At 45.2% G+C, this 144,179-nt stretch overlaps 1 protein-coding gene across 2 annotated transcripts; it reads right to left on the bottom strand.

Moving 5' to 3' along the window:
- Positions 1 to 65,172: 65,172 nt before the first annotated feature.
- On the bottom strand, positions 65,173 to 128,512 carry NRIP1 (nuclear receptor interacting protein 1). 2 transcript variants are annotated; one of them, XM_083171898.1, is made up of 2 exons: positions 128,213 to 128,512; positions 65,173 to 72,556 (listed from the first exon to the last, which is right to left on the bottom strand). In XM_083171898.1, exon 2 carries the CDS (start codon positions 72,271 to 72,273, stop codon positions 68,881 to 68,883), a length of 3,393 nt encoding a protein of 1,130 aa, XP_083028024.1. In that variant the 5' UTR covers positions 72,274 to 72,556; positions 128,213 to 128,512; the 3' UTR covers positions 65,173 to 68,880. The 2 variants fall into 2 exon arrangements, with proteins under 2 accessions (XP_083028024.1, XP_083028025.1); XM_083171899.1 differs by lacking the exon at positions 128,213 to 128,512 and adding an exon at positions 127,200 to 127,510.
- Between the last annotated feature and the right edge of the window lie 15,667 nt (positions 128,513 to 144,179).

Raw genomic sequence — 144,179 nt, 5'->3', positions numbered from 1 at the left:
CCGAAATCCCCTCGCTAGAAAGGGCAGGTGGCTGACATCATATGAGGTCAGCCGCCCACCCCCGGCCTACCTCCTCCCATCCGCTATCCCATAGGAACGCCCAGCGTTTCATGGCGACGCCCACTATCCACGTCTGTGTTCCCAAGGGCGACACCCTAGCCCGCCGCCCCCCACCCCACACTTTCCCGCGCGAAAGAATCAGCAACTATGCAAGTCGCCGAGTTCGTTTGCCCAGGGACTCTGCACATGTGCATACATCAGTCAAACATCGGGGTCATTTCCGCGCATGTGATATGCCGGGTGCATGCGGCCATGGTGAACAAACTGTTTGCCGGGTGCACGCACCCAAGGCTGCGGCCAGGGGGCGTGGGTGAATAGTAACACCCATGGGAATGCCCAGTGTTCCCATGTTAATCGGCCTGTGACGTCGGTGCTGGGGGGCGGGCAGCTGACCTCATTGGATGTCAGCTTCCCGCCTACATCCTCCCGAGGGTGCACACAAATCTAAGTGACCTGAGAGTCACTTATGTATGTGTGCACGTTCCACATCGTTCGATGGTCGGCGAATGGATGTTTATGTGTACACATGCTGCGAGGGTGGGGGAGGCGGGCGGCCCGACATCCGCCAGGCAGAGTTTGATGAACTCGCAAGCCTTGCGAAGCAACCAGAGTAACCCCATTGTAAGCCAGGCCTTCTCGTCCAACATCAGCGCCTGACCTCATAAATGCTCTACAGCACAAATTCCCACAGAAACCCTCCAAAATCGTGCGCAAAGGCTTCTAAGAAGAGTGGAAGGTACTTGTTTCCTAGCACGGCGCCTACGATATTCAGTCGTTTGGCATTGTATACATTGTAAAGCATCACATGCCATATGCCCGCATGTAATGCAATGCGATGCGATATTAAATTGTATAAGCACCCTAATGGGTTTTTTCAATGTTAAATGGTCCCCCTATATGATTTTTAATTGTATAAGCACCCTAATGGGTGCTTACAATGTTAAATTCACCCCCACGCCACCCCCACTATCAACGCCAACCCGAAGCGTGGCGAGGGGCGGCGGTACGCATCCTCCGACCTTTTCATACCCCCACTATCCACGTCTGCGTGGAGTTGACTTTATATAGTGTGGCGAGTGTGGAGAGTGCACCAAGCCACCGAGCCCGAAGCGCGGCGAGCCCCGCATATCACTTTACATGTATTCCGCTGCGCTCGCCACGCTTCGGGCTCGCTGCGCTTGCCACACTATATAAAATCAACTCCACGCCGACGTGGATGGTGAGGGTATGAAAGGTCGGAGGACGCCTATCCCCGCCGCTCGCCACGCTTCAGGTTGTCGTGGGGGTGCTTTTAACATTGTAAGCACCCATTACGGTGCTTATACAATTAATAATCTTATAGGGGGGCCATTTAACATTGAAAGCACCCATTAGGGTGCTTATACAATTTTAAAATCGCATCGCATTGTATGCCAAATACAATGGTATACTATTTCGGGTGCCATTGCGTCGCATCGCATACCATTGTAAGGCTTATGGTATACGATGCGATGAGCGCCGTGCTAGGAAACAAGTACCGAGTGGAATATGTTATAGCTGCAAAAGGGGGACCAAGTATGGATTCCAATGTCATTTAATTGGTGTAAAGGCCCATATACACTGGAGGACTTTGAGCTGAAAGCAGCTCAGTTTTGCTGTTTGAGCTGCTTTGGGCTCAAAAACCGCCCAGTGTAAAGGGCAGCGATGAGCGGAGAGCAGTGATGCGTCCTCGCGCATCATCGCCGGCCACCGCTGCTCATTTACTGGTATTACCAGCAGATGAGCGACGGGTGGATGGCTTTCCATAACATCCTGATATTATCATAGCAATATCCATGCTGAAAATGTTGGTGGCAGTGGGCCAACCTGGACAATACAGAGTTACACATGAAGAACTGTATATACAAACTGTATAATATAAAATGCAGTTCTATAAAACATCAAAATATCTACGCATGAAAGTGAAAAAAAGGTATAACAAAACTAAACTTATTCAAAAGGTCTAAAAAAAAAAATTACCAGAAATAACGCACAGAGCGCTTTCCTCTGACAGAAAACTTTCCCGAGCATTAGTTTTGCCTTAAACTTAACGTAACCTTCATATTATTTGAAAAATCTCTATATATTCTTGTCTCTCTGCAGCATCTGCTTCCTCCAAGGTTACATTACCTAAATGGATGCCCCTAGCTGCTTCAGATTCATATCTATACATCCAAAATGATATATCTGTTCGGCTGCGTCTCCTTCAGCTCTTATTTTACAGAATAATTACACCGCTGGCCTTTAAAGAGGTAAATCTGCTAAGACCAAAAAAATTAAAGTGAGCTGTTGGCACGGTATCTGCCATGTCACACGTTGTGATCTGCTGATACAAGCTTTCTGTTTATCTCACTATTACACAGCCAAGATACGGAACAGCAGCTTCAGCTGTGACGGCATCTCTCAGTAGGTGTCTGCAACTTTCAGTATCACGACAAGATATGTGAGGTGCGAGCGACAGCCTGGGTGATTGGGTTAAACACTGGAAATGAGTTCAATCAAATGTGTCAGCAGGTAAGGCTGATGGAAGACTCCTCCAACATATGGGAATATATATTAATGTATGTATATATGTATATATATATATGAACACACACACAGGTGGGGTCTCCCTTATCCGTGTATTCCAAAAACCGAAATATTCCAAAAACCGTGGTTTTTTACCCACCCCTTTTTTTCATACTTTCCTCATCCCCCGATGTCCACGGCAGCCTCCGGGATCCTCTTCAGCAGCATCTCCGGTCATAAGGGTGCATTGCGTGGTCGCGCAATGCACCCCTGGGTCCAGAAGTGCCGCTGAAGAGGATCCTGAAAGCTGTCATGGACGCCAGGGGACACTGTAGACGTCGGAGGACCATTGGGGCACCACCAGGGGACCAGGTAAGTATGAGGGGAAATAAATATTCCAAAAAACTGAAAAAATACCTTATCCAAAATGCTCTTGGTCCCGAGCATTTTGGATAATCGATACTCAACCTGCATATATTATATACACACACACATCTTGTAGAGGAGAACATCTATTTGCCTGATAAACTTTGGAACCACAGAACCGATCGCATATGTTTTTCACCAGTGTGTAGGTAATTTCCCCATAATTTGGCCCGATTTCACCCGATTATGACCCATAGGGCTGAGAAATTGTGTTCAATTGGCCCAAATCGCATGAGTAGGACATCCGATCCGATGCACGGTCCCGGGGCTCATCAGACTGGAGTTGGATGTTGGACTGCCTGTGCATAAGATAAGTCATACGTGCAGCCATCAGCGGCACATCTGATGCGGTCCATAGGTGTGTGCCAGCGGTGCCGCATCACTGGTGCACACCTATCTGCAGAGCGGGGAAGTGCCGAGCAGGCAATGGGCAGGTGAATTAGAAAAAAACTCATAGAAAAGAATGGACGCCCACTGTTGGCTTAGAGCATTCTCGGCAGCCGCCCATTCATTTGAATAGTTTTTTTTTTTTTATTCTCCTGCCCCCTGCCTGCAGCTCTCCGTGAGTAGTATTGCTTGGGATTTAATGAATGTAAAAATGGCACATCAAGTGCCAAGTTGTAATTGAGCTCTCCCGGGGAGCTGTTGGGGGAGCTCAAGGGGAATTTGGTCCGACTTGTCCTTAGGACAACAAATACAAAAGAAGGTGTTTCACACACAGCGCTCAATGTAAACCATAGGAATAGGATTGAATATCACCATAAAATTCCACAGATTTCCTTGATGGAAAGCTCAATCAGGATAGACTTGATATCTGAAATAACATCCACCTAGCCTCACAATTTATTGTGGGCAGGTAGAAAAATAGAGAGCAAACATAGTGCAGATTAACCTTTTAATAAAAGTATTTTTATTTATAGTCCGCACTTACTCAGTGAAGATTTTTTAAGCAGCGTAGGATATCAAAAACCCAGGCAAAGCAGCTCACAGTTAGATGAATACAGCTTCCCAATGCTAACAGCCAGATGGTTGATTCGATCAGGTAATTGTAAATACCTATAAAGATATCCACCAAATCTCACAATCCATGTGAGTCGGTGGAATAAAATACAATATAGTGCAAATTATCTTTTGATTAAAAAAGACATTTAATATAAGTCCACACTTACACAATGTAGACTAATAAAAAGGCATAAGGAGTATAAACCAAGGCAAAGCAGCTACAGATCAGATGGTAAATGACGAAACACACGCAGGTCCAGATACCCGTCCGGAGCTTTGGGGGATGGCACCACAGTCCGTTCGTCAGATCGTAGGTAGAAGCTTCTTCCTGGCGGGGTCCTTATCCAAACACTCAACGCGTTCCGGGATACCTTCTGACGAAGGTATCCCGAAACGCGTTGAGTGTTTGGATAAGGACCCCGCCAGGAAGAAGCTTCTACCTACGATCTGACGAACGGACTGTGGTGCCATCCCCCAAAGCTCCGGACGGGTATCTGGACCTGCGTGTGTTTCGTCATTTACCATCTGATCTGTAGCTGCTTTGCCTTGGTTTATACTCCTTATGCCTTTTTATTAGTCTACATTGTGTAAGTGTGGACTTATATTAAATGTCTTTTTTAATCAAAAGATAATTTGCACTATATTGTATTTTATTCCACCGACTCACATGGATTGTGAGATTTGGTGGATATCTTTATAGGTATTTACAATTACCTGATCGAATCAACCATCTGGCTGTTAGCATTGGGAAGCTGTATTCATCTAACTGTGAGCTGCTTTGCCTGGGTTTTTGATATCCTACGCTGCTTAAAAAATCTTCACTGAGTAAGTGCGGACTATAAATAAAAATACTTTTATTAAAAGGTTAATCTGCACTATGTTTGCTCTCTATTTTTCTACCTGCCCACAATAAATTGTGAGGCTAGGTGGATGTTATTTTAGATATCAAGTCTATCCTGATTGAGCTTTCCATCAAGGAAATCTGTGGAATTTTATGGTGATATTCAATCCTATTCCTATGGTTTACATTGAGCGCTGTGTGTGAAACACCTTCTTTTGTATTTGTTGTATCTCCTGTGGGTGTATTTTGGATGTTATACCCTTTGGTGAATTCACATTAGCTGCACACTGTTTTAATTGCGCACCACTGTTGGCACTATCTACTTTTTGCTTGTCATTAGGACAAGTCAGACTAGTGAATGGGGGACTTTAGGCAAAGGAAGGGGTCCGGTTCACTGTTCCCAGCAAGTCGACAGCAACAGGTGTACACGCCTCAATAGCAACCAATTGATGATCAAGGAGTGGTTCTGTGGGGAGGAGTCCACTGCACTGCTCTCGGCAAATCTTCAGCCTTTTTAATAGCATCATACCGACAACTCGATTCATTATGAATGTTTATCAAGAAGACATCCAAGGCAATCATCTCAGCAAATTGTTTAGTAGATCAATCGATCTGCAGATAGATCTACAGACAGATCGGTCAGTGCACCCATCCACTGAGCTGTCCCTCACTGGCAGGGGCGAATTTAGGGGTCAGGCCGCCCCTAGGCACAACATTTTGTCCCCCCCCCTCCTATTTTAATGTAATCATATATGTATATACAATGTTATTTATATTTCATTAAAATTTAACTGTAGCCCACCTCAATATTTTTTTAAGCACTGTGGACTGCTCACTGTACGGAGGACCCGGAGGGAGGGAGGCACTTATTAGTACAGTGATTAGCACATTGTCTCTGTCAGTCTCTCTCCGGCTCACACACTGTGACTGACTGAGCGCAGGGAGGATCTGCGCGCCGCTCAGCTCCTGGATACACAGCAGCCAATAGACTGTGTGTGTAGAGTAGCCAATGGGCGGGCGCCGGCAGCAGTGAGTCTGAGGCATTTCCGGACGCGCAGGGGGACCTTCGGACCCAGCCACTAAGCGGTGATGTAATGTGCATGGCACAGCGGGTGGGCAGTGGCGGGTGACGAGCGGCGCTGCCGCCTACACATGATAAATCATGTCTGCGGCGGCGGCGCTTGTCACTCGCTGTTGCCCACCCGCTGTGCCATGCTGCTATTTAACAGAATGTTAGCCTGCCTGCCGCCCTTAATTGGTGCCGCCCTGAGGCCGGTGCCTCACGTGCCTAGGCACAAATTCGGCCCTGCTCACCGGCGACTCCTGGCGCTGCTGTACGGGCAGTTGGCGGATCGCCCATACACACAGCATGATGCGCTGATATATCTATAGTTATATCGGGCATTGGCTGTGCTGCACAGCCAACGTGATATATTCTTTCACAGAAATAGCTCTTGTACACACTGGCCGCTGGTGCATCGTTATTTTGGCCGTTCAGTCGAACGGCTGAAATATCGGCCAGTGTTTATGCACCTTAGCATTTTCAAAGAGCCAATCACACGCAGTTTGCTTTTGCCGATGACAGCCATTATCAACTGGTATATTGCCTGAACACCAGCAAATAATATGGTGTTGCCAAGGGAATATGGATCCCTTCTATGGCCTGCATATGTTTGCACGTGTGCAAACACACAATTACGTTACTTGGCTCTTCCTGCTGGGTGCCAGCGTCACCTTTCTGCCCGAACTGTACTCCCAGGTCTCGCAAGACTTTGGTGGTACTTCCTGAACCAAGACTCTCTGTTGCCGCACCACCACACATAATTATGATCTCACAGAACTGGATTAGGCATCAATGTAAATGCAGTTGGATTTGTGAGCACTATCTCTATGTGCAGGTATTTGCTGACCACTGCCGCTGGCACACGTGTGACCTGGTCACTCCAATTTCTGCAACTTCAAATCTTTTTGGAGACATTGCAAATAGTTGTTCAGTGGGCCTGATTCATACCTGATTGGGCCAGTGCTCATTTTCAGATCCATGAGATTGGGTAGCTGCCGCCCCGTCAGGCTGAATTCACACCCCTTGCAAGCCTATGAAAGGCCTGCGAAAATATTGTGACCCTGTGATTAGCTGAAAATCCAGTCACAATCACTCACCATCAAATGACTGTTCCACTGTGTGCGTAGCCCAGGACTTACTCAGCGGGTGCAATAGAAATAGGCTGTTCGGGGTCAGAGCTGACGCCACAGACCCTCCTCCAAGACGCCTGGGCACGCCTGTGTTTTCCCTGACACTCCCAGAAAACGGCAGGTTACCACCCCTAAACGCTGGCTTCCTGTCAATCACCCTGCACACGGCCAGCGATAAAAAAGTAGCAGGGTTTTATCACAGGCCGGCCTTGCGCATCTGTACTATGGGCCGTACACAGGTGCAATCTATCGATAATCGCTGGCCTGCGAATTCGCAGCTGTGCGATCGGGTTTGAATAACCCCCAGTGTGACTGTTATTTAACAATGCTCAATAAGCAATTTATCTACACCCCCATAGGGGATACATTTGACAAATTTCTTCATGCATCAATAGAACACATAATGTAACATACTGTAGAATCGCTTCTTCTGCCCGACGTCACCATTGTTCTGCCACGTCTGCCCTGTGGGCATGCTCAGTATTAGTAAGGTGCTAATGGCCATATCGGATTGACTGTAAGCATCGCAGTATTGATTTTATCACCTCCCAGTTAGATTCTTGTGTGAGAACTGTCACCTACACGGTATCGCATTAAGATAATGTACTGCGTTTGCCAATCAATCCTGAGGCTTTACAGCTCCCTAATGTCAAGAGGCTATGTATGGTCTCTGCTCTACGCATCCCAGAGGCAAACTACACTCGGTGTATCTATGGAACCCCAGCCACAGGCAACACCGTTCCTATAAAAAAAATTTAAATGACCACCAGACAAACAATTGTATTTTTCTCTATACATAAAAGGCTAAATCCTCCTCACCTTTTCGAAGTGAAATACCGCCTGTAACCACTAGAGGCCACTCGACAAGACCGAATTACTCCTTCACAGAAAGTAAAACCAAAAATGATCTGTTTCAAACTTTCTGGATATGGACAGAGGGAGCTGTGAAGACAGAGATTGTGTCACCTCCTCTATTAACCCCTTCCCGACGCAGCATGTTTTTGCCTTCCTGACAGAGGCTTTTTTTTCAAATCTGACATGTATCACTTAAGTGGGGATAACTTTTTTTTGCTTTTACTTATCCCAGTGATTTTGAGATTGTTTTCTCGTGACACATTGTACTTTAAATTAGTGGTAAATTTTGGTCGATACAGTTTTTTTTTTTTTGTGAAAAATACCAAAATGTCGTAAAAAAATTGAACATTTTGCAATTTGCAAAATGTTACATTTTCTGCTTGTGAGACAAATAATCATACCACTCAAAATAGTTAATAACTAACAAAGACCATATCTATACTTTATTATTACATCATTATTTCAACCTGCTTTTAATTTTTTTGGACACTAGGGGGCAGCAGAGTCAAAATTTTACACATCACACATTAAAACGCTGTTTTGGGCTGTTCACGTTTGATCAGCCATCCCACCAAGTGGACGGAGTTGTGTGGCATAGTGGTGTGGAGAGGGGGGGGGCGCTTCGCTATGCACACCTTCATGCTGCTGAGTCACAGGGCCCCTTCTTAAATTGAAATGTCTTCAGGCCTACCTCTGCAATGATTATTCACGCGAATTTCAGCGCTTTCTGAATCTGTCTCCATTTGCTAAAAAATCTTCACTTAATAAGTGGATGGGGTCACAGTGCATGTAGTGTGTAGGAGACAGCCAGCAAGGATCTTCAATTGGCACATCTATAGCCAGTGGCGTAGCTACATATGTGGCAGACCCTGTTATGGCTTGGGGTAGCAGCATTAGCAGGGTCGTTGGCTGAACTGACAGGTGACCAAGGCAGCAGTGAGCCCTGAGCTGGTCCCACCCTGTACATATCTAATGAGCAGGGACCAAGTGCAGTGCATATTTAATGAGCAGGTACCCACCCCGTGCATATGAAACTACGATATGTATATGGTATGTACAATTTTTTTGGGCAGGGGGGAGAAAAATTTCTAGCTACGCCACTGTCTATCGCTTTCGCCTCTCTGACACCCATGCTTCTCAGACTGCCCTATAGGAAAACATCTATGTGCATGTGCTACTATAATTCAGTGGTGACAGTGTCCGGGTCTTATCCATGACCTTTTACTGATTCTGTGTACACTTGGTACACAGCAGCATTCTGTGAGCTACAATATATTGCACATATCTTCTGTTTTAAAGTATTGTAATCAAACTCATTGCTTCAGTACTTATTATTGGCAGCCATATAACCATCCATCAGTTGTGCAATGAAGAGTAATGCAAGTACGGATTCTGGTGACATAGGGGAACACCATTGGCTGTCTTGCATATGTGTCCTACAATACAACTTTTCCATATGTACAGGTTTCTCAGCCAGAACGGAGCTGGAACTGATTTGCGTGCAGGCATTTAAATGCCAACCCTTGCACAGAGCCTGGCCAAGCCTACATTTTATCTGACACTCCCAGAAAACATCACGTGTCCACCCCCAAAATGCCGACTGCCTGTCCGTGAAATTATGTAGGGATTGCGATGAGATATTTTCAGTATTTGAGCTCACCCATGCGCACTATGATCCGGATGCATGCGCAGTCCTTCAATAATCTAACAGGTTGCGAATTCACACATCAGCAATCAACCCAGAATCGGGCCCATACTGCAAACTGTCAGCCAGCATGATTTCATATGCGGTATATAGTCATTAGGAAGACATGCATTAGATCAACCACTGTAGGTTGACATGGCTAAGATCGACAGGGTTGGAAGGTTGGCACAAGCATTAGGTCGACAATGCAGTGGCGTAACTATAGTCCCGCAGCCCCCACGGTGGCGGGGAGGCGCTAGGCAGGTGTGGGCACCTGGGGGGTCTGCGGGACTATAGTTACCACCTGGTCCCAGCTCCCGACTCCTGCCCTCCCCCTCCTTACCCCATTGCCGCCGGCGCCGCTGCCTCTAACCCGACACGCAGATCTGTGTCGGGTGACGGGCGGTCCCCGGCTCCGGCTGCAGTGCTAATATAATAAGAGACACTCGGAAAATGGCTGCCCCCATAATGCTGTATGGGGGCAGCCATTTTCCGAGTGTCTCTTATTATATTAGCACTGCAGCCGGAGCCGGGGACCGCCCGTCACCCGACACAGATCTGCGTGTCGGGTTAGAGGCAGAAGCGCCGGCGGCAATGGGGACGGGTAAGGAGGGGGTTAATATTTCGGGGGGGGGGTGGGGCGCCCGAAATGTCCGGCGGGGGGGCGCAAAAAAAGTAGTTACGCCTCTGCGACTATGGGAACGTCAACATGAACCTTTCAGATTTTATTTTGAGCGGACATGTGCCGACAGGCGGTATTTCACACCCTACCATCCACTATGTCGTGGCGGGAGGCCATGTGAGGGGACGCGGTACACTGGGACTATGTCGACATTCGGAACAAAAAACTTGAAAAATTCATGTTGACCTTCCTATTGTTGACATAATTCTTAATTTGACCTTCCAACCTTGTCGATCTTAGCCATGTCAACCTATACCTAAGCCATGTGGACCTTCAGCGGTCGACCCATTGCATGTTGAAGGTCCACATGACATTTTGTCGACCGCTGAAGGTCCACCCCCCCCCCCAATCCACCTCATATCTGTCAGGAGTGTCCAGGCCCGGGATTGCAGTGATGACGGCCCCCTGCCCCCGATGGCAGACCTTTGCAGTAACTAGGGATGTGTGATTGGTGTCATCGCACGTAGAAACGGCCTCTGGGGACCGTAGCTGCCCCACAGTCTCTGCCTGTAGCTAGCAGGGTGACTCCTTTTGGACACTCCAGACACGCACACTACAACCTGTACCCACGGCGTCCTCGGGATGTTACCTGCAGTGCTGTTCTTCCCAGCAGCCCCACTCCTTTGGCGTAATATCACAACATTTTGTGTTCAGGTGCCACGGCAGGCGCAGGGCACAGTAAAACCCTGTTACGGCACCGGTTATATGGTTGCATAGTCTCACCTGCGTAAAAGGAATCAAGTACGTGATTATTCACACAATACTAGTATTTATATGTAATTAAGAAGAAGATACAGAAATCTATGAATGTTTAGGAGTATACGTAGAGTGATATTGTTACCATTATCCAGATCTAGTAAGCCCGCTCAAAGCAAATCTAGTCTGCTACCTTGTGATTGCCTCTGTGTTTGTGCATGTGTGAGAGACAAAGAGATGTCGTTTCACTCGCTGCCAACAGATGGCAGTGTTTCGGAGTCACGGAAATGGACACTAGACATAAACATAGATTATATCAAAACTCATAGATTATAAGGAAAAGAACAGAAGGTTTCATCGTCAGCTAATTCCAGCTCTTCCAATGTGTGTTTGTCAAAAAAAAAAAACCCACAAAAAACAATTAAGTTCTTGTTCATGGATACCGTACATGCGTTACCTCTAATCGAGTGTAATTAATTGGTGATTAATTGCAACAGCCAATGACACTGACCCCAATTTAGAGATAACAAAAAGTAATTAAAGAGCAATTTGAAACAAATGCATAACAAGTACAAAAATGAAATAACTTTGCACAAGGACTGCTGGATACAGCCGATGATCAAAATGGAATCGACATTGAAAGGAATATGAGTCGAGGTCACTGTTTTTTAGCAACACTGCACCAGTCCACAATAACCAGATATAGAATTAATAGAATAGATGTAAATAATATTCTGATATTATCGGTTATCATTGAGATGTTTTTTTTTTTTTCCATTTGAATTGTCGGTAAGCAGGAGTGCGCATTCAGTGACATCACAATGTGATTGCTGCTTTAATTCAAGGAGCAGGAAACAAAGGTTTTGCTATGGATAACTGACAATGGGGGGGATGTTCTAACATCCACACCCCAGCTCCACCCCCTATCATCGCCCATCGCATTCATAATTATTACATATGCACTAACATATGCGATAATTATGGCAAAGGACAGCTCTTGTGTTAAGAGCTGTCCTTTGCGGTGAGTCAGCGGGTCCCGGCCGCTCCCCCCTCCCTCCCTTACCCGGCTGCTGCTGTGGGGGGGGCTGGCTCTCCTCCTCCCTGCACCCGGAAGAGGATCAGTGCAGGGAGGAGGTCACAGGTCCAGACAGCACAGCTCTGTGCTGCCCGGACACAGGTAAGGGGGGGGGGGGGGGGGCGATGCGGGGCAGCGTGTTAGAAGCCCATAGGCTTCTATGGGGCATCGCCAGATTTTTCTGGTGATGCCCCCCGCCGTGATAACCTGGCGGGGGATGCTTAGTGCATGTGTGTAAGGCACGTAATATGTATGCGCAAGGCCATGCTGCGATGAAAGGCTGCCACTTTTTTTTTAATCGCTGGCCATTCTCAAGGTGATTGACAGGACGCTGGCGTTTGGGGGTTGTAACCGAACTATTCTGGGAGAGTCGGGCCAAACGCAAGCCTGCCCAGGCATTTAGAGGGAGGGTATGTGACATCAGCTAAGCCAATTGCAGACTTGCAAAAGGTGGCATTTCGCTCTGGTGGGGAGGCGTATACCTGAGCGCAGGGCTCTGAAAGTGATCATCTGTACAATGAGGTCTTAATCAGGCCCATTTTCTGACACTGAATTTAGTCTCAAGATACTTGACACCCTCCTTGGATAGTTTACACCAGGCATGTCCAAACAATGGCCCTCCAGCTGTTGTGAAACTACATGTCCCATCATGCCTTGCCACCGTTTTTCTATGCGGGAATGCTAAAACTATGGCAAGGCATGCAGGGATGTGTAGTTTCACAACAGCTGGAGGGCCACAGTTTGGACATGCCTGGTTTACATCAATCGAACGCTGGAGGCCATGACAGTTGAGACCCCTGTTACCCTTTCAGAGGAATCTATATAAAATTAGAGATGAGCGCCGGGGCCGAAGATTTGGATTTGGATTCGTCTTCGGGATTTTGATTTGGCTTTGTCGAGCGGTGGTGAAAAGCGTAGAATTTTTTTTATTTAAAAATGGTTAAAAAAAACGCCCAAATTGCGTAATGTTTCCTTTTTATTTGTCCCTAGAGTAATATTAACTTCAATAACTTAAATTTCCAGCCCTTTCTAGCCAATTTTGACCACTTTACAGCTCACAATGTTGTTTTCATTCAATTTATTTTTAATGCGCAGCTTGTATAACGCTGCGTGGAGGCCGAACAATCAGACACAGAACTTCTGACAGTATACTATGGGTGCAGTACACACAAAGAATGAGAAAGATGAGAAAAATTGATTAGGATTTTTTACTTTCATTATTTTTAATGCGCTACTTGTATAACGCTGCTTGGAGGCCGAACAATCACACATCCACCTTCTGACAGTATACTATGGGTGCAGTACACACAAACAATGGAAAAAAGAAAGATGAGAAAAATTGATTAGGTTTTTTTAAATGTAATTTGTTTTAAATGTGCAGCTAACAGTTGCGCGAAGGCCGATCAAATGCACCTTCTGACGGTATACTATGGGTGCAAAACACAAACAATGAATAAAGAAGAGAAAAATTTAATTATTTTTAATGCACAGCTTGTATAATGCTGTGGACGCAGAACAATCACACACAGAACTTGTGGTGTATATATTGGGGTGCAGTTATATACAGCAAAAAAATAAAGAACAGCAAAATTAATTTTTATTATATTGTATTTTTTTTTTAATGGACGGGCCTTGGATAACACTGCAGAACAATCACACACTGAACTTGTTCTGCTTCTGACAGTAGTATATGGTGTATTAAATTGCAGTACAGCATACCACAGTGACCACACACCACAATGAAAAAAAAATTAACAAAAGCTGACTGACAGCCTGCCTGTGTACTACTGTACCCCACTACACTGACTGACAGCCTGCCTGCTTAACACACGGCCAGTACAATTACAATATAATTAAGAATATTTAATTATATATCTAAATTTATTAATATATATAACCCAGCACACAAATCCCTCTGCAGTCTGCACAGCACAAACCCCTCTGCTGAGTCTGCACTGTCACAAACTCCTCTGCACAGCACAGACTCCTCTGCACTGTACAACACCCCTCTACACTGCACAAACCCATCAAGTCTGCACTGAACAACAGAGCTAAAGGTTTTGTGCATGGTAGTGGGGTAGTGCTGCAGCTTTACCTGCCAATGTGACAATTATTAATGCATTACTGGGAGTTGACTACGTCCCATGACACTTTGCACAAGAGGGCAGAGGCTGAGAGATTTGTGGTGAGCTCTGATTGGTGGAGCTAATTACATGCTTCTTATGCCCATGGAGGAGAGCAGCAGCAGCAGCCTAGTCATGGGAGGGTTTTTGATCAGAGGCAGCACTAAGCCTGTGAGGTCTCCTACAGTGCTACAGAATAAGGTGCAGAGAGACAAACACAGGCTTTTCATGTGCTATGTATATGTGTGTGTGTATACAGTAATCTCTTATATATTTGGCTACATGTGTCAATCATCCTGAGAGTGTGTGTATAACGCTGGACAGGGTCACACATGAAACTCCACCCCCCACCCAGCCTTATACACACACACATGTAGCCTAATATATAAGAGATAATACACACATATTGGCCCCTGCCTGCCTGCACTACCCCCCCCCCCCCCCCCGCAATACCACACACCTACAGTATAATACTCACAGACACATGTAGCTCAGCTGGCGTCCATGGGGGCGGAAGGGAATGCAGTGAATAAATTAAGTCTGCGCAGCTGCAGATCTGTGGTGCTGGCATAGCAGCCTCTGGCAGCCAGGGGGAGCAGCTCTGCCTCCTCTCAGGCTGACCTCGAGTCGCAGACTGAGGGCCTTATTTTGGTTCATTCTTTCTGACAAAATCCTTCTTAGATGGGCAAAACCATGTGCACTGCAGGTGGGGCAGATGTAACATGTGCAGAGAGAATTAGATTTGGGTGGGGTTTTACTTCAAAGTGAGATCTATATTGCAGTGTAAAAATAAAGCAGTCAGTATTTTCCCTGCACAGAAACAAAATTACTCACCCAAATCTAATTCTCTCTGCACATGTTACATCTGCCCCCCCTGCAGTGCACATGGTTTTGTCCATCTAAGAAGGATTTTGTCAGAAAGAATGAACCAAAATAAGGCCCTGAGTCACATGGTCACAGCCTGAGAGGAGAGAAGCATGATGCAGCTGTGACTCGGCAGAGCTGCCTCCTCCTTTATAGTAAAGCTCTGGGCTGGCTGTAGCTCCTCTCAGGCATTTCCAATCTGCCGCTGGCTGGGTGAAGCAAGACTGCCCTGTGAGTGTCAGGCGCCAAAGGTATGTAACATGTGGGAGGGGGATGCCAGCAAGTCTGGGGAAGGAGGGGGAGAGGAGGAGGTTGTCTATAATAACTTAGGGGGGGGTGCACAAGGCAGCAGCAACCCGCTCCCCCCCCACCCCCCCCGGCCTGCACACCCCACCATCCTGCACACCCACCCCTGGCACACACACACACACACACACACACAACCCCCCCTGCCTGCACACAGCAGCAGCAACCCGCTTCCCCCCCACCGGCCTGCACACCCCACCGTCCTGCACACCCACCCCTGGCACACACACACACCCGCCTGCACACAGCAGCAAGGTCTCCAGACAGACACACACAGGTGTACTCATTACTCACTGACACACTTCCCAGGTCACCATGCAAACACACAGGTGTATTCATTACTCACTGTCACTTCCCAGGTCACCGCGCAGACACACAGGTGTACTCATTACTCACTGTCACTTCCCAGGTCACCGCGCAGACACACAGGTGTACTCATTACTCATTGTCACTTCCCAGGTCATCGCGCAGACACACAGGTGTACTCATTACTCACTGACACACTTCCCACGTCACCGCACAGACACACAGGTGTACTCATTACTCACTGTCACTTTCCAGGTCACCGCGCAGACACACAGGTGTACTCATTACTCACTTACACACTTCCCACGTCACCACGCAGACACACAAGTGTACTCATTACTCACTGACACACTTCCCAGGTCAACACGCAGACACACAGGTGTACTCATTACTCACTGTCACTTCCCAGGTCACCGCGCAGACACACAGGTGTACTCATTACTCACTGACACACTTCCCACGTCACCACGCAGACACACAAGTGTACTCATTACTCACTGACACACTTCCCAGGTCAACACGCAGACACACCACCAAAATCCCTAACCCAACACACCCCTTCCCGCCAACACCATCCGCCCCACCCAAAATTAAACACATAATAATTCGGATAATGGATATATATATATATATATATATATATATATATTAGAGATGTGCGGGCTCGGATATCAGAGATCCGAGCCCCCACGGACGTCATCATTCCGAGCCCGATTCCGAGCAGCGCTCGGAGATTCCCGCCTGACTCGGTCCGTCCGCGTGATTAGAACGTCATCTCCCGGCGTCGGATTTCGCGAGGCTTTATAAGCAGCTGCCGCGCCCCCGCCATCTTCACTCCAGTTAAGTAGTGGGTTGGGAGAGGGTGTGTTGGTGCTGCTGCTGGGGCTTAAACTTGAGCTTGTCCTTGAGCTTTTGCAATCGCTGGTGCTGTCTCTCAGTGCTGCTGTGTAGTAGTCTAACTGTGTACTTGTAGTACTACTGTCTCCTCTGTGCGGTCTACCTCTGGTGTGCTGTGCTGCCTGTAATTGATTATTTTATTTGCTGGGGCTGTCTCCCTCAGTGCTGCTGTGTACTCTGTTCTCAGCTTAGGACAACAGTCTAACTGTGTACTTGTAGTACTACTGTCTCCTCTGTGCGGTCTACCTCTGGTGAACTGTGCTGTAATTAATTATTTTATTTGCTAGGGCTGTCTCCCTCAGTGCTGCTGTGTACTATGTTCTCCTCTGCTTAGGAGAACAGTCTAACTGTGTACCTGCCTGTAGTACTGTCTCCTCTGTGCTGGGGCATACCTCTGGTGCTGTGCTGTGCCATTTATTATATATATAATTATTAATTAATTATATTAAATATAAATATATATATAGTCCACTGGTGCTGCACTGCTGCCTGCACTGAATCTGCCAGTCTGGCGGTCTGTGGTCTGGGGCTCACTGGCTAATAAATAATTAAATACTGCCTGCCTAATAAATAATTAAATACTGCCGTATATCTCTACCTTTGTGGTCTGGGGCTCACTGCCTATACTGCCGTATGTACCGTCTGGTCTGGGGCTCACTGGCTAATAAATAATTAAATACTGCTGTATATCTCTACCTTTGTGGTCTGGGGCTCACTGGCTATACTGCCGTATGTACCGTCTGGTCTGGGGCTCACTGGCTAATAAATAATTAAATACTGCCTGCCTAATAAATAATTAAATACTGCCGTATATCTCTACCTTTGTGGTCTGGGGGTCACTGGCTATACTGCCGTATGTACCGTCTGGTCTGGGGCTCACTGGTTAATAAATAATTAAATACTGCCTGCCTAATAAATAATTAAATACTGCCGTATATCTCTACCTTTGTGGTCTGGGGCTCACTGCCTATACTGCCGTATGTACCGTCTGGTCTGGGGCTCACTGGCTAATAAATAATTAAATACTGCCGTATATCTCTACCTTTGTGGTCTGGGGCTCACTGGCTATACTGCCGTATGTACCGTCTGGTCTGGGGCTCACTGGCTAATAAATAATTAAATACTGCCTGCCTAATAAATAATTAAATACTGCCGTATATCTCTACCTTTGTGGTCTGGGGGTCACTGGCTATACTGCCGTATGTACCGTCTGGTCTGGGGCTCACTGGTTAATAAATAATTAAATACTGCCTGCCTAATAAATAATTAAATACTGCCGTATATCTCTACCTTTGTGGTCTGGGGCTCACTGCCTATACTGCCGTATGTACCGTCTGGTCTGGGGCTCACTGGCTAATAAATAATTAAATACTGCCGTATATCTCTACCTTTGTGGTCTGGGGCTCACTGGCTATACTGCCGTATGTACCGTCTGGTCTGGGGCTCACTGGCTAATAAATAATTAAATACTACCGTATATCTCTACCTTTGTGGTCTGGGGCTCACTGGCTATACTGCCGTATGTACCGTCTGGTCTGTGGCTCACCGGCTAATAAATAATTAAATACTGCCTGCCTAATAAATAATTAAATACTGCCGTATATCTCTACCTTTGTGGTCTGGGGCTCACTGGCTATACTGCCGTATGTACCGTCTGGTCTGGGGCTCACTGGCTAATAAATAATTAAATACTGCCATATATCTCTACCTTTGTGGTCTGGGGCTGACTGGCTATACTGCCGTATGTACCGTCTGGTCTGGGGCTCACCGGCTAAAAAATAATTAAATACTGCCTGCCTAATAAATAATTAAATACTGCCATATATCTCTACCTTTGTGGTCTGGGGCTGACTGGCTATACTGCCGTATGTACCGTCTGGTCTGGGGCTCACTGGCTAATAAATAATTAAATACTGCCGTATATCTCTACCTTTGTGGTCTGGGGCTCACTGGCTATACTGCCGTATGTACCGTCTGGTCTGGGGCTCACCGGCTAATAAATAATTAAATACTGCCTGCCTAATAAATAATTAAATACTGCCGTATATCTCTACCTTTGTGGTCTGGGGCTCACTGGCTATACTGCCGTATGTACCGTCTGGTCTGGGGCTCACTGGCTAATAAATAATTAAATACTGCCATATATCTCTACCTTTGTGGTCTGGGGCTCACTGGCTATACTGCCGTATGTACCGTCTGGTCTGGGGCTCACTGGCTAATAAATAATTAAATACTGCCTGCCTAATAAATAATTAAATACTGCCGTATATCTCTACCTTTGTGGTCTGGGGGTCACTGGCTATACTGCCGTATGTACCGTCTGGTCTGGGGCTCACTGGTTAATAAATAATTAAATACTGCCTGCCTAATAAATAATTAAATACTGCCGTATATCTCTACCTTTGTGGTCTGGGGCTCACTGCCTATACTGCCGTATGTACCGTCTGGTCTGGGGCTCACTGGCTAATAAATAATTAAATACTGCCGTATATCTCTACCTTTGTGGTCTGGGGCTCACTGGCTATACTGCCGTATGTACCGTCTGGTCTGGGGCTCACTGGCTAATAAATAATTAAATACTACCGTATATCTCTACCTTTGTGGTCTGGGGCTCACTGGCTATACTGCCGTATGTACCGTCTGGTCTGGGGCTCACCGGCTAATAAATAATTAAATACTGCCTGCCTAATAAATAATTAAATACTGCCGTATATCTCTACCTTTGTGGTCTGGGGCTCACTGGCTATACTGCCGTATGTACCGTCTGGTCTGGGGCTCACTGGCTAATAAATAATTAAATACTGCCATATATCTCTACCTTTGTGGTCTGGGGCTGACTGGCTATACTGCCGTATGTACCGTCTGGTCTGGGGCTCACCGGCTAAAAAATAATTAAATACTGCCTGCCTAATAAATAATTAAATACTGCCATATATCTCTACCTTTGTGGTCTGGGGCTGACTGGCTATACTGCCGTTTGTACCGTCTGGTCTGGGGCTCACTGGCTAATAAATAATTAAATACTGCCGTATATCTCTACCTTTGTGGTCTGGGGCTCACTGGCTAATAAATAATTAAATACTGCCATATATCTCTACCTTTGTGGTCTGGGGCTCACTGGCTATACTGCCGTATGTACCGTCTGGTCTGGGGCTCACCGGCTAAAAAATAATTAAATACTGCCTGCCTAATAAATAATTAAATACTGCCATATATCTCTACCTTTGTGGTCTGGGGCTGACTGGCTATACTGCCGTATGTACCGTCTGGTCTGGGGCTCACTGGCTAATAAATAATTAAATACTGCCGTATATCTCTACCTTTGTGGTCTGGGGCTCACTGGCTATACTGCCGTATGTACCGTCTGGTCTGGGGCTCACCGGCTAATAAATAATTAAATACTGCCTGCCTAATAAATAATTAAATACTGCCGTATATCTCTACCTTTGTGGTCTGGGGCTCACTGCCTAAATACTGCCGTATATCATTATCTACCTGTCTGGTCTGGGGCTCTCTGCCTAATACTGACGTACCTGTCTGGTGTGTGGCTCACTGCCTAATACTGCTGTATCTGTATAACTGCCTGCTGGTGCATACTCACTGACATATATAATTGCACACCAGTGGCGCTGTTCTGTGACATAACTCCACAATAATAATGGAGATCCAAAATATGGAGGTTAACAAACAAAGGAAAGATGAAGATGCACTTCCTCATAGTTCTGAAGCTGCTGCCACTAGTCATGACATAGGCGATGAAATGCCAACAACGTCGTCTGCCACGGCCGATGCCCAGTGTGAAGGCAGAGGGCATGTACAATTGAAACCAAACTTCCGTAAAAGGAATAAAACTATGAAATGTAAATCGTTGGAAGAGAAACTTAAACTTGGCAATATGCCATTTACGACACGGAGTGGCAAGGAACGTCTAAGGCCATGGCCTAACTTCATGACTAGTGGTGCAGCTTCAGATGACGAGGAAAGTCCTCCTCCTCCTCTCTCCCCGCCCAATAGGAAATCAAAGAGAGTTAGGCTGACACCGACTCAAAAAAGTCTGACAAAATTTCTGAAAAAGAAACAGAAAAAAATTCAGAAAATAAATCTGGAAATAACTCATCCTTCTAAAGACATATCCCAAATCCCCACAGAGAGTCCGAGGGTGGCGGTGGTTGTGATGCCGGACCTTCCTATCACTGTACGTGAAGAGGTGGCTCCTTCCACCATTTGCAGTATGCCCTCTGCATATGCTGGAAGGATGACCCACAGTCTAGTTCCAGATTTTATTAGTGAAGATGATGTTGTACACCAGGAGGAGGATATTGATGTAGCTGTCACTGAGGAGGAAGTTGTCGAGGAGGATGGAGACTTGGTTTGCTTAAATGACGCACCAGGGGGGAATGAGGCACCTGTGGTGGAAAAAGTTGTTGTCCATGGGATGAAAAAGCCCATCGTCATGCCTGGACAAAGGACCAATAAATCCACCTCTGCGGTCTGGAATTTTTTTTATCCGCATCCGGACAACAAAAGTATTGCCATTTGTAGCTTATGTAAAACTCCAATAAGCAGGGGTAAGGATCTTGCCCACCTAGGGACAACCTCCCTTCAACGTCACCTAAAGAAGCGTCATGGTTCAGTGTTTAGTCCAGAAAGTGCGGCTAGCAGTCCAGCGACACCTAAATCACTTGGTCCTCCTTTTGGAGCCAAATGCCTGAAAAGCACACCACCAACTCCCTCCTCGACAAATTCCTCCTCGATCCGGATAGGGGGGAGTCCTGCAGTCCATCTCACCTGCATGAATGACTCCATAGATTCCTCCGGAGGATCCTGCAGCACTACGCCTACTACTACTACTACTGCCGCTGCTGCTGCTGCTCCTGGAAGTCAGAGGGGAAGTCAGTCATCATCCCAGAGGGGAAGTCGTAAGACCGCTACGTCTTTCACTAAGCAATTGACCGTCCAACAGTCATTTTCCATGAGGATGAAATACGACAGCAGTCATCCTATGGCAAAGCGGATAACTGCGGCCTTGACAGCTATGTTGGTGTTAGACGTACGTCCGGTGTCCGCCATCAATGGAGTGGGATTTAAACGGTTGATGCAGGTATTGTGTCCCCGGTACCAAATCCCGTCTAGATTCCACTTCACTAGGCAGGCGATACCCGCGATGTACAGGGAGGTCAGAAAAAGTGTCCTCAGTGCCCTGAAAAATGCGGCTGTACCCACTGTACACTTAACTACAGACATGTGGACAAGTGGATCAGGGCAAACTAAGGACTATATGACTGTGACAGCCCACTGGGTAGATGCATCGCCTTCCGCAGCAGCAGCATCTCCTGCATGTCAGCTCCTTCTTAGGCAGGCTACGCTGTGTATCACCGGTTTCAAGAAGAGGCACAACGCCGACAACCTCTTAGAGAAACTGAGGGAAATCATCTCCCTGTGGCTTACCCCCCTTAGACTCTCCTGGGGATTTGTGGTGTCGGACAACGCCAGTAACATTGTGCGGGCATTAAACATGGGCAATTTCCAGCACGTGCCATGTTTTGCCCACACAATAAATTTGGTGGTGCAGCATTTCATAAAAAATGACAGGAGTGTGCAGGAGATGCTTGCGGTGGCACGCAAAATTTGCGGACACTTTCGGCATTCTGCCACAGCCTGCCGAAGGCTGGAGCGGGAGCAAAAACTCCGCAACCTGCCCTGCCATCAGCTGAAACAAGAGGTGGTGACGCGCTGGAACTCCACCCTCTATATGCTGCAGAGGATGGAGGAGCAGCAAAAGGCCATTCAAGCCTACACAGCCACCTACGACATAGGCAGAGGAGCGGGGCTGCACCTGACTCAAGCGCAGTGGAGGCTGATTTCCGTGTTGTGCAAGGTTCTACAGCCGTTTGAAGTAGCCACACGTGAAGTCAGTTCCGACACTGCCTGCATTAGTCAGGTGATTCCCCTGATCAGGCTGTTACAAAAGCAGCTGGAGAAAGTGAAGGAGGAGCTAAAGCGGAGCGATTCCGCAAAGCATGTCGCTATTGTGGATGAAGCCCTCCATACGCTTTGCCAGGATACGAGGGTGGTCAGTCTGTTAAAGTCAGAGGAATACATTTTGGCCACAGTGCTCGATCCTCGGTTTAAAGCGTATGTTGTGTCTCTGTTTCCGGCGGACACAAGTCTACAAAGGTGCAAAGACCTGCTGGTCAGGAGATTGTCATCTGAAGGGGACCGTGACATGGCCCCAGCTCCTCCTTCATTTTCTCCCCCACCTGTGCCTGTGAGGAAACAGCTGCGATTTCCCACACAACCCGCTGGCGGGGATGCAGGGCAGGCAGGAGGGAGTTTGGACATCTGGTCTGGACTCAAGGACCTGCCAACGATTGCTGACATGTCTACTGTCGGTGCATTGGATGCTGTCAACATTGAAAAAATGGTGGATGATTACTTTGGTGACAGCATCCAAGTAGACATGTCAGACAGTCCTTACCTGTACTGGCAGGAAAAAAAGGCAGTTTGGAAACCCCTGTACAAACTGGCTCTATTTTACCTGAGTTGTCCCCCCTCCAGTGTGTACTCCGAAAGAGTATTCAGTGCAGCGGGGAACCTGGTCAGTGAGCGGCGAAGGAGGTTGCTCCCGAAAAATGTTGAGAAAATGATGTTTATAAAAATGAATTATCACTTATTCAATGAAGAGCAGGAATTGCCTCCAGAGATTATAACGGGACCTGTGATTGTGGAGTCCAGTGGGGACGAATTGATAATCTCTGAGAATGAGGAAGTACACACTGAAGGGGGCGAGGAATCAGAGGAGGAGGAGGAGGAGGATGATGATGATGATGATGAGTGACGATGACATCTTGTTACTGTAGAGCCAGTTTATACAGGGAGATATTATGAATTGTTTTATTTTTTTGTGGGGGCCCAAACAAACCAATCATTTCAGCCACAGTTTTGTAGGCCCTGTCGCTGAAATGTTTGGTTTGTTAAAGTGTGCATGTCCTATTTTCGCAACATAAGGGTGGGTGGGAGGGCCCAAGGACAATTCCATCTTGCATCACCATTCATTATTCCTACTGCTGAGAGTCATTCATATGTGGGACTTGTCTTTTCAATGCATACAACTGTTTGCATTCCACTTGATTGCTGCACCTTCATGGGTGAGAATGTGATCTCCCTGACCTGGGGGACTCAGGGCTGGGGCAGGAAGGCTCAATTACACTTCTTTTTTTGGGCGGCTAACCTTTTTTTACCTGTCTGGTCTGGTGCCCACTGCTGAGAGTCATTTTTAATGAGGGTATTGTCTTTCAAATGCATATAGCTGTTTGCATTCCACCTCATTGCTGCACCTTCATGGGTGAGAATGTGATCTCCTTGACCTGGAGGAGTCAGGACTGTTGCCGGAAGGCTCAATTACACTTATTTTTGGCCGGCTACACTTTTTTTTACCTGTCTGGTCTGGTGCCCACTGCTGACAGTCATTTTTAATGAGGGTATTGTCTTTCAAATGCATATAGCTGTTTGCATTCCACCTCATTGCTGCACCTTCATGGGTGAGAATGTGATCTCCTTGACCTGGAGGAGTCAGGACTGTTGCCGGAAGGCTCAATTACACTTATTTTTGGCCGGCTACACTTTTTTTTACCTGTCTGGTCTGGTGCCCACTGCTGACAGTCATTTTTAATGAGGGTATTGTCTTTCAAATGCATATAGCTGTTTGCATTCCACCTCATTGCTGCACCTTCATGGGTGAGAATGTGATCTCCCTGACCTGGGGGACTCAGGGCTGGGGCAGGAAGGCTCAATTACACTTCTTTTTTTGGGCGGCTAACCTTTTTTTACCTGTCTGGTCTGGTGCCCACTGCTGAGAGTCATTTTTAATGCACATCAGGGTCAGGATCAGGCACATCATAATTAATAATCAATCAATCATAATCAATCAATCATAATCAATCAATCTATCATAATCAATCAATCATAATCAGAATCAAGCCTGGGCGGCTGCAATTAAAGTTCTTTGTGGGCGGCTAAAGTTTTTTTTAGTTTTCCAGTTACTGCAGTTTTATACATAGCTTGGTTTTTGTAAGTTGAAGACTTGTCAGTGCAATTTTCTTTTACAATATCCTTTATCTTTGCATGGACTTTGTGTATTTGGTTAGCATTCTGAGGTGTACACTGACTGCCTTCACCTTGAGCATGATCAGTTTCTGAAGCGGCAAAAATCCTTTTGTTTTGAAGATAGTCACTTTCTTTGCCGTTAGTTGTACAGGCTGACCTACTAACAGACACAGTTGCTTCGGAACAAGTTGTTGGAAATTTTTTAGGAGATAAAGCTGTACAAACCTTCTGGCCCCCCTTTTCAATTTTTAATTGATTTGCAAACATTTTGTAGTATTTGTCATATGTGCATAGCCTTTTAGAGAGAACTGCTTTTTCCTCATCAGATAACCTTTGTAATGATTTGACCTTCGCATCTCTCTCCTTTTTATTTAATGACAAGAACGATGAATACTTCTTTAATTTCTTCATCAACTGTTCTTTATTCATGAAATGGTCCGATAAAGCCTTTCCTCAAAACTTAAGTAAAGTTATGTTTCCTTGATAATACTTTCACAGCTCACAAAATTCTCATCACTGGCTTCCTTTTCTTTGCCACTTGATACCTTGTTTTCACAATAAAGATTGATTTATTTTTGATGACCAGTTGGGTACAATTAGTTACACATCTTTTTGGGCGGCTAAACTTTTTTGGGGGAGGCTGCATTTAAACTTCTTTGGGGGCGGCTGCAATTAAACTTCTTTGGGGCACAGGGGCACAGGGGGTATCCTGTAGTGGGCTGCCACACATTTTTTTAAATATGGATCTTTCAGCACAGAGACAAACTGCACATCAGGGTCAGGATCAGCCAGGTTGTTAAACGGGGTTTCGACCACTGTTGGAGCACTCCTCTTAAAGTAATCTTTTCACGAGCGTCCATCACTTTGATAGGCTTGTCTCCTGCCATGATCTGTTGCTTATTCGAATTCAGCATTTCACGGGCGTCCTGCACTTTACCCCTTATGCGGAAGCGAGCATCTTTGGCCACCAACTTTTCACGGGCATCTTTTATCCCTAGTTTTTGGCGTGCATCAGTCACACCAATTTTCTGACGAGCATCAAATGTTCTCTGAAAACTGGTGGCAAGTGGACGATTGTTCACAGATGGTTGGAGTCTGGATCTCACGTTTCCTATACCTCCCCTGTTACTGACCCTGCGGTACATCCCGGTGCCCACGGACATTCCCCGTTTCCTGATCAGTTCATCCAGCGACACGTCGGCCATATTCCTCCAACCACACAGCTGCTATATCTAATTTGATAAAAATAAAAATAATACTTGTGCTGTGTGGGACTGTAAAAAAGAATTCCATGCTGCTTGTGCACTGACGTCTGCCACTGAGTGCCACGGCCGAACAGTACCTAATAAGAAAATTAATTATTATAAATTCTGCTGGTGCACAATACTAGTATTGCTGACGTATCTACCTGTCTTGTGCCTAGTACTACTGTCTTATCTACCTGTCTGGTGCCTAGTACTGCCATATCTACCGTCTGGTCTGGGGCTCACTGCCTAATACTGCCGTATCTACCTGTCTGATCTGGGGCTCACTGCCTAATACTGCTGTACCTGTCTGGTCAGGGGCTCACTGCCTAATTTTTTTTGGAGCCTTGAGACTTTTAGGGATGCTGTACTAGCCGACACCTTTAGGTGGACTCTGGTCTGTCTTGTATCAAGCACAGTGGTCTCATGTGCATGAGATTGTTCTCTGTCCTCTTTTAAAATTGTGTCACCATCTTTATGGGTGAGAATGTGATCTCCCTGACTTGGGGGAGTCAGGGCTGGGGCAGGAAGGGTACAGGCTGAGTGGGGGTAGGGCACCCTTGTACTCTGCTGCTTTTGCCGGCTCCGGCCGGTAGCGTCTCCCTGGTGTCTCCCTGGTGTCCCTGGTGTCTCCTCCGGCACAGTTTCATTTCACCTCTGACCTCTCCTTTTGCGCTCCTGTGCCAGTGCCCCTGTAACTGTGTGGTGCAAAATAGTACCTGAATCTGGAGCTGATTACGGCGGCAGCTTCTGGATTCCTCACGGCTTCCCTCTTGCCTCCCTCATGATGCTGGCTGCTGGCTCTCTCTGTGTGCGCTGCTGTCCATCACCGCCGGGTCTCCTGCACGGAAACGCTGCCCGGCTCTCTCCTCTCTAGCGGGTCTCACTTCTGCACGCTTCCAGGCTGCGCACTCTGCTGCTCTCCTCTCTGTGGATCTTTAGGGTGCCCAGCCTGTCTTCTCTCTCTAAGCACGTGTCATCCTCTCTCACGCTGCTGCAAACCCTCCTCCGGCACAGTTTCATTTCACCTCTGACCTCTCCTTTTGCGCTCCTGTGCCAGTGCCCCTGTAACTGTGTGGTGCAAAATAGTACCTGAATCTGGAGCTGATTACGGCGGCAGCTTCTGGATTCCTCACGGCTTCCCTCTTGCCTCCCTCATGATGCTGGCTGCTGGCTCTCTCTGTGTGCGCTGCTGTCCATCACCGCCGGGTCTCCTGCACGGAAACGCTGCCCGGCTCTCTCCTCTCTAGCGGGTCTCACTTCTGCACGCTTCCAGGCTGCGCACTCTGCTGCTCTCCTCTCTGTGGATCTTTAGGGTGCCCAGCCTGTCTTCTCTCTCTAAGCACGTGTCATCCTCTCTCACGCTGCTGCAAACCCTCCTCCGGCACAGTTTCATTTCACCTCTGACCTCTCCTTTTGCGCTCCTGTGCCAGTGCCCCTGTAACGGTGTGGTGCAAAATAGTACCTGAATCTGGAGCTGATTACGGCGGCAGCTTCTGGATTCCTCACGGCTTCCCTCTTGCCTCCCTCATGATGCTGGCTGCTGGCTCTCTCTGTGTGCGCTGCTGTCCATCACCGCCGGGTCTCCTGCACGGAAACGCTGCCCGGCTCTCTCCTCTCTAGCGGGTCTCACTTCTGCACGCTTCCAGGCTGCGCACTCTGCTGCTCTCCTCTCTGTGGATCTTTAGGGTGCCCAGCCTGTCTTCTCTCTCTAAGCACGTGTCATCCTCTCTCACGCTGCTGCAAACCCTCCTCCGGCACAGTTTCATTTCACCTCTGACCTCTCCTTTTGCGCTCCTGTGCCAGTGCCCCTGTAACAGTGTGGTGCAAAATAGTACCTGAATCTGGAGCTGATTACGGCGGCAGCTTCTGGATTCCTCACGGCTTCTTCCGGAGAACCTGTGGCAGGGAATGGCACAACCCAAGGAGAACCCACAAAAGACAAGGCTACTACGGCTAGCAGCAACAAATATTTATTTAAAGGAGATATGTAAATGGGTTGCTGCAATACACTCACGTACTTATGCAAAACAGTCACTTTATATCATTCAGTAATTAAAGCTATAACTAATCAATGACCAGATTAAAGAGAGAACGATTACGCAATAAATTACATCACAACAATAACAATATGACAGAATAATATTACGTCACAACATGTCCGCCAAGTGGCGCTATGCACCCTATATACACTGCGCGGTAGTCCCTGGTGCAAAACAACACAGTTCCTGAATTTGAATAACGGTCCCGCGAAGGAAATCCTCACAAGGTGATTAGGCCATAACTTAGTGTGCACACTACTTTTATGTATAACAAAAGTGATCAAAAATCCTCTCTAAGAGGGGCAGGCAGATTCCCATCCCTTAGGGCAATCTCCTGTATCAGAGGCAAACAGGCAGTCCTGTTAGTGGGGGTATCCAACACCCCAGTACCTGAACAATCAGCTGCAGTTGCCAGCTCCTGCTGGTCACGACTCCTGGCTGGCCACTGCCTGTCTTGGGTGCTGTGTGGTCCTCTGGGTGACTCCCAGATGGGCGGCAATGTCCCTCTCTGCCTAGTTCCGTGCTGTAGGTCTCTGCAGTCACTCCTACTGGGCTCTATCTCCCTTCACATGCTGCTCACCCCTTCTTCTGGTCAGCAGTGCTGGCTGTCATTAACTGCTGGGTCCTTGCTCCCAGTGCCTGGTCTCAGATGTGTGCTTCTCTCTGCACAGCATCTCTGTCTGCATGCTTCCTGGCTCAGGATACAAGCTCTTCACCCCTCTGCACACTTTCTCTCTCTCTCACACACTGCTGCTGGGATCACCTCTGACCTCCCAGCTTCCTGTCTCATGTGCAGGGGAGCTGGGACACTAGGACACTAGCTGAGTCTGTTAACCCCTCACAGACCTGCAGCTTCCACAAGCAAAGGAGGTTTTCCTCTGAGCAGCATTGGCTGCAATTAAAATCTCTTTGGGGGCACAAGAGTACACCAGGGGTGGACTGCCACACTCCCTGGGCAGCCAATCAGGGGGGTGTCAGGCTCCCTGCACGTGGACTGAGCTGGGGCTGTTTAACCCCTCACATCCCTGCAGTTTTCCTCTGAGCAGCATTGGCTGCAATTAAACTTCTTTGGGGGCACTCCAGGGGCACAGGGGGTATCCTGTAGTGGGCTGCCACACAAGCCCATTCACATTTTTTGAAATATGGCTATCCACAGGTTGTTCAGTCTGCCATTTGAGATTGGGATCTTTCAGCACAGAGACAAACTGCACATCAGGGTCAGGATCAACCAGGTTGTTAAACGGGGTTTCGACCATGAATCAATCACATCAAAAAATTAATTAATAATCAATCAATCATAATCACAATCAAGCCAGATAGGGGTCTTGTTAAATATTAAACTGACCAAAACAGATACACACACAACTAATACTGCCTCATCTACCTGTCTGGTCTAGTGCCCACTGCCTAGTACTACCGTATCTACCGTCTGGTGCCTAGTACTTCCTAGTACTGCCTTATCTACCGGTCTTGTGCCTAGTACTGCAGTATCTACCGTGTGGTGTCTAGTACTGCTTCATCTACCTGTCTGGTCTGGTGCCTACTGCTGAGAGTCATTCGTATGAGGGACTTGTCTTTTAAATGCATACAACTGATTGCATTCCACTAATGAGAGTAATTGATTGCTGCACCAATCGCCCACTGCTCCTCGGCTGCACTGTGTAAACAGTGCACAATCAAGCCAGATAGGGGTCTTGGTGCTTGTTTTGAGGTTGTAGCAGGGGAGTGCAGCTACGAGTCGTAACACCTTGAGAGAAGATCAGTACTTCTCTTACGGCAAAGGACATCCTCCTCGACAGAGCGCACAGCTTCACAAGGGACGCATGTGAAGCAGTGAGCAAAGGGAACACCCGCCTAGCGAGCCAGATCACCTGAATCCACCCTAGCGATCAATAGAGTTACAGAAGTCGCAGCCAGATAGAACTCTTCCAGCTGCCACCTAGTCATTGATTAGCCCCCTCCACTCCACCCATTAGGCAATGATTGACGAGACGAATGGTAATAATAAATAATAAATGAATCACCAAATTAAAAATCAGATGAAATTAATTATAAAAATAATCATAATCATAATCAAGACAGATAGGGGTCTTATGAAATATTAAACTGACCAAAACAGATACACACTCTGCACCATCGAGCAGGTGATCACTGACATGCCAGGTGCAACGGTCTTTAGCACCCTGAATGCCAAGTGTGGGTTTTGGCAGATCCCTCTGGACAGAGCCTCTTCCATGCTTACTGCCTTCATGACCCCTATTGGGTGCTACGTCTTCCTACGCATGCCCTATGGCATCACCACGGGCAGCGAAGTTTTCCAGCGCTGCATGGAGCAACAGTTCGCTGGCTCTCCCTTTGACATCATCGCTGTCTGCATCCTCCTTATCTGCACAGCCGGGTCCATCAGTTACTGCCACTGCTGCAACCAATGCTAGTGATGGTTACGCATGCCCTATGGCATCACCACGGGCAGCGAAGTTTTCCAGCGCTGCATGGAGCAACAGTTCGCTGGCTCTCCCTTTGACATCATCGCTGTCAGCTTCCTCCTTATCTGCACAGCCGGGTCCGTTAGTTACTGCCACTGCTGCAACCAATGCTAGTGATGGTTTACATTACATTACATCTTCCATCTGCCACCTTAAAATTGATTAGCCCACTCCCCTACACCCATTAGGCAATGATTTAAGAGACGACTGGTAATAATAAATGAATAATAATCACAAAATTAAACAATCAGATTACATTATCACACAATCAAGCCAGATAGGGGTCTTGTTGGATGTTAAAGTGATCGAAACAGTTACACACTTGCAGACAAACTCTGTGCTGCACAAAATGCCCACCGCTCCTTGGCTGCACATGGTAAACAGTGCATGATCAAGCCAGATAGGTATCTTTTATGGGCCTATTTTTATGGGCCTATTTTTTTAAACTGCCATCATGTCTGCCGCTGCAGTGCCACTCTTACATGAGCCACGTGTTTGTGCCGCACACTTGTGTGGCTTAGCATAGTTATCCAGCTACCTCAGTGCAAACTTTGGCAATAAAAACAATATTGTGAGGTGTGAGGTGTTCAGAATACACTGGAAATGAGTGTAAATGAATGTTATTGAGGTCAATATAGTGTAGGAGCAAAAAAAACACAAAATTCTGCAATTTTTGCTGTTTTTAGGCTTTTTTAACAAAAAAATCAGAACCCAAAACCCAAATAAATCCAAACACAAAACACTTAGGAGGTGTTTTGCCAAAACCCATTAGAACCCAAAACCTCAAGGTAATCAGAACCCAAAACCCAAAACCCGAAAAGTGGCCGGTGCACATCTCTAATATATATATATATATACTCCCTCACAGTACTGAGGTCATGGGTTCAATACTTACCATGGCCCGAACTGTGCGGAGTTTGTATATTCTCCCCGTGTTTGCATGGTTTTACTCCGGGTACTCCGGTTTCCTCCCACAATCCAAATATATACAGGTAGGTCAATTGGTTTCCCACAAAAATTAACCCTAGAATGTCTGTGTGCGTGTACATGCGGCAGGGAATATAGATTGTAAGCTCCACTGGGGCTTACAATCTGTAATCTGTAAAACGCTATATAAGAAACTGTTAATAAATAAAACAAATAAATATATCCCCCCCCCCCCCCCCCGCAGTTACCCATTGACCAAGTTTATACTGTCTTTACTCTGTTTTTTGACAGTATACTATTCTCCCATGCAGTTTGCGGCCAGTAATGACAAGTGCAAAGGGGCCCCTCTGTCTAAAGTGCCCCGGGCCCCCCGTAGGCTCTGGCACTGGCACAAATCCCTCTGCAGTCTGCACTGCACAACACCCCTCTGCACACTAATTGAATTTATGTGACTGGCAATGATGACAAGTGATTGATGATTATTCCACCCCACTCTCTGCCCCCTGCATGCAGCACAAGTTCTACCGCCGGGCACAAGCAGAGCTGTGCGCAGCTGGAAGCACGCGGGTGAAATGGCGCTGAATTTTCAGGACGCCAAGCTTTTATAGACTTTGTGTCTGGCGAGAATCAGATGCCAGATTCCCGCATTCTGCTGCGCTCGGGTTTCCAAACAAAGCCGGAAACTAGCAAGCGCGGCTTGCGGCCACTCGGTCCGGGGATGTTCGGAGCGGTTTGGATTCCGTGGAATCCGAACCGCTCATCTCTATATAAAATATACATAAAAGGCTAAATCCGCCTCACCTCTTTATGATGAAGTACTGCCAGTGAACACTAGAGGCCACTCGATGGTCCAAATTACTCATTAACAGAAAGTGGAACCAAAATGATATGTCTTAAACTCCCTGGATTTGAAGGGACTAAGATAGGGACTAAGCCATCATTTTGATGAGCTTTCAGCTAGAATAGCAACAAACCATTATTTTACTGAAAAAAGAACATGCTCATAACGACTTGCTTCTTACGAATCAGCATTGCCATGGAAACCAAAGAATTGTTATTACATAGAGCCTGCATTACATTGATCTCACCATAGTTACAGCAATGAGGTTATTTTACATTAGAACCAGGTTTAGAATCCTCATGATTTACAAGTGCACAATATGCAAAACAGCCTGTAAATGTATTGTTATAATGGTGATTAGTAGGTTTGGGACAGTAGTGAGCAGTGATGTCACTGGTGCCACATGACAGCCCAAGATGCATTGCACATCAGTAAGTACAGGTAAATCATGCTAGAATATCAGTATACAACATAGAGGCTTTGCTGCTAAGGTTTGAATTAAATGGCACGGGTATGGAGACAGCAACTAGGTCGACAAGCATTAGGTCATGCATAAATGTCGACATGACTGAAGGTCGACGTGCAGGAAGGTGGACATGGGTTAGGTCGACACTAGCATTAAGTCGACACAGGGAAGGTAGACAGTCAAAAAGTTGACATGGGGTTTTCCACAATTTTTTTGTCCCGAATGTCAAGACAGTCAACATGGACACTGAAACATAGCACAACGTCCCCTAGCATGGCTCGCTGCACTCGGCACACTATTTTATTCTCCCACCACGCCCTAGTGGATAGTAGGGCATGAAATACCGCCTGTTGGCACATTGGTGCCCAAAGAAAGTGAAAACTCCATGTCGACCTTCCCTATGTCGATCTAATGACCCTGTCAACCTAACCCATGTCGACCTTCAGTCATGTCGTCCTTTATGCATGCGGACCTACTGGTGTCGACCTAATGATTGTAGACCTAGTGACCATATCCCTCTCAACAGACATTGGTGTCCATCATGTCATATTTACTGGGCTTCGTTATAATTAATTATTAGTTATATAAATCTCCTTTTGAATAAATAATTACTTGTGAACCACAAACAAGCATATATAGCAACACATGCTACAATATAAATACATTTTCAGGGACAAACGTTTCCAAGGATAACTCATTAAAACCTCAAACTTTCCCTGGAAAATTGTAAACGCTGTATAGTAACAACAACGTGACATAGAGGATCCTTCATACATGGGAATGATAAGAAGTCACATGACAAATGAATTTAAAGATGAAGTACCGATTTAAAATAAATATGTAGTAAAGGATATGCATAGGCTGAATAATATACAGTACATGCAACCACTGACGCATTTATTCTGTGCTCAATACTATACCTCATGCTTTCTTTCTTTCTTTCCTCTGTAGCAGTTTCTTGGGTACGAGGAGATTTGCGGTACATGTACGCACCGTGTTGTCTGGAGAAAAGATGATTAGAAACAGGGCCAGGAATGTGACGTTACCTCAGGGGCAGGGCCAGAGATGTAATGTCACCTTAGGGGCAAGCCATAGGTGTGATGTCACCACTGGGGAAGGGACAGGGATGTGACAGCACCTCTGGGTTACTGCCAGGTATGCAGAGCCGTAACTAGGGGGTCACACGCACCGGGCGCTGGAGGCGCTAGTGTGAGGTCCCAGGGATGGGCAACGGGGGTCCAGGGACTGGTGGGTTAACGCTGGCTCCTACCGGGGTCCCGGGGACGGGCAGCGGGGGTCCGGGGACTGGTGGGTTAACTCCGGCTCCTACTAGCGCTGCCGGGCGGGAAGCAGGTGTTGAAAAGACTTGCCGGACGCTGATTGGCTGAATTCAGCCAATCAGCGTCCAGCAAGTCTTTTCAAAGTCATCGGCGCTTCCTGCCTCCAGGCAGATAGCGCTAGGAGATGGAGTGAGAGAAGGCTGCCGCTACACCAGTCCCTGGACCCCTGGACGCTGCCTACCCCTGCTTGCTGCACACAGGTATGTTGGCAGCGGGGGTCCAGGGACTGGTGTAGCGGCAGCTTTCACATACACAGCCGCTCGCTATTTGCCTGGCGGCGGGAAGCGCTGATGATTTTGAAAAGACTTGCCGGACGCTGATTGGTTGAATTCAGCCAATCAGCGTCCAGCAAGTCTTTTCAAAATCTGCTTCCCGCCCACCGCCCGGCAGCGCTAGGAGCCGGAGTTAACCTTTTCCAGTCCCCAGACCCCCGCTGCCTGTCCCCAAGGCAGCAATTTTTTTTTTTTTTTTGAGGGGGGCGACCAAGTGACTGCCGACCCGGGCGCCGAAACACCTAGTTTCGGCCCTGCAGGTATGTGACATCACCTCAGGGACATGCATGTGACATCACCTCAGCAGTAGGGCCAGACATTACCTTTGTGGTAGGGCCAGGAATCTCTTATGAATGGTCATCCATCACTAATGTAATAAATATGTGATTAGAAGTTGCACTCATCTGTACTGGAGTGGAGCAAAAATACTATAGTTTTTTTTTTTTAAATCTGCAGTGGGAAATTGGGAACACTGAACAGCAAATTCTATTTGTATGGCTAATATCTGGAAATTTTAATTGGTTGTTTAATAAAAGCAACAGGAGACAAGGGAATCTTAGTGATCCATAAAATTAGCAATAAGACCCTACACAAAAAAGACTTATGTTGATCAACACAAGATACCAGACTTTTGTTACCACCACGTTAGACGTGAACTCAAGTTACCAATATCAGCTAAAACACACAGCTTTGGGGTTGGGATCGTTTGGTCGAATGCATTATGGTCGAATGTCATTACATCGAATCCATTAGGTCGAATTGCTAAAAGGTCGACATGATTCTAGGTCGACATGGGAAAAGGTCGAAATGATTCTAGGTCGAAAGGTCATTAGTTCGACAGGTCATTAGGTCGACAAGGTCATTAGTTCGACATTGTCTAGGTCGACATTCACAAAGTCGACATGGGGTTTTTCACTGTTTTTTTACCTGAATGTCAACACAGTCGACATGGACACAGTTTAAAGTGCACTGCATCCCCTCGCATCGCTCGCTGCGCTCGCAATGCGTCGGGCACGGTGTCTCGCTACGCTCGGCACACTATTTTATTCTCCCACCACGCCCTAGTGGATGGTAGGGCATGAAATACCGCCTGTCAGCACATGTCGGCTCAAAAAACAGTGAAAAACCCCATGTCGACTTTGTGAATGTCGACCTAGACAATGTCGAACTAATGACCTTGTCGACCTAATGACCTGTCAAACTAATGACCTTTCGACCTAAAATCATTTCGACCTTTTCCCATGTCGACCTAGAATCATGTCGACCTTTTAGCAATTCGACCTAATGGATTCGATGTAATGACATTCGACCATAATGCATTCGACCAAATGACCGCATCCCCAGCTTTGGTATATATGTAAATCCAAGAGGACCCCATTGCCTGGGGACTTCTAGCTACTGGGCAATGCTGACATAATAGGTCATCACACTGTCCATACTAACCCAAGCCATTAACGTGACCATAACTGCACTGTATTGACATCACATAAATGGTGTCAAGGAGATTTGATGCAGGCAGAGTAATCAGCACTGATAGAAATGTGGGATGTGTCAGCAATGTAGAATTGATAATAGACTTTTATATAGCAACTGTCTGATTAATAGCAGATCCCAGACGAGCAGCTTTAACAATGTGCAGCTTTTGGCAATAAAAAGAATGGGGGAGGTGCAACTTTACATTTATCTGTAGTCAGCAGGATTGGGCCGGAAAGTGTCTCAGTGATGTCACTGTTGCCTAATGAATACTGACTCAAGACGTGTGCAAGTGACTGAATGGTAGAAGTGCAGGCAGGCTGGGAGGGTGATGGAGAATGAGAGAGAGAGAGCATAGAAGTTCTCACAGCTCAGATATCTGTCAGATGTGGAAAAGACGAGAGATTAATCGGTACATGTTTCCTAGCACGGCGCCCCCGATTTTGATCGAAGTGCATCGCATCGCAATATAGAAGCATGCGATGCAATGCGATTTTTTATTGTACAAGCACCCTGATGGGTGCTCACAATGTTAAATGCACCCCCATTGTCAATGCCACCCCCACTATCAACACCAACACGAAGCAGCAAGCCTGCGAGGGGCGGTGGTACGCGTCCTCCGACCTTTTCATACCCCCACTATCCACATCGTCGTAGAGTTGATTCTAGATAGTGTGGCGAGCACAGTGATGGCGAGGGGACGTGGATAACTTTACATGCATTCCACGTGCGCTCGCCACGCTTCGGGCTCGGTGGCTCGCTGCGCTCGCCACACTATATAAAATCGATTCCACGCTGACGTGGATAGTGGGGGTATGAAAGGGTCGGAGGATGTGTACCGCCACCGCTCGCCACGCTTCGGGTTGGCGTTGATAGTGGGGGTGGCGTTGACAATGGGGGTGCATTTAACATTGTAAGCACCCATCAGGGTGCTTGTACAATTAAAAATTGCTGGCATGCGATGCTATGCGATATTTAATTGTACATTCATGTTCATTTACCTGAATATCGCATCGCAAACCACTATATAGGGTATGCGATGGGCGCCGTGCTAGGAAACAAGTACCGATTAATCAAACCTTCTAAAGTGGACAAATTGAGGCGTTGCCCATAAAAACCAATCAGATTATAGCAATCAATTTATCTAGTATATCTCAGCTCCACCTCAACAGGGTTAACAGGACATGATTTAGAGCAAATCTCAGACCCCTCGAAGTTCAGGAGGACTGGGGGGGGGGGGGGGAGTGGGATACTTGCCCACTTTTCCGGAATGCCAGAAGTGCTACCCGATTTTTGGGAGCTCGTTGGCCTTACAGTGAGTGAGGTGCTAGGTCTTATTGAAGTAGACTTAATACCCGTGTCACATTTAAAGTAAACTGACTGTCCACATACAGTGGCTGAAACCATTTTGTTTGACCAAATATGTTTTATCCTATCAAAGAACATTAAAGGAACTTTGGGAGTGTGGACAGGTGCATGTCAGAGGCGTAACTATAGCCCTGCAGCCCCCGCGGCTGCGGGGGGGCGCTGTGCATGTGTGGGCGCCGGGGGGCTGTGGTGCTATAGTTAGCCCCCTCCCGTCCGCCCATCTGCCGCCCGCCAGTCCGCCGCCCGCAGCCTTACCTGACTTCACTGGTCCCGTCCCGGCTCCCTTGCTGGCTTCATTCTTCTGCTAGTGAGACGGACCACAATAAAATGTCCGCCCCATATAGCAAACAGTTCTCTGAAACTGTCTGCTGTATAGGGGCGGACATTTTGTGTTGGTCCGTCTCACTAGCAGAAGAATGAAGCCAGCAAGGGAGCCGGGACGGGACCAGCAAGACAGGTAAGGCGGGGGTGCGGCGGGGGGCGCCCCGATTAACGGCGGGGGGGCGCCCAATTCATAGTTACGCCACTGGTGCATGTGATGTCATGGCATCACGTGGTAGTCACACAATGCTCTTCTGGGAATGTTATAACGCTATCTGTTCTCAGGGCCGTCTTAACATTGGCGGGGGCCCCTGGGCAGAACATTGGCGCCCCCCCCCCCACATACACCTCCCGCACACATACCTATGTGCAGCGGTGTCTGGGCAGCGTTGGCTGGGAGCTTGTAACACTGCGCTAAATGCCAGGCGGGAAGCGCTGCTGATTTGGAAAAGACTGTCCGGACGCTGATTGGCTGGGAGAAATCAGCCAATCAGCGTCCGGCCAGACTTTTCCAAATCAGCATCCCGCCCGCCGTCTGGCAAATAGTGCAGCGCTACAAGCTTCCAGCTGCCACTGCCTGGACGCCACTACCTGCCAGCCGCCACAGCAGCTCCCCGGGGCAGTGCTGTCTTCCACATGGGGTGGGCCCCTACAATCCTTGGGCCCCTGGGCAACTGTCCATTTAGCCCAATGGTAAAGCCAGCACTGTCTGTTGTAGAACCTCTACTAGATACCAGTGACTACACAAGTGATGCGGTTTGTTTTCTTACACACTCTGTCGACATATAAGTCATTCTTTTGCTACATATTCAATCAAACCCTTTTTTTTTTTTAAATGCTTAATAGTTACAATGTATAATGCACATTACAGTAAAATGAATGGTCTAACACACACAAGCAAGGAGGGCATGTATGTCTATGGGGCATTAGTGTTATAATCTGCAATTCGGATGCAGATGGCATCGTATGGATGTATGAAATATTGCATGAGATTGGGAGAGCTCTGCCCCTACGGATCCCCTTACTGCACTTCTCAGGATATTATTTGTGACAAATACCCTGAGTGTGGGTCCGCCGTCACAGCCGTTACCACGCAATGCAACGCTTCACTTCAACACTTCACTTTTGAAATCTCTCCTCTCATCACCCATTAGTACATTTAGGTGAAATAATGTGAAAAGTTGATAAATATATGTCTGTGTGTAACTTGTGCTGAAATATCGGTATTCTAATTAAATCATATACTTAATCCTGAAGACCGTTCTAGGCAAAAGTTTCTATCGCCTATTGGCTGCGGTAATCCTGGAATGCTACTTTTCCTGTTATTCAAATACTGTAACCAAACACACCTGCCTCCATTCAATTATCTATAATCCATCAGTCTTGCCCTTCGTTATTAATGTCCCTATACTGTTTCTGCGCATTGTTTAATCAACATATTGATAATCTGTGCATTCTACCTGTCACAAAATCGCTTGCCCTCGGGTTATCTCTCAACCCACTGACTTGTGTCAATACTCTCAGCCTCTCATTACCTGTACACATGGAGTTACCTAGTAATCATCAAATTTGCCTGTGAGAACAAATGTCACCTTTAGATGGCATTGATTGCTGGAGCCCCATTCCTTTCTATGAGAAGATGGTCTAGGGTTGAGAAGCGGATCCCTGCACTGCCAATGCACTGAGATCTTTGGTGAATGGATAAACAGAGGTGAATCTACCCCTAAATGTATGCTGTTTCTTGTCGCGCCCAGCATTGGCAAGTGTGTATGCACTGACCGATGGCAGCTACCCAGCCAGGTCCCATCGCTCCCGATTTCCCACGGGTACACATCATCGGCTATACTGAAACTAGTATGTCCTGCAGAGAGAAAATGGATAGCCTGATCCCTGGCTACACCTTTTTTTCCATGTTCCTATACCACAGTATTACCTCGATGGGCCCTCCATGTCACAGTCCGACACTGGACTAATCTATTGTATAGGCTTTCTGTTTTGTATACAGCCAGTGGTGAAGAGCGGGTGGGGGTGGGGGGGTTGGGGGCAGTGGGTTGGTGGGGGCAGGGGGGGAGGCGAAGCAGGTTCTACTTCCCTGAGCTTCTTGGGGGAGGCCTGGGTCCTTGCACCCTTCCTTACCTGTAAGCCTACAGCATCCTCTTTCCCCAACCCAGCATACTGCAAGGTGCTGGGTTGTAGTGTCGGTCCAGGAATGCTGTTGGCACTGATTGCATCAGTAACCTCTGCCTAAAATGGGGGGAGATCACACTGTTTGCTACCCCCACTCTGGATAGGACAATGGCTGAGGGAGCACATGAAATCCCCCCCCCCCCCCCCCCATTTAACTCGGTGCATAATCAGTAATTATTAAAAGTATAATTTTAAAGAGCTATGTCCACACCTCAGTGATTAGGTCCTGCTGCCTTCATTACGAGGCCCTGTGAAAGCTTTATACGCCCCTGGAAATACAGTAGTTTGCAGTGGTGGCTCCTGAGAGCGGCTGCAGCACAGTTCAAAGTTCAAATAGGGGAGCTACACACCAACTGCCATTCCATACTGACTCGCTGGCAGTTGGTGTTTCTCCCCTATTTGAATTTTGGACTGTGCTGCAGTTCCTTCCTCTAGAGCCACCACTGGAAGAATGGCATTAATACTTTCATGCAGACTTCAGTTCTCGGGTGGTTAACATAACATTCAGACTTTTAGTTACTGGTGGTTTAAATACGAGACACACTCCAATTCACTAGTGTCTAATTTACAGATAGACACAACACACATAGAGGAAGAACAGAACCTGTGGTGAATGCAGAGAGCCACCGAGCCCGCAATGGCCTTCGTTGGGTTCGCCCCAGCTGTATGAGTACCGGCAGTTGGGAGTCCAACTTCAGACTACTGACCGTCGAGATCCCAACACAAAAAACAGAATTGCCTACTTTGTGCAAGACTGTAGAAGCCAGCTTGTCTGGCTGAAAACAGCATAAACTCACCTGGCTATTGGCAGGAATCCTTAGCTCACACACTGGATCTGGGCCCGGGGGTTCGGCTTATCTTGATTGACGGGTTGGCTGATTTGAATGACGGTTCAGGATAGGCTGCTTGAGGTCAGAGGTGGAGATTGATGGGGTGATGTTCTTGCTTCCAGAAGATTCTGCCTCTTGCTTCAGGAAACGTTGGACTGTTGAGTACAGACAATTATTAGCCTGTGTTAGAGATCTGTTATTTCTGTATAATTTTCTCTCCCTATCGCTCTTCTTTCTCACCCTATTTCTCTCTCTCTTACTGCTAAACTATAATCCCATTACTTTAATCTATATCCTACAATATCTATATCCCTTTTCTATATCCCCTTAAACTAGCTTCAAGCCTGTGAGAATGCCTGCTAGGCCTAAGCGCGCTGCGGGGGCTCCCGCCAGATATGCCGCGCTAGGCGAAGCTCCAGGGTCTTTCAGGGCCAGAGCCAGGCCTCCTTGCAGGGGCGACGAGCGGGGGCTATCCCCCTCTCCTCGTCGGAGGGCTGCGGGAGCGCAGGCGGGACCGCCTGCTCCGGCGGTTACCAGGCGTATGGCGGCGCGTAGTAGCGGTGCTGCCGGAGGTTCAGGAATGCCTCCGGCCAGCCGCAAGTGTCAGGCGGGCACACGGGGGCGAGCGGCGGGGACTAGGGCGTCAGAGCCGGCGTCTATCCCCGCCGGGTCCAACGGAAGCAATCGGCGGAGCTCAGGCACTAGGCCTGAAGCATCCGCCGCAGGAGCAGTGAGAAGGGATGCGGGCGCCGGGAGTCACTCCGGGCCCGCATCCACAGTAAATAAAGAAAAGAGAGTGAGGGCACGGCGCGACGGTCGGGGGACCGGAGCGCGCCCAAAAACAAAAAAGGGGGGTGCAGTGCCTATGAGCACTGGGAGTGTAATGGCTGCCAAGGGAAGAAGTGGCAGCAGGGGTTGTGCAGCTCACGTTGCAGAGGGTGTTGCAGGCACTTCTATGCCTGGAGCGCCCTCTGCTGTTAGAGGGGGGAATGACAGGAGGTCCCAGGCGAAAGGGAAAAAAGTAAATATGAGGACAGCGCCATCTGGTGGAGTTAGGCCTGATAGCAACCCCAGGGGACAATTCATTGAGGATATGAGACATAAGCTCACTGAGGCCGAATTTGCCATGCTCAAATCGGCCGTAGCTATGTGGCGGGATAATAGTGAGGGTTCCGCCGAATCCGGGTCCTCGGGCAGCGAATCAGGTGAGGTGCGTTCTGTAAGTAGCGAATCCGGTCAACAAGCGCAAGGGCCCTTGGCTGAGTCAAGTGAGGAAAATGGGGGTAGTGAAGGAGAACAACAAAGTGAATTACACTCGAATCCGGTAGAAGGGTTCAGAAATTCTAATGCTAGATCTAGACGCGCGGCACGGAGAAGGCTTGCCGCTGAAAAAGCTAATGAGGCTCATGGGGTTCCTCAGGGGTCTAGGCTGCAGCCGGGTCTATCCTATGCTGATGCGGTTAGGGGGAGTAGTGCAGCTACTACCACGGTATCGCTGGACGCATCGGCGCTTACATCTATATGCGCCGCAGTGGTGTCGGCAGTGGCCCCCCTGTTAACCACCGGTACAGGTGGACAGGGGAACACTGCTCCTTCGGCGACTGTGGAGTCAGTATCCGACATCATAGCTAAAGCAATTGCTCCAACTATTACTGCGGCGCGAGGGGGAAACGCCATTTCCGCAGCGGAAAGGGCGTCGACGAATGTTCCAACTGTGATGGGGGTTGTTACTGAACCTCTATTGACAGGTCAAGATTCCGCGGAGCAAGCCATGGAAGGACCATCATCAAGTCAAGGTGGGGGCGAACGTGGAAGAAGGAGGGCAGCATCATCTGATACGGGTGAGTCCACGAATGATCCTGACTGGACAAATGATGATAATGCTGGGTCTAGCAGTGGGGGGTCGGAGGACTCATCTGTAGAGAAGACAGCTAGGCGAAAAAGATCTGCAAAGTCTCGGAAGAGACGGCGCAGAAATGAAACCTCGGATTCCTCGTTGGCATCGACGTCTTCCGAAGATAAGTCATCTTCGGACGGCGTCGCGAGGAGACGAAAACGAAAGAGGCGTAGAGAATATAGGTCCCATAGCTCCGGCTCCTCTAATGTATCGGTCGAGTCCGATGCAGTGCAGTGCGTGAACACCGCTGTTAAGCGGGGTTTGCGTCCTAGGGCTAGGGATAGGATCAGAAAAGGGCGCTATGTAGATGTCTTTGCATTAACAAGCAAAGATAGGCGGGCCCTCCTAGCCGCAAGGAAGAAAGGACCCTCTAGCGAGGATGCCTTTCGCACTTATAATAACTGGGTAAGAGGCATACTTATTTTTGCGGCCTGTTATTTAGAGACACATCCAGATGAATATGTGAACCTGGTGAGATACCAGTTTCTTATTCATAAACTCTACACCTCTTACGTCGGTCCCGGTTGGCGGATCTATGACGAAGAGTTTAGGAGGAAGCAGCATGGCCGAGAGGTGTTTGATTTTGGTAAGAAAGACGTAGAATTATATGTCGAAGTTACCGAATCAGCTACACCCCTTAGGGCTGCTGAGAATAAGGGGTGGGTTAGACAGTATGGGAGTAGGCCTTACAATAACATTAATAAGGGAGGTAATACTAAGCCTGGCCATGGTAAGTGCTACTCATTTAATAATGGGCAGTGCAGCCTGGGAAACCGGTGTCGTTTTCGGCACCTTTGTCTCAGATGCGGAGGTCCACAAGCAATCAAGGATTGCACAAAACCACCAACTGGGGGGGGAGGTGGGGGTCAGTCCACGACAAAACAGAGCCGCGGTCCAGCGGCACCTGTCGTTGGATAGAGCCCCAACTCCAATAGTATTGGTCAGGATGTTACCATGGCTGGACCGGTATCCGGACAGAGAGGGAGCCAAATTTTTGCAGTCCGGATTTTCAGAAGGTTTCCAATTACCTGTTTCCGCTCCAATTAATACGGGAACTAGGGGAAACTTACGCTCCGCCATGGAATATCCTGACATAATATCCCAAAAAGTTGAAGCCGAGGTAAAACTAGGTCGCATGGCAGGCCCGTTTTCAACACCACCAGTTGAGGGACTAATTTTGTCCCCTATTGGGGTGGTTCCCAAGAAGGTTAAAGGGAAGTTCAGGCTGATTCAACATCTTTCTTGTCCTAGAGGGTCGTCTGTCAATGACGCCATCAATGACGATTTGTGCACTGTTAATTATTTTTTATTTGAGGACGCTATAGACATCATTCGAAAAATTGGTCCTGGTGCCCTCATGTGCAAATTGGATGTTGAGTCAGCTTTTAGACTATTACCTTTAAATAAGAACGCATTTCAATACATGGGATTTAAATTGAATGGGGGTTTTTACATCGATAAATGTTTGCCCATGGGTTGCTCCATTTCATGTGCTTATTTTGAGCGCTTTAGCACATTTTTGCAGTGGTGCCTACAGGAAGTGACGGGAGCTGACCGCATTACTCATTATTTGGATGACTTTCTTCTAGTGGGTCCTCCAAGTTCTGACCTGTGCTTTAAGTTACTAGAAACAGCGCTTGATTTATTTAGGGATTTCGGGGTTCCCGTGGCAGGGGAAAAAACCGAGGGACCTACTACGAATTTGGTGTACCTTGGAATTGAAATTGATTCCGAGCTGGGTCTGTGTAAACTTCCTCTGGATAAGGTACGCCGCCTACATGACGAAATACTTTATGCCATCGCGGCTGCTAAGTTAACACTTAGACAGGCCCAATCTCTATTGGGCTTGTTTAATTTCGCATGTAGAGTTATACCCATGGGCAAAATATTTTGTAGAAAACTTCAGCGAGCGACCGTCGGGATTCGCAAACCCCACCATTTTCTACGTCTATCTTCAGAAATGAGGGATTTGAAAGTGTGGGAAATGTTTTTGGATAATTTTAACGGCATATGCATATGGCAAGCTCCAGCTGTTGCAAATGCGGAGTTGGAATTATATACCGATGCTGCAGGATCTTTCGGATTCGGCGCATTCTATGCGGGACGTTGGTGCGCAGATGCCTGGCCCGAATCTTGGGCACGAGACGGCATGACTAGGAATATGCTATTATTGGAAATATTTCCAATAATGGTCGCCTTAGAGCTCTGGGGCTCAGAATTGGGAAACAGGGAGGTTGTCTTTTGGTGTGATAACCTAGGGGTGGTACAATCCATTACGCAACTAAAGTCAACCTCTCTCCCAGTTTTGCGTATTTTAGCACGGATAGTGATGATGTGCTTGGCGAACAACATTACGTTGCGAGCCAAGCACGTCCCAGGCGTGCTTAACGAAGTAGCGGATGCATTGTCCCGTTTCGAATGGGTAAGATTTAGGCAACTCGTGCCTTTAGCCCAGGAGTATGGTGAACAGTGTCCATCTTTTTTATGGCAGGTGCCTCTGGAGGGGTAGAGGAGCTGGCCCTGCGGTCGTTAGCGCCGGCGACTTTCAGAGCTTATCTGGCCTCATGGGAGCGCTGGAGCGAGTTCATGATTGAACAGGGTGGCACAGGTAAGAGCTCTAAGCGTCTTATTATCGCCTATGTATGGAGCCTGTACTTGGAGGGTAAGTCCAGAAGTTTCGTTGGACGCTCTCTGGCAGGCATATCATTCTTTTTGCGTCTTGGTGGGAGGAGAGACATCACCAAGTCTTTCATCCTTTCCAGGATGCTGAAAGGATGGGCCAGAACCAGGCCGGTTTTGCCCGACAGGCGCCGGCCGATTGATGCCAGCCTGTTGCGTCGAATCTCGAGGTCTCTAAGAGTAATTTGCTCAAATGATTACGAGGTTCGACTTTTCAGGCTGGCCTTTGCCATGGCTTTCCATGGGGCGTTCAGAGTAGGCGAACTGGTGTCCGCAACCAGGGCATCTCCCTCGCCTATGCTGTTCAGCCATGTCGACGTGCACCACGACGGTTTGTGGTGCAAGATACAGCGCTCAAAGACCGATGTAGCAGGCAGGGGGCAGTGGGTCCATTTGGGTCGGAGTGGCGACCGCCGGATCTGTCCGGTGGCGGCGGCTCTGGCTTACGTGGAGTTGCGGCCCCAATTGCCCGGGGCCTGGCTGATGCACATCGACGGGTCCCCCCTTACTAACTTCCAGTTTAGGTCGGTTTTCAGGCGCTGTATATTGCATCAGGGTCTTTCTCCAGCCGACTTTGGGACACACTCTTTCCGTATCAGCGCCGCTTCGGCAGCCGCTGAGGCTTGTTGGTCTCAGGTCGACATACGAGCACTCGGAAGATGGCGGTCTGGTGCATTTAAGCGATACATCAGGCCGACATAGTCCAGTGAGCCCATTTGAGGAGTAGCCGCTCGCCCAAACGCGCTTTAGTGTTTGGGGGGCCTTGAGGAATTTTTTGTGTTATCACCAGTCTTAAATTAGGCTCTAGCCAACTGGTGGAAGATTTGTGTTTTTTGCCTCAAGTCAAATCGGGTGACACCCCCCCCCCCCCCCCCCACTTCACAGGAAACAACAAGTAGGGATTATAAATTAATTAAGTGGGTCAAAAAGCAATTAGTCCTAAATAGATCACCCAAATCACAGTCCAATTAGTTATCAACAATTTAATATAGAACTCCAAAATCACCTTTAAGGGAATTTCCCGGGCCCGATAAATTTTTTCCAGATGTTTGCCTTTATTTCAATCTTTCTAACAGTATCTATCATTTCGAATTACAGGTCAACGCTTGGACACCAATATGATTTTGATGGTCGGGCATTCATTTATTTATTGGTTGTCCTTGTCCCAGGTAACCACGGATACGGAACGTTTCCCCGAGACGCGATTTATCCGTTGGCTGGGGCGTAGAGGTATGAGGTGGTCCGCGTTGAGGGGTCTTTTGGATGAGTCGGTTAGGTCATTTGGTTACCCACTTTTTGTCATCATTCACTTGGGGGGCAATGACCTAACGCATAATTCCGGTCTCAATATACGATTTGAGATTAGGAATTTATTGCTGGATCTGATCAGAGAATGGCGATTTTGCCGTTTCTTTTGGTCAGAGATTATACCTAGGAGGGTTTGGAGAGATGCACTCAATCCGGGTGCCATCGATTTGGTACGGAGGCGGATCAATTCTGTAGTCGGCAGGGCTATAGTAACGGAGGGCGGAGTGGTCGTCAGGCACGAGGCCATATCCTTTAGAAACGAGACCCTGTACAGGCCGGATGGGGTGCATCTCTCTATAGTAGGCATGGATTTGTTTTTTCAGAATCTGATAGACGCATTGAGAAGTTTAGAGGTTTAGTTGAGGGAGTTTTTGTCATTAGGTTGGTGGCGGGTCAGTTCAAGTTGAACTGATATGGCGGAAAGAACGGTAGTTTAAATTAGAGCTGTATTTACACTTAGCTGGTGGTTGATGTCGAGATGTGGGCATCACCGATCCAGGTGGGCCCACATCTGGACCTTAACGATCATCTACTTCGGATAGGGTAAATTGTTGCGGACATTTGTAGTTTAGGGCAGGTGGCCCAATTTTTTGCTGACTCGGGCAGAGTGGTGAGCTCTGCCTTCGTGATATGCGAGGTCAGGGGCAGAAGCAGAAGGTCAACCCCCTGACCTTAAGGGCAAGTGGCCCCTTTTGAAGAGTCCGCTTCGAAATTGTGCCGTTGTCTTGGACGCTGGCAGGTGGCCGGTCCTTGGCAATTAAGGGCAGGAGGCCCTTAGATCCGGAGTTTGTTATTTTGATTACTTTGTTATTTTCCAGCAATGTTATTTATCTTGCATGCCGTTCTTTGCCCGCCACCTTAGTTAGAGCAGGGACATAAATTTTAGTTAGATTCGAATAGGCCGCCCCTGCTCAAAATAAATAAGCCGTCCCCTTTAAGCCCATTCAGTTGTACGCGTCTTTATTTCTTAGATAAGTGGTGTGAGTGTGGATGAATGCCTATGTCTGTGTGGAGTTTATTGCTTTCACAATAAATTATCAGCAAATAAAATACATTATTTCTATCTTTGAACCGTTACTTATTTTTTAAAACAATCCCACTTCAAAACTATGTCTCGTTAGTGCTTGTCATTGCGGTGGAAAAAAATAATAATGTGGGTGCCCCAGTTCCGTGCTACACAGACATGTAACTAGCAAGACACAAAACTGGTCGCTCGGTTTGAGAAAATAAGTCATGACCTACTTTTACTTCCTGACCCAAGGCACCGAGGCAGACTCTGACCTGCTTAGGCTGGTTTAGTGTGTCAAGTGCCACCTGGTTTTATGTCATCGAACATTTAATGAAGCTGTCCAAATCAGGCAGGGTTAACCTAGAAAAAAATGCCTCAGTCTTAAGTTGTATTTTTAGGTTAAATCCTGTTAAATACATTAAGCGGCATCTTAAGTACACTGTGTTTTGAAACTTTGTTAATCCATCTTGTGTCTTTGCCGGCGGTGCAGAATTATCTTGTACTAATTGATCCTTTTTGAGGTCTCCTAAACATGAATGCATGATACCTATTTATAACGAATGTTAATGTCATTTACATAATGACACTTCACCCCCTAGGTTTGTGTGAATGGACCTTATGTTACTTTGTATACATTAAAGAAGTGCTTATGGGCTGATGGGATATCTGGGTAGATTGGGCCACTGGGAGCTAATTCAGGACTACTGTTGGTGCACTTATGTGCCGTGGTCTCCCACTACATACAGCACAACACTTTTTTTTTTTTGCAGCGTGAGCTGATTAAAATGAGATTTAAGGTTTTCAAAGAGACAATGTATAAAGCTATTTCCCATTAAAGAGACTTGATTATATTTAAGGCATCATTCACTTGTAATATCGTCTAGTGTGTCTGCTCAAAAATCATTAACGTGAGTCGTTAATAACCCCTTGTACCGTCTGTACATGCAGCTCAATTTGGCTTTATACTCAACGAACTACGTGTTCAGCAGGAGGCTGGGTGATGTCATTGAATGTCATCGTTAATGATATTGTTCATTGTGTATGCCCTATATTGGTCACCTGGGATTTCAAGGGGAAATGGTTGACAATATCGTCCACAGATGATATCGCATAGTCTGTGAGCAGCTTTGCGATAGAGCAGGACTGACCAGATGGGGAAGACTTTGGCGCAAATGGTCAGCTTAATAAATGTTGCAACAATTAAAGGTCCATACACACTGGGCGATTATGCCCAGCGTGTATGGACAGCGATGATCGCTATCATTGTTGGGTGGAAAGCTGCTCAGTCCATACACACTAAGCAGCTTTCCCTCTGCCCGGCGCCATCAGCAGGGGGCAGACGGCTTTGCATAGATCAGCACTACACAAAGCCGTCCTCAAAGCCGCTCATCTGCTCGTAATACCAGCAGATGAGCAGCTTTCCCGGCGATGATGCGGGAGTGCGCAGCAGTGCACACCGCCGGGCCATACACACTGGGCAGCTTTGAGCTGAAAGCCACTCAAACAGGCTGTTTTGAGGGTCTTTCAGCTCAAAGTTGCCCGGTGTGTATGGGCATTTAGTTCCAACTTAGTCAGTGGGGTGCATTATATGTACTTTTAGGACATCTGAGGTGGTGGAAATCTGCCAATAATCCCATTATATCTTTTACACAAAGGTTCCATGCATACTACTTAATAAAACTGTATTATCATTAGTACCATTTATATGGCAACAACATATTATGAAGCACTTTAAAGAAAACACTGTAGTTCATCCTTCACACTAGTCCCAGTGAAGGTCGCAGGTTAACAACCAGAATGCTTTCAGAATGACTGGGGAAACTGGAGCACCTGCAGTAAACCTGTGCAAACAATGGGAGTATATAAACTCCACACCAACGGTATTCTGGTTGGAATACTGTATAAAACATTTCATGTGAACAAACCCAAGTGAATTCAGATTTGCCCAAATTTTTAAGTAACTTCTGAATCCCAAGCATGGCAGTTTTTACCTATGGGCTGCAGCCCCTCCAGGTAAAATCTGCCACTGTGCCCTGAATAAGTGAAGTAAGATGCAGTCTGTGAGACTGCATTGGCTTCACTGTTACTGGCATTGACTTCCTGTTGGAAGTCCCACCTGCCAGTCAACCAAGGCAGTCCCATTGGGAGGCGCTTCCTCCCACCGTGATGCCTCTAATCGTCTGCTACAGCCGCAGCCCATAGAATCCGGGTTCTGCACACGCGCCGGTCACTGCCACTGTCATCTGCAGTGTGCAAGTGCCAGCCCATAGAAGCTGGGGGCCAGCATATGCACAGTACCAAAGAAACTACTGCACATGTGCTGGTCCCGTGACTGCGGTGCGACCAGCGGGTACTAGTGGGGAAGCAAAAGTAGCAGCAGTGGTGGCATTAGGGGATACGGTCACTGGGTCTACAGCAAGTTGGTCGACAAGCATTGGGTCAACAGCTTTAGGTCGACATGGTTCTGGGTCGGCATGTCATTAGGTTGGCACAAGCATTATGTCGACAGTCAAAAGGTCGACATATGGTTTTTCACAGTTTTTTTGAGCTGACATGAGCTGACAGACGTTATTACATGCCCTACCATCCACTAGGGCAGGGCTGGGCAATTGCGGCCCTCCAGATGTTTATGAACTACACATCCCAGGATGCTTTGCATTAGTTTTGCTATGTGGCCATTCTGAAACTGATGCAAGGCATGCTGGGATGTGTAGTTCATTAACATCTGGAGGGTCGCAATTGCCCAGCCCTGCACTAGGGCATGGTGGGAGAATAAACTAGTGTGCCCGAAGCATAGCGAGCGAAGCTGTGTCCATGTTGTTGTGGGGGGGGAGGGGCTGCATTGTGGCCAGTAGCAGCCCCCCTCCTACCCCAAAGTAGGAACTGCCACTGATACCAGTTGGCCAATACAGAGTTTCCATAAAGAAAATAATTACTAAAAAACAACTTGCAGTCAGCTAGAGAAATTACCATAATAATTGCATACATTAATTCAACATGTTACATCACTGAATTAATATGTTGCCCACACTGCATAAGTGTTAAGGCCCCCAACCGTGGGAGTGGGAGATATTTCCAAATAGCCCAGCGACTCCACGGTGGCTGGATTGCACATGATACATCCCATGCAGTCCCTTTGCATACAATGTATCATATGCGATCGCAGTAAGGGATGCAATAAATATTCATGATCAGCGATTGCGAGGTGCGCGGGAACATGCCTAGCATCGCAGGAAAAGGACCTGCAATATGACACATGTCATGCGATCCGTCAAAACAATGAGGAAACATAGAAGAGGAGGCAGGAAAAACGAGGATGGGACAACAAGACAGCCCCTTAAAATCAGGACTCTCCTGAATAAAGGACAGTTGGAAGGTAGGACTTTGGTGCGAGTTCCCCATATTTAGTACAGTCTAACAAAAAAATTAAAATCCCAAAATACATCAAATTCTATACTAGTTCTCCTCTATGACAGTTATTCCACGTTACTGAACGTTAGTGTAAACTTGTCAGACTCACAATAAATACACTGGAAGTAATGGAGGAAAGTTTAGAATAAAATCTGCATATTCCACATACTAACTACTTCAAGATTGTGTAGAAGTTCTCATACAACACTTCTTTGATAAATTAGCTCTACCAATGTGTCTGTCTACTGTAAAGGACAATGTCAATGGCTCCTAACTGTATCGGTCATTAAAGCCTCATTCATAACCAACCCATTGACTTAATCTCAGAAGAAATGTTGGCGAAAAAGGGAGCAGGGTAAAAAGTTAATGAGCTGCATCTGAATCTAATTAAGACACTTACTCTGCAGTTCAATGGCAATGATAGAGCGCCTTAGGAAAGGAGAAAGAGAGGTGTCCCCACTCCGAAACCACCGTTCTACAGGCTTTAGGGACGTAAGGGATCACTCGGAAAACACGTGAGCAGCACTTTGGCATCTGAACTACATAGCCCAAGGGCGATTTGGGCTACTCATGAGTAAAAACCAAGCGTGCAATATTTCTTAATTAACGTATGCAAGACAGAAGTTAAATTGGTGAAATATTGACTTCCTGAGCTGGGAACAAGCTCTTTATTCATTGCGGAGGAAGATAAGTGGCTGTCTTTAGGCAATACAATCGCAGATAGAGAAACGTCAATGGGTGGTTGGCCAATGTTTTCAGAGACTTTGATCTCAGAAGACAATTACATACTATACAATAAAAAGTGTATATTACACTCAAACTTTATTGCGCTGCTATGCATCTATATATAAACAAGTTAAAATGCAACTGCTCTCCTCAGATCCAAGCCAAATAGAAATACAAAAGAAGAACTTAAGGAAAGCGCTCATAGTGTAATATCATCGTCCCTCATCGGTGCTTCTCACAGTTTATTTATTATTTATTTCCAGTTTCTTATATAGCGCAGCAGATTCCGTTGCACTTTACAATAGTAGACAGTGATAGAACAAACTGGGCAATAACAGACAGACTTGGAGGTAGGAGGGCCCTGCTGAAAGCTTACATTCTATAGGGACTAGGGATGCCAATCCCGGTGCATTTTTTCAATCCCGGGATCCGGGATTGAAAAATGCTCAATCCCGGGATTCCCGGGATTGGCATCCAAACCAAAAAGCCCATTATTAGCATTGGACCCACCCCGGCCGACCCGCACATCTACTTACATAAGGGAGCGGGCGGGCGGCCGGGAGTGGGTTTGGAGGTGCACGGTGCCTCCCGGCAAGTGCACCTCCATCGAAGACAGCAGGCAGGTGGGCGGAGGCAGGCGGGCGGCGGAGAAGAGGCGGGGGCAGGCCGGCGGATAGGCGGGCGGTCACTGGTGACGTGTGGCCTGCGCAGCGTGACCTCTACTGTCACGCTATGCAGGCCGCACGCCGGGTCAGCTTACGGGAACAGCCGGGCAGCGTCTGAGCATGCGCAGTCTAATCCCGAAATCCCGGGATTGGACAATCCCGGGATTGAAATCCCTGACTTTTTTAGGCCAAATCCCGATCCCGGGATTGGCCACACTAATAGGGACATAGGAGGGAAACACAAGGACAGGCACCAGTGATAGCATAGCAGTCCCACCAAGTTACAAGTCCAGAAGGGAAGCTATATAATATATAGGTGCCTCAGAGTGCATGTGTGTAGAACTTAAATAGGATAGGCTTGCCGGTGAGTTTTCAGGGAACGCTTGAAAGTTTGGAGGCTAGTGGAGAGTCTTATTGTGCGTGGAAGGGCATTCCATAGGGTGGGAGCAGCCCGATGAAAGTCCTGTAATAGTGAATGGGAGCTGGTGATCTGTGCAGAAGAGAGACGCAGATCTTGTGCAGAGCGTAGTGGTCGAGATGGGAGATATTTTGTGATAAGTAGAGATATATGCTGGTGCAGTATTGTTAATAGCTTTATATGCGAGTAGAAGTGTTTTATATTGAATACGGTAAGATACAGGCAACCAATGGAGGGACTGGCAGAGTGGATCAGAAGACATATTTTGCATACCAGACCCAAACTTGCTTGCAAGCCTACCACTTTTCATAGAGGTTTATTTACTAAGATGGGAGTTATATTGAAGATGGGATGTTGTTATGGGCAACCAATAAGATTAAATCTATTATTATCTTCTAGAAGGTGCTAAATAAATAAGTAGAAACTGATTGGTTGCAATGGGCAACATCACATCTTCAGTAGATCTTCTTCAATAATCCCCATATAGTACTTCTGGGTGTAGTTTCTCCTTATGTACCTAAAAAACACACTCAGATAGCAGAAATCATCAGATATTGAATAGAGAGAACAGTGTAGTATTTTAAAAAAGTTTAAAAACACATCTACAAGGAGGAGCGGAGAGGGGAGGAACATAATAAGTGGTAGGTAAGAAGGGTTCAGTCTGGTCCCCATTGGCGTCCCAGAACATTGACTGGCACCCCTGAAGTATTTGGTTCCAACACCCCTCCCCCACCCCCTGTTTCAACAACAAATACAAAAACAGGATTGGAATACAAACAAAATACATACTGTACATATAAACACAAACACAGACAAAGTTACATTAAAGCATCTCACTACGCACCTTCGCCCAAGTCGCACACCGTCCCCCGTGAACAGCTCGGCAGGATTGCATACGATACTTCGGATGGAGTCTTTTTGCATATAATGTATCGCATGTGATCCAAGCAAGGCTTGCATAGCCGATAAATCTATAGTGCAGGCCTAGCAATCTCCGGCTCAGATCCGATGTGCATGGGACCACATAATGGCTCGGAATCAGAGCTGAAAACACATGCAATTTTATAGTTTTCATCCGATTTTTTGTCCCAATCCATCGGAATCGGATGAAAAGTGCCAAAATCAAACTATCGTATGGCCTTCTTTACTTTTGGAGCATGATGGTGGCAAGAGAAGGAGGACATTTATAGGGGCTAGACAGGGTCAAACTCACTTGGCTCCGTCCCCACAGCATAAAAAAAGATATACCTAATAGTACCTTTACTGTTGCATGTAATATGTGCCATGGCAGCCAAGCCCCAGAGAACAGCTGCTGTGCTTCAACTAGGACACAGAACTCCACTTCAATTGTCCTTCCTGTATAAACCGGTCGCACAGACTCCCACTTGCTAGGTACACACAAGTGTTTAGTGTAACTTTCCCACTGGAGAGAGTGAAAAGTGGCACCACTCGCTCTGGGAATATAGTAAACAATGTCACCAGGAACATTTTGCACCAGGATTGTGCAAAATCTTGTAGGAGAAGTGCTTATAATAGAGATTTGCAGGCATGTCTTGCGGTGTATACCATGATCCAGCCAAGCGGCAGCATGTTAACGTGCAAAGAACCCTCAAAGGAAAGGGATTCGCTGTGAAGAGCCAATGAGGGGATGCAGTTCGAATCCCAGCACTTTGTCCCTCTGTGGGTGTCCACAACACCCATAGAGGGAGAATAAATTAGTGTGCTGAGCGCAGCGAGGCACCGGGCCACGCAGCGAGCCTGCAAGGGGGGTCGAATCACGTCCGTCCCCCTGTCGGCAGTCGGGATTCCAACTGCCGGAATTTAATATCAATCCCCCAATGAGCATGGATTAGTTTACTACGTTGCAGGACTGAGGTCTTGGGTTTGGTTCTGATCAAATTGGTATTGGGTCTAGTCATGAAGAAAGTGAGGAAATTGTTACTTTCACTGTATATAGCATCAGCTCAATGCTATATTTTTATTATTTATTAAGTGTCTTATATAGCGCAGCAAATTCTGTTGTGCTTTATATAGATTTGTAGTAAGTAGTAAATCATGGATACTTACCTTACTTGGCAAAGAGATCCTGTATTCTCTTGTGGTGCTCTGGAGTCAAGAAGCCGGTCATTCCTGCACATGTGGCAGGTCAGGGCGGTGGTAGCGATGGTGGTTTGCAGATAGACATGCCTGCCCCTGAACTAAAGCAGTAGCCTCCAACCAGCATTACACACAACGCCCCCATACAGATGGAGCGCCTCCCAGCCAGCTAGATGAACCACCAGCTTATGCATCCCCAACTGCATGGTGGCAGGGAGCAGATTTCCTGGCCGCCTCCGCTTCAGGGAGACAGGCAGGGTTAGTGGGGGCTGCGGGAGGCGACGGGGTAGCAGCGGGCTCCAACGAACAAGGCACACGAGTATTTCGTACACGCCCCCTTCTGACAGATGGCAAACGGCGGCAGATGGCCAGGGGCAACTCAAATGAGAGCTGTTCCAACTGTGTATAGGACGTCTGACGTTGCTTAATATTGACAATGACTGGCCCCTCCACAGGGGGCAGCCTATCCAGGCTACCACTAGGCTCAGAGTAGTCCATGTGTATCAGCTTGGCCATTTGCTCTTAATACCCATGGCTTGAGTCACTGGACTGCCAGAACGATGGGGGCATTGTGTGTTCTGGGGGATAATATGGGGCAGGGTAGTCATTGCGTACAGAGGAGGGGTGCAGTGTGTGTGGGTGGTGGGGAGGGGGTGCTGTGTGCAATGTGGGGGAGGGGGTATTAGGTGTACTGTGCAGTGTGTGGGGGGGTGTTGGGGTAGGGAAGATTTGTGTACTTTATTGTTCTATGTGGGTACCGTGTGTACTGAATACTGTTGAGGCTGGGAGGCTGTGTGTACTGTAGTGTACAGTAATATGGGGGTGGGGAGGCTGTGACTATAATGTAATATGGGGTTGCTGTGTGTACCGAGGGGTAGTATGGCAGAGGGGAGGCTATGTGTACTGTAATATAATATGGGGGTGCTGGGCAGATTGGCCTAGCTGGATGCCAGGATGGGTTCGTCTCAGCCGGCTCCTATGTGCCCGCACCCTCTCTCCTAGTGCCACTGCTATTACAATTACTGGGGCCTGCCCACATGCGGCTGTAGAACCAGCAATGGCTCAGTGTCTGACACTGGCTGTAAGGAAGGATTGTAGTGCAGTTGGTGCCTCAGCCCACCCGCCATGTTCTGCAGCTGTATCATATATCAGCTAGCATTGTGCCAGGTATCAATTGACCTATCTCCCTTAATCTCTTCATGTACGTGGCTGGCTCTGCCTCCTACAGTCTGCTCCAGCCTGTAGGTGGGGAGAGCATAACACATATAAGGGGTGAGGATGTTGGTGAAATGGAGGGGTGGGTTATTAAATACTGTATATAGAAGGGACCCCAGCAGCTATGAGATACTTGCTGCAGTCTCCTGTTCAGACTGCAGAAGTGATGGAGTCACTGCTCTAAATGCGCTGGTGGGTCAACAAGTCTTTATGGATTGTCCAATATAAAATAGCTGCTGTAGCTCGAATCCAACTTGTATTTTCTGATGTTGCTATATTCATGTGTTCTTCTAGTGATTTAGATTTACAAATTACTTTTCATTTGATTTTACATGAATAATAATAATAAAAAAAAAGCAGATCTTTCTGGACTGGTAGTAAAGTATATACACTAGATAAGACTGACAAGAAAGGGAAATCAGCCCGATCTCATACTACTGTAAATCCCTGTATATCACTGGGTCTCTCTATGCCAGTACACAACATGTATAGAAATTAACCTATGGAGGCAGTGCTGAGAGATCCGAATAGACCACTTTGCAATGAAGTACCATGTTTTTATCTCTCCAATTAACAGGATAAGGCGGAAGTCAACATTGACTAAAAAGTCGATACAAGCAAAAGATTGACACATGAAAAAACAGAGTTTCCACCTCCTTTTTCTGTCAGTGCTGGCATCTGACCACGTGGAACCTTAATTAGTGTACCTTGTCGCTCGCCATGCTATGGGCCAGGTGCCCTGCTCAACTATCATCGCAATTATTACACTTTACCATCAGCATGGTCTCCCATTGGGAACGGAGTATGAAGTATGAAAAAGGGGGGAAAAAATACCTCCAAAAAATCATGTTAACCTTTTCATGTGTTCATATCGACCTTATGCTTGTCTTGACCCTCAACCTGTTGCCCATAAACCTAGACATTGGGCGATATGTAATGTTGCCCGGGTCCGGCAGCTATGTGACATGCCGGACAAACAAGGACTTCTTTTTAAAGGGGCAATCATTTACAAGACAAAACCATGCCTTATAAGGCTGGTTTCACACTGTCCGGCTCCTGCCGGACGGGAAATTACCGCACGGCTTAAAAGCCGTGCCGCCCCTACAGTGTGTGATGGACAGCTCTGTGTCCATTCACACTGGACGGTCACGGCGCGGCCGCCGGGTAGCAGCCAGATCTTACCACTGCAGTGTCCGGCTGCCGTGCCGTGGCCGTCCCGTTCTGCCCATTCAGTGTGGTGTGGAAGGCAATGGGCGCCTTCACACACCACGGAAATTACCGGATACTTACGCCCGCCCCCATGTGACGAGTAGGGCGGGCGTACACCCCGTCAGACTGGAAATGCCAGTCAAACTGTTTGGACCCACCCCCATGTGACGAGGGGGCGGGGCCACAGGATCTCCAAACCGGACCATGTGAAAGGTCCAGAAATCCGGCTAAAAGCCGGACAAAGTGGGTCCGGCTTTTTTCCGTCTGGTCAAAACCGGAGTGTGTGAAACCAGCTATAGTGTTTAAAAAACAACAACCGCGTTTGCCTGGCATTCTGTCGAACTCGGACAGCATTACTACCTGCCCATAGTCTCCAAGTCATCTGGATAGCCCTTGCAACTTTATATATTGTCCACTTTCCCATAAGACAGGGACTTCTCACCTTGTGATTCCTAATATAAATCATTCTGTCCCCCAGGATATAGGCAAGCAGGTCCAAGTTCATGGTGATTCTTTCAAAAACTTATCCTTATCTAGATTGAGCTATAGGACTATAATATTTTAATTGCTACAATCTGTGATTACTTGTAAATGAATGTATAACCGTAACATGGTAGGCGGCAGTCACCTCTCTTGACCTGAATACAGCGCCTTGTTACTTATAAAATGTTAATTCTAGGAAAGACTAAATAAATGCAATATGGCATTGCCCAGTCCAGCAATTGTCTCAGAACGGAACATGCAGTAATAGTAATTACAAATCCGATGTGGGAACTGCGGGCACAGACTGTGAAGCACAGCGAACTTCCCGTACTTTGTGGGATCTTCTTGTAATTTGCATAGGAGTTCTAGCGAAGAACAATGTAATTTGCATTAGTTATATTTAGAGCACGGCTTGGATTACATACTGTAGGACATGGACTCGAAAGATAAATGTTACGGGACGTAAATAAAGTAAGAGTATAAAAGATTCAAGAGAAAGAGGAACATCACCATAATGACCAAAATATTAAATGGGTCAACAACCAGGATGCAGTCGAAATCCTGACCGCCGAAATCCAGGCACTTTGTCCCTCTGTGGGTGTCCACCTGCAAGGGGGTCTTACTCCTTGCTGGTAATAGCAGAGGAATGAAATGAAGGCCAATCTTATTCCATGCTCTAAGCCAGGGGTGGCCAAACCGGTCCTTGAGATCTACCAGCGGTCCACATCTCCAGACCACCTAACTGGTTTACAGCTGTAGTCATTACCTCCATGTTGGTTTGTATCTACCCAGTTTGCTTAATCACTGTTGTTTCCAATTGTAAAGTGCAACTAAATATGCTGCGCTATATAAGAAACTGTAAATAAATAGATAGGAGTCCCTCTCAGCCATGGCGATGTTTCTGGCAGCGGCACATGCGTCCCACTCAGCTGGGTGGCAGGGAGCGGGGGACAGGGTGCTTCCCTGCCCGTATTTACTTGAGGGAAACGACCAAGGACAGGGCTGCAACACTTCCGGGAGAATGGAGCGTATTGACAGTCTGTGCAAATTTTGTTCCCTAGAATAGAGATGGGTATACCTTGACAGGAGCCTATAACCAGGCAAAGACACTCAGCACCGCAGCGGCAGCACAGACTCCAGGCTGCAGAGATGGTGCAGCAACTAGTCGACTCTACTGGAGAAGCGGGCGGACTTGGCAGGACCCGGGGCATCACGCAGGAAAGCGTGTTATACACAAGGAAAGGTGGGGTTTGAGGAATGCGCTATCCCGATATTTGTGTTTGCAGCTGAGTAGGAGGTATAACTGCAAATTACCTCGAAAAATTCTACACAGGGAGGATGGGGTATACTCTGCGCAAAACTCACATATATTCTATCTAAAAAAACTCTTCGAGTTAAGGTTGAAGATAAGTATAGTTTATTCAATGTATATAATAAAATTAAATAAAAGAATAAGGTACAATTGAATATAGTATAAAAATACATATATAAAAATTATTTATGCTAATACCGGTATACACATGGGGATGGTATAACAAAACAGGACAAACTCACATTTAACATATAAAGGACAGGACACCGCACACCACTAACCTGGGAAAGTCTGCCGGCAGACCCTCAACCACTGCAGCACTCCTGGTAAGCACCGCATTTGGATTACAAGTTGCACCATTACAGTGCAAAGACACAGAAGTGCATTTACTATTTGCAATCCGGAGCAAACCATAAATAACATTGCTGAAACTTTTAAAAGGACATATCCCCTTTATATGTTAAATGTGAGTTTGTCCTGTTTTGTTATACCATCCCCATGTGTATACCGGTATTAGCATAAATAATTTTTATATGTGTATTTTTATACTGCATTCAATTGTACCTTATTCTTTTATTTAATTTTATTATATACATTGAATAAACTATACTTATCTTCAACCTTAACTCAAAGAGTTTTTTTAGATAGGATATATGTGAGTTTTGCGCAGAGTATACCCCATCCTCCCTGTGTTATACACAAGGGCCTGATGCACTGCACTGCATCAGGTCCTTGTACACTACAGTACTGCAACACATCACCGGGCATACATATAGAATCAATTAAATGAAATTACTGGGGGTAATGGACGGTCGCACTACCGAGACACAGCATGTCCAGCTGTGTCTCGGCAGCACGAACGTCCATTACCCACGGGAACTTAATTTTTTACCCCATTTCCCTGACCACTGCCATAGACCGTTAGCAATATTGCAAATGAAATCAAGTATTTTAGCCCTCTTAATAATCAATAACGATGTGCGTTTCTGCAGGTTAATTACCCCCACCCTGTCATCTGTACTGCATGCTTAAGGTTGACTATAGCGGGTATGCAGTGTGTGTCCATTTTGCCCATGCAGAGTTCAGGTCTAATCTTTTTGAAAACCGCCACTAAATTGTCAAATCAGAGGTAGTTTTTGCCAATCCACTGGTTTTCTGACAGTCGGATATATTGAATAGATTGAATGGAAATTATTCCTACTTTGTTAAAAAGGGACGATATTTCCGGCAGGTGGAATACCCGCCATATGTTGAAAGCGGGAGGTGGGTGACATCATAAAAAGATATTATTAACCCTTTGAATGCCAAGGGAATTTGTTAAAAAAAATTGGTGTGAAAATTGCCAAGCAAAACCTTTTTTATTAACTCGTTCAGTGCCAACGTTGCTGAGAGAGAGATCCTTAAAATACCCGTTAAAAATAACGAAATATTTAACTAGACTCCATGACTTGGCTGTATTTGTATTTATACTGAAAGAACAGTCGCTGTGAGTGACACTGGCATTTTTAGCGGATATTTTGAAGATCGCTCACAGCAACGTTGGCAATCAAAAGGTTTCGGGATATTGTTCAGTGTGTATGCACTACTGTATATCATTTAGCAGGAAGCTGACAATATCGTTAACTATACCACTGGTGGAGCTTACCATCTAGGGTGTATGGGGCATCCTTTTCATATAATGGTTCATGATGGGAAGGTGGGAAAATACGGGTGCCGGATGACGCTCCAAAAGGGGGATCCAGAAAGTCAGTATCTTGACATCAGAATCCTGACTGCCGGTGCTCAGACAGGGGGAATCCCGACTCACAGCGGCTATTCTCCCTTGTGGGAGTCCACGACCCCTATAGAGGGAGAATGGAATAGCAAGGGGCTACTTTGTGCTTGCCCCCCCTGTCGGAGTACCGGCAGTCTAGATTCCGACGTTGGGATACTGACTGTCGGGATCCCCCCTGTCGCAGCACCATACCACACCCGGAAAATACAGCTGGTGTAATAAATTCACTGACTTTGTATAGAGAACAAAAAAACCCCCTCTAGGCTCCTGTTAATTTTTAGTCACTAAAAGACACCGTAACCCCATATTAACACAAGTTCATATAATACATTCTTCAGTTTCATTGTCATTTACCTACAGAGAGCACAAAGTCTTATTCCGTACACAAGTAAATTGGTAAGAAGAATTTTGGAGGTTTGTGTCATACTGTAATTTCTGACCTATTTACTAATTTCTTTTATTTCAGTCTCAGAGACTTTGTTTGCTAAGGTATGTTTCTCCCCATAACAAATTGAGGCAATTCATACAGTACAATAAGATTCAATATAAATGTGATGCCAATTTTTTTCCACTCCTTGTAAACCTTTTAGTTGCTTGTAAACACAGTTTTCTTTCTAAAACATTCCAGAAGAATTTTTTTACCCAAAAGGATAAGTTCCAGATTTTACTGAAAATTAATAGGACTATTAGGGGTAAATTTACCAAGATGGGAGTTCTATTGAAGATAAAATGTTGCCCATAGCAACCAGATTCTAGTATGGTGCTAAATAAATAATTACAATCGGATTGGCTGCTATGTAGTCAATTTTTTTTTTTGCAATTCAAATGGTCTGGTTTAAATTGTCATTTTTTTAAATAAAAAAATCGTCTACATTGAATATTGAACAATGTTAATGTTCTTATTTTAAAGTGGCTCACCATTGGATCTGCGACTAGCGCTAGGGCTGTTGAGCCTGACTAGTTGTTGGACCTGAAAGGGTTTATAGAACCCTCATCTTAATAAATTTACTCCTTATAGCCCAGTTATGTGACAAACAGATTTGTGGAGGTAAGTTGCCCATTTGTAGTAAGTACCACCATTGCTCTTTTTCCTCATTTAGCAAAATAAATAAATCTCAAGTTTGCTTATGATTTGTGAATATTTGCATACTGTTTATTATTTAGAATTATGACTAACAGTACTGTTGCATAAAGTAATGTGTGTATTCAGTTCAATTACTTATTTTAGAACGTTAAAAAGATTTTACCAATACATTTAACTCAAACTTGTTATGATTTACATCTTGCTCATCAATATTAAGTTTATTTTTTTTTTTAAATACATTTTTGTTAATGCACCTTTTGGTATCCACCATATCTCCACTGAGCCATTAGGTAAAGCAATGAATGCTTTTGCAAGCTACTTGCCTCTTAACAGACAGGTTGCAGCAGATTGCACTCTATATAAGCACCATTTATCTTTTCAGCAGACCTCTGCAGGCAGCCAAATTATCTTTTGGAGTCGTCCAATTATTTCAAATTGGAACACAACCAACGTCGAGGATCGTATTGATCATGTAGGCACCACTATAGCATTTCTATCCATTTTTTCAGGTGGTAAATGCAGTTTAGACAGGCCTCACTAGGAATCTATCGAATCTACTAGATTGTAAGCTCCTCCGAGTAGGGCCCTCTTCCCTCCTTTTGTCAAAGCCCACTTCTCTTCACATTTCACTCACAGCTCTCCTATACTCCAACGCTCAGTGACCATCTTCGTCTGCATACTCATCTCCATCATTGGCCTCAAGCCTCTAGTTGTATGCTGATTGAGTCCTCACTACTTACTTTTAAGCTGTAATGTGTATTGATCTGTGGCGCTCTTTATTTGTACTGTATTTTTGTTATTTATTCAATGTTATGCCAAGCTTTGTCTCCCTGTATTGTTCTTTTGTACGGCGCTGCGAAACACTTGTGGCGCCTTATAAATAAAATTATAATAATAATAGGAAGCAACCAACACAAAGAAATAAACCGAAAGCAAGCGGTGTCCAGTGCACTGTATTTCCAAATGTCTAATATTTGAACAATTTTTTGCAAATTACCTGGACAATATTAAGATATGCATTAGGAATTTATTTTTTGTTTTTACTTTTAACAGGAGATCCATTATATATATATAAAACGAAATCCCTGATACTCCTCTGCATAAAATTTAAGGCATACTTGCCCGGGTGTCTCCCATGAGGTGCAAGCCTCCAATACAAGTAGAGTGATGGCGGCACTCAGATTATGTGGTTGCTTAAAGATGATTTTGGGATCATAGAGATCATCAGGAAACCAGAGCATTTGTAACAAATCACTGGAAGACCGTTCATTGAGTCCCCCCTAGTGTTAAGGTATCAAGATGGAATATCTATCTGCTTTCTAATTGGAGGAGCCCCCCTCCACGCCACCAATTACCCACTTTTAAATCCTTGGGCAGATGATCAATAATCTTAGATCTTATACTGTCCAAGTTAGATTATGCTTAAAACTATGGTCCCTTAATGAAAATTTAGGCATACAGGTGGAAATTTACTGAGACAAATACGATAAAAAAAAATCGTATTTTCATAGTAAAATACAATTTTTTTTAGGTGTATTCGTATTTTTGGCATTTACTAAGAATACGAATATGCGTATTTATGGCACATTCGTATTTGGATTTACAAATACGAATGTATACGCCATCGACAGAATTCGAATAGGAATCACCATTCAAAAGAATGGTGATTCCTAATTACTTACAGGAGAGACGCTGAAGTTTCATCTTCAGTGCCTGTCCTCCGAATGATTCTATTGGCCGCATAGCGGCCAATCAGGAGTCAAGAAATTCAGCTTCTGTTTGGCTGCAAGGCGGCCAATAGAATCATTCGGAGGAAAGGTGCTGAAGATGAAACTTCAGCGTCTCTCCTGTCAGTGCGATGGTACTGGGACACTTGCGTGCTTTTTTTTTTCTAAACACCCCAGAGACTACTGCGGACCGAAGAGGACGTGATCTTCACCGGAGGAACAGGGTAAATAGGATTTACTTCCACAGGTCCCCCAAAGGATTGCTACGGACCCTGGACCGCTGGACCCAGGGCTACCTACGGGCTCAAGAAAGGTAAGTATCAGTATGTGTGGGCTTTGGATGTAATAAAGTTTTATTTTTAATGTGTGTCAGTGTGTTTTTTTTTTTACCATTTCTATTACTGTGGAACTACAAGTGCCAGCGGGCCCTTTATTTGCCACGCATGCTGGGACTTGTGGTTCTTAAAGTCCCAGCATGCGGGGGAGGATTGCTGGGACTCAATTCCACAGTTTTAGACAATAGTTTTTAATTCTATTTTTTTTTACACTTTAAATCAGCCCGGTGGCAACCGCTCTGGGGCCACCGGGGACAGCACCAGGCTTCAGCCTGGCTAGGTACGTCCTGGAGGGGGGGGGACCCCTTTATTGGAGGGGTCCCCACTCCCCCTGGCCAGGCTGACCGGTCAGAGGGATGAATGCTTTGGCCAGGGGGACTTATATAAAAAGTCCCCCCCCCCAGCTGTGGCATTACCCCACTGGCTGGTTGGGACTGGTTCTTAAAATACGGGGGGCCCTAGTCACTTTGTCCCCCATAATTTGGGAACCAGCCCTGGAGCTGGTTTTAAAAAATACATTATAAATGAGAGCGCACTAAATATGTCTAGGGACAGGGAAGCCCTATTTGGTCTGATTTTTTTAGAACCAGCCCCGGCCTGGTGCTGATTATGCCCATGGGGGGGGGGGGGGGGGGGGGCGCGGTTGAGTCGTATTCATTCGTATTAAGAATACGAAAAATCTACAGTGTTTTATATAACTTAAAATTGATAATGCTATGCCAGTAAAATTATTGCTCATTTTAATTTTACTAGTAATACATTTATGGGACAAAAAAAATTTAAATTTTGAAAATTAGGTTGCCACCTTGATTTTATGGTTTATGCTGCAATATATTGATGTGCAAAAATTGTTACAAATATTATTTTTATTAATACATACTGTATGGTTGCAATGACAACCAATGTATACTTCCTGGTTGCCCCAGTTAATTGTTGCACTCTGAAGTCACTGGCAGTCCAGAGCAGCATTTCCAATTTACAATCATCAGAGGGGTCTTCAGGAGTGCGACTTCAGCTGGGAGCCACCAGGTAATCATCAGAGTTATGTCTTTGCTAGATATATTATACCTCTTTTATACCAAAAAGCGTGGTTTCACCCAGGATTTTTAGACACGCCTGCTGACACCACATAACACTGACCCGGGTCTACGAGGCAAAAAACCAGGATTTTGCCTTAGTGTAAAATGGGTATAAGTGGTTTCTGTTACCTGTTTCCTGATGACGAGTATAATCCTAAACCAGTAACTTAAATTTTTATATTTTAAAACTTTAACAATTATTCTTACATCTGCTTCTGTCAGAGAAACTGGAAATATAAAATTTTTTAGTTTTTCGTTTCATTCCTTAGATTTCTCATCCCATGCAAAAAAAACAAAAAACATAATACTGTTTATTTCTTTTTAATTATTTATTCAAATCCTTGTCAGGAAATGAACACTAAGATTTAAAAAAAAATAATAATAAAAGAATCACACTGCATTATGTACAAGGCTTGTGACACCACAGGAACACAAGAATATTTCCATTAGAATATAACACAATTAAACGGTTTTCTGTAAACTTTAGAATCCATAAATGAAAGACAATGAAACAGTATTTCATATTGCAATGCTAGATTACTTCATTTACCATATTTATTCTTTTTAGGAAATGTTTAATTTATAAACTATCAGTCACATTACATTACACTTCTGGGTTTCCCATTCTAAAATTGTTGTTCATATCATATATAATTTAAAGTGGTTATTTAACCAAATCATCAGACCATACCATAGAGATTAGGTATAAAAAAAAGAAAAGAAAAAGGGAAATAAAAAACCCAACACACAATACTGTTATTTTTGATTAGCATCTGACCTGACTGTTTTAGTCATACTGCACAGGACATCTTCCCATGCATTGTACATGCAGAAGTTAATCACATTTTTAAATAAATTCAATATCTATACATTTTCCCCAAGGTACAATGATATGCATACATGCAAAAGAAAAGAGCTGAAAACCATCTGCTTATATTTACATGTATTAACAGATTTTTAAAACAATACAAAAAAAGTTCTTTGAATTTTATGGAAAACATTATTTACAGCAATCTTTTTTTAAAAATATGAACATATCAATGCATATGTGATATATATTTACAAGTAGTTATTATTTACATCTTTTCAAGAAAAAGTATTTTGACTAAGACACACTTTTGTACATGTTCAAAAATACAATAGATTTTTAAATGTCATCTTCCAATAACCTCTCAAATTAAATTGAAATATTGTTTTCAAATGGAAAAATCCTGTAACATTTAAATTACATTTAAATACAGGATTTCTGGCAAGTAAATAAAATGGGAAGTACTTTGTCTAAATGGCTTTGGGGGAAGTAGGCTTGTGAACGAAAGAATAAAACAATAAAAAAAAAAAAAAAACCAGTAAGGTGTCAATCACGTGGGCACACTTATCAGTGCAAAAATCTGCTACTATAACACAGAGAAGATTTTGCAGCAAGTTAGGGATCCTTGAGACCTACCGTACATTAAAATACATGGGATCTTCACTTGTGCTTATCGGAAAATGGACCATGACCAAAATAAGAATACTGTACTTGCAAGCCCCAATTTGGAATTTTGCTATTGCACACGTGAATAACTTGAGAGATCCCTGACACGGGTATCAATTAATCCAGACAAAGCTTCCAGAAAAGCTTCACAATGAATATGCATCATTCCAAATCCTAATTAATTCATAACAAACTTAGATATTTAGGGCTGTGAAAGGTGGCTGCTTAGGGTGCAAGTTATTATCGGGTACCTAAAACACCGGCTAGGTGACTTACTCACCCAGGGAATTTCAATGCCAAGTGTTACAATCACATTTGGTAAGTTGAGGAGTGGGATGGAGGGACATCTATGGCCCTTTAACAGCATAGGATTTAGATTCCCATCCAAAGAAAATTTCAGAAAATGTTTTGAGTGAGATGCTAAACAATTCTGCAGATCAGCTTGCAGAAGAATTCACAATATCCCGTGAACAGTACTATTTTTGTACATACCTTTTAAGTTTATATCAACTGTAATACAAAATGTAAAGGTTACTTTTTAAACTTTGCAATTTTGTTTTAATTAAAAATAAAATAAATGAATGTAACATGATTTAAATATGCTACTAACATTTTAAATTGTTATGGAAGATAAAATATATAGATGTTCCCAAATAAAAATATTCTATTTATGGGAAGTGGGTGTTGCAGATCTTCATTTTAAATTAGCCATTAAGGAAGAGATTTTATTGTGAAAGAAAGTTTTGCTTTTTTTTTTACACCCTGATTAATGCTGTGTTTTTCTTTTCTTTTTACACTTTTATGTAAGTCTGTAGGTCCCTTGTATTTCAAGTTTGCCTAACCAGGAATATAAAATTAAAAGGTAACAAAATTATAGGCCATAAAAGAGATATAACCAACCATTGTCACGTGATACAGTAACTTAAAAAACAAACAAAAAAAAACCAGCAATCTCTTAATTTTAAACTTGGTAAAAAGAAAAATCCTTTGTAAAATCATCAACAACCTTTGGAAGAAAAAAATTAAAAGATTGAGGAGGAATTAAATGTTATTTCTTTACACAGTGCTAAATAATGGGCACCTGAAAGAGCAATTCCATTTTTTGTGGTCCAAATGAATCATCGTACTTGTCGCACCCAATTAGACAGTGATTAGCCATGTATAGTGGCTACTCCCATCTAAACAATTGAATTTCTTCATGGGGCGCATCCACCAAAACAACTGAATCACCCCCTGAGTATTTACCATTAGTTTACATATTCTTGACCTTGTGGTAACTTAGCTGTGCTTGCAGCATTGATTTTACATTACTGACAAGCTGGCAAACTGATTTTACAATGAAGAGCTGTCAAAACTAAACTTTATCATAACAATTAAAGGGGGAGTAAAAATGATGTCCTCCCAATTTACGGTTATGTGTTAAAACTTATCCTCAATTTTTTTTAATCTATACAACCACCTACATTAGTTCCCATCACTGTAGCAGCAGTCAAATAAATTAAGAAGGTGGTGTTAAATGGAGCAGATGGAATAATCACAATCATAATTAAAGAATTATGGATTATGAATGAGCCCTTTTCAGCCAAAACTGCAAAAAAAATCGTAAAAGTTAAGGACAGATGATGGTAACAGCCACCAATTTTTTTGCTAGCATTAGGGGCACAATCGTAAAATATTCTATGTAGGTAGTGGAACAGCTTCAAGCAGGACTGTACTTTAAAAGAAAAAAAATGCTCAAAGAAGGTTTTAAAATTGAGCAACAGTAATTATTCTCATCAAGGTTTTTGTATTTTAATTACTGCAAAAATGTGACAGTTGGAAGGCAAATAAAGTAAACAGTTAAAAGTAAAATATTTATACCCACTGTTGGCCAATGCAGAGTATTTGTGTCACCTTCTAAAAAAACGAGATTACAAAAATAAAAAAAAATATTTGTTCTGCATAATATCTGTAACCAGGTAAAAGTTAGCGTCACATTTGGAGAATGTTATATAAAAAAACAAAAACCCAGAGGTCTGTTTGCGTTATTTTTTATGCAAGTGGAGTGTAATTTGTGAAGGAATACGTGCAGTTATAATTTAAAGTGACTTATTTGGTGTTGCAAAAATTAAAAGATGAATGTATGTCCCAAAAAAATAGTCTCCAGCCACTAACACTAGCATCATACCCGTATTGAAAGATTCAAACAAGATCACTTTGCATTGTCCAGTAGTATCTGATCATGGTCAAAATCATCAGGACCAATTCAAGAATGTAAAATAGAGACATTATCCATAAAATGTGATAACCAAAGATATTCAACTGCTAAGTTATGCACTGCATTTAATTAAAAAAAAAAAAAAAAATATAATGAAAAAGCTTACCGGCAATACCTGTACATAATAATAAGCTAAACATAAGCAAGATCACAAACCCAAGTCCTTAAAATTAAACCAAGTCCGTAAGATCATGCGTTTTGCTTTTTTGTAATCGTGCATGATACATTGAAAAAAAATAATTCAGATTTGAATTTATTTGATTCAGATCAATTTTCAGAAACTCATTCAGGTTCCTTCTTTATTGTAAGCATATTGAAAAGTCCATACTTGCTGCCATTGGAATTCTGGAAAGTTTTATTTACAACATCATTAGGAGGTTTGGTGTAACCAATCCCATTGGTTCCTTTAGTATAGACAGATTCTCTTTTTAAGGTCATCTCTGCGGCTTGTCCCAACAAAGATTCTGTCCAGCTGGTCCTATCTCTTAAATCCTGACTGGCAGTCGGATGTGCCCCTTTTTGTAGCATATAATACAATATAGGGTTTGTTTTTGTCAGCCTTGGAGAATCTTTCCCACAGTCATTCTTTTCCATGTCCGTAATAACCCATTTAATGGGACCTCTATCATTTGCAGAAGGGCACATATTTAAATGTCCAGACTCGGTCCCTATGGGATTATTTCTTAGAATATCTGGGGAAGAATAAGGAGAACTCTTTAGAGGAGATGGATATTGAAATGGCATTTGACCTAAATTATTTTGAGGAGAATGTTTACCCATAAACATATTGAGGGAAGGAAGCATAAATTCGGAATTCCCTGACAAGTTACTTCGATTTGCCCTCACCATCTCCTCAACTAATGGATTATTCCTATGTTGGGAGTCTCTGACACAGTTTTCTGAAAGCAATAGCTGTTTCAGTACATTAAAACCTTTACTCTCTCGAGACCAACCCAAGTTTTTATTTTCATTAAAGGAATTCGGACCCGTAAAATTCTTGTGATCATGATCAGTCTTTGTGCCATTGACTTCTTCATGGAAAAACAGTGCCTCACATGGAGTAGTGCAAAACGGCTTGTTTCCAGCATCAGGTGAATTCATTTTTGCTATTTTTACGTGGCTTTCTACAGGGTCATTTTGGTGCATTTTCCTTTTTTTAGGCACAATACAAGGTAATTTTGATTGTTTTTGCGGAGGTTCAGTATGTCGGTTGTTTAAGTCTAGATCACTGGTATCATAACCATCATGGTTCTGACGTAGTAAACGACTTAGAAGGCCATTTCTTGAAATGGAAAAGTCTTGTGGAGAAGGGTGTGGAGAGTTTATATCCTCTGGAGCTTGTCTCGTCATTTTGTGCATAGAGACTCCTAAAGGACTTGGAGCACTTGTCTCTCTGTGTCCATTAGAGTTATCTTCAGGTTCAGATTTAATTTTGAAAGACACAATTTGATCACTAGGTAACTTTTCGCTCCTGTCTGGGTTAACTTCATCTTTAATGTAAGGTTTCTGTAATTTTTCATTCTTGCATTTGTTAGGTGTGGCAAGAAGTAGTTGAAGTACAGTGCGCCTTTCTAGTAGATTCTCAATTTCAGAACCAGGGAAACCAGAATCCCCCGGTGTGGACGGGCTGTTAAAACTTCTGCTTTCTTCAAATGTGTGTGATTGATTTGTAACCAGTGGACTGTTTAGTCTATCAATTAACCCTAGAGTTTTGCAATTAGCTGCACCTAGAGGTTTCTGAGGTCTTTGTTCATCAGGAGATGCAGGTTGCATTCCACACTGAGCTAAATTTTGCAGCAACTTGCTAGCACTGAAAGCTGTATTCGTTTGTGCGGTATCATTTGTTAGTGGGACAGTCACTTGAAGAGCTTTATGTCTGGTAAGCTCTATCAAATGTTTTGATGCTGGATTTGACATTCTTTCTGACTGAATGTTGCTTGTGTAAGGTGTAAAATTAGGCTTGACTGGAAATGGCTGATGAGTTAGATTTATCGGAGAATCGGCTTTTGTAGAACCGTGCAAAGAGAGTGTGTTTAATGGAGAAGAATTACTAATACTAGGACTTTCCGAAAGATGACTTGGTGTTGACATATTGAACTTAGACAGGTCGTTTGCCTTTGATGGTGTCCTTATATCATCAATTGTCGAAGGACTGTCTTCCAATTTATGACCAAGGAGTAACTGTAGCAATGTTACTTTCTGGTACGGTTTCAATGTAGAGTCCACAGAAGAGTCTTTATTTTCCTTGTTAAGGTCAAGTCCATTAACTTTAGGATCCCAGTTGTGAAGCAATGACTCAGTTAAATTGTCTATAGAGGCTGCAGAATGCAACCCCTCGGTCTTGTCTCCCCTGTTTTTGAAGGACAAATCTATAGGTGTGCAGTTGGAATGAGTACTTTCATCATCACTGCTTTCCTCTTCTGTAAAGCTTGGATTGTTATCCGAGTAATCCTCTGTAGTTGTTGGTGTGGCACTTTCTTCAAATGCCGTATACTTTTCACTGTGAGCCTGGCTTTTCCCAACACTTGCACAATTTTGACTTTTAAGGAGATGTAAGAGCAAACTGTTATTAGGTGATGGCTTCCCATGGTTTCTTTCGGTGTTATTCTTATAACCAACTGCCTTCAGAGGAGAATTTGGAACACCAAAAGGACTGGAAAATGGAGAGAGATTACCTGGATTGTTGATTCCATTGGTTATTGTTCTTGGATTATTGTTGAGGGTAGCTGGGCCATTTGTTGACAACTGGAACCGATTTAGATCTTTCTCCGAACTCTCTTTCAACCTAGCCATTGCAGCTAGTCTCTCGCTTGCCAACTGACTGGCGCTCTGTGCTTTTAGAGCATGTTCTCTAGAGTACTGCTGCAAGTGTGCTTCGCTAGAGAGCAGCAGAGCTAGCTGACTACAAGCCACACTTGGTTTAGGAGAAGCAGTGGGACTTGATCTTTTCTCCACCATATTAGCAACAGCTTGAAGTCTTGCAGCACAAGAAATTGGCTCACCTGCTCCTTTGGTGCTACTTTGTGCAGGAGAAGGAGGCTCAGCATATTTTTCCTGAATAGTACCATTAGATAACCCAGTCAGATTATTGTCAACTATATGATCTTTTGATCTGCTTTTGTTTAGGAGAGTCTTTAAGTGATTGGAGGCCAAACCATAGCACTGACTATCTTTTTCTTCATGTACTGCCTCTTGGTTTAGGGAAAAACCTTGATCTTTGAGACTTTGTTTTATATGTTGAGACAGTGCAACACTCTGCAATCTAGAGCTGAATGACTGAAGCAAAGAGGCAAGGAGTGTGCTATCCTGTTTGCCCTTGGGGACATTTTCAACCATTCCGGCCAACAAAGACTCATTTTTCTCATTTACACTTGCAGCATCAGAGATCCGCCTTCTCTTTGCAGCGTTCCAGTCTTCTGAAGATTGCAAAAGTCTGGCTTTCTTTAGATGCAACATACCAGAGGACTGGCTACTGTGTACCGGGGCATTACTTTTACAGTTAGTAAAAACATTCCCAGAAGTGTTAAAGTTTTCATTTACATTCACATGGCTTGCGAGTTTGTCAACTGCTGTCCCAGAACCACCGGCTGCCTGATGCATTAGTAATCCTTCTAGGTACGTTAAAACAATGGGATCCTGTTGCATTTCAGAGCTAAGCTCTTCTCCATGAGTCATGTTCAATAACCGTAGGCGTAGAAGCTAGGTCTTTACCTACTTTTGTGAGCGACGAAGATTTGGGGCAAATTTTATAAAGCAATTTCTTTTTATTAAGAATTTGCAGCTAGTGTGAAATTCAAAGCAGATGTTCACTGAAGAATCATTGCCTGGAAATTGAATGTTCCATTGAATTACTCTGCAGGCAGCATGTTCAAAATGATGTGCGTCAATCCTTCATACGGCTAGAACAAGAGTCCTCTCGTCCATGGAAACGGCACATCCACTTGTATCAGAATTCACCCTGAAAAAGCAAGACGACAAATATAAGATTTTTTTTAAAGAAACAAAGAGCCAAAAACATAGTTCTGAGCTGACAAACATATCTTTAAGAAAAATAAAAATAGTAATCCACAATATATATTTCCAGCAGCTCACAAAATAAAAGTATTTTTGTAAACCGCCATCGACAAACAACTGAGGCATCCATCTTTGCATGTTGGACCAATATTTATTGTAATACAACATGTAAAAATTCACAAAGAACCATCTTATCTTAAAGATTTATCACGTGTTCCTTATACCCCCCTTTCACATCACAAATGCTGGGTTGCACCCAGGATTTGGGCACGTGTCCATTCTTGGGGATGGGCCGGAGAATCATCAGGGGTGGGGGAGGAGGCAGCGCTTGGAGTGGATGCTGTGGATGGGTCCCTCGACCTGGGTTACCTATTCACACTGTTTAGAAACCCCGTAAAACCCTTATTTTAACCCAGTTTGGATTGCTGGACCTGGCATATTTCAAAAGACCCTTTCACACTACACAGTGACCCGGGTCGACCTGGCCACAACCCGGGTTATTTGTGTCGTGTGTGAAAGAGGTATGAGTGATTACTAGGTAATAGACTGCCTTCTCCTAAATATTGTATTAGTTTAATTAACCAAATAGCCGGTAAAACATTGCATTTAAGGTGCATACACATTATGCAACATCGCTAAAAATTTCCCCTTGAACAACCTGTACTTCTGGACAAGCGATATAGTGCGTACACTCTGAAGGATTTCACTACATTATCGTTCAGTGGTCACACCCAGGAGCATGCTGTCGCTGATAAGATAGTCGAAACTCGTCTGCATGTACAGACAGAGGAGGGTTGTGAACGACCAGCGTAAGTGCGTATCATTAACGATATAGCACTTACACAATAGCCCATATGCACAATATCATGCATATCCTTAACGATTAGCACATCATGTGTACGCACCTGAAAAATTGCTAACATGACATTTAATTGTTGGGCAAACAACATTTTCTGTGACGGGTTTTTAAAAGAAAAATGTTCTAGGTTGGTATAACGAGTCCACTTTAAAATCTAAATAAGTTTTGTTAAGAAAAGACGAATCCTATCCCATCCCCCCTATCATCATGTTTTGCGATAAGCAAATATTTTCTGGTTCCTTCTTTAGAAACAGTACAAAGTCAAACACGTGAAAGTCAACTTGTACCTCCCTTAAAATAGATTTAATGCAGGGTAAGTCCACGATTGCCACGTCAAGGTCATACAGTAGCATGTAAGATTACAAACAAAACTGATGTAACAGCTGCCATTTGATCCAAGCTTCTAGGGTTTAGAATACACTTAACATACATACACACACAATTCACGCATACTGTACATTGTGTCACAAATGTTTATCTTGCTTAGGAGACAACGTTTATAGCCTTGCATAACCTTCATGGTCATCCATCGTATAAACAGTAGAGCAGACAGGGAAACTTTTCTTCTCTCAGAAGGACATATAATAACTATTTCCTAAGACCAGAACCCTTATATATACTCTTTCCAAAATTAAAAAAAAGTAATTGAACTCAAGATGGAGCAACAGGGATTCGTTCTGACATGGGAACGAAGCCCCCATCAGCCCGGATTGCCCATACACACTGCAGTGATGTTAATGTAGGATGGAACGATCGCTGTTCTGTCCTTCCTTACCATGCATGGCATCACTAGGGATATCGTCAAATGTGATATGGTCAATTAAACCTATTGACCATATGTATGTCAACATATTAACTGTCGACCTAGTCATGGTCTGTAATACCTTCTAAAACTTTTTAGAGCTTCAGGAATTCCACATTGTATTTTCACTTACTAAAAAAGGTAAAGTACAAGTTATTGCTCTCTGTTATCAGTAATCTTGTACAAACTGGGGCCTGCTGTCAGGTTATTCATGAAGGCAACCGACTTCCCGTCCCCTGCTGTGTGCACAGTAATATGTTCCCACCAGCATCCATTACAAATACCATTCAGTTTAAATTCTGAACGTCAAACTGTACTGGTCATTTAAGATTAGCAGTAAAAGGTCGAGATGACCAGCCATTAAGGGATTGTGAAAATGATACATACGCTGTAGTAGAGATGGATAATGCGATGATTTGAGTTGGCGTCTTACAGTTTTGTGAAAATCTTATAAGATCAGTAGAACGTTAACCATTTTTAATTTACAAAAAAAAAAAAAAAAGGTTTCATTTGTCCAAATAGTGTGAAAAAACATATCTATTTTATTTTGGGATACCACAGGGCTTCATGTAATAGCCTGACAGATGCAGACTGTAACATGACAAACCTAGAGTAGCCACAAGTGCTGACCTAGAGAAACTATCACAGCAGGAGGGGCTTGGGACTTGTTTTTGCAGGCGGTCAAATCGCAAGCGGTTAGCCATCTCCTAGATACTGGCACTAGTAAGTGTGCCGTTTTTGAATGTTTTAAAATCAGGCAGGTGCAAACGGTGTCCCTCCAGCTGTTGTGAAACTACACAACCCAGCATGCCTTGCCATAGTTTTAGCATTCCCTAATAGCAAAACTGTGGAAAGGCATGATGGGACTTGTAGTTTCACAACAGCTGGAGGGCCATAGTTTGGACATGCCTGTTATAAATGATTTGCCCATGTGGTCTACAATCTTTTTTGCCCATTTTTACTCTCCTGGCATACTCAACAGGCGGACTTAGGGACCTGTGCTGATTGTACAGCGACCATTAGGGTGGCAAAGTACTCTGACCCAGATCCCAATATTGTTCATCACCACCATGAATGAGATAGAGATTAATATGGGAAGAAACCTGGGGTAAAGTAAAGCTTATGATAATGGCTACAAACCAAATAAACATGAAAGCTTTAGACTGTGGAAGGAAACCGGAGAACCCAGAGGAAACTCACGCAAGCACGGGGAGAATGTACAAACTCTGCACAGTAAGAGCGATGGTGGGAATCGAACCCATGACCTCAGTGCTGTGAGGCTGTAATGCTAACCATTACACCATCCTTACTGCCATGGATGGTGCCTTTAAAGCAGTGGTGGGCAAAAAGGGTCCCTCCAGCTATTTATAAACTACACATACCATGCCTACGTTTTGTCATATGGCCATGCTAAAACTGATGCAAGGCATGCTGGGATGTGTAGTTCATATTGCCCTCCCCTGTTGTAAAGGCTGTTTGATACTTTATTGCTCTCAAAGCTTTGATACATAGCCTCCACAGCCTGTAACCTGGCAGGAGCGCATTGGTGGGTACTTTACAGCTTTCTACTTTCGCTCCAAGCTTCGATAAATCTCCCCCAGAGTGTCGTTTCTACAAATGTTAAAGTGTCAAGTTCTAGCCACCACAACTGGGATGGAGACAAGAGGCTATACCAGTATTTTTGTCTGTCCAGTGACCAGACCAGTGGGGTAAACCCGCGACTTACGCGGGTGAAACTCATCTGTAGACTATGCCGCAGCAGACCAGTACAATTTGCAACTTTTATGCAAATGTACAAAAAAAATAAAATAAATTAATGTAAAAAAATGATGCCAGGAAGTAACAGTACACAATGTAAAGTAAAACATCGTGCATCCAGTGAATAAACGTTGTCCTTATATTTTACCATCATGTGCAGGTAAAAAGGACATAAAACTTAATTAGTATGGAGAATCTTTCCCCCCTATTAGCCTTTTTGGCTCACTGGACATTCATCTATTGATTGATCGAGAAGAGTTAGTGGTTCCTCCAGCTGTACAGTAATTGATGCCTCACTTAAAATTCCTGGAAGAAAGCATCTCAGCTGCTCTTGCCAATAGTGAATATTTGAATTGTTGGGCAAAATCAGGTTCCTGGAAAAATTTAAGCAGGATTCCACTCGAAGAAACTGTGCCACCCATTCCAAAACCCCCTTAATTTCTACCTAGCAAAAAGGCAGTGATGCCATACTTCCTTTATGTAAAGGTGAACCCTCTGAGATATACGCTGGTCTTTTGGTCAGACGCAGCCTTCCGGGACCTGAATCAGACGGCCAATCAGTTCGAGCAGACTGCTTGAGGTCTACTACTATCGCAAGTCTGATCGGACCGAGGTCCTGAGACGCAGCACTTGGAACTTGCAGATGCACGCAGTAGGCATCTATTTCCTACAGGCTTCTGCTGCATTCACAACTGGGCGGGCATCTACATCTGCCCTCCCAGTTGTGCAGTCACTTTCAGCTTATACCACAGGTTTTATGGACACGCAACACAATACACCAATATATATCTTTATATATATTGCACATTGGCTGTATTATACAGTCAACACAATAGGTCTGTGAACGACGTCATTTAAAAGACATGTTGCTGGAACAAACTGGCCAACGGACAGGCAATGAGTGCCCAGCATAACATTCACAGACGTTCCTGCAGCAAGATGTATGAACTAATCGCTGCACAAAGGTTAACGTCTAGGAAAACGTAACCACATTTGTTTTTCTTGCATGTTAAGTTTATGGTACTTTATAAAATGGTTGCTAACCAAGACTTTCAGAAATTCAGAAGCCTATTACGCTCGTATCCATCACCAAATCTCATGACGATTGCTAGAAATACAATTTGCATAAACTTAACATGCTGTCTCTAATACTGAACAAAGCACACATTTATTTAAAGTCCCTGACCTCACGCTAAACTCTAGCCTGTTGGCTAATTTGGCATAAAGACATTCAGTACAATGCTGTACCTACTTAGAGCTGTTAAATGACCCGATAAATGAACTCTGGGCTGTAAACAATACGCTTACTGTACTGGCTAGGTCACTGAATCAACAATTTTGCCTTCGTGCAAAAACAGCTTTTATCTTATTATATCAAGTGTACACACTGACTTTTTACTGCACCTCAAAAACATTAATATCATGAAAAGTATGGCAGGAAAGGGGCATGTAAACGTGTCACAGCTGTAAACAAAGCACGCTTTAAATCGGTTTACGATATGTAATCTTGCAGATATTTTTGTTACAATAAAAAAATTTAAGATAAAGTCGCTATTCTCTCGTATGGGGCCTACACTCGGCGATTAATATGCAACATGCCAAATAAATCTAGTTAAGCGCCGTTCAGGGCCAGTGTTCTCACCGGAGAAAACTGTCCCTGCCAGATCGCTCAGCATACATTGCTGACACATGGCTGTGTGCGTAGCGATCTACATTGCTCATTTGTGATCTCTCATACCCCTTTCACATTACAGCTAAAAACCGGTATATTGCAGATTTTTAAGGGCTTTAAAACGGTTCTAGCTGTAATGTGAAAGGTCCGCTCTGAATTTACCGGTTCTAGAAAACCGATAATTCAAAATGGGTTAAATGCAGGGTCCTACCCATTTCAGAGCCAATGCAGTATGTAGTGTGAACGGATCTGAAACGGTATTCTGACCACATGACTGTAATCAGGCAGGTGATCGGATATATCCCTGCCTGATTACACTCTGCAGTCCCTGCAGAGGATGGGAACCAGGGGGGCCCTGCCCCGGATGGGCAGATAGCGACGGGGTCCCTGCAGAGGATGGGAACTAGGGACCCCGCCGCTGTGTGGCACTGGGGCCTCAGGTGGGACAGGGTCTGGAACACCTTCCAAGCCATTGCCACTCCAAGGGCGGCCAGAAGCAGGAGACTTAACCCTACCACATTCATCCTAAGGAGCAGAGGTGCCTGCTGCTACAGGCTGTGCCCGGCGTGCGCATCGGAACCCTGCCTTATATCCAACCCCTGCACCGGGGAGATCTGTGCTGCTGCCGGGAGAAAAGTCTGTACAGGCAGCGGTCTACAGCATAACAGAGCTTCGTGCCCCGCTACTTGGAATGTCCCCATACACTGGGGTCTGCGAGCATCTATTCGCCACACACACGGTGACACCAGCCAACAGCTGGCCGCAGCGCTACATTTTCTGCACGGAGGTGTGGGATAAAACCCAGCCTCCCAGTTGAATGTGAAAGGTACAAAAACATTATTGAAATGGTAATTTAAAATTTAGAAGATTGAATGTGAAAGGGGTTTAACTGGCTTTCGACCCATTTTTTGAAACGTTTAAAAAAAAAAACGGGTTGAAAGCAGGTTTGCAATTTGAAAGCATCATAAACTACATACATCCTTTCACGATTCTTATACAAAACAGCAAAATATACGTATTTTAGTTGTCTGCATTTACAGGACAGGTTTATGGAAATAATTAAGGATACGGCTCTTCTTTCATTTGCAAATGAGACCAGCTCTTTCCTAGACCCTTATATTTTATGGTCCATAATTTTGATAAATGAGTCCCGTGCATAACTATACGCGCCATCAGTTTCTAATACAGATATTTTGTTACTGTGTACTTGTCACTTGGTCATTTAATCTAAACAGAAAGTCTGACGCGCGCAGAAAATAACAATCATCAATAAATCAGACTTCAGGGGGGGAAAATAAACTCTTGGCGCTGTATGCAAAGTGGGATGAAGACGATGGCGCCTACAGTCCACGCCAATTTCCTAATACCACAAAGAGGTGCAGGAGACAAATTAGTGATGTAGGGCTATCATAATTCTAGGGGACGTGCAGCCAAATAAAAAATTACATTCTCGCTCCATCATAAAATGCGCATACTTTAAATTTATTAAAACATGGACACGAATACTATAGGGGACTTCATTTTTGTTTCCCCTCGGTTGTCAATGAACCCATTAGGATGTGTTTGGAGTATGGGAGGAAACTCATGCAGACACAGGGATTTCATACAGACTCTACACAGACTGACCATAACTGGGAATTAAACTCATTACTTTAGTCAGTCAGAGGCGCTTTTAGAGAGATGGGGGGGCGGTGTAGAGGCACCGATTGGGCCCCCTCCTCTCCGGTGGTGCAGTATACTGGCATTGTGCCACACCATTTGCACCCTTTATAGATACGCCAGTAAGCACAGTGCTGTGAGGCGTAGTGCTAACCTCTATGCTAATCGTCCATAAACAAACCTATATTTAGTTACTATGACTTTAGCAGGCGAGTATCTCACAACTAGACATGCACATACATTAAGCCTCTCTATATTATGGAGTTAAATATATCTAAAATCACTGCTGGTTACTACGGTATCAACGGGATTCTAAAATAGGTCAGGATTAGGACAGTCGGGATGCCACTGTCAGAAGATGGGTCGGAATCCTGTCCGTCTGGATCCATACCTATCTTCTAGCAAGGGATCTGACCTGCATCTTATTTTTTCCCATGCCGGTGATAAAAGTTGGTGTGTTTATTACTGTAGAGAGAAAAGATGACTCAATGTTGCATCATTCTGGAATGGATTATGTAGTGGATTCCAACATGTAAACCAGTGCACCATGTGTATTTGATTTACAAATCAAGTCTCAATATCCGGCAATCTAATGGAGGAGTCTGGGTTTGTTCAATTGCTGGGAAGGGGGGGACGCGGTGCTGTGTGGCCGCCGGCAGGGGCAAGCTCTTAGTCGCTTCTCCAGGGGCCAGGGGTGGAAGCCGGGAGCTCCACGTGAGTGCGACCATCCCCGGGCCCCACCGGAAGTGGGATAATACAGATTGCTCCAACTGTAGGACAAGGCAGAGGGCAGGAACTCTTGATGCGATGGCAACCTAGAGCAGTGTTTCACAACCTTGAGCCTTAAGACCCGACAACAGTACAGGTATTAAGAATATCCCTGCTGGAGCACAAATCAAAATAACGGAGGTACTAATTCTGTCACCTGGGTTCAAGCATTTCTACACTTATCGTGGAGTTAAGTATTACTCGAGTCCTGAAGTTGTGAAACCATGGCTAGTTTAAGGAAGGCCTTTTCCTGTTTCAGACTCTGCGCCCATGCACAGCAACGCCATCAGATCATCATTTGCATGCCAGTCAAACGCTCCTCATGTCCAACTTCTTGGTGGCTACAGCCCTACCTTCATATTTCATTGTTGATACATATAAATTAAATAGAGTATACTTTCTTAGCTTGGGTATCTGTATACTTCTCGCAGTGATTTTGAAGGTTTGTTTGACAACCTCATTGTATTTAATCTGTTTATCAGCTGAGACTTCTCTGCAAACCTCACCTCATTAGAGTCACAGCAGCAGTACGGGAGTGTGCAGAACATCTGGGAGCAGTGGCTCGGCCTCGTGTTTATGTTAGGGAAGACAGGAACTGCGCAGTATGTGACAGGGCTAGGCTGATGTTATGATGGCAATGGAGGCTATTTGGAAGTAACCGCTATTGCATAAGCTATTCTTGAAATCACTGGACAATATCCAAAAGTTGTATCTTAATGGGATCCCAAACATTCACAGTGCCTAACACATAGTACGGAACCAGAAGGAAGCGAAACGAAGAGACTTACATAAAAAAAACAAAAAACATTGCAGTAGAACTGGCTGCTGTGCCCCAAGGTTAGAAGCAATTGTGGGCGGTAGAGGGGTTTGACCTTATAAGTAAGCGCAGAGTGCCTTGGTCACAAGAGCTTACAATTTAAAGGAGAGGGGCAGACGAGCAAGGAGGATAGATTTGTGGATAAAACATATTAACCTCAAGTAGCATTCATATCTAACTGCATCCCATCAGGACTGTCTTGCAATCTGGTCTGACTGCCATGCTATGGAAATCTATCCTTCTGTATCCCTCCTATTATCCCTATAGATTGTAAGCTTGCGAGCAGGGCCCTCCTACCTCCATGTCAGTTTGTTTCTACCCAGTATGTTTTATCACTGTTGTTTCCAATTGTAAAGAGCAACGAAATATCAATATGTCAATAAATATATTATTATAATCATTCAGATCAATCTCTCCTCTAGGGAGCTGACAATCTAATGGCCTGATATAAACTGAAACATACAGGGAGAGGCCAGTAATACCCCTTTCATATCACACCTAATTACCGGGTTCATGCCAGTTTGTTGCCGGCTCGACGCCGTAATAGGCGCAATCTGAAAGGGCATACCTGGGTTCTGTAAACCGGCAGCAACCCGGCATTACAAACTGGTAAAAAAAAAAAAAAAGCCGGGTTCATTGTGTGGTTGCTGTACAGTGCGAACGGGTTAATCGGGTGGAGCGACCAGATTCCCGTTCACACTGATGGAGGAAACAGTACTTGGAGCAGCATCAGCTCAAACCTTTGCCTCCTCCCCCGCATGGCGTCAGCAAACCAGCAATAATTCCAGGTCGCTGAAGGGGCCAGAGAGCAAAATCCAGGGTCGCTTCAGTACTATACCATCTCAAAGTCCCGGTGCGATCCTGTATTTTGCGATCTGAAAGTGGTATTAATGTACCAGAAATGTGCGTATTACTTTTGAACTTTAGGGGGCAACAGGAACACCTGAGGTAAACCCACAAGAACACATGAAGAATACACATACATCCTGCTGCAAGCACCCTGGTCCCTAACAATACCAAGGCAGGAGTTATGTAATGCCAACTACTGTGCTTCTCTGCTATATTTATATAGAAATAGGATAGAAACTTAAATATGGACAATATATTTTACTTAGAAAAGCTGCCTCCGACCAGCTTTTATAAGCCCCCCCCCCCCCCCCCCCAACACTGAAAAGGTTGTCGACAGGGTCCTTAGGAGACCTTCCCCACTGTTACCTTCTCTGGTCACGTTACGCGATAAGCTCCACACGGATTTAAACCTCGTGTCAGTCTACCGAGCAATGTTAATGAAATGGTCTGTTCTGCGAGAGTGGATGTAACACTGGGGCTGGCTCTAGTGCTAATTTACACAGGCAAAGGCTCAGCTTGCTACACAAACATCATTAGGGAAGAATCTCCGTCCACGCTACGTCTTGGCATGGTCGGAGACTCTTGAGTTTCTTAACGAGACCTACATTGCAATGCCATATGCAGCCTAACAGACCGGCACACAAAAAAAAGGCATACGGATAAATAAAAGCCAACTTTAGAATAAAACCCAAGACAAGCCGCCAATCTAATGGAACAGTAACCTAATTAATATGACAGCTTCCCGCGCCGCACACTTCACTCACCCATTGTCATATTTTCAAGCCTCTCTGCGTATTAAAAAAGAAAGAAGACAAGATGCTTGATGTGGCAACAGCAGATTACAAAAGCATACCTCTCTCCCCCAGCAGCGGTGCCCAGCACAGGTACAGCGTAGCAATCAATTCGTTCTGCAGACACAACGCCTTCCCTAGAATACTAATACAAATACATCCTTTCTCCTTTGACTTGACTCCACGATGCCCAGGTCCTGACCAGTAATAAGGAGAAGAAGAATATCTTCTAAGACACCTACTGGTACTAATCAACAATGTGCGTGTCAGGCCATCGGATTAAAACCTCTGCTATGCTCGAATCACTCAGTGCAGCTAAGCATATGCAGAACAAGGTCAGTATTAACCACGTAAACACGTCCCTACACACAGCCAAGTGGACTTGAGTGAACTAATTCATCACTCCATACCACTGACTGACTTTTACCTCGAGGGACTCCAATTACATCTTAGTGTACGGTTAAGACTGAGTAAAGGAGGGGAAAAAAAAAATAAAAAGCAACAAGACATGTTACCAGAAACATCAGTTCAACGCACTACTAATAAAAAATACCATTCGCCTCGTTTTATTATCACATTGAAAAAAAAAAAATTGATTGCAAGTGCTTTGTTAATAAAGATTTAAAAAAATAAAAAAAGTTAGATCGTTTTGCATTGGATCTGTGCAACAACACCTAGGTAACCATTGCACCGTATGTTAGTTCGCTGCTGTGGCAACAAACAGCGTGTAACCTCTTTGTCCGGAGACATCTGGGGGGGCCAGACACCAAATCTGCAGAGCAATTCCCCTTCACTAAACCCCAACATAAAAATTGCTGCGCAATAAAAGCCTGGGAGGAAGCGCTCAGCCATGAAACCTTTGATTAACCATTCAAAAAGGAGGTCCAAATATCATCTAAAAACAACGGTATAAAAATAATCAGACAATGTCAGACAATGACTGACACTAAACAAAAAACGTAGTTCTCGATGTTTCGATACGCTAAACGTGCGATGCGTGGCATGTGAAATTGCTGCGTAATTCACGTCAACTGACAAACCATTAAATTTGTATTTAATTATTTATACCTATAGTTTTGCATTTCAAATAAATATCCCGCGGCATCGCTGCTCAAAATAACGGGGGGACTACGAAGAACTTTTACAAGTTTTGCAATTACTCGGTTCCGCGCGACGACCGAGAGGAGACGCTTTTACCCTCTGACAATATCAAGCATTTAATCTAGTGGCAATGACAAGGATGTAGATCAATGTTTCAAGGCTTTCAACATTATAATTTCCATTCTCTATGGCTTGCTCACTGCACCGTACTCTAATCGCTGACATCCAATATATAAGCAGCAGCAATGAGACATCATGAAAAGGACGATAATCAATAATGTAGCAATCGCCCTTGACACAGTGACACTGGCGGGTGGCCCACGTGACAGCAAGTGCCCCCACCACCGCCGCCGCCCTCCCCACCTGGCTTGTGACCTTGTACTTTGGATGACCCGAAGCCTGCCGAGTGAGGCAGCAGGCTCCTCCCTGCTGTCTCAGCAAGGTCAAATGGGTCAGCATGTCCCCATCTATAATCCACCACCATTTGTCAGCAGGGAGGCTTGAAGGAGGCATGCTTGCTACAAGGAGAGAATGCCCAATTAGGCAGCTGTCACACAAAGCATTGGATGCAAAATTATCCCCTGTCAAAAGAGAGAGCAGCTGCGGGTGCCAATTACAACAACCTTTCCACCCTTTAGGTGCCGAAAACCAAACAGAAGGGGACTGGGGAAAAATGTGCAACAACAAAAGCAATGAACTGGGGCGGTTATGGTAAATGAAAAAGGTCACGCCGGGGGGGGGGGGGTACTAAGACACAATGTTCTGCAAAGACGTTCTTGAACTTGAATTGTTCTTCGAGACACAAAGCTCAGCCAATGTGGGGTTAATTGACGCTTCCGTTGTGAGAAGCGGAACGTTGTGTTCATACATGTGAATATGAATTGCTCATTATCACTGCTGGCTTTATTGCATCTGCACAACAACCCAACATAGATTTCTGGCCGAACGGGCGACTTAAGTGCATTCCACGGAACAATAAGATTAGAAATAAGGACACTGCGTGCCGATTGGGGCACTGGCAGTGCCATAACGCTGAAGCTTTTTGTACTTTAAATGTATTTTGGATGTTCAAACCTATTTAAGTGATTTATTGGTATAGTGGTAAAAAAAAAACATGGATTAGTCATTTTTTTCTTCTAGCTGGCACCAGCAATCCGACCCCTCAGCAGGCACACTACAGAGCGATCCACTGACCCAAACTGTACTGGGGGGGCCAAGAACAGCGCAGTCAGGGGCGTCAGCCTTTCACTTGCACTAAAAGCAGAGCTGGGTGTGGGAGTGAGGCGGTGAAGTTTGCAAGCACAGATGAGACCATTAACACTCATGTACCCCCAAACTTTCCAGCTTTTACCCACGCCCTGTAAATAAACAATGATTAATGCCGGTAGGTGAGTGGTTTGCGGTACCATAAATAACGTCATCGCACTCCGTTCATTGAGTACAAATAATGAGAATTGTGGCACTGTGAAGGGAGCAACAATGAGGTCGTTCACAGTGAATTGCGTCATCTTGCCCCCAGACTATAAAAGTTTGGTGTGAATCTCCCACTTTAATCTTACTTTTATGCATTATGGGGAAACAAGTATGGGTGGGATCATGGAGGGAGAAAGGGTTAGTAAAGGGTGATTACATGCTAACAAGATAGTAACGATTGTTTATGTATACAAGTCTATCGCAGTGGTAAAAATGCTTCCTCAGACCTGATCGCTGCTGCATGTTTTGAGAACAGTTCTTGAGCACAGGAGATGAAGGTGGTGGTTGTAGGTGGATTCTATGGTCAATAAGAGCGACAACGGTAAAATGTCATGGGGTGTGAGAAGATGTAGGCATGGGAGTGTGGGGTAGATTGATGTATGAAGCAGTGATAAGGGAGGAGAAGTGATAAAGTGCCTGGTACTTTTTCACCAGCCAATCAGCTCCTGACTGTTAAGTTACAGGCTGGGTTTAAAAAGAAAGTCAAAAGCTGATTGGCCAGTGATAAAGTACCAGGCATTTTATCACTTCTCCTCCCTTATCACTGCTTCATACATCTACCCCTCAGTCTGGGAACGGTCATATTTTTAAAGCACCAATCATTTACAAGGGATAACCAGGTTGGTTTTGCCTTTTAAATGATTGCCACTTTAGAAATGGGTGTCGATCATTAGGTCGACCACTATTGGTTGACAGGCAAAATGTCGACATGGGGAAAGGTTGACACAGGCTTTTTAGTGTCTCTGTCGACATGTACACCCGTATTAGTGTTCCACTGCGCTCGCCATGCTTCAGGCACTATAATATTCTCCCTCTATGCCCACTGCGATGGCAAAGTGCTCACAAGTCTGCGTAAAAAACAAAATCATGAAAAACTCATGTTGACCTTTGACCACACTGACCTTTATGTGTCGACCAATAGAGTGGTCGACGTATTGACTGTCGACCACTATGACAGCTTACCTTATAAATATGGTTATTTTCGGACAAACTTCTACACCCCTGCCTTCTTTCACCCGATTACATTTAACCCGCTATGGGCATTTTACCGCCCGGTGCATGGAACCCCCTTTCCATGTGTTAGGCCAAAGCAATTCTCTAAAGGTGGCCATACACACGCAGATTTATCTTCAGATCTGTCTGGTTGGTACAAAATCCTGGTTATGGATGAGAGCAAATGACAGTTGACCATTTGCTTGGAAATGCTGGAAAACTGCCAAACTGTCACTCATCCATAACCATGTTTTTGTTCCAACCAGCCAGATCTGGATCTGCAGATAAATCTTACTAGTGTATGGGCATTAGCCATATTTTTTTTTGCTGGAATATTTCAGCAACTGATTACAAGCCATATCGCTGGCATTTACGCATCTCATTTCTTATTGTTGTGTACAGGAGATAATCCCCATTGCCACTTATTCTCTGGGCATTAGAAGTCAATATTTAATGTAGGTTTAGTTCAAATAAAGAAAATGCGAGACCATTTTTAGGTCAGATTTCAATTGTGTATATAAAAACTGCAAGCAGAACCCCCCAAAAAAATATATAAGAGAAGAAAAAATAACAGTGGTGAGCATCGCTACGTCACAGTCTCTGTATATAGGTCAGTGGATTTATATCCTATTAGTCGGCCGTTAAACAAGCAAAATATCCGGCACCCTGTTTGCCATTAGGGGAAAACTCTCATTTAGCAGAGGAAGCTCCTGGAAAACAGTTGAGAACAGATGGGCTGCATCTAGCTACGCAGGCTAGACTAGTTTACGCTTCCAGTCAGCCAGACTGCAGAGGGGGCTCAGTAACGTTGGACCTAAGTGACCTGGACCTTCAGTGTTCATAGCTCCTATAGGTTCTTCAGTTTAGAAAGGGCATCCACCCGAACCAGTATTCCATTTAGCGACCATCAAGATTTGGGACATTCGGAAACTGTGCACCAAATCAGGATTTCACTTTTTCAGGAGCTAAAGCCAATTTATTTAATTTGACTCTGGTTTAGGTTCGGTGGACATTTGGGGGAGAATTGATCAAGGTGTGGAGAGATTCTGCCATTTTTCAATCAGAACTGAAAAAAAAAAACAGGCATGAGGAACCTTTGTCCTTCAAGCTTTTGTTGAATTACGCATCCCAGCATGGCCAAATAGAAAAAACTCTAGCAGGGCATGCTGGGATGTGTAGTCCAACAGCAGCTAGAGGGCCAGAGTTTCCCTATTTCTTCTGTGAAGAGTCTGATCTAATGGGTTGGTTCATACTTTAGCACTCTCCAAGGTTTGATACATGTCCACCTTAAGGTGCCCATACACTAGTAAGATTGATCTTACTATCTGGCTTGTTGGAACATAAACATGGTTATGGATGAGTGACAGTTTGTCAGTTTTCCAGCATTTCCAAGCAAATGGTCAACTGTCATTTACTCTCATCCATTACCATGTTTTTGTTCCAACCAGCCAGATCTGAAGATAAATTTGCATGTGTATGGCCACCTTTAGATACCAGCATTAGAGCGACGGGAGTGTGGTAAAAGATCACATGGTCGATCAAGACATTGTAGATCCATCAACAGGACACCCATCCCTCCAACCATGTGTAAGCAACAGAAATACTTTTAGAAACTAATCTTTTGGAGCCTTCTTTTCACCAGAGCACTAGCCGTCATAGATTTTTCCCCCCAATTGCTATGTTTTGCCCAGTGGCGTAACTAGATATTTGTAGGCCCCATAGCAAAAGTTTGTAAGAGCCCCTTTGTACCACCCAATGGTGAAAAAATTATGTGCACATGTTTCTTGGAAAAGGAATGTGGGGCCCATAGAAGCTGCACCCCCTGCACCTATGGTAGTTACACCCTTGGTTTTGCCTACCTTCCCATCTTTGTCCTTCATCCCCCATGGTCTCGATGTCTCTCTCTTATGGCTGTCCCTCCAACCCAATTTATCTGTAGGTCATCTCCTTTTTTGAAAGCGGCAGTCCTTTGCAAAGGCAGGACCATACCGCTTTGAAAATATGTCCAAGTTCATCCGGGAACCCACACCTATGGCCAACTCGGGTGCCATTACATCTGGCCCAAATTTTGTAATCAACACCAAAAACAGAGGCTCCATGAAGAGGTATTGGGGACAAAAATCACACAATTATAATAAAACTGTGTAATTTTAGCCCCACCCCCGAACAGTATTGTCCTCCCGGGAAATAGGCAGTATGCGTGTAGAAGCCGGGAGCCCAGGGGACTCCATGAAAAATTGTGAGTCTCCTGCAAGTTCTGGTAGCGAATGCATGTATTGACCAATTACAACCATGGTAGGCTGGCTCATCATTCACTGGTAGGGTCTTGCTACAACCAGCTCTCATCACCCCTGGAGAATACAACAGTTCTAACCGAAATAACAAAAAAAAATCCTGCAAATTGTCCTATTATTCAACGTCTGAAAATAAACAAACATTTTCTTAATCTATTTTTGCTTATACCAGTGAGACTGAAAACATTCTGGATTACAAAATTAAAAAATGTCCAAAAAAAAGCTCATTGGAGCGGAGGGTAAAAAAAAAAAAAAAAAAAAGTACTGTATTTAAAATTCAGCGTCTGTCATTCCATGGGAGACGTTTCCTTTAAATAATGGAGATCCTCTCCATCAACTACAAAGCTGTTTTGAAGCAGTTAAGCTTTGTTCTTTACATGTGTTCTAATTAAGTAAGAAATGACCTTGTCATCACACACAGCAGAAATCCTGGATTATGTCTTACAGCAAAACGAAAAAAAAAAAAAAAAAAAGGGTGAAAGAAATAATTTAAGCACCTCGTTTACTGATGAGCGGAGAAGTTTTGGTTGGCTGGACGCTGAAGCAGTTTCGCTGCATAATTTTGTGTGCGCTTGAATGTCACAGGGCGGGTTGGATTGACCTTGAGTTGCATCAGCAACACAGCAAGGGTCGAGATGCCTGCAGGCGTCCTTGTACTGGATTTACAAGACAAAAACCTTCAAACTGGCTGAAGGACATCTTAAATCTCTTCAAAGGTTTTCTGAACTAATCTGGGCTGCTCTTAGCCGGATCTGTGCCAGTATGAAAGGCAAAATGAAAAACAAAGTCTTTGACAGGGATGTGGTCTCTTAACCCAATCCGTGCGGGGAGATGATTAAAAAAAATTGTCACCGCGGAGTAATACAAAAAATACATAATTGCATGTATAATCCCGCATATGCAAATATGTATAAATAACCCATCCGTGCAGGGAGAGGCTAAAAACATGGTCACGACTGAGTATTACAAAGAGACATAACTGCATGTATAATCCCACATACGCAATTATGTATACCCCCCCTCCCCTCCCCCCATGCAACCTAAAACAAATCCGAAACACATTTTAAGCCACGGTGTAAAGGCCACAGGCAAAGATTGCATTAGGATGATTTAACAGCGGTTGTATCCAGGGTAAGGTTCCAGGTGAATTTACTGAGAGTCTTATATACAATCTATATAGACTATTAGGAATGGTAGAAAAACAAATACTATAAACCCTTCGAGGCAGATTCAATTAAGCACGAGGCTGCGCACAATGTGGGTAATTACGGAAGGGGAACCGTGCACGTTTTAGTTAGCAATGCTACGGGGCGCCATCCTGCCCCGATAAACCACATTGTGGAGGAATTAATTGTGCCCCCTTTGTGTGCTAGCATTGCATCCAGCCTCACTACTGATAAACTGATAACTTACAAACTGTGTTTAAAGTTTAACCCTTTGCAGTCCACATCTGATTTTTTAGCAATTCAGCCAGTCTGGTTTAAATTAATAGCAATGTTTTGTATTCAAAAATGGTCTACATTAAAATTTGAAAGATGTTAATGATCTTTTTTTAAAGTGGCTCACCACTTGCTCTGCTACTAGCGCTAGGGCTGTTGAGCCTGACTTGAAGGGTTAATTACTACCTAAAGCCCAGTACACACTAGACGAGACGACACGCAACGCAAAAAAATAAATAAAAATTAATCTAATGTATTGGGCAAGTTACATTCTCTAGCGGTATCTTCTCCCTGGTGTAAAATTGAATAGTAACGCCAGTCTTCCCCAACTCATCATTAGAATGTAAGCTCTTATGAGCAGGGAACACTCTACCTTAGGTAATCTACCATGAATGTCCCTGCTAATAGGCTTTTTGATCAATTACAGTTAAATTTTTTTATTTTACGCAGGCTGTGGGACACTGGTCCATGGGACTCCAGGTTAGGACTGGAGCTTAAACTGGTGCTTTAAAACATATGCTAAGCTTGCAGCAGGGCCCTCTTACATCCAAGTCTGTCTGTCTGTTTGTTTTATCACGGTCTACAATTGTAAGGCCCAAAGGAATCTGCTGCGCTATACAAGAAACTGTAAATAATAATAATATGCTCCTCCCACTACAACTACATAATGCCAGTACCACTTTCAAAGAGTCCAGTAATGCATAGTAGTAACCCAGTAAAATCTAATAAAACAAACCAGTAGGACTAAGCACGAGGCAGTGTCCCACAGCCTGATTATAAGAAAAGTGATCATGGGGTGTTTTTTTTTAGGTAATGTAATAAAGTGAAAGTTGGTAAAGCACCAGCCAATCAGCTACTAACTGGGCTGGGCTTAAAAAATTTGTTAGTAGCTGATTGGCTGGTGCTTTTATCACCTTCCACTTTATCATTTCACCAGGCTTAATAAATCTGCCCCCATAAATGCCATTTTCTCTTGCAGCAAGGCTGCGGGGCACTGGATCATGGGACATTCATCGGCCACCCCCAGCTGCCTAACCGGAGAACAGTATCCCTAAAGTGAGCGTTGCTAGAGGCAAAAACAAAAAATTGCAAAAAAAATTGAAAACGTAAAAAAAAAAAAAGCCAAAACAAGTTAAGCTTCATAAAGATCCCACTTTCACGCCCCACTCAGGCACCTAAAGTGGATTTGCATTTTTTGGGGTAGGGGGGAGCATACATTTTAAAGCTACAGATTTAAGTGCTATCCTGCAAAACCATGGACCAGTATCCCTATTTGTGCACCACGGAATTTCCAAATAAAATGGCCACCCACGCGTTTTATGAGCTGGGCAAAAATTCGTAGTAAGTCAGCCTATCAGTGCGCAAGATACCAGCGCCAGGAATGCGGCACATAATGTTTTAGTTTAAATATAGGCTACATTCCTTCAAATAATTTAAGTGCACGGAATGCATTGTTAACCCCTTGTGTGCATGCCTGAACTAGTAACTGATCATCCACAATCCGGCACTCAAGCTCGTTAATTCACTAAAAGGGTTAAGCGGGGAAAAAAGAAAGATAAATATAAAAACAAATAAATTGTGTGGACTTGGCCATTGATCGCATTGAGTTCTAATCAACACCAGGAGTCAGAAATGTTTTTCTTTTTTTGACCATAAGGAATTCACCTTTAAAGCCTTAACTGGACTAATATTTACTCAGATTGTATCAAAGCAGATGGAAAGAATAGACCTGGGAGACTGTACAAAGCAAAGAGCAGGAAGTGGCTGCTGCTGCTGCAGCAGGAGGAGGGCTGCTCACAGATCTGTCAGGTCTGCAGTGGGTCTGAGCAGGAGTATTCTAGCTGGTTAAGCTCACAATGATAATGCCTTCAAGCATCTTCAGCGTATAGGTCACAGATGTCCTTGGGGAGAGACAGAAGAGGTTAAAGAGACCAATAATGCCTGTATGGAGAGATCGGATTTGTTGGCTGTGCATCGTACAACCGGTTTTAAACACAGTTAAAATGAGGTAACCAACAGTAGAGATAAAGGGGCACAAGTCAGCATAAGTGCATGTAAAAGGCAAATAATAACGATAATAATCTGGATATAGTGTTGCAGGTCTCCATCTGTGCGCATGTTACAAGTAGGGGTCAGTCTTGCACTCTGCATCTCTCAAAACCGGAGCAGTTCCTCATTACTGCCTAAGGTGTCTCTCTGCTGTAGTGCTTCTAGCACAGTTTCATCTGTATTTCAGCAGAGAGATACGAAACTGTGTTAGAAACACCACAGCAGAGTAACACCCCAGGCAGGCAAAATAAACTGCATGAATTATGAAAAGGTGTCGAGTGCTAGAATGAGCACAAAAAAAAGTATACTTTTATTAATTCTATGCTGCCAGGGTATTCACCTTAATAAATGGGGAAAAATAGTAATGACAAGGAAACAGGTGAGAGGGCCCTGCTCGTCAGCTTACATACTGAAATAGGCATCTATACACAATGCAAAGAGCTACCCATGACATATTGGGTTCAACCGTAATGCAGAGGGTTCTTGCCAAACTGTATGATCAAGTTGCATAGCAATGGTGGCCTTGAGTCATTGGGTTGGATGGGTGTAAAATTAGAACATTTGTAATTTTGCTTGAAATATATAGGTCGACAGTCAAAGGTCAACACGGGTTTTAACTTTTTTTTTAAGCCAGCATTTTTCAACCACAGTGCCGTGGCACACTAGTGTGCCTTGAGCTGGTCTCAAGTGTGCCCCCAGATCTAGCGATGCCCAAACCAGTTTATTACAGCCACCATCGGTTCAACTGTTATTTACTGGACTCTTGTTTTCATGTAAAGGGCCAATGTATTTTATTGTTGTTACCTGTGGGGACCAGTGTGCTTGTTTTTATCATATGGGGGCCAATAGGTTTGTTTTTTTTCCTGTGGGGGCCATTGTGTTTTTCCCTGTGTGGATCTCATGGTGTGCAGCGAGGTAAAAGGGTTGAAAATCACTGGTATAAGCTGTAAAATAAAAATGTGATGGAGAATAGATACATATAGCGCTAGGACTAGGTCAACTAATATAGAATCCTGTATAAACGAGTATTACAAGATTATGCAGTAGTGAACATACTCCAACCATATACAGCAGGGCTCGACAATACCCGGGGGCCAGGTCGCCATGGCGACCAGATTCTGCTTCCTGGCGACCAGATTTTCCAGGAAGCAGAACCCCCAGGCAGAGTGGTGGCTTGATAGCAGCGGGCAGCGCAGTTCACAACACTCCCGGCTGCCAGGAGATGGACAGGGAGAGGCAGGGAGCTGGCCTGGCAGCAGCGTCTCTGTAAGCAGCGGGTCCCCGTGGCTAGCTATCAGCACTTACAGCAGCCTTGGGTGCCCGTTTCAGACACGTAAAAAGATGACGCCGCAGTGGGTTATGTTCAATATAACAGCCAGCCCGGCAGAGCGGTGCAGAACTCTCCCGGCTGCCACTGCATCAGATCAGGTCCGCGGCGTGCCTATTACACGAGCTAATCGAGAGCCGTGCTTGAGCTTTGAAATAGGCGCGCTGTGCTGACCTGCTCTGATACAGCGGCAGCCGGAAGAGTTCTGCACCGCTCTGCCGGGCTGCTGCCGTGCTGGCTGTTATATTGAACATAACCCACTGCGGCGCCATCTTTTTAAGTGTATGAAACGGGCACCCAAGACTGCTGTAACTTGTAAGTGCTGATATAATAGCAAGCCACGTGGACCCACTGCGTACAGAGATGCTGCTGCCAGCTCCCTGTCCATCTGCCGTGTTTGATCGGGCTGCCACTATGCTGGCTGTTGTATTGCACATTATAACCCACCACGGGGACCCGCTGCTTACGCAGAGGCACCAGAGAACAGAGGCACCAGAGAACAGAGGCACCAGAGAACAGAGGCACCAGAGAACAGAGGCACCAGAGAACAGAGGCTCCCCCCCCCCCCCCCCCCCGTAATTTTTTTTTCTCAGTCTGCCCCTGCCTGGCATCAAGCCACAAACCCATAGCAATGAGCATGTATGTAAGAAGCACTGTGGCATAATATGCCATGGGCATTATGGCGTGTGGTAATATGTAATAGGCATTACGGTGTTTGGTTTACCGTGTAATGGGCATTACGGTGTGCGCGGTATATGTAATGGGCATTATTGTGTGTGGTATAGTATGCAAAAGGTTTTTCAGTGTGTGGCATAATGTGTCATGGGCATTGTGGCGTGTGGATATGTGTAATGGATATATGACATGTGTAATAGGCATAATGGTGTTACTTTTTGGCGCACACTGTCACTTTTTTTTCTGGCTCCTACATTTTCATCCTGGCTCCTAGATTTTTTAAAAATTTGTCAAGCCCTGATATACAGTATTGTCATGCAGCAAGCCCGCTTAGCTGTGACCAGACATACAGACGTACAGCATTTACAGCTTGTGCTCAAAAACAGCATTTATTCACAGTTCACACATACGATATCCCTGTGGACGCGCAACACATACAAAGCTCTAACACTGCTCAGAATGTACTTGATACAAGGCTGTTACCACAGGCGTAGTTATTGTAGGTGTTAGGAGTGTGGCTGCTACGGGGCCCGACCACCTCCAGGACGTGAAGCGGATCCCTGCACCCAGAAATACTGCCAGCCACACGGACTCATTAGTACGAGATGAACACTACCCCTGGCCGGCACAGCCTATGGGGCTCAGCAGGCAATTGCACGCCCTGTACTGAGTGATGCACAGCAGGGGAAGGCCTGTGAAATTTTTTCTTTGCTGGAGGCCCCATAGATCTAGTAACACCTGTGGCTGTTGTGTACACAATGGGCGGTATTCAATGACCTGAATCGTTGGTCACAGCGATTCAGATTTTACATTCGCCAGCCATTCACCGGTTTTTTACGTCGATTCGCCAAGCGTCGGGAGTCGCCGGGACTAGCTGTGTCACCCTATTCAACGTGGCTGAGAATCGCCGCCCCCAACGGCGATTCTCAGCCAATCCGGCGTTTCCCTAAACAGCTTCAGTACTGTAAGAAATTGCAGTGAAATGCAAGAAAAATGCAAGAAAAATGCAAATTACCCTGAAAAAACGATTCCAATACAGCAGACTGCAAAAGCTGTGTAATCTCCCCAAAGGCCAAACGAAGGAGTGAGGTGGGGAGGAGAATCATGGGTAAGTGAGGTGCACCATGGGTAAGAACAGTGCGTTGTGGGAGAAAAAAAAAATACCAGAAAAAATTAAATATATATTTGTATAGCACTTCTACGACCATCACATCACACAAGGGCAGCAAATAATAATACATTACACTTGCAGAGTTAAATTGAACACTTAAAACCAATTATTTCACAGGTTCCTATAAAAGTTCACCACAAAAAGATGACGAGGGACACTCGGTGAGGAACGGTGATATCAAACAAGAAATAAGAATCGCCAACTTCTCATTGAATACACTTTTGGCGATTCATGGTGATTCCCGTCGACTACCGGCGAATCCCCATGAAAATTCCTATAGACAAAAACCGGCGATTTGTAGAGAATAACATTTGGCGATTGGGGCTTCATTCACCGGTCGTCATCGGCGAATAGAGGTCATTGAATAGGGTGATTCGCTTTTTCAGCTCCAAAAATCGCCGGCACACACGAAAAAAACACAGAATCGCCATAAAACTTGGCGATTCTGCCTCATTGAATACCGCCCAATGATGTAAAATCAGTTGAGCAGCAGAGACTAAAAGTAATACACAACCTATTCTTGGGAAACTATTAGCAGCCTGCTAAGCCCAGTAGGGTACAAAGCATCCAAAGGATACTGTTAAAAATACCCCCCCCTTGCTGATTTATAATGCAAAGTGGAGACATTAACCTGAAGAGCAGATGCAACAAATAGGTCAAGGAAAGCAGAGTGTTGACCTTATATCCCCCCAACCAAACCACATGAGGAGAAGACCGATTTACATCTTCTAGGAATAATTGCGCACACTGACTGAGCACCTGGAACCACCACTGGCTGCAGCCCCACACTATATGAATACAATTAGACAGCCTATCGATTCTTTTATTGAAATTATTAAAATGTTGACATCCAACGTCGCAGAGTGCCCTACTGCAGTTTTGCTATTTGGCCCTGCTAAAACTGTTGCAAGGAATGCTGGGATATGTAGTTAGCCAACAGCTGGAGGGCCGAAGGTTTCCCCATCTCTGATATAGGGCATTTGTTCTGCCCTTGGACAGTACTTGTGGCTTGTCGCCCTCACACAGAGCTCATGTCAGAGATTACACAGATAACACTCAGCCTTCGCCTCATGCTGCATCTGGTTACTCACGAGACAAAGCAGCGGGACAAGCTGCCAAGCTCACCGTCACCATTATTAAACATCATTAAAAAAAATATATATAAAATAAAAAAAAAAAAATAGTAAAGCTATTTTTTCAATGCTTCTATTATCTAGTACCCGATTATCTAATTTTATATAATCACATTATCACACACACTAACTACACTAATCTATTTAGTTTTGTGTGTGTTTGTGTGGAATTTAATGATGTAGCGAGAATAGCAGTTAACCCTTTGAGTGCCAATATCTGTGAGCGATTTTCCAATTATCCACTAAAAATGCAGGCGTCGCTCACATTTGTTATATAACTTCAAAATAAAAAAAAAGTTGTATTTCCTATATAAAAAGATTAACGTCACAGGTCATTATGATGAAAAAAAAAGGTTTGCTTGGCAATTTACACCTCAATTTTGGCAAATTCACTTGGCACTCAAAGGGTTAATAATGACTAGGGGTTAATTCGTGAAGAAAGGAGACCTATTGAATATAGACAGTTGCCCCTAGCAACCAAACTCTACTTATTTATTTAGCACCTTCTAGAAGATAGATATACCCATAGCAGGAATCAGATTGGTCACTATGGGGGCAACATCCCATCTTCATCAGAACTCCAATTTTAGTAAATTTATCTACAGTGAATTTCATCTCCAGCACAGGTATCTACTGGTTCCCAGGCCGTTACTGAAGTGGAACTTGACTGGGCTATGTATGCCTCACCAGCAGTGGCTACGGTTCCAGTTGGGTGTAACTTGGCATTGGCACATAAGACAAATGTATTGTGAGCATGTAGATGGTCATTCGCAGTGACGAAGAAGCAGAGGTAAGCCTAATCTCAGACAAAACTCTCTTAAACCAAGGATCACTGCTCCACCTTCACAAGCCGATGGATGGGGCCAGCGGAGGTGCATAGATACAGCCAACATAGATTTCCAAGAAAGGAAAGCAGCCACTACACACGTAATAGGCTTCTACTCAGAGAACGGAACAAGGATTTTACATGTGTATCCTATAAAATACCAAACAACAACAACAACATAAAAGCCTTAAATGTTTGATAAACCTGAAGCAGCAATAGCACGGGGAAAATATTAGAAGTATTTTCGTAACACTACATATGACCACCAACTGAGGGAGTCATGTAAGGATTAAAGATACAAGTTCTAGAGGTGTTTTTTTAAATAAAGGGGTGTACACAATGTGATTTTGGCAGGTGATTTTAACTAGATAGTCTAAAGATGCCCAGGTGATTAGCCAAAATCTCACAGCGTATCTCCTGCTTAGTATACGAACACATGGCCCGTGCTAAAGGCCCGCCGTACAAACTAGTTGAATTTGAGCTGAAAACAGCAACGTTTTTGAGGTTTAGCTCAAAACCACCTAGTGTGTATGACCGGGTGCACTCCCGCATCATTGCTGCCCGCCACCGCCGCCTATTTTCCCTAACTAACTATCCTATTTTTACAATATAGTCAAAATTGTAGCCAAAATGTGTACACACGATAAGTCAAAATCTCCAGTGCATCTAACCAAAATCACTTGTGCATCTAGTCAAAAACGGCCTGCTGGTATACGCATACGTGCATACAGTCTCACACACACACACACACACGTATACAAAGAGGACAGACAGATCATCTATCTTCCAAACTATGAGCACGGTTGGCCCAGTGTCAGGACATTATCTTTTGTACCTAGGGCAATTCATGGTGACCACTAAACTCCAAAAGGACAAACAATTGCAGGAAACTCTACTGTGAGAAAAACCTACTGTACATCTATTTCATCACTAGGAAAGAGGAAAAGTTAATATGCAACAGGTTAGGAGCCACTTTATTATATACAAACATCCACATACAGTCCATAGATCATCTTTTGAGAGGCGAGAAACCGGAATAGAATCAAAACAGTATATCGGGATACGGTCAATAGGTCTACACCAACAAGGTCGACAAGCATTGGGTCGACACCACTAGGTCGACAGGCAGCATGGTCGACACGGGTTTAGGTCGACACAAGCATTAGGTCGACTTGGGTTAGGTCGACTGACAAAAGGTCAACATGGTGTTTTTCACAGTTTATTTGAGCCATGTGCCGACAGGCGGTATTTCATGCCCTACCATCCACTAGGGCCTGGTGGGAGAATAAAATAGTGTGCTGAGTGATGCGGTGTGTCCATGTCGACTTCGGGTAAAAAAAAACAACCATGTCAACCTTTTGACTGTGGACCTTGCCCATGTTGACCTAATGCTTGTGTTGACCTGTACCCATGACGACCTTGCTGCCTGTCGACCTAGTTGGTGTAGACCTAACAACCCACACCCCAGTATATCATACCACAACATAAAAGCCATAACTGTTCAGTACACCTGAAGCTGCAATGCCGTGGGGTAACATTTTATGTATTTTCCTCATATGTACATGTGTAAACCTAAAAATAAAAACCTAAAGGATTGTCACAAAGTTTATATAATATGGTGCAATGTGTCCAATCCAATGTGGCTGTTTTCGGACGCATGGTCTAAAAAAAGGCTGCTAAATTGTCAAATCTGTGGGAATTTCACAATCAGCCTCTGTTCCAATGTAATTTCCACCTCTTTTTGAAAAGTTTTGAAATTTCAGATTGATGGAAATATTTGCACACAAATACCATTTAAACACTGTAGCATGCTAATCTTTACTCCTGTGTTTGTTTTTCTGATGGCTATTAATGATTTAAAACCACACAGATATTCCAAATTGCTATTTGATTCTACCATGAAGTAATGAGCAGAGATGCTTAGGAACTCCCCTCTGATCCGACTTCTGCTCCACGGGAGGTTTCTGTCCTCCCTCAGCTCACTATAGGACATACTCCACCTCCTTCGCCAGCTATCCTTTTGCATAAAATGTGAAGATCTGTGACCGTGTGACAGCCATTTTTGCCCATCTTCCAGAGAGGTAATGTAAAGGAGATAATGATTTCTGAGATTATGGCGAAGAGCAATGACTGAGTCGGTCTGGGAAAACGATCTGCATGGGGCAGAACTCTGGGCAAGGCAGCACAATATTTTATACGGTGGTTATGCAGCTTTAAATAGATATATCAACCATGCAAATACAACATAAGATGCTACAGACAGGGAACATACAAAAAAGTTCTAGATGCGGCATACCAAACAACACATCCGATTATCTGTAAAAAGATACCCATTTAAACGGAGAAATAAGAAGTTTCCATCTCTAGAAAAGGAATGAATGCAGGATTACTTTTGTTCCATTCACAAGTGAACACAAACTAAAATAAATTAATCTTAAAGTTATCAGGCTGTATTTGTATAAACAGCAGCATGTGAAATAGAAGAATGAAAAGCAAAAAGATAAGCAGGTCAGGGTGACCAGTCATTGTGTTCTATAAAATACATAACAAAAAGAGAAATTATTAAACTAGATTGTACATTCAGCAGAACCTTCAATTACAGCCGTACAAAGAGGTTTGTTATTTTAGCCCATGTGTTATGGTGTAGGGATAGGAAAGTACTGGTAATGTGTAATGACTTTCTATAGTATTCCACTATTACCAATATCCCTTTATACAGGAATACACATATCGTTGGGTGTCCTTCCCCTTGTCACACCATCACCATTTGCTCAATATAGCAGAATATCCTTATGTGCTTTGGGGACTCTTTTGGGTCGTACGAGGGTAGGTTCCAAAGCAGCGCCTAAAATTAATCCGTCCCAGCATCATTACAGCCGCCAGCTGTCACAGCAAGTCTGGAACCCAATCCGGATGCTATGAGCCAACAGGGCGGACGGACCCAGGGGAGACCTCCAGATCCCACCAATTTGCTATTGTGGGAAAGGTGGAACACTACTGTTCTAGATATCTTTATATTTTTAGCATTTGTGCACAGAAAACTTGAAATATAAAACAAGACTGCCCTTACGTTTCCCATATTAAAACGTTTTCTTACAAATATTTGCTCAGTGCCATGTTTTATTTATATCCAAAAATGCTTTGATCAGGTTAAGGCAACACATGCCACTCCAGATGCTATGGAACCACACATTCCAGCATGCCCTGACAAAAGATTGCTGTGAGCATCTGGTAAAAGCGCAGCAGGGCATGCTGGGATGTGTAGTTTCATATAAACTGAGGTACTACACAATCGCAATCTCCATTTTAGAACGTCGAATCTGAAATTTTAATCTGAAATCCTAGTCAGTCACTATAATCATGATAGGGGGCCGTAAGCATTTGAAGCTTAAGTCGATGGGACTCTAAACCTCCACCTCTTAAGGCCCTTTATTAATGGTTGAGGACAGTTGGATTTCGGCCCCAGGTAAATGACACAAGTTGTATAATCTAGAATGTCCTATTTCTATCCAGTTGTAATCACACATTCTTGTATTACTAAGAGGTTTGAAATCAGGGAAGCAGGTCGTCAGCTCAGCTGGAAGGATAGGTTACACTGATCCGGTCAAACAAGACAGAACGTCCCCCGGGTACAAATTTCAGACACCTTGGCAAAGTAGTGACTTCATAAATTATATTTGTATGACTCACAACATGTAGTTAGTGAATACAAGGTCACCGTAAAAAAAAAAAAAAAAAAACACTTGAAGTAAAGGGTGTAATGGTGACATAATTGTATGGAATGTTACCCTTTACTTCTGTTTAAATTAGCAGATCAAGAACATCAATCATTCTTCATGAATGTGAAGACGGGGATATGGAGTAAAAAGTTCCGTGGTCGTGCCACAGTTTCCAAAATTATACCAAGAAGACCAAAACAGCCCAAAAAATGTCCATCTCCACTGTATGTACATAGCAAGCCTTTCCCATATGCCAATACGGACATAAATCATACATATGTCTAGGATCTTTGGGTCTTTAATCTATTGCAGCAATGCGTCTATCAAATGTAAAGTTATGGTGAAAGGCACCACCATTCCAAAGCTATGGATGTGGCAAGGGCAACAAGTGGGCCCAATTCCAGTTTTCGCAACAATCAGAAAAATTCCCCAAAAAAGGAAATAAATAAATAATCCAACCTGTAATTATAGACCACATAACTCAGATATCATTTCACCCTTATCTGTGTATACAAAAGGAGTACACTTTAAATAAAACAACTTTCTAAACCAGGCATGGCAAAACTGTGGCCCTCCAGCTGTTGTGAAACTACAAGTCCCATCATGCCTTTCCACATTTTTGCTATTAGGGAATGCTAAAACTATGGCAAGGCATGCTGGGATGTGTAGTTTCACAACAGCTGGAGCTGGAGGTCAATGGTAATAATCTAAAATAAAATTATGATTAGATGTTATTTGCAAAATAGAACACAGCGAATTATCAATCCAGACTTTACTTCAGGAAACTCTAATAGAGGAACTGTTGGGAAATTGCATTTGTGGGGTAGAAGGGAGTCAGGCTGGGTACGAAATTGAGCGACCAGCAATCTTTCTGATATTTTCCCTAAACCCAGAACAAGCAATAGTGAGCATACACTGGGCCAAATGCACTAAGCTTCAAAAGTGATACAATGGAGAGTGATAAACAGCCAGCCAATCAGCTCTCACCTGTGATGTTACAGACCGTGTTTGAAAAATGTCAGGCAGGACCACATTTAAACAGCAGCAAAGGAAAATGGTAACATTACTCGCAGATGTTAGTTAGTTTACCTCCACCGACATTGGTGTAGACTCCAGTAAAAGCAAATTACAAAGCGTATTGTTCCTGATGCCCCACCTCCGCGTCTTGTGGCCGCTGCATGCTCCATTCACAGCAAAGGGACACAAGAGGATCAATGAAGTGTCCTCCTGATCGCAACTGATTGCACAATATGTCTGACACGTGGCATCACGGGCGATTTTTAAATGCCAGAGAGTAACCGGCTTTAAAACTGAGAGATTAAAGGAGAGCGACAGTTATTTGATGTGGAAGGACTGGTTTCCAGAAGACTTATGTTACAGTTGTGTAACCCTGAACAAGAGAAGAGGCCAAAATAACCACTTCCTCCTCTGTGATATCACTCAAATTATGGCACACTTGGAAGCGAATCATAATAAAACAGGAAAATAGAACTACACCCATCATTTTTTTTTTTTATTGGCCAGCTCCTTATTGCCCGCCACAAAAGGGTCAAACCTGCAATAAGTAATTTATTAACAGGTCCCACTAAACGAGAAGGTTTGAAACATTTCCCTCTCCAGCAGATCAAGAGCTTTTACGGAATACTTAACGATCGGGCTTCCTTCTGGAGTAATTGAGTTTCATTATTCATTTATCAGCGGGGATGGTTCTGGCAACATCCCTTTTACTATGAGCATAAGATAAGGGTAAAGCAATCTGCAAGTCAAAGTTACATGAATGCAACCGCCTCTATTTACGTCTGACTTTAGCATGTGGCCACAGAGAGGATGCAGAGATACAGACACATAAAGGGGAGGGGGGGGGGGGGGGGGGACAGAATAGCATACAGTATGTTGGCATAACTGGAATAGCAAATCGCATGTTAGCAAGTTTTGCCTCCCGTCCCTAAGGTGCCCATACACGGAACAATGGTGCTGTGCGATGCGAGCTCCCGTGGGCATCCCATCGCACAGCACATAAAGTGTGTGCAGCCCGTGCTTTTAGTACTATATTGCATCATATCTGTCTAGTACTAAAAGCACGGAGTTCATCACACCGTGTATGGGCACCTTTATAGCTGATCCGGAAAACTTGTGATGTCAGCATGACAAATACTTAGAATTTAAATCCCCCACAATGCAATGTTGAAAATGTTTTGTTCCCATTTCGAAATTAACTTATTTAGATAAATAATAACGGATTGTGTAGGATTGCATTGCACCGCAGGATCACGCTGCAGCCTTTGCGGTACTCATTGTAATAACAATAACTGTCATTTACAAAGCACATCGATTGCAGGGAACAAGTACCGTGTGTTCAATCACCAATTAGCCAAGAGAGGAAACGGCATAAAATATTTGCATTTAGACCCGATATTCACCAAACGCCTTACTAATTAATTGCACAGGACTGCACAAAGACATCATTAAATCGAAAAATCAATAGGTACACGGGGTACGAATTTTGGGTTTGTAGGATAAAAACAAACATCAGACTGAAAAAAAAAAAAAACACCCGGTATACTGCATATAGATAAAATAAATGGTTTGAGTACAACTATGCCACAAATAAACGATCTCTCATTAATAAGGATTGCCTTTCTTCCTGTATAGATTTGATGAGAGATTCATTGCATACAGCGACATTACAGTGTACAGAACCTCATGATATTAAACAACCCCCCCCCCTCCCCCCCTTCGGCTGTGAACGCAGACTTCATGCTCAGATGTGCACAAAGGCTTGGCATAGCTTTAGAACTCCGTTACATAAGAACTCGCTATCATAAAATAATTATTTCATATGTTGCGAAGCACTCTCCGCACAAACCAGATAATGGTTTTCCAGGTCCAAGCACAAATACTCTTCCCAGCCTTGCTTTACAAAGAGATAGAAAAAAGAGCGCAGTACTAATTTAATTTAACTTCAAATCACTAAATGGAATAGAACCTAGCAATTTGGCACATTTTGAAAATAAATCTAGTGCGATAAGCCGCCCATGGGCTTCTGCTAAACAAAACTATCTAAAGACAAAATGGCCTACCGGCTCCATGCTCCGGAACATATCCCATTCCGGAGCTGGTTACATATGAGAAAAATGGTCGAACCTCTGAAATACAATTTTGGAGGTTTGGCTGCATTTTTACCCATGATGCAGCCTTCTCATAGTGTTCATTTAGAAGGAGATGGACAAAAGAAAAAACATTATAAATGTGGTCCACTTAGAACAATAATATTCAATACAGATGTCCACCTGACTTACTGACTATCACATGGTGTTGCATACTGGCCACACGGAGATCAAACGCACCACCAGACAATCCAACTATCGTCCATGGCCATGCGCTCTCTGATGGACAGTATGATCGAACACAAAAGATCACATCTTCCGGACATGCCGAAAGAATTGTTGTTCGGACAGGACCAAACACTAGTCAATTATCAGCCCGATTAGCTGACAATTAGTTGACTGGGCCGATAATTGCTCAACGCATGGCTGCTTTTAGCACAACAGACCCCTGAATTTTCCAATCAGCCAGTGGTAAGTGGTAAAACAATACCTAGAATTAAGGTGAAGGAGTTTTTAAAAGTACTGGATTCCCCCAGGCCACCCACATCTTCATTCTATTAGTTAGGGACCCATCACTGTACGTAAGGGAACCCACTCTGCATTTCCACACCATACACATCCGCTGCTGAGAAGTCTGCGACTTCACCAACAAATAAAGATGATCCATACGGCAAATTGCCCACTTACATTGTAAATATAAGGATGACCATGCTAGTCCCCATCTCTGTGCCATCTGCCTGACATCAGTAGGTTGGAGTAATCGAATGCAGGTGAAATATGCCAGTAAGGACGAACGCCAAAATTCGCAAATCTCTATGAGCATGCTGGGTGTTGTAGTGCCACTGCGGGGATACGGGATAACTTAGCGTCCTTGCCGAAAAAAGGCCACCGGTATCCCGCTGCATATTAAATAACTGAGTGCAAGCAATTACTCCAGAGCGACATGGGCCAATGTACTTCTTCTGGGCAATACATTATAGGGGACGACAGTACGGCAAATAATTAATATTTCCAGTTAAGTCAATGGAGAGAACAAATCTTAAGAGCAACAGCTTTTGTTTTGTAAGGCAGGAAAACACTGCAACAATTCGCTTCTGGCAAGGTTGATAAAAGTACAGTAGATCAACAAAGCTGTAGCTGGAAACGTTACTTGGTAAGGAGGCGAGCGATGATATTTTCAAGGTCTCGCTGAAACTCTTTAAAAATGTAGAACTTCCTCCGTACACTTAAGATCAAGCTTAACACTGACCTTCACATACCAGCACATACGTCCTTCAGATAAATACAATTTTAAGTGATAACTTAGAAAAAATAAGAAAAGGGAGAGAATTCCACCTAAGCAATGGGATCAACCTTGAAAAACATTTATGGGGCACACATTCTAATGAGTGAAAAATGCAAAATTCAAGACGGGATGGCGGCTTAATTAATCAGTACGGATATTATGAGCGCCTCACAATATTAAAATAAAATTGAATTCAGTGTGCGCGGGATAGGCAAGGGTAGTTTTCCTACACACTAAATGTCCATCCATAACCAACAACAATCATTCCCCCCTCTGTTGCATAGCACCTGTTAAATTCGGTTACAGTTCCAGAGGAGGGGCTGCCGCATGGTTCAAATAGGAGGAGCCACACCAACTGCCATGCCAAACTGACCCACTGTAAAATTGTTGTTTCTCCCCTATTTGAATTTTGCAGTGTGCTGTAGCCCCTCCTCTGGACTGGTTACATTTGTCACCTTCAGACAAGAGGGGGGGATGCTCTGCAGTGGTTTAATTGGGTGTGCATTACTGTAGGTGCCAATTTATTTCTGCTTGCCTCCTCCTAAGGAAGGAAGGAAGAATTGCGCAAAGGTCCGGTTTCTTAGCGCGCCCTTGACAAATTGGAAAACCAATGGGAACCCAAACCTTTGTATATCGCCCCGTCTAGTGACGGGTAATATGCCGCTCTCAAACATTTGAAGCCCCCCTGAAGTTTGGAAACTTTTACAAATAGATTTCTCTGCCTTAGGAATAGATTTTATATATAGAGTTCTATTTTTTACAGTTTCATGGACATTTAGGTTAGAAGACTTACTGCTAAAGTGTATTTACCACTCCATGACCAAAACATGCTGCTTATGTAGTCACTTGGTGTCACAACTCTTCATAAACATATTTTCCATACATGAAGATGGACTTTCAACAGACGTGTCTCACGTTTCCCATGGGTCATGTGTTCTGTGCCAGCAGCAATAATTACTGGGTCATGTAACAGAGGTCAGGTTACTCCCTTATCGCACATTCTCCCATGACCAAGAAGAACTGGAAAAATATTAGAGGTGGAAAATGAACCTCTATTAACCTCCAATAACCCTCTCAGCCTGGGAGGTCACCCGGGTAGAAGTAAACAATCCACGAGCTAAATGAAGGCTATTGGATCTGTTAAATTAACAAATGGAAAACATTTCTTTTTTGGGCTGCATCACATTAATAAAAAACAATGACACAATACTAGAGCCCTACAGTCTGTGTAATTCTTGTACCGTGCTAAGATATAGCATTGTGCAAACACATGCAAAGTACCCTAACCCACTGAGCTGGCAATCACATTTTGTTGTATTTGAGTGTGCAAGTCAAGAAAAATACTGCGAAAATATTAAATACACATTTTTTATCAGTGAATAAAAACTTTATATTATATATTTATATACTGTACAGAACGAGGGAGAGAGAGAGAGAGAGGGAGGGAACGAGAGCACACGAGCGCACCAGCAGGAGAGAGCATGACCACAAGAGAGCGCAAGCCAGACAATCAACAGATACTGATCTTAATAACTATAAGTAATTACTAATGGGTGTCTGATTGAGCAATTCACTTCTTTTCGGGCACCCATGAGTGATCGCACCCAAAGCCAGCGGATTTAGACGCATATAAAAAGCTAAAACCACCTCGAGTCCAGGTTAGAGCACCCATACAGTTGCACATATGGTGCTTGCCCGACACCAATAATGATGCCCTCAGCCACTCAAACTAAGCATTCAGTTAATAGATTTAGCATATACAGTACATGTATGTCCAATTCTAAGATGGGGGTCAAGCCAATAAGTAGCTCCAAACAGTTTGTGTTTTACTACATAGGCAAAGTACGCAATACATGCGGGCCAATTTGGAGCTGGCGATAGAAGTTGGCAAATAATGCCCCAGTTGAGGTCTGTGTGTGTGAAGGAGTTTGTTTTCACTTTTATGACGGCAGAGGTAAGGGCGCGCTGCAGTACAAAGAGGGATGGCAGGCTGGGGAATGTGCAGCGTGGGCTGGTAAATAAGCGGCAGGACGTCTTCCTGAAGGTCTTTGTGTTTTAGTAGGTATTTAAAGGAGTGTCTGGCTATAACTCAGTGCTGGGCAGCAGGCGGCCCCTGGCTGCTTCCTGCTTCATTGTAATCGGTTTGTTGTGACACGTAACGCATGTGTCAAATACCTGCCGACGGGTTACTACAAGCAGAGGTCGCAATTGTTGATTAAAAGCAGGAATTGACATAAAGGGTAGTGGGCCAGATGTATCAAGGTAAAAAAAAAGAGAAAGTGGAGAGTGATAAACAACTAGCTCATAACTGTCATTTTTAAAAACCAGCTTGTAGCATGGAATTTCAAAACTGGTTGGCTGGTAACTTTATCACTTTTTGAAGCTGGTTGCACCTGGTCCAATGAATGATGAAGCGGTGAGAGATAATGTACCCGCAAACAAGCTCCTAACTGTCATTATTACAGACCATGGGGCAAATGTTCTAATAGTGCATACACATGGTTTGTTTGATTTCGAGTAGATTTGGCCACTTTGTTTTCTGCTCCTTTTCAATTATCTCTATTATTCATTCGATTTACTATTTAGTTTGCACTATTCTATCTCACAGTGGGCCAGATTCTCTAAGCTTCAAAAGTGATAAAATAAAGAGTGATAAACAGCCAGCCAATCAGCTCCTGCCTGACATTCAAACACAGTCTGTGACATGGCAGGTAGGAGATGATTGGCTGGCTGTTTATCACTCTCCATTTTATCACTTTTGAAGCGTAGAGAATCTGGCCCAGTGTTCCTGATCCTTCACTGACTCTGGATTGAACAGGGTTGCCGACCCTCCCGGAATTTCCGGGAGTCTCACGAAAATCGGGACCCCCTCCCGGCCCCCCGGAAGGGTGGGCAACCCTCCCGGATTCAGGGGGGACCCCCGCTGTCCCCCGGATCGCGGCAATAAAATGCCGCAATCCTCGGGTCTCAGAGGAGGGGGCGGAGCTAAAACGGCACAATCGCGTCATTTTAGCCCCGCCCCCTCCACGGAGATCCGTGAATTCCCTGCTTTACCAGCATGGGGGTGGGGCTTAGTGATGTCACTCGTAAGCCCCGCCCCCTGAACGGCTGCTGAAACTCTCCTCTCCAGGCTTCTCCCGGAGAGGAGAATCTTCAAGTCGGCAACCCTGGGATTGAATCGAATGCAGCAATGAACACCTTAGATTTGCACTACACGGGAGTGTGTGATAACTGAAAAGAGATAAACCACCACACAATCAGCTCTTAACTGCCATATTTCAAACTGTGGGGCAGAATGAACAGTTATGAGCTGATTGGCTGGGCACCATTTAACATTCATAAAAAGAATATCACGAATTGTTAAATCTGCCTCTATAGTCTGTAACACGACAGAAAGGAGTTGATGGGCTGGTACTATATATCTCTCCAAGACTTACGCTGGGTACACAAGACGATATATATCGTCCAGTTCGGCGGATTGGACTGACATATGGGGCACATTGTCTCGTGTGTACCTGCTATGTCGCTGATGAGACGTCACTAGCAAGAGGCATGCGGCGAGACGCAACATGGCCGCCACCAGCACTTCATTGCGGCCAGCATTGGCAAGCGTGTATGCACGTGCTAATTCTGGCTCCCCCTGCAGGCAATGTCGCTGGTTACACTTCTTCTGCAGTCTATACCCAGCTTAAAGTACATCTGCCCCAATATGCCCTCTGTGTTGGACCCGAGGTCTCCCATGTGTAACTGGCTTCTGGTATAGATACATTGGACCTTTACAAGTACAACGTCCACAGAAATTGTAATCACATTAACCAGGAACGTCATAAAAACAGACTTCTGCAAGTTTAGCTTAGGTAACAGATGTCAGTATTGTTTTACAATGAATCATATACCCAGCACACCTCTCTGTTAACAATAAGTACAGGGCAAGGGGTACAGGCAAAGTCAAAGATCTGTTTTCAAAAGGGGTGTGTGAGTTTATATCCAGAACAGCAGAACAAACCTGAGCCGAGGTTCAGTCAACATTTCTTTCTTCCCCCTCGGTTGCCAAGTCAATCACACGATTCAGAGTGTGTTAATATTAGACAACGCAGCCTGACCTCCGCCTGACATTAAACCAGAGAACAACCTTGAACTGTAAGGGAACTACAAACCTTATCCCCTACAGCTTTTTCTTTCATCAACATTTTATTAACAGTATCGTATTGCCGGACATAACTCACTCCTAACTCTGCAAAGTCACACTGTTGACAAAAACACATTTGACATTGTGCGTAAGCAACACAGAACACACCTACTGCAGTGCTAAAATGCACACTGACCCAAGAGTCATCTGGCATCAGAAGATCAAGCATCTGTTGGCTCCAATGATTCCATTAGCTAGTGTTCATCCTTGCACCCTGCATCTTCCAAAACCCAAGCAGTTACTCTTCCCTACCTGGGTGTCACACTGCTGTGTTGCTTCTAGCACAGTGTTGTCTGTATCTCAGCACTGTTATGCAGACCACACCTGTGCTAGAACAGCAGGGAAGGAGAAGGAGAACTACATGGGTTTTGAAAGTTGCAGAGTGCTAGGATGAACACTACCATTACCTACTTGTAACGGTGCCTGAGATGCGGGGAATCGCCGTTGTCTCGTAGACAATGCAATGCCTATTTACACGCAGAGTTAAGGAAACCCAAGTAGATACGAGCTCCCAATACAATTGTATACCAACTTCATTTGGAAAGACATCTCTTTCAACACATACTAGAATAAACACAAACTCAACAATCTGCATGTGTAGTCTACCTGGTTTACTGAAAATGGACACATTCGTCATACAAACCCACAATGCTAGGAGACAGTGCAGGGCTACATACTAACACCTGTTATAGTGCACGTACGCTCTCTAGATTTAGCCTGGGTAATTCAGGTGTTAAAAGCGAAGGAGAATGCTCTCATTGCAAACAATCCCAATACAGCTGAAAAACTATACTAATGTGTTTGCTAGGGTCTACAGCAAAACACAATGTGCAACATCATAAAGTCTGCTAAATAATATTGGTATAAACGTTACTGCTTATTGGTATTCACAGGGCGGAGTTTAATGTACGAATTTGCACCAACCAACCAGAATAAGGTCCTTTATACAATGCAAAATTGTTGGGCAGCACAGATGGTGTAATGGTTAGCAGTATTGCGCGGAGCTTGTATATTCTCCCCATGCTTGCGTGGGTTTCCTCTGGGTACTCCGGTTTTCTCCCGCAATCCAAAAATATACTGGTAGGTTAATGGTCTCCCAACAAAATTAACCCTAGAATGTCTGTGTGTGTGCGTGTACATGTGGTAGGGAATATAGATTGGAAGCTCCACTGGGGCAGGGACTGATGTGAATGTTCAAATATTCTCTGTAAAGCGCTGTGGAATATATGTGCGCTATATAAGAAACTGTAACATGTGGGATGCTGAAGGCTAACCAAAACTTTTCACAAAATTAAATTTGCATAGAAATGTCAATCATTTATTAAGGCACCACTACATCCAAAACGCAACACTGCACCAAGGCCCTGCTTCAGAGATAGACGGTGTTAGACAGCAGCTGAGACTTTGTACGTAGCAGCTGTGCTAAAAATGGGTGTGGTAAGGGGTTCCGACAGTCGGGATCCCGACAGTCATTAGCCCGACGTCGGGATTCTGACTGGCCGGACTCAGACAGCATGGCGAGCGCAACAAAGCCCCTTGCAGGCTCGCAAATGCAGCAGGATGCATCGTCAGTAGAAAGACGTGCATGCCTTTGTGATCCGCTGACGTGCGCGAAGATGCATCATTGGGTAATCTACGTAAGCATCACAGAGTAACCCACAAATTAATCAGCATAACCAATGTTTTCTCACTGAAACACCATGAAAACGCTGGGCGTACGCATGGTAATCTGGCCGTGAGGCACATGTGGGGGGCGGACAGCTGACATAGCCGGATGCCAGCTGCTCGCCCATATCCCTTCTTCCGCATGGAGAAATGTCCGAGTGGTCTGGAGCACCTGACCGCTCGGTCCATCATTCGATGGTCGGCGACCATCGGAGGATGGGGGAGGTTCCCACAGATCGGGGAGTTGTTCACATGAAACATCCACTGGCGGTCCGTTCGCTCGGCATCTTACCGCATTCGGACGGTGTGAGCAATCCGTACGGTAGGCGGGGCTAAGAACACTCGGTGGCCGTCTAAAAATACGCATCCCTCCGAGTCAACTAGAATAAGGCTCTTAAACAGGACAGGTCCTGAGCATGTGCAGTTAAACATTGGTCCTGTACTGTACTTTTATCCATTGGGTTTTGTGTATACACTAAAGTAGGCCCCAAACCCTGTTCTAAGCGTAGATCCGGTTGCATTTTAAGCCAGTCAGTCGCTCAGTGTGAAGGCCGTGTGAAGTATACTGGTCACATACTGTACTGAAGACTAATGTACTGTCTTAACTAATGCAACGTCTTCACATTGTGACCTTTTGTTCTGTTCTATTATCCCGATCAAGCGAAAGTTCAAATACTTAAGAAAAATAAAACTAATAGGCGAATACTCAGTGTGTAAGGCCTGAAAAAGCATTTAAAAGCTTTCCTTGTTGAGTCATGTACTCTGCAGTAATCAAGAGTTATTATAATGGAGGATGTTCCGTGCTCCTTTTATATACTTATTACAGACCCAGATGGCAAACCTACCTCTGCAAGTTCTTTTTATTGCCATGCGGCTACTTAAACGGCTCTTTATGGAATAGAAAACCACTTATGGGTAGACCCAATGAACCGCAACCCACAGGTATATTTACACATGTAAAAAAATATTACACAAAGTTAGTTTTAAAACAAGTTTATGAGGGGAACAAAACACACACACACAAGCCATATGGGAGCTGTGACTTCATATTAGTCTATTATGTGATGTTCCCTGAGAGGGCAAAGTCAGAAAAAAAAAAGGGAGAAAAGGTGAACAGTGTACTCAGAACTTACACAGCCGAGGCGGCCATTTTGTTGGCTGAACCTGTACTCGCAAAATACGCAGTATATCCTTTCACAATGATACAGAATTGTCATTTGTTTCCTTTATGCACTGTGCCCTCACAATGGATGCACACACAATTACATATAGTATATGAATCTAAAGTGTTCATTTTAGCACTCAGCACTTTTTCAAAACTCGTGCAGTTCCTCTTTCCTGCCTGGGGTGTCACTGTCTGCTGTGGTGTCTACCATACTGTGGCCTGTACCTCAGTACAGATCTGACTGTACTAAAAGCACCAAAGCAGACAGTGACACCTCAGGCAGGAAAGAGGAACTGCACGGGTTTTGAAAGGTGTAGGTTGGTGCTACAATGAACACCAACACTAGATCAGACCAGATGCAGAATTTATTGCATTCTGCAGCATGATACATAGGTAAATGCAGTTTTTGCCCACATTTGTAGCTTTAGCACATCCTGCCTAGTATCTGAAAGGAGGGTTCAATTGTCACCGTTCCCCCAGCTGCCACCCAACTGAGCAATTCAATACTCAGTGGTTTGGGAACTTAGTTCCCATTTGCAGAGTAGCGCGGGGTCGCTGTAAGAAGCCCATAGGCTTCTATGGGGTAAATCGCCAGCTTTTGCTTGTGATACCCCCTGCAGCAAAAACCCTGGTAACAGGGTTTTTACCGTATTTTGCTGTTAGTGCCAAGTTTTAAATAAAGCATTTAATATTTGTCCTGTCAGGTGCCCATTATGTTTCGGGGCCAACAAAGCAATTGACCCCCTATGGCTGTAACCACTGCATGCACATATACACACACACACACACACCTGTCAGTTTGAAGGGTATGACCTGATTCTGTAATCGCTATGAAGTCATTTTTAAACCATTATTGGTCATAGGACAATCATTAGTCATTTATCTGGAGTTAAGGTTAGCATGTGCCGTGTCACCACAACATAGGACACGTCTGAAGAACGAGACCATGACCTGTATCTCCGGTACAGGTGTTTCCTAAGATTAGATTAGAGGCAGGAAGCCTGCAGGTGTTCAGACGTTGTGGAACTACAAGTGCATCACAAGGATTCCGAGAGCATCCACCACTAGATAAAACAGAGCACTTTGCCGGTTACAAATGTGCACATCCTCTCCTTTATGCTGGGACTTGCAGTCCCACACCAAACCAAACCATGAGCTGCTCAATCAAAAATAGATACGCACATTAGTACAAGCAGTATATTTGTCATAGATGTCGACTTAATAAAACTTTAGCGGTGTAGAAAAAAAAAAAGAATAGTTGGAGTTTCTGGTGGAAGATATAACAGAACTGCTGCTCCACAGGCCCCTACTGCATGCGGCTAACTGCGGGCCAAGAGCAGCTGGTAATCCACAGGTTGTCTCACCCCTCTGATACTCTATGCAGTTTGCACGCAAGCCAAGCTCAGTTCAGCAGATCAAGGTCAACTACACGTTCAGTGCTTTTTTTTTTTTACCTCGAACCATAAATCATGTAGGTTAAACTTAGACTATAAAAAGAAAATGCAAAATGTAGTAAGTGCAAAAAACTGCAAAGGGAATGAAAGGCAGTCCGGGCGATATATAAAACAAAAAATGCTAAACTATTACAAATCGGTATTTCGGGAGCAAATTAATTGCATGAAACGTGAATCTGGATAACCAGTCAGCAACATCGATCCCTGGCATAAGTATTCTTATATAAACAAAAAGTTAAATATGACGTGACATCCGACATCTCCCGGCATTGTTGCACTGACTGAATCAATCAGCTTCTGTCGTTTTTCAAACCCAGCCTGTAACATGGCAGTTAGGTGCTGATTGGCTGGTACTCTATCACTCTTTGTAAGGCTTAGTATACTGTATTTCACCCATTCTGCCACTGGATTCATATGCCAACAATTAGGCATTCTGGGTACAGTCAATTCAGCTATATGGTGGTACATGTGGTAAGGGAATCAGTGCAATAAAATGAGTGGACATAAATGATTATCTGCCGCCACAGACGTTGTGCTTTTGCGTACACACACTAAACGAGCCCCCGTTGGTGCCTTCAAACCCCAAGGTGAACATTTATGACCAAAACCACAAACAAGATCAAAAACTTGGAAGAGATGCCGATAGAAAACAAACCAGGTTTTATTAGACATTTGCAGAGTTTAAAAAGGACATCTGATTGGCTGCAAGGGCACAGGTTTTTTTTTTATTTAAGTGTAATTGATGCGATAGATAAGCAAGTTTGCGATTACCTCATTTATCCTCTTGGCCAGAACATACTACAGAAGGCAAGAGCCACCTTTTTAAACTAATAAAAAACACTGCTCAATCTGCTTCCTCCTTCTCATTTCCACACAGGTACCAGATTAAACTGGAATTACAATGGAAATGTCAACAAGACATTTATATTGTGTAGCACATAAAAAACAAACAAATGTGACTGAATAAAATAAGAAAAAGTAACATTACTTAGCTAAATTCACACTTGAACTCCTCCTCCTTCCATGACTTGTTTACTGTAAGTCAGGCATGTCCAAACTATGGCCCTCCAGCTGTTGTGAAACTACACATCCCAGCATGCCTTGCCACAGTTTTAGCATTCCCTAATAGCAAAACTGTGGCAAGGCATGATGGGACTTGTAGTTTCACAACATCTGGAGGGCTATAGTGTCAACATGCCTTCTGTAAGTGATCCGGAAGAAGCGTAGTGACAAGTTGAAGCAATGTTCTTGAAAAGATTATGACAACAAAACGCCTTCCGTGTGTCGGACATCATTACGCACGGAGAGGTCTGGGACATAAGCCCCATATAGCAAGCAACAGCGCTTGCAGCTCAAGAATTACTGAGCTGTTTGTTCAGCTATTGTTGAGCCACAAGTCCCACGTTTTGCAGAACTTGATTAAGCCTCCTATAGGCCGATATACACAAGAATGTCTGCAATGTACAAACCAAACCCTACTAAACCAATATCAAACCTGAAAGACTCAGCATAAGGTGCCAGGGAACCGTGGGGCAGATGGATTAACCTGGAGGAGATAAAATAGAAGGTGATAACGTACCAGCCAATCAACTTCTAACTGTAATTTTTCAAACATAGCTGATTGGCTGGTGCGTTAACACTCTCTATTTAATCTCTTCACAGGGCTTAATATATCTGCCCCAGAACAACATGATAGATCTTGAGAGTAAAATAAAGATGGTTTCAATAAATCTCCATATTTTGGGGCTGAATGGGTTTCCACCAAATTCTCAGGTCAAACAATCAAGGTTACTTGGCTACTGACAATAAACTAACACGGGGACTGGGGGGTTACAGGGATGTGTGATATGTTCCACTAGGGCAGGGACTGATGTAGAGGACTGAAATTGTCTCTGTAATGCTGTTGCTGTGAAATGACAATTATCATCGTCATTGTTTATTTATATTGCGCAACAAGGGTTCCACAGCGCCTAACAATACATACATGGGCAAAAACAAAAGAACAATTTACATTACAAGGCAATTTAGGACAAGCACATGGTACATAAAGACTGTTGAATCAGGGGACAGGACACTGAATTAATAGGGTGGCAGAGATCTACAATTAGAGGAAAAAGCACATGAGGAGGGAGGGCCCTGCTCGCAAGAGCCTACATTTTAAAGGTGCCATTCTACTGCATAGCGCAGAGAAGATTGCAAGAAATGACATCAGTCTGCTCCGTTCCAGAGAAAGGTCGCACACAGTTGCCTCCTTCACCATAGAAATACAGCCTCCTCACACCCCCTATAAATACAGCCTTGCTGGCCGTGGGAGGCAGGGAGGTGAAGTTCCTGACCTGGTCTGCCTCCCACACAGACTCTTTCTGGCTCACTGAGGAATCAGATTTCTTCTTAGTTTTAACTGAATATGTCAGGGAGGGGGAGGGGGAAAGTCTTTCTGTCACAAAAATGGTTTCCCTAACCAAAAATAACATCTGATTAATGCTTAGCACCCGCATATCATAGTCTACTAACTGTAGATACAGATAGCATTCATTGAGAAAAAAATAAAATCCTACGTATTTTTTTTTTTTACTCTGCTAGAAAATATACCATTATTGCCCTTACAGTAAAGAACCCCTTCCATGGCTTTTACAGTAAAGAACCCCTTCCATGCTCGGATCTCCCATTCGCTGACATTCTCTCATCCTCAGCACGATCCCCGATTTACGGCCAGATGCACTAAGCTTCAAAAGTGATAAATTCGAGAGTGATAAGCAACCAATCAGCTCCTGCCTGACATTTTTCAAACACAGTCTGTGACATGGCAGGTAGGAGCTGAGAGAAAGAGATGTAGTTTCACTTTCTGCCAGCAGATGGGTGTTTCGGAGACTCACGGACACTAAATCTTTACTGGACAACACTGAGGCAACATTTCTCACAGTAAACAAACTTGATTTCCTTGACTTCTTTGCAATGTAATAATTTCCCTTTAATGCTGTGTACACACTGCTGCAATTAGGCATGAAATCGCTGGCAAAATGGTCGCTCAGTGACCATATTGCCAGTGATTTAATGTGCAGTCAGCGATAAATGGCTGGGAGCGCGCTCCCGCGGCCAGCCCTTCATGGTCGCTGGTCGCAGGAGCTTGCTCCTCCGATTCTGCCTAAAAATTGCTGGTCGCTGGTGCACAAAGCACTGTGCACCAGAGACCAGCGATATCTACCCTCCAGCGCCGGCCGGGACCCGCCCACCCGTCCTGTCACAGCGTGACATTCCGGCCCGGGACCCGCCCACCTGCTCTGTCACAGCGTGACATGCCGGCCCGGGACCCGCCTACCCGCCCTGTCACAGCGTGACATGCCGGGCAGGCCCCGCCCACCCGCCCTGTCACAGCGTGACACACGCCCCCCCCTGCTTCCTCCTCCGTCAATGCCAGCGCATACAGCACAGAAGCTGCTGCGCAAATCTCCCCCCCACTGTGCCAGCATCCACACCTCCTGCGCGCCCCACAGCCGCACTAGTCAGTGCATAGGCTGTCTTTAGAGGGCATTGGTGTTGGGCAGCATGATTATGTTCATGCTGCCCATCGATGGTGATTTGCACCATCGGTGGGCAGCATGAGCATTACCATGCTGCCCCACACCAATAGTATGTGACATGAAAAAAAATGAAGGGGGCATTGGTGTCGGGCAGCAAGATTATGTTCATGCTGCCCATCGATGGTGATTTGCACCATCGGTGGGCAGCATGAGCATTACCATGCTGCCCCACACCAATAGTATGTGACATGAAAAAAAATGAAGGGGGCATTGGTGTCGGGCAGCATGATTATGTTCATGCTGCCCATCGATGGTGATTTGCACCATCGGTGGGCAGCATGAGCATTACCATGCTGCCCCACACCAATAGTATGTGACATGAAAAAAAATGAAGGGGGCATTGGTGTCGGGCAGCATGATTATGTTCATGCTGCCCATCGATGGTGATTTGCACCATCGGTGGGCAGCATGAGCATTACCATGCTGCCCCACACCAATAGTATGTGACATGAAAAAAAATGAAGGGGGCATTGGTGTCGGGCAGCATGATTATGTTCATGCTGCCCATCGATGGTGATTTGCACCATCGGTGGGCAGCATGAGCATTACCATGCTGCCCCACACCAATAGTATGTGACATGAAAAAAAATGAAGGGGGCATTGGTGTCGGGCAGCATGATTATGTTCATGCTGCCCATCGATGGTGATTTGCACCATCGGTGGGCAGCATGAGCATTACCATGCTGCCCCACACCAATAGTATGTGGGCTCAATATAAATGAAGGGGGCATTGGTGTCGGGGTGGCAGGGGCCGCACGGCCGTCTTGTGCCCCCACACCCCTGGCAGGAGCGGGGCACTAGCGGCTGCTGCCGCTAGATTATCCTGCCCCTACAAAGATGACCCCTGCTACATCTGTATATACACCATATACACTTTTATTCCCTTCCAGAAGGACTTCCCACAACCCATGTCAATCATAAATGAATTTAAATAGAGGGTAAAAAAAATCTAGTCAAAATTGCTAGCACATTTCAGGGGAAATTGCTGGTCCATCTGAAAAACTGGAAACTGAGCAATATATTGCTGAGAAATATATTGCGGAGATATATTGCAAGTACACTGAGCAATATATTACTCAGCAATATATTGCAAGCAATATATTGCTAGCAATATATCTCCCCCGTGTGTACACACCTTAAGACTGCTTACCACAAGTACTATGTCCTTATAGGGGGATTCCTAAAACTGTACCCCATGTCTAACTAGCGACTAAAACAATGGTAATACTATATGTGTAGAACGGTCCAGGGCACAGCTATTTGAACTCTGGTAAACTTGGCAACTCTGTATTGTGTGCTTGCAATTATACTACGGTGATCCGATTAAGTTTTAAAAACAAGTGGCAACTGAACGCGATGCAGAGACCCCTGTTGGAGAATGCTTCTGCAATTTCACACAGCAAACTGTAACATTCTTCAATGTGTGTGAAATATGCCACACACAGACAGACAACACACACACACAGACAACAGCAGATATGTGACTGCAGCATTTACCTCACTGCACACCACTGCGAAGCATCGCAAGTGATTCTGGCCTCCTTGGAGTTACCTTGAAATTCACTCATAAATAGGTAGGTTTACACAAAGTTTTAAAAGCAGCCAATCCTACTTGAACTTGTATTAATACCACAGAGGCAAAATTAGGTTTAGTAGTTGTGGGACACATACCCGTGTGCCCAGGTTTTAGTAAATCTCGAAATGTTACACATTTCTTAGAAATGAAAGGTAGAATCTGAGGGACTGTGGACATCTCCACGGGATGCGGTAGAAAGTAGTTAGGTCAGCAGTCAAAAGTTTGACATGCACATCAGATCGACGTGGTCAAAAGGTAAAAGCAATAGGTTGACGTGAAAAGGTCGGTATATGGTACGTTTTTCACATAATTTTTTTTTAGAAAGATGGTTTTTCATACTGTATTATGCAAGCGGCCTTCTAGCGAGATTAGAATAGTGTGCCAAGCGCAGCGAGGCACAGCGCGTGACAGCATGGCGAGGGCGCATAAAAAAAAAAACCTGGTCTAATTCTCCCATTTAGAAAGTAAGCTCTCAAACAGGGATCGCTTCTCTCATGCAGGCTTCATATACCCCTTTTACACCAAAACTGCCGGGTGGCAGCCGGGATTTTGGACCCGGGTGCGACCCGGCACTTGTTCCCTTTTACACCAGCGTCCCCCGGCATTATGCCTGGTAGGGGACGCTGGTGAATTCGTGCCCTTAGCCGGCACTCGGAGATGACAATCTCCAAGCGCCGGGAAACCCACCGACCGTCACCCCCGCAATGCCGACCGATGCGCTGGGGGCAAGCCCAGCACCCAGGTAAGCTGCTGGGCTGCCCCCAGCCTCTGTGCACCCCCAGCCTCCGTCCATGAGGTGAATGGATGCTGCACACAGCAGCAGAGGTTAATGGATGCCTGTCAGCCGCAGACAGCAGCGGAGGCTGTACGCATCCCCTGCCCAACCTCAAGGCGCTGCGGTCCGGAGGTTGGGGCTCCCTGATTGGAGGAAATGGGTCCCTGGGTCGGATGACCCGGATTACCCTTTTACACGGCCCCTGAACATTTGCTGGGTTGGACACCGGGTAACAGGACACGTGGCTCTGGTGTAAAAGGGGTATTACTCCATACTCACTACAATGGCACCTAGCCCTCAGTTTTGGCCACCCTGATGTGTACTGCAGTGTCTGTCTGCTGATACAGCAATGTTTATATACTATCTACATTGTCTTGAACTGTAAAGGGGTGTACACACGGAGTGATTTTTGCTAGTGAGCGACTTTAAGCGATTTTGACTAAGGGATTGGACTAAATTCAACAGCAAATTTGACTAAGCGATTAAGTCACATTTTTTTCTTTTTTTGTTCTTTGTTAGGCGTTGCAGAATCCTTGTGGTGCCAAGATTATCATTATCTTCATCATCAATAGAAATCAGTGACCTAATGTAGGGTACACACCAGGGCGACCCGCTCACGATGCACATCGTGAGCGGGTCGTCAGTGTCTCGTCCGACCCGCTCACGGTGACGCGGGGGGGCACGACCCGCTCACGATGTGCACCGTGAGCGGGTCCGATCCGATGGCGACCCGCACCCGGCTGTATGGTCGTCATTGAGATCCTACCTGCAGCAGGTAGGATCTCAATAACGACCGACCCGCGGGACCGCGCATCGGATCGGTATCGGTCCACACCAGGACAGAAAAGGGCCCATTCACCACACAATCTACATACAATTGGTCGGAATTGGATCTAGATTGAGGGGATCGGGCCCTAGTCGTCCTGGTGTGTACCCAGCATAACAGATGCAGAAAATCTGAGAGAATAATTATGAGGTTCTCTGGTGAATGCTTCATTAAACAAAATGGCTGCCTCTATCAGGTAATGGCAACAATAATGTCCGTGACATGGGAAAGATACACCACAATGGTTAGGCTAGTTCATTGCACAGTTATTTCTCCTGCAGGATGAAGCTACTTATAATTATCACAATTTACAAGCAGGGAAAGTGTTCTAGAAGTCTGTAAATAAGCAAATGGTATTGGCAGACGTTATGAATAATTATCTGCTTTTGTTACATAAGTGGGAGTTGACAACAGAAACCGAGGCTTATTTAATAACAGAGTGCAGTATGGCATATATGCCATCTCCTAAGCAACACTTCCGATAGATCTATGGTTTTCTAGCACAGTTTAGATTCAATCAATGTTTCAGGGGTACAGAATATTTGTACACATTTTATTAAAACTTAACATACAGCAAACATTGTTCCTTAGCCCCTTGAGTGGCGGGTTTTGCTGGGGCAGGACAAACCTACCAGGGCAGGTTTGTTCTGCCCTAGCAAAACCCACCACAGATTGTAGGAGCCCCCGCCCCCCCTAACCTTCGACCAATGAGATTCTGTCTATCTTTTCTTTATTGCATCCTAGAAAATTAGACAGACTCTGATTGGTTGCTATGGACAACATTACCTCTTCATTTTTAGAACCTTTAGTAAAATTGTACCCCTTAAGCTGGACATATACTAGGGCGACTCAAGGGGGGGGTATCACGGGTGAAGTCACCCGTGATCCCCTCCCCCATTGAGCCGCCCAGGCAACAGGATCGCATGCTTCTATAGTCAGTGCAACTGGCAGGCTATGTTGTGATGCAACGGGACCACACATCGCATTGAGACCTATTTGTTCAGTTTTAATAAAATAAGTTATGAACACAGCATTTCGTACACAGAACAATGGCTATGTTCTGAGCTTGTTCACACGGGTTCGCCATTACTGCCTCCAAAGAATATTTAAAATGGTATCCAGATGGCTGACAGACAATACCTAGGTCAAAAGTCAATAGGCTGACACAACGAAAAGGCCGACACGCGGTTTTCCGCGAATAGTAAAGTGGTCAAAGCTTCTCTCGCCATGAAAGGTTACTCTTAACACTAACTAGGGGTCCAGGTGCTCAGGAGTCAACATTACACAAAAAAAGTGAAAAAGGACTGCAAACGCAGAGAGAACAGACAAACCACGCACATTTGGTGGGCAATAAGTGGGAATTTCTCATTACCTCAATGCTGTGAGGCAGCAATGCTAAAAAAAGGGGGCCACCCTGCTAAATGGTTATGATCGGGTCTCCAATTAAAGCCCATTTTTGGGTGGTCTAAAAATGTCCTATTTTCAGGCGATAACACGTGGGATCTGGGATAAGTATCCAGATCCCCTCAGAGGGCTGCTTATGGAGGACTATGTGCCCAAGGCATAATCCCTGATAAATGCCAGGTATCGGGGCTAATTGGAAAGCTCCCGATGACTCAATAAGATGCGGTAAATTATCAATGAATACCTTCCATAGCTATTTAATGCAAGGGGGCACACAAACCTAGTGGTCAGTTTAAATAAGCGCAAGAGAGGCAATAGTAATACATCATACTTATAGGTTACCCTCATAGATGGGATCTCAACCTTTCTGTATCTTGTATTTCTGCACAAAGCCCCATACACACACACACACACACACACACACACACACACACACTAGATTATTTATGTTTTAAAAAGATATAATCGCTCAGAAGGACCAAAATAGCGATATCTAAAAAAATAATAATTGCTTAGTGTGTACGATCTATATTGTTAACGATGCACGCTCCCACGGGGCATGCCGTCAGTAAGGACTGGGTGATATCACTGAATGATATCATTACTAGAGTGTATCTAACCAACTGTGAGATAGAAATGAGGAGTTTAGGGATGAGACCGACCCATGGGGGTAAATTTAGATAGATTATTACTTGATGTCAAGCTTGTGCATCCGCACTATATCGGTAACGATGCATGCACATGCGAGCCGTTACCAATGTCCTCCACCTTCTGTACATCCTGATTATATTGTTAAGGACCGCATGCATGGAAAGGATGAAGTCACTAAACAATATCCTTCAGTATGTATGTACTATATCGTTCCCCGGAAGTCCAAAAGATATCGTTGACGATATCCTCTAGTGTGTACCCAGCTGAACATTGATTTTTAAATTGATCTGAAATGACTAAAAATAGTCCAAAATTAGTAAATAAACCCGCCTGACTATTTTGTACATTTAAGCCCCAACCGCTCTACAAAACAATATGAACAAAGAAATACCAACAGATATTATTCATTAAAAAAGGCACATAAACAGCCGCTTACTGGTTCCCGGACGTATGCGACACACTGACACAGGATTAGGTATGAGAGAAAAATATATTGTAAGCCGCACAGAACGCCAACATAAAAACATGCTTATTAACAATAAAAAGCATTTACAGCTAAAGGAAATATTGTAGCCGACAAGTTTAATCACATACATTGCTCCCATGGCTACCTGAATGCTCAAACTGGTTCTTCACATCTGCATTTTCTCCCAATTGCAAAGTAGGGATATAAATATATAGGTGCAACATGTTAACCTGCAATTAACTTCTGGTGGTGGCAGTAGTACAATATATGAATCATTTATGGCAAGAGGATTCTAATGCAAATATTTCAAGCCAATTTGTAAGGGACCAGTAAAAACAAGAGAAATTCTTAATGGAAAAAGCAAATTCTTAATGGAAAACAGCAACGAGTAACGTTAACACATTCATATATTCAGAAGTTTCAGGAGCTTGTCAAGGCTGCCGATAATTGAGATAAGGTTGTAATCATGCGGATGGGTCTTTCCAACGCTCAGTAGTGTTCCCGAGTACAGAGACAATGACGAACACTACAGGGAGCCCTTCCAGGTCTGAAATGGATGAGGACGTTGTACAATAAGCTGCATTCAGATGGAAATACGTACCATAAATCATCACGTTCTGTCAGGGTAGACTATGGGATTTTTTTTTTTTTGCACGCACACACGTCTAGGGGCACTTACGAAACTCTTTTGCAAAATAAATGTGCAATTATAGCACTCAGTAAAATGCCATACCTATAACATGTATGTGATTACCTGCACCCATCACAACTCAGCGGTAAAATATGAAGGGCTGCAAAACGGAGAGACACAAATCGTCATGTTCACAGAAAGGTGCAGAACGACTGCAAAAATAAATACATATAGTACCAGGTAAAACATCAAGGAGAGGCGCACAGCTTAATTTGAGATAGATAGATCTAGAGAGTCTTTGGGCATTTACCTTTTCCAAAAATGAATCAGCATTCTAGGTTTTGGAAATGTGTGTATGGGGGTATTTATCAAAGTACCAACCAATTAGCTCCTAACTCATCTTTCAAACATAGCCTGTAAAACGTGAAGGTAGCAGCTGATTGACTAGTGCTGTATCTCTCCAATAGTGTACACTCTAGGATTTTTGAAGGGCTGGGTGCTGATCACCGGACAGGGTATGTTTTTCAATCGGGAGGGCACATTTTACATTAGAAACAAAAACGTATATAAAAGATTCCACACTGCATTAGGATTACGCCCATTGTCATACTCTGCTATGCCCATTCCAGATCTTGTCGTAATGACATCTACACATTATGGCGCACACTGTAATGCCTCTTACACATTATACCACACACCATAATACCCATTACACATGATGGCATACACCGAAAGATGTCAGAGGCATGTCAGCGCGATGGGAGGCAGCGTAAGGGCGCACAGTGCCACACACAAAAAAGGGCAGGGTGCATTTTGAGGTTTTAAAAAGGGGCAGGGTGCAGCACCCTACAAAAGAAGCTTCGAGAGAACACTACTCCAAACTTCAGTAAATTTGCCCCTAAAACTTTAGACCTCAGAATATAAGTCTCACTTAATTGTAATTAAGTCTCACCACATTTGCTCAGCTGTGATTTACAATGTGGAGGCCAGACTCTAAAGCCCCATACACACTGGGCGATATAGCTCATTTTATCGGCCAGTGTGTGCACCCGTGGGTCATTAACAACCCCCTCCGTCATCTGTGCATGTACAGATGAGGGAGCGGATCGTTAATGTGCCAAGCTGCAGAAAGCTACTTGGCCAAGCCCCCCACTGTCACTTGTTGTCCGCCGGCAACAGCAAGTGTGTATGCACTAGCTGATGCCAGCACCCCGATATTGGCGGAAGCGGGGATCACCCAGTGAGTATGAGCCATAAGCCAATCAATCCCAACCTTGGTCTTCAAGGTACACTGAGGGCTGGATGTACTGGAGTGCAAGTCTAGCGGCCATACGGGATGGCGGCCAAACTCAGAGGTTTTTATTTTAAAAGGGGGCAGATGAACTCCGTTGAAAATAAAAAAGATGCTTCACGAAATTTATTAAAAAGTTGATATATTGCACGGATTTCGCTATTTGGATGTGAAACATAGAAACATAGAATTTGACGGCAGATAAGAACCACTTGGCCCATCTAGTCTGCCTCTTTTTTAAACTTGTTACCTCAAACCATATTTGATCCTTATTTTCGCACTTGTGTCCGCACATTTACGGGCAATCCTGTGTCGCAAGCAGCTCGGTCACATATGAACGTGGCTAATTGGGTGGAACAGGGTAATCACGAGGTTGAGTTAGGGCTGAATTTCGGGGCGTGTATGATTGGATCCATCTCTTGCACCAGATCGTATGCCCCAATAAAGAAGACAACTATTTGATCAAGCAAACAAGTAGGGGACGGTCAAGCTGCAGAGACAGGAAGTCTTCATACGGCGGAATATCCACGCTTAGAGCAATGCACACAGTACGAGGGTATGGGCAGATAGCCGAATCATATAAACAAGACCTTACATAGCATAGAATTAATTTAGGCAAAAAGTTTTGGCAGGTAACCATACTTTCAAGACCCCGCCTGAATTTGACCAATGATACGGTTTTCAAAAAGACGTTTAAAAAAAGCCTACCTTCATAAAATTCCATGTACGACACATATTTATATGTAGTACAAGAAAAAGGAAACGACACACATGGACTTGCAAGCAAACCAACAGGACACTGCCCTAACAGTGTAAACATGACCGCTCAGGAAACACACGCCACGCTGCCCATCACTTAGCCGGCTGCTATTTTGAGGGTGGCAAATATTGACTAATAGGCAATGACAATTCAATGATAGCAACATGTTCTTTTGAAGGGTAATGGTTTTATACATAGGTCAAAAACACAAGATGATTTACACTACCCAGATCATAAAAAACACCTCGGCATATAACACAATCCATAAAGCACATGACACAATTACAGGCAACAGGAGCGATTACAGATAACGCTACGCTCCGCGCTATCCTGGGGCTTGTAGTCCCACTACGGCTGGATATTATCAGGGTGTCTATCTCTGCTACAGGGTAATGATTTAAAAAAGGTATTAATATTTTTCCACTGAAAAGTATGTTTTATCATAACTAGTACTGGAACAAACATTTTGAACAAGCAATAGTTTTATTAATCCTATAATAATCGTTACGCCTACAACGACAGAGACAGGTATAGTAAATGTAAAGAATGAATGTATTAAACGGTCATTCAGAAACATGCATGACTAATATAACATTCACTCACAAGGGCCTGATCCCACTAATCCATGCCAAACTATCTCCCACGCAGCCGGCTGACACACTGGACGGTCTCTATAACAATGTCAGAACTTGGGGGGGGGGGGGGGGGTGTTATGGTTTTTCAAATTCTAAAGGCATGTCACAATTCTAGAATAAACACCAACACTATTTAAAATAAAAGAAAAACCAACAACACATACAACTCTGCAAGAGGACAACATGTAATACATGTCAAACACTGACAAATAAGGGTTTGTTATTTCTCTCTGGTGCAAACAGATTATTCTTCAGAATTGTATTTATTTTAACCTTTCTGGAACAGACAGATAACAATTTGTTCCAAAGCAAAGTGAAACAATCACTGTCTCCTACATTTGTGTTACGTGATGTGACATCTTAAATTGCAATATAAGGTCAGGACAATGCAGGGGGAGCCAGCTGCGGTTAAAATAAACCACACTTGTGCGATTACAACCATAACTTGGGAGACATGCCAGCGACCCGGCCGTAGTCAGCGTGAGTCACCCACACAGTCATTCTCCCTCCTGTCCATAGTATTCCAGTCATGACTTTCAGGTTGGTCTCTATGTAACCCCTGCACCCCCACTTGGGCTGACACTCTCTTCCAGACATGACGTCTCCCTCGCCTGCAGAGCTTGCACTTTGCTGCCCACATCACATCCACAAAACAAAATGAACTGAATTTACCTTTTCCTTACAGGGTCTCATAAAAAAATACACAATTCAGTTTGCACATTATCTTATGTTATTTCTCCACCCTGATAGGTGCAATCACATCCTGCATCTATGGTTGGTAACGTTCTCCCCCATGGTAGTTGTAAGCCCTCTTTTCCTGTAAGTAACTATAATAGGCTGCTTTTCTACTACTATGTAGTATATACAGGGAGGGGGGTTGGGAACATGGCCCCTGGGTGTGTATCCTCCCCTGTAATGTCACAGTGCCAGATTCCCAAGGTACAGCATTACCTCATTTCCATGAGACCCTGAGCCAGAGGTCTAATCACAAAACCAGACATCCTCCTCACACAAGGGGGCATGCAGGCTGCAAGGTCTCTGCACTACAATACACACCGCGCCAACAGCACAGGCTCTGCATCTCATCATAATGCCATCCTGCACTACTCCATTTCATCCTAGTGATGCCACCCTACTAACTACAGTGTAATGATGCCACCCTACTAACTACAGTGTAATGATGCCACCCTACTAACTGCAGTGTAATGATGCCACCCTACTAACTACAGTGTAATGATGCCACCCTACTAACTACAGTGTAATGATGCCACCCTAACTACAGTGTAATGATGCCACCCTAACTACAGTGTAATGATGCCACCCTACTAACTACAGTGTAATGCCACACTAGTCATATGCCACTCTGCCAGCTACATCCTATTGCCACCCTATAATCTGAATCCTAATGATACCATCCTGCAAACTTTGCAAATGGATGCAGGTTTCTGTAAGTACAGGGCAAGCAGCAGGCAGTCATCATGCTGTGCTTCCCTTCCCCAGCCTCCCTCCTCCCCAGCCAGGCTGCTGCTTCCCCAGCCTCCCTCCTCCCCAGCCAGGCTGCTGCTTCCCCAGCCTCCCTCCTCCCCAGCCAGGCTGCTGCTTCCCCAGCCTCCCTCCTCCCCAGCCAGGCTGCTGCTTCCCCAGCCAGGCTCCCACCACCCAGCCCGGCTGCTGCTGCTTTCCCAGCCTCCCTCCTCCCCAGCCTGCCTGCTTCCACAGCCCGGCTGCTGCCTCTCTCCTCCCCAGTCCGGCTGCTGCTTCCCCAGCCTCCCTCCTCCCCAGCCCGGCTGCTGCCTCCCTCCTCCCCAGCCCGGCTGCTGCTTTCCCAGCCTCCCTCCTCCCCAGCCCGGCTGCTGCCTCCCTCCTCCCCAGCCCAGCTGAGTCAGACATGGGGCTGGATCTGTAGCAGCAGCAGTAGTACAGCCGTGGCCATTTCTGTGTAACAATGCAGGAGCAGCACTTACCCCGGTTGGGCAGCCCAGGACGCGTCTCCACATCACCCCGATGCCAACACATTGTGCCCCAGGAGCAGGCGGCCGGTGCCTGTGCGTGTGTGTATAAGGAGCCGCTGCTGCCGCCACCGCCGCTATATCCTCCGTCTGTGTCCTCCGTGCTCTGGCTCCGGGCGCTGCAGCAGCAATGTGTGTGAGTGTCACAGCCTCCCCCCGCCCGCAGCACTAATCCTCCTCCACCTCACCCGGCTGCTGCTGCACACACGGGCCCTCCCACTGGTGTGCCATTCATCCACTCAGGCGGGTTCCTTAACCCTTCCACCCACGCAGCCAGCATTGCTGTCACCGGTGCCCCTCCTCACTGCTGCCACTCACCCGTGGCCTGGCGTGGGGCTGAGGGGGCAATGCCTCCAGGAATAGCCGCAGATCCCGGAATTCCCGGATCCTGTGATATATTGTTATTCTCCTGTACCGCATAGTATATGATAGATAGATAGATAGATAGATAGATAGATTAGATATATATTTATTTTAAAGATTTACGGTTAGTAGGTATATAGATAGATTTAAAATCTAATAGTATAACTCCAACCATCCCAATTTTAGCAGGACAGTCCCTTTTCTGGTCCCCCCCCCCAATGATGAGAAATGGGGACATGACACAGGGTCACTCCCCCAAACATCTGGTAAATTAATGAAAGCCACAAGGAAGGTCACCAGTGGCCTGATGTGCCTGTGGGGCTCCCTGTGGCCAGAAGAGGGTGAAAGACAGTGGATGTGGGTGTGCTAGTGAGTAGGAGGCGTCAGGCTGGCAAATGTGGGTGGGGGGCAATTTTTTGGAAATTTTTACGGTACTTGTTTCCTAGCACGGCGCCACCGATTAACATTGGAAGGCGTTGTGTCTGAAAAATCGGTCGCATCGCATGCGACCAGATCGCATGCGATGCTACCGATTGGACACGATTTTTAATTGTACATCCACGTTGGCGTGGAGTTGATTGTATATAGTGTGGCGAGCCGCCGAGCCCGAAGTGTGGCGAGTGGACGCGGATTACTTCTCTTGTATTCCGCGTGCGCTCGCCACACTATATAAAGTCAACTCCACGCCAACGTGGATAGTGGAGGTATGAAAAGGTCGGAGGACGCGTACGGCGTTTATTGTGGCATCGCGTTAACAACCTAATAATTAACCATCATGGTGGGTATACAAACGGTGGAGATGGTGTCGGACTTCAAAAGGAAACCAAATGCCATGCACCCACTCATAATATCTGACAGAGTAGTGTCGAGGGTCGACTCCTTCAAATTCCTAGGAACAACGATTTCCTGCGACCTCAAATGGGGTCCCAACATCATTACAACTGTCAAGAAGGCTCAGCAGCGGTTGTTCTTCCTGAGGCAACTCAAGAAATTCAACATCCCGCAGGAGCTGCTGCTCATCTTCTACACTGCCATAGTAGAGTCTGTCCTTTGCTCCTCGATCACAATCTGGTTCGGAGGAGCAAACGAGAATGACAGACGAAGTTTGCAAAGAGTGGTGAGGATGGCAGAAAAGATCATTGGGGCGGAGCTCCCCACTGTCCAAGAACTATACCTAGCCAGGGTCAATAAGCGTGCAGGAAAGATCTTGGCGGACAAGCTACACCCTGGCCACAACCTGTTTGAACCCCTTCCGTCAGGCAGAAGTTTTAGGTCCATCCCAGCAAAGACGACAAGAACTACAAAAGGCTTTTTCCCACTAGCTGTCCACCAACTAAACAGTATTGAACGTACCAAATACTAAATACTAACTCGAACTGTTCTAGATATATGTGAAATGTATGTGATGTATGTTTATGCCTCTCTTCCCACCCCCTTTGTGTTCCCTGCTTGATGCTGCACTGTTACCACAAAAAAATCCAAGCATACGCAAGTATACCTGGCCAATAAAGATGATTCTGATACAATTAAAAATCGGGTCTGGGGGGGGGCATTTTACATTGTAATCAGCCATCAGGGTGGCTGTACAATGTAAAATCGGGTCGGTCGCGTCGCATCGCATGCCATTGTAATCTGTCAGTGTGTGTGTTTATTTGACTATTTTTAATACTGTGGAACTACAAGTGCCAGCGGGCCCTTTAATGCCCCACATGCTGGGACTTTTGATTCTCCAAGTCCCAGCTTGCGGGGGAGGCTTGCTGGGACTCATAGTTCCACAGGAAAAGACAATAGTTTTTAATTCTATTTTTTTTACACTCAATCAGCCCGGTGGCCACCGCACAGGGCCACCGAGGACAGCACCAGGCTTCAGCCTGGTCAGGTAAGTCCTGGAGGGGGGACCCCTTTATTGGGGGGGTCCCCACTTTCCCAGGACCCCTGGCCAGGCTGACTGGTCAGAGGGCTGAATGCTTTGGCCGCAGGACCTTATATAATAAGTGTCCCCCGGCTGTGGCATTACCCTGCTGGCTGGTTTGGCCTGGGGCTGGTTCTTAAAATACGGGGGACCCCTAGTCATTTTGTCCCCCGTATTTTGGGAACCAGCCCCGGACCTGGAGCCTGGGGCTGGTTTTAAAAAATCAGCGAAGCCCTATTTTCGGGTTTCCTGATTTTTTAATACCAGCCCCAGCTCTTCAGCCTGGAGGGGGATCCCACGTCGTTTTTTTTTTTTTTTAATGGGTAAAAGGGTGACTAAAATGTAGACGCATAACCCATCTATATAGAAGTTTAGTCACCCTGCGGCTGACTAAAGTTCTATATAGACGGGTTTGCGTCTAAATTTTAGTCACCCTGCCGGCTGACTACTTTCACGTATATAGCGGTTTGCTATAATTATGCCCTAACCCAGCCCATTATGATAATTTTGCTCACATATGACGTGTCAATAGCCCAAATCGAGACAGTGTGTATGGTGGTACAATCTTTTTCTTGCGACTGTTTGGAAGGGAGTACATCGGACGTCGCAAGTAAAATTGTACAGATGTGTGTACGCGCGTGATCGGCTGTTGTTTGTGGACGGTCCGGCGGGAATGCGGTCGGCCGAACGGTTGCAAGAAACAGGGATTGTATATACAGTATGTGTACCCAGTTTTAGAGGCAAATTCCTTCTCAAATGGACAAAACCATGTGCACTGCAGGGGGGCAGATGTAACAGGTGCAGATAGAATTAGATTTGGGTAAATTATTTTGTTTCTGTGCAGGGTAAATACTGGCTGCTTTATTTTTACACTGCAATATAGATCTCACTTTGAAGAAAAACCCACCCAAATCTAACTCTCTCTGCACATGTTACATCTGCCCCACCTGCAGTGCACATGGTTTTGTCCATCTAAGAAGGATTTTGTCAGAAAGATTGAACTAGAATAAGGCCCTTAGTGTGTAATGTACCTACACTTGGGTATGGGTCATTGGGTCGACCAAATTAAGGTCGATATACATTGGGTCGACCACTGAAAGTCAACACATGAAAAAGATCGACATGCCTAATGTCGACAGGGTCAAAAGGTTGAAACAAGCATTAGGTCGACATTGGGAAGTCAAAATGTTCACACGTTTGTGTCCTGAATGTTGACAAAGTTGACATGGATACCGAAAAAGTGCACCGCGTCCCGTGGCATGGCTCGCTGCACTCGGCACACTATTATATTCACCCGCCATGCTCTAGTGCATGGAATACCGCCTGTCGGCACATGTCGGCTCAATATATCATGTAAAACCCATGTCGACCTTTTGACTGTTGACCTTCCCAATGTTGACCTAATGCTTGTGTCGACCTTATGTCCCTGTCAACCTTAGGCCTGTCGACCTTTTCATGTGTCGAGCTAAGGCCATAGTTACCTCCCCTCCTGCATTCTGCAGGAGACTCCCTGAAATAGCAGCAATCTCCCTCTCTCCCTCATTAGTCTAGCAATCTCCCTCATGTCACCTAGCCCACATTACACTGTTACACTTTTGGGAAAAAAAGGAATGAGAGAGCGATACATTTACATTGAATCATCAGCACCATTTCCCAGCACTTTACCAAGTATAGTAGCTCTTACTAACTGCTTTGGGCTCATCTACATTTGGATATAAGTCATTTTAAATGATTCCTCCCAGATGTAGCAGTACACACCCACGCTTCTAGGTGCCACGTTCACAATCTCTTTTCACAATCTCTCCATATATGGAACTAGACACGCCCTTTGGGTGGAGCATGACATGCCCCCTCAATGGGGTGCCATGCAAAATTCTACTACCAACTATAATCTCCCTGAAACTATTTTTCAAAAGTAGGAAAGTATGGCTAAGGCCTGTCAACACAATGTATGTCAGCCTTAATAGTGTTGACCTAGCGACTGTTTACCCTACTCACGTAGCGACTTAGGGGCATTTTCTAAGCGTCTCACTAGATTGATTACAAAATGCCCCTACATCGTTGTGTGTCTAGGGGCCACAGCGATTGCGATGCACGACCCAATGCGGTGCTTTCACTGCTGCGATTCCTATCCAGCACGCTGGATAAATATGTAATTGGCAGGTGACTGGCCCTGACAGATCTCTCAGCGGAACATCGCTGTGCAGTGCTGTGTGCTGAGCGATCTGAGCATTTTAATCGATCTAGCATCCCCCAGAATACTCATCTACACACGTCTCTTAGTGTGTAGGCCCCAATAAGCCTCGGAAAGAGATAAAGTGGCGCACTAATTACCGGGTTTTTGCGGGTCCGCGGGAAGGAGCGGGACTAAAATGACGCGATTTGCATCATTTTAGCTCCGCCCCTACTCACGGACCCGCAAATCGCGGCGTTTACATGGATTGGGGGTGGGGCTTTAAGTCATCAGCTCCGTCCCCGCCCCCCGACCTGAAGATCCGGCTGTCCTCTCCGGGCTTCTCCCGGAGAGGCTATTTGAAACGTCGGCAAGTATAAATAAAAGGCACAGTTAAGATTCCTTTGTGGCTGTTAGGGGGAAGAGGGTGACAGACTGATGGTTTGGGCGTGTTGTGGTAGAAAGTGGCAGGCTGGCAATGTGGGCATGTAAAAAAAAAACAGTTTTTGAAAATTTTCCAAGACTTCTATAAATTCCCAATCCACTCAAGGAAACAGGGAAATATTTCACAGAACAGTTTTTAAACTTTTGGTTCTGTCTCCGCATCAAAGTTATTGGAATTATTGGGCCAATTCTGGTTCACACGCAGTGATCCAAATGCGGCCCCTGCCCCGATGGTCGGGTTTGCGCATGCGCATTTTTGCGCATGTGAAAACCCCAACTGCGAAAGGCCGCAGCGAATTACTCACTGGTCGGGCCATTCACAGTGGGGAGGGATGGACGGGGGTGGGGGCGGCACTCGGCCATGGGAACACCCAGCGTATTATTGGTGTCCCCATGAAAACCCTGATTGTTTACATCTGCGCGAGGGTGGGCCGATGACTGCCAGGGATGGGCGCCTGACATCACATGACGTCATTAATATGTGAAAAAGAGGGGATATAGGAGTGGAAATAATGGGGTATAAATAAGATAAATTATATCTGATCGAGTGGTACCTGTAAAAAAACTTGTAAGTTAGTAGATAATGTTTACACCCTTTTGGGGAAAAATTATATTTTGTGAGGAGAGGTCCAGTACTACTGTCCCTAGCTTACCCTGCGATCCGGTGCTTGGGCTTGATGGCAGTTTGTGATGATAATTAGGCCATATCCATACCACTGGAGCCGATGCGGTCGTCAAACTTGCTGAAGGTGAAATACTAGCAGTTGAGGAGACCGTGGCCGTTGCTGGGTAGTGTGGCGTCCTGTGCTAGATGTTATTCGCACAGGGATTATGTAGCTGCCGTGCCGGTCAGATGGAAGTGTATTCACCGCGTGTAGCGGGTGACGGAAGTCACCGGAAGTATCCCGGAAGTCAGCGCCGGGCGCTGTGGGGATCGTGGACGGGTCTGTAAGGGAACAGAGCTATGGATATGTGCCTTTGTTACACATCCCCTTGTATGGTTGCGAGGGGAATCGGGGGGTGATATTCGGCGGGGCAGCCTCTCTGGCACTAACCAAAATCAGGCCCCATGTGTATATGTTTAAAGTAGGGATGTGCACCGGCCACTTTTCGTGTTTTGTGTTCTGATTACTTTCAGGTTTTGGGTTCTAATGGGTTTTGCCACAACACCCCCTAAACGTTTTGTGTTTTGGATTTTTGGGTTCTGATTTTTTTTTTTTAAAGCATAAAAACTGCTAAAATCGCAGATTATTTTTTTTTGCTCCTACGCTATTATTAACCTCAGTAGCATTAATCTCCACTCATTTCCAGTCTATTCTGAACACCTCACACCTCACAATATTGTTTTTAGGCCAAAAGGTTGCACGGAAGTAATTGGATAACTATAATAAGCGACACAAGTGGGCGGCACAAACACTAGACTGAAACGGCACACTTAATAGCACCCCTGGACTGATATGGCACACATAATAGCACCCCTGGACTGATATGGCACACTTAGCATCACCCCTGGACTGATACGGAACACTTCGCAGCACCCCAGGAATTATACGGCACAGATTGTGGCACCCCTAACCTGATACAGCACACATGATGGAACACATGGTATTATACGGCACATATGGCGGAACCCCTGGACTGACACAGCACACATGGAATTATATGGCACACATAATGACACTTCTGCAGTAAAAAGAGTTATTCTTTTAATAAAAAAAATGGCAGCACCCCTGGATTGATACAGCAGACATAGCAGCACCCCATAAGTTATACAGCACACTTGGCTCACCCCTGGACTGATACGGCACACTTAGCATCACCACTGAACTGTAACGGCACACTTAGCAGCACCCCATGAATTATACAGCAGACTTTGCAGCAACCCATGAATTATATGACACACTAGACTCACCCCAGGAATTATGCGTCACCCATGCGGGCATCCTTGACCTGATACAGCACACATGGAATTATACGGCACAGATGGCGGCACCCCTGGACTGATACGGCACACATGGCGGCAGGCATGGGATTATACGGCAGACAAATTCCTGCAGTAAAAATAAAAATTAGTATTCTTTTAATTATAAAAAAGAGCAGCACACCTGGAATTATACGGCAGATTTAGCAACACCCCATGAATTATACAGCACTCTTGGCTCACCCCTGGACTACAGAGCATTTAACAGCCCTTGCAGTAAAAAAAAAAAAAACTTATTTTTATTTTCATTTAAAAAAAGGGCAGCTCCCCTGGTCTGATACGGGACACATGGGGGCACCCCTGGAATTATATGGCACACATACGGGCACCCCAGGACTGATACAGGACACATGGGGGCACCCATGGAATTATATGGCACACATGCGGGCACCCCTGGACTGATACAGCACACATATGGGCACCCCTGGACAAATACAGCACACATGTGGGCACCCCTGGAGGGATACAGTACACATACGGGCACCCGATGACTGATACAGCACAAATGTGGGCACCCCTGGACAAATACAGCACACATGTGGGCACCCCTGGATGGATACAGTACACATGCGGGCACCCCATGACTGATACAGCACACATGTGGGCACCCCTGGACAAATACAGCACACATGTGGGCACCCCTGGAGGGATACAGTACACATACGGGCACCCCATGACTGATACAGCACACATGTGGGCACCCCTGGACAAATACAGCACACATGTGGGCACCCCTGGAGGGATACAGTACACATACGGGCACCCCATGACTGATACAGCACACATGTGGGCACCCCTGGACAAATACAGCACACATGTGGGCACCCCTGGATGGATACAGTACACATACGGGCACCCCAGGACTGATACAGGACACATGGGGGCACCCATGGAATTATATGGCACACATAGGGGCACCCCTGGACTGATACAGCACACATATGGGCACCCCTGGACAAATACAGCACACATGTGGGCACCCCTGGAGGGATACAGTACACATACGGGCACCCGATGACTGATACAGCACAAATGTGGGCACCCCTGGACAAATACAGCACACATGTGGGCACCCCTGGATGGATACAGTACACATGCGGGCACCCCTGGACTGATAAAGCACACATGTGGGCACCCCTGGACTGATAAAGCACACATGTGGGCACCCCTGGATGGATACAGTACACATGCGGGCACCCCATGACTGATACAGCACACATGTGGGCACCCCTGGACAAATACAGCACACATGTGGGCACCCCTGGAGGGATACAGTACACATGCGGGCACCCCATGACTGATACAGCACACATGTGGGCACCCCTGGACAAATACAGCACACATGTGGGCACCCCTGGAGGGATACAGTACACATACGGGCACCCCATGACTGATACAGCACACATGTGGGCACCCCTGGACAAATACAAAACACATTTTTAATAATGCAGCCCCCTCTGTAGCATTAGCAGCCCCCTCTATGCATTAATCATCCCCCCTCCCCCAGCAGGTTTCCCCCTCACACCCATCAGCAGACGGGTGGGTACACCCCATTAAATGCGGCCGGGAGGGTAGGCAACATCCGTGTTATCTGAAATCACCAGCCTGTTTGAAAATGGCGCTGACCGCCGGGAACTATATATCCCCAGGTCTCGCGAGAATCCGACGTGGGATGATGAAGTTTTAGCCTCGATTTGGACTCCAAAAGATGGCGGGAACCGGCAAACTCCTTGGATCCGGCCTCGGAAATTAATATTATTAAAATATTTTAATATGTTGCAGAGAGATAAACTGAAAGTTCTTTCTTCCAATGTCAATGCCTTACTGGCACAATGAATATGTATATTACTACCTAGCGGGACATGAATACTGCCAGTGCCGGATCACATGTAGGTTATGAACTCAGCCCCATCCAGTGTCACTGTGCTGAAGGTAATAGAATGGGTAGAGAAGAACATGTAGGGGGTAGAGAGGAAGTGTGGCCAGGGTCAGCAGGAGAGCAAGAGAGAAGGAAACACTTGATGAATAAGTGACTTAGGAGGAAATTGAAGGAGGCAAAGAGATAAGAAAGATAAAAGCACAGGGAAGGTCAGGGTGGTGTAATGCAGCACAATGGGACAGCTGTCTTCGGCAGGGAGATTTCAGGGGATGCTCCTTGCTGAGCAGTAATCATTGAAATGGAAAATATCTTTCGGCCAAAATTCTTTACTGGCAACCTACCTGATGCAGTGTTAAGGTCAGGGGCGGGCTGGGCCGGGGGGCAGGGTGCCATGTGTCCCCCGGGCAGCTTACCCAGTCACTGGCTGCGGGCCACGCTGGATCCACCTCCTCCAGCCCTCCTGCGCTGGCCGTGGCTTCCAGAACACGGCAGAGGCTACAGGAACCATCTTCCTGTAGCCGCGGCCGTGTTCTGGAAGCCGCGGCCAGCACAGGAGGGCTGAGTGTTGGTAGTAGCCTCACCGGTGGGCAGGAGTGGCATGTACTGCGCTCTCCCCTGCCCTCCCCCCAGCAGCAGCAGCCGATGGAGAGACAGCAACAATGGTGAGTTGCTGGTGGGAAATTCGGGCACTGTGGGGCATATGTGTTTCTGGCACTGTGGGGGCATATGTGTCTCTGGCACTGTGGGGGCATATGTGTCTCTGGCACTGTGGGGGCATACCTGGCACTGTGGGGGCATATGTGTATTTAGCACTGTGGGGGAATATCTGGCACTGTGGGGGCATATGAGTCTCTGGCACTGTGGGGGCATATGTGTACTGTATCTGTCACTGTGCGGGAATATCTGGCACTGTGGGGGCATATGTGTACTGTATCTGGCACTGTGCGGGAATATCTGGCACTGTGGGGGCATATGTGTCTCTGGCACTGTGGGGGCATATCTGGCACTGTGGGGGCATATGTGTCTCTGGCACTGACTGTGGGGGCATATCTGGCAATGTGGGTGCATATGTGTCTCTGGCACTGTGGGGGCATATCTGGCACTGTGAGGGCATATGTGTCTCTGGCACTGTGGGGGGAATATCTGGTACTGTGGGGGCATATGTGTATCTGGCACTGTGGGGTCATATCTGGCACTGTGGGGGCATATGTGTCTCTGGCACTGTGGGGGCATATCTGGCACTGTGGGGGCATATCTGGCACTGTGGGGGCATATGTGTCTCTGGCACTGTGGGGGCATATCTGGCACTGTGGGGGCATATGTGTCTCTGGCACTGTGGGGGGAATATCTGGTACTGTGGGGGCATATGTGTATCTGGCACTGTGGGGTCATATCTGGCACTGTGGGGGCATATGTGTCTCTGGCACTGTGGGGGCATATCTGGCACTGTGGGGGCATATGTGTCTCTGGCACTGTGGGGGCATATCTGGCACTGTGGGGGCATATGTGTCTCTGGCACTATAGTATAGGTATTATGGGCCAGTGCTCTGGACTTGCCCCTAGGCTAAAAGTTGCCAGCCCCTGGTTAAGGTGCCCACACACTAGAAAGATCTGCGATCATAAGATGTGTGCATAAATTAGCCTTGAAATCTTTTTTCTGGGTACTTGTTTCCTAGCACGGCGCCCTTCGTTACAGGTCCTGTACCTTAAGTTAAGGTACACGACGAACGCGATGGACCCGATTTCCTTTGAAATCTGTTCCATTTTGCCGGCAAAGGCAAAATCGCGTTGATCACGTCGGTCGCGTGCATTAACATGGCACGCGACGCGACCGACGTGATGAACGCGATTTTGCCATAGGGTTCAATGTTAAAATATTTTTAACCTTGCTATCGCATTGATCGCGTCGGTCTTGTGCCATTACGCGATTAACCAGATTTTACATAGGAAACAATGGGAAATGGGCCAATATGGCCCATTTCTCATTGTATATGCCACCGTCATGGGTATTAATTAATGCCCCCCCATTGTGAACGCCACCCCACTATTGACGCCAACCCGAAGCGTGGCGAGCGTAGCGAGCCCGCGAGGGGCGGCGGTACGCGTCCTCCGACCTTTTCATACCCCTACTATCCACGTCGGCGTGGAGTTGAGAATAGATAGTGTGGCGAGCGCAGCGAGCCACCGAGCCCGAAACGTGGCGAGCGCAGCGAGCCCCACGAGGGGATGCGTATACCTGTGAAGTTATGCGCGTCCCCTCGCGGGGCTCGCTGCGCTCGCCACGCTTCGGGCTCGGTGGCTCGCTGCGCTCGCCACACTTTCTATTCTCAACTCCACGCCAACGTGGATAGTAGGGATATGAAAAGGTCGGAGGATGCGTACCGCCGCCCCTCGCGGGCTCGCTACGCTTCGGGTTGGCGTCAATAGTGGGGTGGCGTTCACAATGGGGGCATTTGAGCCAGGGGGGTTAAAATTGGGGTATGGGGACAAATTTACATTGAATCCAATGTAAAATAGGGTCCCAGGGACCATTTCACATTGGAATCAATGTAAAAATCGGGACAATCGCGTCGGTCACATCGCATGCAATTTGGTCGCATGCGATGCGATCGATGCAATTTTTCCGACCCGATCAAAATCAGTGACGCCGTGCTAGGAAACAAGTACCTTTTTCTGTCCTGGACAAAAGATTTCAGGCAAGCGCACATCTTTACCAAAGATTTTTCTTAAGATCCCGTGTGCGTTCCTATGGATCTTTTGTTAAATCTTCTGATCTTTCATGCAGCACGTAAGATCAGAAGATTTAGCGAAAGATCCACGGGAGCGCGCATCGGACCAATATCGGCCGATTTTCGATCGATTATCGGTAAACATCGGAAAAGATATCGGCCGATTTATCGGAAATCGGTCAATCGGCCAAAAAATTGTTCTAGTGTGTGGGCACCTTAAGCACCGAGACACTGATCTTAAGCTGGGTACACACAAAAAAAAATCTAGCATCAACAAAAACCATGAGGATCGTTGAATTTGACACAAATCCACGTGGTTTTGGCAAATTCGTGGCCTTTTTCATCTGTTTATGTGCGTACATAGCACTTGCTCTCTGACTGATGGGATTACCTTACACCTCTTACCGAATGTCAGTTTGGTAAAGACATATTTTGGATATGTTTATTTATTGGTCCTGAGATGATGATACCTTGACAGACCATTTCTTCCCTGTGGTGTCGACTCCCCTCTTTTTTTGGTTCGTCCCTCCGGGACGAAACGTGTAGGGTTTTCAGGAAAAGACTTGTTGAAAGTGGTATCAAACACCGGACTAATTATCATATGAATATTGTGTAAACATCAATTGTTTTTATATTGTTGCATAAAATAAAAAAATATTTTATATATATTGTTTTACCAACACGTATATATTTTGGGTGAAACTTCGACCTAGCGCACTTCTATATCTTTTCTTTCATCTATTTCTGTTTCATACCTCTATTAACAGCTAGGTATATAGAAGTGCAGCTACCTTTACAGCGTAGGAAAGGTCACAACCCCCTATCTCTTGATATAGATATATATATATATATATATATATAATCGGCGTGCGGTCCGGCACTCTCCCCTCCAAGCAATGACCTCGGTGCCCTCCACAAAATGGGTTTATAGTCGACAATAACAAGCGGCACTCCAAGGATTTGTCAAAAACTGCTTGGTCATGCTGTGGCTTTATTACAATTGATGCACACTGAATATATCTTCTGATGAAGGTCCCAAAAGGACAGAAACGTTGAGCAACATGCTATATATCCTGATGTAAAGGTTTGAATAAATCCTACTTGCCTACTTTCAAATTCTCCTCTCTGGGAGAAGCCCAGAGAGGAGTCTGTCAGCATCATGTGTGGGGGCGGGGGCCTGATGTAGACGTCATCAAGCCCCGCCCCCAGCACTGTAAATTCCCTCAATTTGCGGGGCCTCGCGGAGGGGCGGGGCTAAATGGCGCTATTTGCGTATTTGGCCCCTCCCGGCGAATAGCTGCAAATCACAGTAATTAAACGATGCGGCCGGGAGTGTAGGCAACCCTGAAATAAATACCCAGCATTTTTATTTGCATAAATTAAGACTGGTGAGTGGTTTGCTCATATATTTAATTTCATTCTAGAACAAATAGCTTAATAGGGTAAACTTGCAGATTGTTTTGTGTTTTTTCTATTTTTTTATGACATTTGGACTGTTTTAGGTGTTTCTCTTACTGTACTTCACACTTTTGTTGCTTTTACACCACTTTTTTGTGAAATATTGAAAGAAAAAGGCACAAAGGCTTCTGACTATATTTCTTTGATGTAGTCTACATTGTACATCTAGAAAACATTTATATAGCGCTCATTACACTAAGAACAATGCCGTTTATAGCCCTCTCTGGAGTCTTAATGTTGACCCAACAGCAGCCATTTTGTGGGTGTATCAGATTGTCACTAAAATTACACTTATCAATATAAGTGCAACATGTGATAAAGACATAGTAGGCCCCTTTGGGCAGATGTATTAAGCTTTAACAAGAGATAAGTGCAAGGGTGATAAGGAGAGATAAACGCCCAGCCAATCACCTGCTAACTGCCATGTTACAGGCGGTGTTTGAAAAAAGTCAGTAAGGAGCTGATTGGCTGGACGTTTATCTCTCTTTGGGGGTTATTCTAGTCCATTCTTTCTGACAAAATCCTTCTTAGATGGACAAAACCATGTGCACTGCGGGTGGGGCAGATGTGGCAATCCACTTCAGATGCCACTGAGCATAACAGAGGCTGGAAACAGCAGCCAAAATTGCCTGCAGTTTGTGCAGGCACAGAAAGGGTTAAAACAACCCAGCCAGTGCTAGGACCCAGCAGCCACCCTCACCTTTGCCTTGCAAGGGGAAGCCTGGTTCCATGGGGATTGGCTGGCTGAGGGAGCGGGAAGCTGGGAGGTCAGAGGCCAGCTGAAGAAAGCGTGGAGCCTGAGAGAAAAGTGCTGGCACGTGTGAGGAGAGGAGCTCTGACTGGCGCGCAGGAGGAAGGTTCCGACGGCCAGAGAGAGACAGCGGGCGCATTCAGGGATGGCGCTAAGAAGGAAGCCGCCAGCATGAGAGAGACCAGCGGTGTGTACCCGGCCGGCGGTGATTGACAGCCGGCTCCTGGACACCGCGACGGCGGGCGCAGAAGGGAGAGCAGGCGATGTGGGGAGCTCTCAAGCCTCGGGGAGAAGGGACCAGAGTGCCGGAGGGAACCGTGCAGCAGTGGACGCTGCTGGGAGGTCCTGCTCTGTGGAGACTGACAGCCAGACCGCAGCAGCAGAGGACCTGGGGCTAGAATCTGCCCAAGCCAGGGGATGACTGTATCGTGACCGGCCGGAGCCGGCAACAGCAGCAGGAAAGCAGGTACGCAGACCCCACTCCAGGAGACCTGTCCTGGACATCTCCCCTGTATTCCTGACAAACGCAGCCATAGTATATCCAGCCCCTGTCGGCTCGGAACCACCGCCACTCGGACAGTCTGTCTTTTTGGAACCAGGCCTGCCCTTGGCTGTCCTGGCCTCTGTAGTGCGCCAAGGTAAAGAACTGCCCTAGTACCCTGAGGCGCTGGGACCCCACTTAACCCCTGCAGCACTTTTCAAGCACAACACAGGTTCTCACCCCAAAGGGGATTGTTCTCCTTAACCTTGCCCCATGTTTAAAGTGCCTGTTAAGGCCATTGTGAGATTGAGGCTACCGTTACAGCCTGTTCTCTGTTCATAACAGGAGGTTGCCCTAAGGAATGGGAATCTGCCTGTCCCTCGATTCAGAGGATTGTTTTACATCAGTGTGCATATTATAGGGACATACCCTTTTACATGTGAGGACCTGTCGACGTGGGACCATTATGTTGAGCCAGAGACTGGTACTCCGTGACTGTGTGTATGTTGATTCATTTGCCATTAGATTATATTGAGGTTTCTGAGCCATTTAAATTGATTGCTAGATAGAGTGATTATTGTTTGATTGTATGCTCTACTGTAAACGTTTGTTTTATTGAGTATTTCTTCTTGTCATTTGTCATTGAGATATTGCAGCGGTCAGTCCGTGTGTTAGTAAATAAATTACTGTCGCTGCTAATCGTGGTAGAGTTGTCTTTTGTGGGTCTCCTTGGGTTGTGCCATTCCCTGCCACAGGTTCTCCAGAAGAAGCCGTGAGGAATCCAGAAGCTGTCGCCGTAATCAGCTCCAGACTCAGGTACCATCTTACACCACACCGTTACAGGGGCACTGTCACACTTGGCGTCTACGAACAGGATTGCAAAGACCCCTGTGAACGACGAGATGTGGCGATCGCAATATGCAGCACCTCAGGAGATGCGGACAACCGCCAGTCCACCACCCCAAGTAGGTCCAGATGCTATCGAGACCATGATAGAACAAATCAAGGAGGCGACTAAGGTAATCCGTGAAATGCGTCGAGAACGGGAGGAAGATGAATATAGAAGATGGCGACGTGAACTTGATAGAAGGTACAGACACCAGCTGAATCCCCGATGGAGGTCGGAGCGACGACCCACCGACCAGGTCACTGTGTGCCCACAGACCACGAGAAGACACGGGAGAGGCGGTCCACCGGCAGTGTTTCAGAACACGGCAAGAGCATCCGGTGTGATATGGTCGAGGGGTAGACCACGAGCCAGCCCAAGAAGAATTGCAGGTCGTGTCCTGTGGTTTGATGTACCACGAGGGTATGGCTTCATTAAACGCGCAGATACCGGCCGTAGCGTGTATGTGCACTATACCGCCATCCAGCATGCCGATCCCCAAAATAGCTTCCGGAGCCTGAGCAACGGTGAGGCCGTAGAATTCGAACTGACAAGCGGGAAGAAAGGCACCAAGGCCGCCAACGTGACTGGACCGAATGGAACACCGGTGCTACGTAACAGACGCACCCCAGCACACTATCCAAGTCATAGAGAGCCCCAACCGTACTACCAGCAAGAGTACAGCCACAGCGGAAGTAGAGCTGAACTGAGGGAAGTAAATGGCGAGAGTGACCGATTTAATGCCAACCCTCCTCGACCAGGACAGATGCCCCGCCCACCAGAACCTGACATCATGAGGTCAAGCAAGAAACCGGTCGTGCGGAGTGAGGCAGTCCATCAGAACTGGCAAGAAGCGACCAGGCCT

The sequence above is a fragment of the Crinia signifera genome, chromosome 2 (genome assembly GCF_055691185.1).
Source record: "Crinia signifera chromosome 2, ASM5569118v1, whole genome shotgun sequence".
In the NCBI taxonomy this organism is placed as follows: domain Eukaryota; kingdom Metazoa; phylum Chordata; class Amphibia; order Anura; family Myobatrachidae; genus Crinia; species Crinia signifera.
The sequence above is the reverse complement of the archived record's forward strand: the minus strand, read 5'-3'. Positions and strand labels throughout refer to the sequence as shown.

Bases quoted from the DNA above. Each gene is read 5' to 3' on its own strand.
- NRIP1 (XM_083171898.1), bottom strand. From the start codon at position 72,273: ATGACTCATGGAGAAGAGCTTAGCTCTGAAATGCAACAGGATCCCATT.